We start from the raw sequence: 144179 nt of genomic DNA on the forward strand, positions 1-144179 counted from the left end.
TTTTTTTGTTTGCTTGTGGCTGGGCTTGCTGGCACTAGTAGTGCAGCTAGTACCATATTGTGAGGAATTAGCAGGGGGACTTGCTACCGTTGTGTTTAGCTCTTAGTGACACACATATCCACCTCAAACACCAAAGTGGGAAAATTTATTAGGGGTTTGATTTCAATTAGGCACAGTCTGCCAGTTTATTTTTATTTTACGTTTATTTTTTTAATAACTCAGTGTCATCTCATCTTGCATAGTAGTGTGCTTTAATACTTGGCTAGAAAATAGCCATAGGAGAATCCAAACGGCTTACTTACGCCTACAGTAGCGTTATATATATTTGATTTCTGGTTGATCTGCTGGTGGCTGTAGTTGCTGCAGTGCATCTACTAGCAAATTGTGAGCAATTTGGAGTGAGACTTGCGACCACTGTGTTTTGCGCTTAGTGACGCACATATCCATCGCAAAGACCGAAGTGGGAAAATTTATTAGGGCCCGGGGTTGGATTTCAATTAGGCACAGTCTGCCATTTCCTTTTTTATTTTACGTTTATTTTTTTCATAACTCAGCGTCATCTCATCTGGCATAGTAGTGTGCTTTAATACTTGGCTAGAAAATAGCCATAGGAGAATCCAAACGGCTTACTTACGCCTACAGTAGCGTTATATATATTTGATTTCTGGTTGATCTGCTGGTGGCTGTAGTTGCTGCAGTGCATCTACTAGCAAATTGTGAGCAATTTGGAGTGAGACTTGCGACCACTGTGTTTTGCGCTTAGTGACGCACATATCCATCGCAAAGACCGAAGTGGGAAAATTTATTAGGGCCCGGGGTTGGATTTCAATTAGGCACAGTCTGCCATTTCCTTTTTTATTTTACGTTTATTTTTTTCATAACTCAGCGTCATCTCATCTGGCATAGTAGTGTGCTTTAATACTTGGCTAGAAAATAGCCATAGGAGAATCCAAACGGCTTACTTACGCCTACAGTAGCGTTATATATATTTGATTTCTGGTTGATCTGCTGGTGGCTGTAGTTGCTGCAGTGCATCTACTAGCAAATTGTGAGCAATTTGGAGTGAGACTTGCGACCACTGTGTTTTGCGCTTAGTGACGCACATATCCATCGCAAAGACCGAAGTGGGAAAATTTATTAGGGCCCGGGGTTGCATTTCAATTAGGCACAGTCTGCCATTTCCTTTTTTATTTTACGTTTATTTTTTTCATAACTCAGTGTCATCTCATCTGGCATAGCAGTGTGCTTTCATACTTGGCTAGAAAATAGCCATAGCAATAGGATAGCATCGTTTGGTTTTAAAAACTAAAAAACACAAAAAAAAAAAAAAAAACACAAAAAAAAGTTAAAAAAAAATTAAAGTTATACCTCTCATTTTCAAAATGTTTAACCCGAGGGCTAGGGGTAGAGGACGAGGGCGGGGACGTGGGCGTCCAACTACTGCAGGGGTCAGAGGCCGTGGTCCTGGGCGGGGTGAGACACCACCTGCTTATGGGGGAGCAGGGGAACGCCGCAGAGCTACACTCCCTAGGTTCATGTCTGAAGTTACTGGGACTCGTGGTAGAGCACTGTTGAGGCCAGAACAGTGCGAACAGGTGATGTCGTGGATTGCCGACAATGCTTCGAGCAATTTGTCCACCAGTCAGTCTTCCACGCAGTCCACCCATGTCACCGAAATCGGCACTCCTCCAGCTCCTGCACCTCAGCCTCCTCCCCCCCAGTCTGCCCCCTCCCAGCAAAATTTGCCATTTGAACCGGCATACTCTGAGGAACTGTTTTCTGGACCCTTCCCACAGTCACAAACCACCTGTCCGGTTGCTGATGAGCAATTTTCCGATGCCCAGGTTTTCCACCAGTCGCAGTCTGTGGGTGATGATGACCTTGTTGACGTACTGGAAGAAGTGTGTAAAGAGGTGTCCGACGATGAGGAGACACGGTTGTCAGACAGTGGGGAAGTTGTTGTCAGGGCAGGAAGTCCGAGGGGGGAGCAGACTGAGGGATCGGAGGATGATGAGGTGACAGACCCAAGCTGGGTTGAGAGGCCGGGTGAACACAGTGCTTCTGAGACGGAGGAGAGTCCTCGACCAGAACAGGTTGGAAGAGGCAGTGGTGGGGCCAGACGGAGAGGCAGGGCCAGAGCTGGTGCATCAGCGCCAAATGTGTCAACTAGTGAAGCTCCCGTGGCGAGGGCTCCTGCGGCGAGGGCTAGATTTTCAGAAGTCTGGAGGTTCTTTAAGGAAACACCGGATGACCGACGGACTGTGGTGTGCCACATTTGCCAAACCAGGATCAGCAGGGGTTCCACCACTAATAGCTTAACTACCACCAGTATGCGCAGGCATATGAATGCTAAACACCCCACTCAGTGGCAACAAGCGCGTTCACCTCCGGCCGTGCACACCACTGCTCCTTCCCCTGTGTCAGCTGATAGTCAGCCCCCTGCCCAGGACCCTGCCACAAAAACCCCATCGTCGCCTCCACGATCCTCCACAGCATCCACCAGCGTTCAGCTCTCCATACCCCAGACGCTGGAGCGGAAACGCAAATATAGTGCAACCCACCCGCACGCCCAAGCCCTTAATGTGCACATCTCCAGATTGCTAAGCCTGGAGATGCTGCCCTATAGGCTAGTAGAGACCGAGGCCTTTCGCAGCCTCATGGCGGCGGCCGCCCCTCGGTATTCGGTCCCCAGCCGCCACTACTTTTCCCGATGTGCCGTCCCAGCCCTGCACCAGCACGTGTCAGACAACATAATCCGTGCCCTGACCAACGCCGTTTCTGACAAGGTCCACCTGACCACGGACACGTGGACGAGTGCTGCCGGGCAGGGCCACTATATATCGCTGACGGCACATTGGGTTAACTTGGTGGAGGCTGGGACCGAGTCTGACCCTGCGGCTGGTCATATACTGCCGACGCCGAGGATTGCGGGGCCTACCTCGGTCCAGGTGTTTCAGGCCTACTATGCCTCCTCCTCCTCCCACCCCTCCTCCACCTCCTCCTCCTCCGAATTACCATCCGTGGGCATGGCGCCATCAGTCGGTAGCTCTAGGCACAGCAGCAGTGCTGTCGCTAAGCGACAGCAGGCGGTGCTCAAACTGCTGAGCCTAGGCGATAAAAGGCACACCGCCCAAGAACTATTACAGGGCATCACGGCGCAGACTGATCTGTGGCTGGCACCGCTGAACCTGAAGCCAGGCATGGTTGTGTGTGACAACGGCCGTAACCTGGTGGCGGCTCTGCAACTCGGCAGACTGACACATGTGCCATGCCTGGCCCATGTGTTAAATCTGATAGTTCAGCGTTTCCTCAAGACATACCCCAATCTGTCTGATTTGCTCACGAAGGTGCGCCGCATCTGTGCGCATTTCAGGAAGTCCAGCACAGATGCTGCCACTCTCAGGGCAGCGCAGCGCCGCCTCCAACTGCCCGCTCACCGACTGTTGTGCGACGTGCACAAGATTCCCTTGTTGATAGCCAAAGCACCCTTAGGTCTGTTTCTCAGCGCATATCGGAGGAGGTGGAGGTGGAGGAGGATGAGGAGGAAGAGGAGGAGAATGTTGGCGAGACACAAGAGGGGACCATTGTTGAGTCCTTCACTGTTCAGCGTGTATGGGCAGAAGAAGAGGAGTTGGAGGAGGAGGAAATGGACAGTCAGGCCAGTGAGGGGAGTGAATTCTTACGCGTTGGTACTCTGGCGCATATGGCAGATTTCATGCTAGGTTGCCTATCCCGTGACCCTCGCGTTCAAAGAATTTATTCCAGCACCGATTACTGGGTGTTCACTCTCCTGGACCCACGGTACAAGCAAAATCTTTCCACTCTCATCCCTGGAGAGGAAAGGAGTGTGAGAATGCATGAATACCAGCAGGCCCTGGTGCACAAGCTGAAACAGTATTTCCCTTCTGACAGCGCTAGCGGCAGAGTGCGTAGTTCTGCGGGACAAGTAGCGAGGGAGAGTAGGCGAGCAGGCAGCTTGTCCAGCACTGGCAAGGGTACGCTTTACAAGGATTTTGCCAGCTTTATGTCACCCCAGCAAGACACTGTCACCTGTCCCCAGTCTCGGCAGAGTAGGGCTGATCTTTACAGAAAGATGGTGAGGGAGTACGTAGCTGACCATACCATCGTCCTAAATGATCACACAGCTCCCTACAACTACTGGGTTTCAAAGCTGGACATGTGGCACGAACTGGCGCTGTACGCCTTGGAGGTTCTTGCCTGCCCTGCCGCTAGCGTCTTGTCCGAGCGGGTTTTCAGTGCAGCTGGTGGCATCATCACCGATAAGCGTACACGCCTGTCGACTGACAGCGCTGACAGGCTGACGCTTATTAAGATGAATAAAGCCTGGATTTCTCATAATTTCCAATCTCCACCAGGTGAAGGAAGCTCAACCTGAATAATTTATCCACTCCTCCTCCACCTCATTTTCCTCCTTCTCCTCCTCTTTGTACAGTAAAGCAGAGAAACTGGCTATTTTTTGACAGGGCCCACTGGCTCTAGCTATAGTACTTTATGCATTTAATTTTTCTGGAGGGCCACCGACCCGGTCCTCTGTTTTAAACAATTTTTGGGAGTGCCACATACAGGCACTCAATCTATTCAATTTTTCTGGAGGGCCACCTACCTGCTCCTCTGGTTTGAAAACTTTTTTGGACTGCCACATACAGGCACTCAATCTATTCCATTTTTCTGGAGGGCCACCTACCTGCTCCTCTGGTTTGAAAACTTTTTTGGACTGCCACATACAGGCACTCAATCTATTTCATTTTTCTGGAGGGCCACCTACCTGCTCCTCTGGTTTGAAAACTTTTTTGGACTGCCACATACAGGCACTCAATCTATTTCATTTTTCTGGAGGGCCACCTACCTGCTCCTCTGGTTTGAAAACTTTTTTGGACTGCCACATACAGACACTCAATCTATTTCATTTTTCTGGAGGGCCACCTACCTGCTCCTCTGGTTTGAAAACTTTTTTGGACTGCCACATACAGGCACTCAATCTATTCCATTTTTCTGGAGGGCCACCTACCTGCTCCTCTGGTTTGAAAACTTTTTTGGACTGCCACATACAGGCACTCAATCTATTTCATTTTTCTGGAGGGCCACCTACCTGCTCCTCTGGTTTGAAAACTTTTTTGGACTGCCACATACAGGCACTCAATCTATTCCATTTTTCTGGAGGGCCACCTACCTGCTCCTCTGGTTTGAAAACTTTTTTGGACTGCCACATACAGGCACTCAATCTATTTCATTTTTCTGGAGGGCCACCTACCTGCTCCTCTGGTTTGAAAACTTTTTTGGACTGCCACATGCCACAGGCACTATCCAAATTAAATTGTCTCCATAGCAGCCTCCACACGTTGTCTCCATTGCTACCTCCAAAAGTCGTCCATATAGCTGCCTCCATACATCGTCCCTTTATCAAACGAGGTGTGTCAGGCAGAAATTTGGGTTGTTTTCATGGATTCCACATCAAAGTTGTTAACTTTGTCGCCACCCAGCTGTGTTATCCACAAAATATACTGGCAAACTTTTATCATTTACCAACATTATTTCAGCGCTTCTTGCGCTTCTGTTTACATTCCCCTCACCCGCCATATCCTAAACTTATAAGAACGCTACTACACTTGATCTTATACAAAAGGTTCTTAGAAGTGCTGTTTGGGGAGTAGCCTAGAGACAGGGGCTTGGATTGGCGAAAGATCGCCTGGCAGCGGAGCGCCAGCTCCATGCGCATCATGCGCTTCTTGCGCATCTGTTTACATTCCCCTCACCCGCCATATCCCAAACTTATAAGAACGCTACTACACTTGATCTTATACAAAAGGTTCTTAGAAGTGCTGTTTGGGGAGTAGCCTAGAGACAGGGGCTTGGATTGGCGAAAGCTCGCCTGGCAGCGGAGCGCCAGCTCCATGCCAAGATCCAACTAACATAGTTTTAACTGCAGCACCTTTAATCTACTACTAGTTCACTGCCTCCATACATGGTCCCCTTATCAAACGAGCTGTGTCAGGCAGAATTTTGGGTTGTTTTCATGGCTTCCATGTTAACTTTGTCGCCACCCTGCTGTGTAATCCACAAAATATACTGGCAAACTTTTATCATGTACCGATATTATTTGAGCGCTTCTTGCTCACCTCCTTTGGTTCCTCTCTGCCACCCATTGGTTTGAAGCCTGAGTCCATTTAGGGTATGTCGCCATGCCACTCTCTAGACTGCCGCTGCTGCCGCTGCCTCTGCATGCCGTCCCCTATAGTGTCAGGGTCAATTATTGGATGTTTTAGATGCTATCTAGCTTCATTCTGTCACTCTGTCATGGCCATGCTGTTGCCCATAGTTTTGGCATAATGGTGCGATTAAGCAGCCTCAGAGGCATCCATGCATGCTGCCCCTGCTGTTTCCTGTCCATTTCTGTGGTGTTTCCATCCTTTTCTGAGGTTCTCAGGTGTTTGGCCAAGCTTCCCTGTGCAGAGCCTTGGTCCCCTTGAAAAATGCTCGAGTCTCCCATTGACTTCAATGGGGCTCGTTACTCGAAACGAGCACTCGAGCATCGGGAAAAGTTTGTCTCGAATAACGAGTACCCGAGCATTTTAGTGCTCGCTCATCTCTAGTTATGACCATGTGATATTTCAGTTATTCTTGTTTAATAAATTAACCCCTTCACACTTACTGACGGATATATCCTTCAGCCAACTAAGAAGGGCGTATGAAGAGGGCTCATGGGCTGAGCCCTCTTCATACAGTGATGTGGTTTGCTGCATATTGCCGGTGGCATTTAAAAGGCACGTGGGCACCACCATCTTCGTTAAGATTGCCGCTCCCTCTGATGTCATCGAGAGGTAGCGATTGGTTGCCATGGCAGCCCTAGGTCTTCATCAGACCCGAGTCTGCATGGTTACTGAACATTTGCCAGCGGCTCATTGTTATGAATCCTATGTAAAACGATATACTGTAATACAGTAGAATGGCAGTATATAGTAGGAACAATCAGACCATCTAGGGTTAAAGTACCACAGAGAGTCTAAAAAACTGTGAAAAAAATATTTTAAAAAAGTAAAAAAAAAAATATTAACGGAAAATAGCGCCCCAATGTCCAAAACGCAACTTTTACATCATTCTACATGACATAAAAAAAGTAAAAAGTGATCAAAAGGTTGCAATGAAAATGTCAGCTCATCTTGCAAAAAATTACACCTCACACAGCTCTGTACACCTAAGTATGAAAAAGTTATTAGCGCCAGAAGATGGCAAAACAAATTTTTTTCATATGCATTGTTTTAATTTGTGAAAATGTATTAAACCCCTAAACAACCTATATAAATTTGCTATCACCATGATTGTACTGAACCAAGAAATAAAGTTGACCTATCATTTGGAGCACACAGTAAAAGTCGTAAAAACTGAGCCCAAATTGACAAAAATGCATTTTTTCACCAATTCCACCATATTCGGATTTTTTTCCAGCTTCCCTGTACTCGGCGCGGAATAATAAATTACGTCACTGAGAAGTAAAATTTGTTATGCAGAAAATAAGCCCTCACATAGCTCTGTACATGAAAAAATGAAAAAGACTGTGTCCTTATGGGGTTAGGTGCAGAGTGTATATTAATGACCAAAAAAAGAACTTTTTTAACTTACCAAATGGTTGACTGAAAAATGTAAAGGCGTCTGAATACTTTCATTACCCACTATATGTAAAATTAGAGCAGGTTATAGAAGATGAATGGAGCAAAGGTTTCTAAAAAACCTAAATAAATCCAATTTTTTCTCTATTTAGACAGAACAGAAAAAAATCTAAATACTGCTTGATTTCTGTGAATAGTGCATTACGGGAAGTCAAGCAAACTAAGCTTTTACAATTCCTATGGAGTATGGGATCTAGAATGTGAAAAGGTGGACATCTACTTTGTCATTACAGATGTCTGGATCAGAAAAAAAATTCATAATTGCTGAATTTGACAGAAACTAATGTAATCTCTTATTCTTTACAGTAAAACCCTTTAATGAAGCACTACTGGTGACATCATTTAGAAGTTCAAAATAAAGTACCAAGTAGATAGATACAATCATAAGTCATAAGTAGTAGGTGTCCTGCAAGCAAAGGCTAAGACACAAAGATAATGGATTGATCAGGGTCAGACTGGCCCACCGGTGTGCAGGTGAAAGCATCGGTGGGCCCCGAACCTGCTGACTCCGCCCTTATCCATACTGACTCAGCCCCCTAGTCGCACCGAGTCTGCCTGTTTTTTGCCGGTCGTTATGCTACAACGAAGAAAGAGGACCACACTAAGAGTGGGGCATGAGGAGGGCCCACATAAAGATTTGGGGGATAAGTGGGGGCCACATTAAAAAGAGGAAGATGAGAGGGGCCACTAAAAAGGGAAAATGAGAGTGGGCCCAACAAGAAGGGGGGGGCCCACGATGAGAGGTGAAGTTTAGAGTGGATCAGAAAAACAGGGGGAGATGAGAGAGGAAGATACTAGGGGCCCCACAATAAAATGGAGGAGATACAAGGAGACAGCATTAGAAGGAGGGATGTGAGAGGGGCCGATAAAGAGGGGTAAAAGGGGGTACAGAAGATCAGGGGGGTTCACAATGAGAGGGGAGATACCAGGGGGCCCACAATGAGAGGGGGAGATACCAGGGTGCTCACAATGAGAGGGGGAGATACAAGGGGATAACATTAAGAGTGGAGAGATGAAGGGGCTACAAAATGAGAGGGAGATGAAAGGGGGCCCATAATAAGAGTAGGAGATACAAGGTGGCAACATTAAGAGGAGAGAGATGAGAAAACCACAAATGAGAGGGGGAACAGAAGATGAAGGGGGCAACAAGATATTGGGAGATTAGAGTGGGGTAGAAAAAGAGGGGGAGTGAGGGGGGATACCAGGAGACCCACAATAAGAGGGGGGTGAGGGGCTACAAAATGAGGGGGAGATATAAGGGGCAACATTAAGAGAAGGAAGATGAGAGGTGGCAAAGAAGATGAGGGGGACCCACAATGAGAGCTGGTCAGAAAAAGAGGGGGAGATATCAGGGGGCTCTATTGACTAAAGTACCATCCTAGTATATAGCCTGCCAGCACATGTATATAGCCAGAAACCCCTGCCCACCAGTATATAGCTTGCAGCCCCTGCCCCCCAGTATATATCCAGCAGCCCCTGCCCCCCAGTATATAGCCTGCAGCTTCTGCCCCCCAGTATATAGCCTACAGCCCCTGCCCCCCAGTGTATAGTCTGCAGCCCCTGCCCCCCAGTACATAGCCTGCAGCCCCTGCCCCCTAGTGATCTATTTCATTGGTGGGCCCTTGGTCCCCCAGTTTGACCCTAGGCTTGATATAGAAATAGGAAGATAGGACAGAATCACAGATGTTCATGTGGGAGACTACCCATGGACAGAGGACCACTGAGGGGCCAGCCGCAGGCGTTTGACAAGGTAAAAGTTCTGATCTTGAGAAGACCTCTGAGGAGAGGAAGGTTGCTCGGGCGAGGGTGGAGTCTATGTAAACAAATTTCTACCTCTACAGTCCCAAGATCAATGTCGTAAAACAGAATTATATCAGAGTATATTAAGAAATGACAGCAAGTGTAAAGCTCTATTATTTCAGCTTTGTTTATACATCATCCCTGAGATTTCCGTCAACTCTCCTGCTAACCACGTAAAAGTATCTTGTGAAGTTTTATATAAAAGCGGGCAATCTAGCAATTCAAACTGCTCTGCCAGGAGGTCACATAGATCTGACAACACCAGATGCTACCGAATTCATGAGAACAGCTGGAATTAGGAAGCAGGTGTATTTTGGAATGGAAAGAAAGGAGAGCGATGACTTCCTTCCGAGCTAATTTTTATCTTGTTGTTTTCTACCCATGAGATCTGTTTTCTCACTTATGTCCAAAAAAACTTGGAAAAAAGAAGCAGTTACAGCGCCAATGCAGGGAGAACTGCAACATCACAATTTCATCAGTGAGATGATCGAAAATGTGAAAGGGGTTTTTAATCCTCTGCCTGTCAAATCTAATTCTGATAGATGTCAACTCCAGATCTGCCTGTTGTATTGAAAGGTTAAACATATATACTGTGATTAGCCAACTGTAAAGCCCTGATTTACTATATACTAATTGCCAAAAGTCCCTAAACTGTGGCCCGCACTTATTATGTACTGACATTGGCACATAGCTACAGAAATGTGGGCACCGTGTATTTATGCCAATTTATCCATCTGGACACATTTATCATATTTTTTCCAATAACAAATCTCCCATGCACCAAAGTATTTTTAAACCCCTTCCTGAATGTATAGTGTAATTTCTGGTGCAAATTTTTTCTTCTTACAGAACACCAAATACATTAAGGCCATGCACCAGAATTTAAAGTTGGCTATGATGAGCAGGATTGCTTTTTAAGTTCATGTCCTGGATTCGGGTGCTTCCTGCGTGCGCCGGACATTTTGACGTATTTTCGGCTGTGCAGTTAATCCGGAATTATGTCTGGGTTGCGCAGGAAACTACCATTTGCTTATTTACATTATGAACCAAACATAATGGGGTATATTTACTTACCCGTCCCGTTGACTCCACCGATCCGGTATGTCCGTCAAGGATTCGGAGCTGCCGCAATTCACTAAGATTGTGCGCCCAATTTCCTGCATGTGTCGCTTCCCCCTCTGAGGTCAGCCGGAGATCACTTTCTTCTTCCTGATGCATGTAAGTGCTGATCTTGCGACACAATTTGTTTTTTAAATTCCGTGGTTTGTCCGAATCAGTCGGGTTGTCCGTCGTCCACGCCCCCCGATTTGTGTCGCATGTAAGCTGGCGCTGATGCGCCACAATCCGATCGCATGCACCAAAAAACCCGTGGCAATTCTGGGCAAATCGGAAAAAATCGTGAAACCCAACAGAAATGCGTCCGACAGACCCTTAGTAAATGTGCCCTAATGTTTCATCACTGCACATGCATAATCACTGTGTTATCCATGGCAGAAGTAATCAATCACTAGCACCATCCCCCAGCTGCTGTGTATGATACATCCAGCTCAGGTTGATTAGTCCTCTCTGGACAGTTCAGGCAACTACTGTGTATGTGGAAGTAATGTGTTTATGTACAGCAGCCAGGGCACCCAGCTTTCCCAAGGTCCTGAATTTTATAATTGTTTTTTTGAGCAAAACCACTCAGTTCAGGGATTAAACAAGATATGTTTCTGGATCAATGTAGCTGCAGCATTCTCAAGGTACGTTTGGCTCACAATGCATAAAAACAAATGGTAGATTTTCTTTAAAGGGGTTATCCGGGTGTTAAAACTTACTTAGGGCTGGGCTGGGGCGGGCTATTTAAAAATAATAAACATCTACTTACCTCGTCCGCGGTCCGTCTCCTCTGTGTGCCGGTTTGATTACAAGAATGCACAGGGAGCTTCCTGCCGGCCGGAAGCTCCCATCCGACACCATCTCCCAGGGCTTACAATGCTGAGGGATAGGAGCCGGACACCTCACCGGCCAGAAGCTTCATGTGTGCAACTTCTATGTCCCTGTAAACAAACAGGGGCACGGATCAAATGGACCACGGCGTGGGACATCGGTGGCGCCGGACGAGGTAAGTAGATGTTTATTATTTTTAAATAGCTCGCCTCAGCCCGGCCCTAGGTAATTGTTTATAACCGGATAACCCCTTTAAAGTTCAAGTCTCACCTCAATTTATAGCCTTAGATCAAACACATGGGGAAAAGTTACAAAACAAAAAGTATCAGCATTTTAGGGCAAAAAACTGCCTAGCACCACATTATTTTAGAAGATTTTAAACACTGCTATTGCATTTATAAGGTCACACAGATTGTAACAACAACCCATTTACAATAAATGACACTGACACTTGTTAAGTGGAAAATATTTTGGCCACGCCCTTTATTTACTACCTTACATAAACTTGCGAAACCAACTTAGATAAAACTTTATTCACCATAATTTTGCATCAGACTTTATTTACAAACATCAGATTCTCCATAAGCCAAACTGAATTCAACTTAACAGGGAATTTACCCCGGTACATAAAACAAAGGCCGTGACCAGAAGACAAGAATTATTACAATACAAATCATAAGGGAGGGTGGGCGGGCAACACGGTCAGATGTCCGTGGTTCAATACTGAAAAGTGAGCCTTAGCACTAAATTTTCAATATATAAAAAAAAAACCCTGGTCATGTGACCTGCTTACTAATAGCCAATGAATCCCTGTCACTAAGGGACAGAAGAAAAGATCCCCCAGTGACAGTCATCCATTGGCCTTTGACATCAACAAATCAAGTACTTGCTGCCACCAGGCAGACTTCAGCCCAGGTGGCGACAACAAAGAGCGGGAAAATTCTTCCCGCCAAATTACCTCATACAGTTCACCATATACATGCCCATAATCCCATGAGGAACCCTCCTTATTGTTTGGTCACTGAAAACTGACATTTTCCATCAGTTGTCCGTCTTCTGTCAGTACAATGGGGGGGATTTACTAATTGTGGCGCAAGCACGTCTGTCAGCATGGGAGATCAGTCTCCGCAAAGCACACCCTGATGTATTTAAGTGGGACAAGGCTGTTAGTAATTAATGGGTAGACGGGACTGATCAGTCGGGCGCCATAAAAATGCTGACATCAATGAGATATGTGCCGAAATCTTACATGGACTGCACCTTAATTTTGCTATCTGATGAATTTTTTCCTGGTCTATCGTGCGCCAAAAATTGCGCCTAAAATCCATCAAAATACACATAAATGTGGAGGATTATGTGGAAACGTTAGGCCACACTCACTTGCACCAAAAAAAGACGGAGCTGTCGGGATAGTCGGAAACATCTGTTCTTTCTGGCGCAAACTCATTATAAATGATCCGCAGCAGTTCTGCGCCAAAAAAACATTAAAATCCTTGCATCAATGTTTACTGTGTTTGTAATGTGTAAAAAAAAAAGATAAATGTGTTCTGTCTTTTCTATGGAAATGGATCAGTGAACAACTGAAAGTCTAAAAAACGCATGTGTGTGTGAAAAAAAAACATGTTTTACAAAACCTATTGGCCCACATTTACTAAGGCGCTTGCTCCAGTTTTCTGTCGGACTTTGTCGGACTTTGCACGTTCTTTTCGCACCATGCACGGCTGCACTATTCTTCACATGACACAAATTTCAGCACTGAAATGGGGGCGTTTTGGCACTCAGTTGGACCGTACGCCCCAATTTACAGGTGCACCAAAAAAAAACCATTGAAGCAGTGCAGGGAGCGACAGATCATGAAGAACTTGCACTACAAATCCCGAATCTGGGGTGCTCTGCACAGGCAAACTGCATATAGTGCAGTCCACTGTTTTAAGTAAATGTGGGGCATTGAATACAAAGGGGGACCAGCGTCGAGTTATCTCCTTGAGAACAAAAGGATTCATGTACACAATACTTACAAGTGTCCTGAGAAGAGTCAAGAGACCTCAATCCCTAATGGATAGACCCGGGAACGTATACAAATTGGTGGGTTCAGCGGATACTATGGGAGGAATTTATTAAAGGAAACCTGTCATCAGGGAGGTCATTTTTACTTGAAGACAGGTTTTCCACCAGAAAACTGGGGGAGAAGGCGTAACTAATCTCCACCTGTGTTAGATAATCTATATGTTACATTGTTAATAAGCCCTATATATTCACAATGGGTAAGTAGTCTAACATCATTTGCACCTTAAAGAAAATCTACCATTAAAATCCATCATGATACACCAGGGACCCTTACTCATAGATCCAGGCACAGTGACTGTGGTAACCTCCTACTATTTGTTATTCATGGCCATCTTCCTTCTAAAATGCACTTTTAAAATGATACTGATATTCATGATAGGCTACTGGGGCAGTTCCCAGAGTCCCTGAGTATTGCAGATTCACAAGCTGTTACATTGTGCAATGTGCACCTCCCACTGTGTGCTGGAACTTCCTCTACAACAGTGAAATTACATCAGGCAGAGGGAAGGGGGAGTGTCCAATTGGCTCTGGAAACACTCCAATTCATTAGCATAATTTTAAAATTAATTTTATAAGGAAGGAGGCCATGGATTAATATAAGAAGATTAATGTAGTTGTAGTGCCTGGATCTATGAGTAAGCATCTCTGGTTGATCATGCTTGATATTGGTAGATTTCCTTTAACCCCCTCCCACACCCTGACGTAACTGTATGTCATAAGGTGCGGGTAGTTAGTGCACCGTAATTTACAGTTACGACATGATGATCATGTTGACCGCAGTATCTATAGGGCATTACAGGAACACTTGTTGCTATGGCAGCCCTGAGCAGTGGCGTAACTAGAGTCCACTGGGCCCCAGGACAAAATTCCTAATGGGGCCCCCCACCCAATTTTACCTAAAAAAAACATCAAAACCCTTTCTGCTAACCGATATTTCAGTGATTATTACATATTCTCTCCCCCCACAATTAATTATTTCCTATTCTGTCCCCCCCCACAATTAATTATTACATATTCTGCACCCCACAATGAATTATTAAATATTCTGCCCCCCACAATGAATTATTTAATATTCTGTTCCTCCCCACAATGAATAATTACATATTCTGCCCCCCCACAATTAATTATTTAATATTCTGCCCCCCCCCACAATTAATTATTTAATATTCTGCCCCCCCCAATGAATTATTACATATTATCTCCCCCACAATGAATTATTAAATATTCTTCCCCCCCCACAATGAATTATTAAATATTCTGCCCCCCCCCCACAATGAATTATTACATATTATCTCCCCCCACAGTGAATTATTACATATTCTGCCCCCACAATGAATTACATATTCTACCCCCCCCCACAATGAATTATTACATATCCCCCCCACAATGAATTATTGCATATTCTGCCCCCCCACAATGAATTATTACATATTCTGCCCCCCCCACAATGAATTATTACATATCCCCCCCCACAATTAATTACATATTCTCCCCCCCCCACAATTAATTACATATTCTCACACAATTAATTATTACATATTCTGCCCCCCCCACACAATTAATTATTAAATATCCCCCCCCACAATGAATTATTACATATTCACCACCACAATTAATTATTACATATTCTCCCCCCCCCCACACACAATTAATTATTACATATTCCCCCCCCCCACACACAATTAATTATTACATATTCCCCCTCACACACACAATGAGTTATCAGATCAAATTAATGATTTTATACAATAAGCCCCTTTAAAAAAAAAACACTATACTCACCTCTGGCAGCAGGTCCCGCGTCTTCTATCTTATTGCCGCGGGCGGGCAGGAAGGGGTGCGCGGCAGCGTGATGACGTCATCACGCGGCCACGCATCCTAGTTCATGGAGCGATGTGCGCCGGGGTTGTCTTCCGGCCACATCGCTCCAGTTATAGTGCTCGAGCGGACGGAAACGGCCGCATAGGGCGCTATACAGGGATGGGCAGGAGCTTCCTGTCCGGACGGAGGGAGGCCCCTGCCCGACTGCCAGTGGCGTACCAACCCCGTCCCATGGGCCCAGTCTCAATGGCGACCGCTGCGACCGCGGTCGGTACGCCACTGGCCCTGAGGTCTAATGAAGGACCCTAGGGCTGCCTCCAATAGAAGCCTGTTAGATCGTTCTTTAAGCATGATGTAACAATGCTGCTGTGCCAGCTATGTATTTCAGTATATTACACTGAACAAGGGACCAAATAGTTTAAAAAAATAGTGCAAATAAAAAATTATTTGCCCCATCCCATATAAAATCAAATACAACATAAAAAATTGAAAATCACCAAAAAACACTACATATTGGGTGTCACCATGTCCGTAAGAACCACCAGGTCCGTCTGTACAGTAAAATAAAATTGCAGCTGAACCAGCAAAAAAATGTTTTAAAAAAAAAATTATGATATTTTCACATCTGACCTGATAAAAAGTGATAAAACATCTTCCCCGACATGATACCAATAAATAGTACAGTTTGTCCAGCACAAAACAAGCCCTAAAACAGCCCTGTAAACAAGGAAATAAAAATGTTATTCCCATAAATACATGGTGATGTAAAAACAAGTGAATTTCTCACAAAATGAGTTCTCTATTCTGCAATACAAGTCAACCATAAAAAAGCTATATAAATGGGTATCGCCCAAAATATGGTGAACCAAAGAATAAAGATAACATATTATTATTATGGTACAGTGAATGGCCAGAAAATAAAGCTAAAAACCCTAAACCAGAACTAATGACTTTTTTAACCACCACCAAGAAACAGTTAATGGAATCTCATTATTAGCTATCCTCCTAAATTATGTAACTGAAAAGTGGATCTCATCTCACAAAAAATAATCCCCCGTATCTCCAAATTACAAAAAAAAAGTTTTATAGCCTGTAAAATGTGACAATGCAAATCTGCTCTGAATGGCGCCCCTTTATTCTATGCCCATTCCATGCCCATAGACCCTTTTACCAACACATATGGGATATCAGCATACTTGGAAGAAATTGAGTATCAAACTTTCTGGAGTTTTTTGTCATTTAACCCCTTCAGACGTAGCCATTTTGTAGCTTAAAGGAAATTTATCATTTGCTTTTATGCATTATGAACCAAACATACCTTGAGAATGGAGAAACATATCTTGTTTAATCCCTGAGCTGAGTCGTTTTGCTAAAAACATAATTATAAAATTCAGGATAATGAGGCCCTTTTGCTCTGAAGCTTGGTGCTTTTCCTCTTACTCTGCTTCAGAGAATGATGTAATCCCTGTGTTGTGCCTGACGGGCAGAAGTAATCAATCCAGCCTAGGTTGATTAGTCCTGTCTGTATGTTGTAAAGCAGATTAACACCTTCCAGATCATGTTTCTTTTATGGCTCGGTGTGATGGTATCATTCAGAAAATCAACTTTAAAGTGAGATGTTAATTGGTTGTATAAAGTTATGTAGGCGGAGAGCTCAGCATTGAAGTCAGGCTCTCCCCACCTCTGAATGAAGGAGATCTGGTTAGGGATGTGTCTGGATGCTGGAGCATCAAAAAGTGAAGTGGGCATTCTGAAGTGAGAAAAGCTTGTCTTCAGTACTAAGCTCTCCACCCCTCTTGACTTTATACAAACAAATTACATATCACTTTAAAACTGCTTGAAGGAAAACTGTGACTGCTATCAATAGCTACCTGACATGGCTATGCATCTGCATAGGCTGACAACTCTAATACACGGCCATATACCAGTAAGGCAGTGTATTAGTTTAAACAAGTTATCAGATGATTGCTTGATCAAATCCTAGATTGGAACAGTAAAAAAGCGTAAAAAAAGTAAAGAAAGTAAAAAAGATAAAAGTCCACTAAATGCCCCAAATATTATAGAACTTCCACATATAATAAAAAAAAAGGAAAATCACCACTAAACCCATATGGTGACCACCGTAAACAGTATAATGGATTTTTGTACATCCAACCAAACAAAAACGCAGCTCACCCTGCAAAAAATAAACCCTGATATAGCTCAAGCAACAAAAAAATGTTACACCTATTATAAGACAGAATGCAAAAACAGGTGATTTTTCTCTCCTAATGCATTTTTATTCTGAAAAATTATTCAAACCTAAAAGAGCTTTATTAATAGGATATCACCGTAATCTCATTATATATATGCTATATGGTGTAGAAAACATAAAAAAGTTAAAAATTAATATCACATTAGTTTTTATTTGCATCCCTGCCAAATAAGTTAATAAAATATAATCAATGGAGTATAGCCACCCAAAATATAGTGTTACTATATAACTTAAGGGGTTAAGTCGCGACTCCATGTTATGGTAATCTCTTGTTATGGTATCTTATACTGTAGGCTGAGCAAATGTGACATACATAGTACCACTAGCATTTGTTCCACCTAAACTTGCACTCCAAAATTGGTGCTCCTTCTCTTCTGAGCTGCAGTGTGCACCACTACAACAGATTGTGACCATGTGTGGGTTATTACTGTATTCTACAGAAACTGGGTAAGATTCTTTGGGTAACATTTTTCTTTAACATTTCTTTAACCCCTTCTAATAAATATAAACATGGGGGCCAAAGTAATGTTTTTTAAAGCACCACAGAATTTAATGGCACTATATAATAAAGATTATTATTATTATTATTATTATGTTTGTTGAAAAGAAAATTTACTCATATGAGCCAATGTTAACACTTTCTATAAAATATCAGTGGTGTTAAAATATGCCCCTTGGTAAATTATTTGAGTGGTGAAATATTCAAAATAGTGTCATTTGTGAGGGCTTTCTTCAGTTCATGTACCTAATAAATTTTTCAAATGTGTACCGTCATCTAAAAGAATGTAATCAAAATCTGCTCTCCAAATCGCATTAACGCTGCTTCCCTTCTGTGCTCTTAGTTAGGCCCATAAACTTGTTTACATCCACATGTGGTGGAAACTGTGCAACAAAAACGTATGTGTTTTCTCTCTATTTATCTTGCATGAACAAGGAAATTTTATGGCTACATAAACATTTTATTGTCAAAATTTGTATTCTGTATAGAACCTCCATTTTGTTTTATTGACCCAGACCAAGATCTCCACTACTACAATCAACAGTGCTAACCACTAAGCCACTGTAATGGCCATTCCCAGAAACTGATAACCACCAAGCCACTGTGAAGCCCATTCCTAAGCACTGCTAGCCACTGAGCCTCTGTGCATCCCATTCCCAAACACTGCTAACCACTGAGCCTCTGTGCAGCCCACTCCCAAGCACTGCTAACCACTGAGCCTCTGTACAGCCCATTCCCAAACACTGCTTACGACTGAGTCACTATGGAGCCCATTCCCAAACATTGCTAACCACTGAGCCTCTGTGCAGCCCATTCTCAAACACTGCTAACCACTGAGCCTCTGTGCAGCCCACTCCCAAACACTGCTAACCACTGAGCCTCTGTGCAGTCCACTCCCAAGCACTGCTAACCACTGAGCCTCTGTGCAGCCCATTCCCAAACACTGCTGGTTACGACTGAGCCACTATGGAGTCCATTCCCAAACATTGCTAATCACTGAGCCTCTGTGCAGCTTATTCCCAAACACTGCTCAACACTGAGCCACTATACAGCCCATTCCCAAATACTGCTAACCACTGAGCCTTTGTGCAGCCCATTGCCAAGCACTGATAACCGCTGAGCCACCATACAGCCCATTCTCAGACACTGCTAAAAACAGAACCTCTGTGCAGCCCATTCCCAGAGATTGCTAACCACTGAACCATTATGCAGCCCATTCCTAGACACTGTTATCCACTAAGCCACTGTGCATCTCATTCCCAAACACTGCTAACCACTAAACCACTGTGAAGCCCATTCCCAGACACTGCTAACCACTGAGCCACTGTACATCCAATTTCCAAACACTGCTAAGCACTGAGCCACTGTGCAGCCCATTCACATATGCTGTTAGCCACTGAGCCACTGTGCTGATCATTCTCGGACATTTCTAACCACTAAAACAATGTGCCGCCCATTCCCAGACAATACAAACACCTAAGCCACCGTACTGCACGTTCCCAGACATTGACAACTAATGAGTCACTGTGCTACATGTTCAAAGACTATGCTACCCACTAAGCCACTGTTCTTTCCATTCCCATACACAGCTTACCACTGAGACACTGTGCAGCATATACAGAGGCACTGCTAACCACTAAGGCGCTGCTATAAATTCTCAGACACTACTAACCACTGAGCCAACATGCTGCCCATTCCCAGACACCATTTGTGACCATTAGGCCCATTCACAAATACTTCTAACCACTGAGCCACCGTGGTGCCCAAATCCAGACACTAATAACCACTAGAGATTAATGGAGCAGAACGGTCATGCACGGCTGTCTGCTCCATTAATCTGACGGTCCGACGGACCCCTCGTTTTCGTGATCTGTGGGGGTCTCAGCACTGAGACCCCCACTAATCAGCAAGTTAGACCCTATCCCATCGAAGGGGCCTAACTTTTCTTTGTGGGAAAACATCTTTAACGGAAATCTACCACTTGCTTTTATGCATTATGAACCAAACATACCTTGAGAATGCTGTAGCGACACTGAAGCAGAAACATATCTTGTTTAATCCCTAAATGGTTTTCCTCAAGAAGCAATAATAAATTTACGATAATGAGGTTCTGTCGCTTCTGTGGTTGGCCAGGTGCTTCTCCTCTTAGCCAAATTATGCAATGCTTCAGAGAATGCTATATTCACTGTGTTGTCCCTGACTGGCAGAAGTAATCAATCACTGCACCATCCTACAGCTGCTGTGTATGAGTCATCCAGCTCAGGTTGATAAGTCCTGTCTGGACAGTTCAGGAAGCTCTGCTTAATGTGTTTATGTATGGCACACAGCTTTTCCAGGGTCCTAAATTTTATAACAGTATTTTGAGCCAAGCCACTCGGTTTAGGGATTAAACAAGATATGTTTCTCCATCAGTGTCTCTACAGCATTCTCAAAGTATGTTTGGTTCACAATACATAAAAACAAATGGTAGATTTCCTTCAAAGGAAGACTACCATCAAAATCAGACTAATAGATCCAGACGCTGTTACTGTGGTAATCCTCTTATATTTGTTATCTATGGTCTCCTTCCGTCTAAAATCAACTTTTAAAATTATGAAAATAAGCCCGAAGGGCTCTGGGGGCATTACCAGAACCTCTCCGTGCTGTAGCGTCACAGGCAGTTACACTGAGCATGTTTCCCCTCATCTGCTCCCTCGCCACTTACCCCTCCATGTGCCTGCTATAATCTCGAACAGTGGGAAGGGGGAAGTGCTCCTGCACAGCTATGAAGCTACTGCATACAGGCAAGGGCTTTGGTAACACCCCCAGAACCCTTCTGGCTCATTAACATAATTTTAAAAGTTGATGCAAGAAGGAGGGATGCCATGGATTATAAATATAAGAAGATTACCACAGTCACAGTGCCTGGATCTGTGAGTAAGTGTCGCTGGTTTATCATGCTTGGTTTTGGAGGTACATTTCCTTTTAGGGGAATGCAAACCATTCATAAAGATCAGCTCTTGGTTCATCCCAAGTGGTTGTCGACTCTATGACAACTACATGGCCTTATAGGGCAGGGTTGTCTTTATAGCAGGGGGTAGATCAGTGGGGTCCCAACATTCCCTATCAATTTTCTGATTCTGACTGCCTCTACGTGCAACAAAGATCAGGGAGCTGGATTGTCAACTCTGTTATCCGTATAGTGGCCATGTTGGGTAACTACAGCTCAGCTCCCACTCATGTAAATAGGAGCTGAGATCCAAGGGTTGTGTATGAAGGTTCTAGGAACTCACCGATCAACACCAATAAAAAACCTCTGACACGCCACTATGACCTCAACATTTCTCCAATATCTGTCACCCTTTCAATGTATTGATAGGGTGACTTTAAATGTTTGTGTCATTTGGTGTTATGTAATAAACTTTTGGATAGAAACTGTACTAGAAAATAGTCTGTCTATGTGTAAGTGTTGTAGACACATGATAAGGGGTGTTTCACATGAATAGTATTAGTATTGGATGGGATGAAAGCAGGCAGCACATTGACCCATTATGATTAATGTAATTATTTTTTTACAGATACTTTTGTGACATCCTCATAGGGCTTCTTGGGGATATATCCCTGTGAGTAAGCAAAATAAAAGGGGTTGCATCACTTGCTGATGTGTAGTAATTACTTAGATAGTTTATCCTTAGACAGCTTAGACTTTACTATACAGCTCAGTTTTTACTTAGCTACTTAGTCTGCAGATGTGGCTATGCCTCATACCTCATTTATTTGGTCCTGAGCTGAAGTTCTAGGCACAGCTGCACCTTTCTGTCCAGGATATCACTATATACTACACTACCAATGTATGTATGCCCTAAAAGGCAATATGGGTTGATCTACTTGTAGGAATACATATTACTATTTTCATTTTATTCTATTACATGTTTATAAATAACAAAATATAGAAAATACATAAATGCATAAAGCTGTGAGTGTAGGTAAATCTTCTCAGACCATTGAGCCATATATACTACAGGGCTGTAGATGGGGCTGGTATGGAGAGAAGCTAGCACTCATCTGACTGATGGGACAGATACAAGGACACAGCAGCACATGTTTCCTCCAGGAAGCCCAGAGCCAGTGGTGTGGGATCTCTATCAATATGATTTTAGGAGGTTGTGAGGGGGTGGTGGGGGTGTGTAGGGGGAACTCCTCCATCCAATCAGAGCTCTGTCCTCCTCCTATGTCAGGATGCCTCTGAACTTGTGTTATTAAAGGCAGAGGAGCTCCCTTACAGTCCACATACTAGGGCAATCAGGAACACAAGCACCAGAGTGATAAGGACACATACCCTGCCCTATCATGACAACAAATGGCACCATAGAGAATGGAATGTCAGACAAGAAGATCCCTGTGCTACCCAGACCCATCCCCAACCTGGAGATCCTGCACACTCAGGTAACACCTGCAGGCACCAATATCCATGCTGATCATAACTATAGTGATCATTAGTGTGAATGTCATGTAATAATCATCTGTGTTATTAATGCAATATATTGTATATATTATATGAACATAGTCATGTATATCAGTAATGTATATATCAAATATAAATATAGAAGGCATTGATTTTAGATCATATAGTAAGTGACAGGTGTCTTTTTGAAAAATAGATAATAGTTGGTATAGAGGATATATAGATAAAATTATATCATATATAAATATGCTAGGCAGTGACAGATAGATGTATGATTAATAGACAGATAATGATATACTTATATATAGATAGTCAATTATAGATACATAAACAAAGTATAAATAGTAAATGATAGTAAAAAGATATGTGGAGGATAGACAGAATAGATTGATGATTTTATATATATATATATATTCTCACATAAATATAGATAGATAGAAATACAGACAGATCTAAACATAGATAGATCGCTGATAGTATATAAATATCCTATGCATGGTTACATCAGTAACAGATTCAGAGATGAAACTAAATTGCTAATGTAGCCACAACCTGCCCATTGATATGTAAGACAGATGTCTAAACAGGAGATGGATATTCAGAATTAGTCCATATACTATCACATGCAAATTGATGTTTTGATAATGCATAGGATTTCAATAATTCTTCAGATATCAGAAATTGTAGCAAATAACAATCTCATCTCTGCTGCATTACCACACTTGGCACCATTATAAATGAAGATGAACTGAGCTATACATCTATCTGATCAAAGACAGAATTTTTTTTACATATTTCTAAACAATATTTGAGAACAGCACAAGGTTCCCCATCTGTCTCCTAGGAGTATATATTGGTATTTTACGTCTGGCTAACATGAGCTTTGTGTAAGATTAATAACAGTTTTGTATGAATATGTATGACATGCATGTCAGATACATGTTTCTAATGATTCAATGAATGTTAGTACCACGTGTAATGGTTACATAGCACAAAATATGCCACCTATAGCTTGTATGTACATGGATGCACCTAGTAATAATGGAAAAAACTTAGTTTATTGTTCAATATATTAATTGCAATTCTTAGTGGTCATCTAAAAGAGCTTTCACTGTTCACAAGAATAGGTGAATAAGTTGTGTTTTACTATGATCTAGTTATAGTATATACAGTATATTTATAGTTGAATATAATATCAGTTCAGACATGGTATATATTTGCAGATTCACACAATATACAGGACTTGTCATTGCAGGCAGGTGTCTGGGGAGACAGATCTATATAAACTGAGCTGTAACAGTATATGGTTCTTACATATTGCTTGTTACACTGTATTGAATTGTACAATCATTCTGTATTTCCATCAAGTCATTAATGATGACTACATCATATTTACAGCTCAGACTATGAGCAGGTTTCATTGTATATAATAATTGTAAAAATAGGTATTAGGTTATGTTCACAAACAGCGTAAACATTGCACTTTGTAATCAGACTATGAAGGCTATGCTCATAGATATCACTTGTCTCTGGCCACTGGTTTTATGCTGGAGATGGACACACATAATGACATTCTGGTGCATCACCATCTGGCACCTATAGGTAGATTAAAGCCAGATACAAAAAGGTAAAACGCCAACCTATGTGGCGAAGAGCAAAAACTGATGGGACCCTTTCTGCCATCAGTTCGCATCTGATAATTTAGCACTTGCTAAAAGGAAATCTATAGTATAGACAGAAATATGTGAATGTAACAAAGAGTCTGTACCAAGATGCATGGGGAAATCTGTGTATGTGACAGGGACATGCAAGTTGTCCTACTAATTGTGATACAGAATGTGGGGGCAGAGTTTATAGAGTTGCAGTAAATGAAATCATAGGTGAAGCACAGCTCGGAAAAGATTATTACAGTTTGCTGCAGGGATGCAGGGACTCCTTGCATCATATATAACTAGTGCACATACCAGTGTTCTGTATGTGAAATGTGGTCACCACATGGTCCATGTCTCATGGACTGAACATACTCATCTGAAAAACGCCTAACACAGGTTATGTTATGCTGTGATGTCTGCTGCTTCATACACAGTATGCAGGATGCTCCATATAAAAACCTATATTATTTTGATGCGATATGATTACTATGTTGGAAATTTTGAGGTCCTCAGTGTCATAACTTTGGGAAACTGTAGTTTAGGTAATTGTTTAAAGCTAACATATCTCTTTATACTGCCCTCATACAGGATTGTCAGGATTGTATGGTACCCTTCGAGGAAACTGACAGGTTAGATTTTATATAAGATTATAGGTATCATAGAGGAAGACCAGTGTTGTGTCACATGCATCAGACTTCTTTACCAGAACATCCTGATTGGATTTAGATCTCGGAATTCCTATCCCTCCAAAACAATTTTTTATAGTTTTGAAGCCTACATTATCCTTCTGACAGATGTTATCAAATTTTGGACCGTTTCAAAAAGGTTTTCCGGGATAAAGATATTCATGCCCAATTCTTAGGATCGTGGGATTCTGATGATCAGAGCATGAGGTTGAGCTCCATTCTCTGTTTAGTGGTCATCACTGGAAACTGCAGCTGAACACCTATACACTTGAACCTTTGGCTCCATTCTAGTAATTCTGTTGTTCTTATTCTGGTACTCGGAGCCTGGAGGAGTCAGCTGACCCCCACCAATGTGATAATGAGGACCTGCTGTATATTCTGGATTGGTCATCAATACCATTATCCAGGAATACCCCTTAAAAGTCTCTGAGATCCTTACCATTCCCCAATGTGTTTTCAAAACATCAACTTTAAAGGAAATCTCCCATCAAAACCAAGCATGATAAACCAGAGAGACTTACTCATAGCACCAAGCGCCATGATATCGGTAATCTTCTTATTTTGTTATCAACTTTTAGAATTATGCTCTGGTGTTTTTACATCCCCTCAGTGATGCGCACTAAATTACACAGGCAGAGGGAGGAGGGTGAGAACAGATGGTTGAGTGAGACAGGTTCTGCTCATTGTAACAGGCTGTGAATCTGCTGCTCTGCGGGGCTCATTAGCATATTTTTCAGTTATTTTTAGTAGTAAGGATGCTATGAATATCAAATATAGGAAGATTAACACAGTGCCAGTGCCTGGATCTATGAGTAAGTGTCCCTGGTTTATCCATGCTTGGTTTTGTATGATAGATTTTTTTTAAAGATTTATCTCACCCCTGTCAGGTGAGGATCAGTTTGATCATCTTTGATCTTATGTAAGTAGCAGCCATGGAAGCAAGCAGACAGAGGGTACCACTATGTATGATAATGTAAACGCTTTTGTTTTATACATACTATAATATATACTAATGTAAGTAATAGAAATGTTAGTAATTATCAGTATATACATTATTGCTTCATAGATTCCTGTATATATACATGACATATTATGTAATTATCACACATAATCTTATGATATACAGTCATATTCACGAATGCCTATATATGTCTATTCATTTATTCAGATATTCTTTAATAATGACTGGCATCAATCAGTGACTGGAAGAACATTCCCTGTGTATAATCCAGCTACTGGCAAGAAGATCTGTGATGTGCAGGAGGCGGATAAGGTGAGACCCTGACTCTGACATCATGTTCAACCACAGAATCCTCTCCACAGGGTAGGGCCTTACTTGCTGAATGGTGGGGTCTCAGTAATGATGGAGGTACCTAGGACCCCATTGAACCCCCCGACCCTCCCCCGTTCTCATGGTTTCTATGTTTGAATTAGTCATCCTCATCCACAAAGCTCTGCATGATACTGCACCTCCCTAACTCTCCTCTCTCATCTCAGTCTATTGCCCAACCCCTGCTCTTCGATCCACCAGTGATCTTAGATTACTCTCTTCCTTAATTTGAACTTCCTACTCACATCTCCAGGACTTCTCCCAAGCTGCACCGGTTTTCTAGAAATGCCCTACCCCTCACTCCTGTTGTTTCATACTACTACATTTAACTCTGTAATGTCTTATTTTATTTGTACATCTTTCCCATCATCTGTAACAAGAATTTGATAACAATATAGAAATAAAGATCATTTTTATACATTTCTAAAGGTTTATTACCAATGATTTATTTTCCTGAGGTCCTGTGACAAGACTCCTTAAAGGAAAACTACTATCAAATTCCATCATGATAAACCAGAGACACTTACTCCGGGCAATGTGACTATGATAATGTTCTTATATTTGTTACTCATGGCCCCTCCCTTCTAAAGGAAGTGCTCCTGTACAGTGTAGCAGCCTGCAGCACATAGGAGCCCTGGTAAAACCCCTCATAGCCCTTCATTAGCATAATTTTAAAAGTTGATTTTAGAAGGAAGGAGACCATGGATAACAAATATAAGAAGATAACCACAGTCCATGTGCCTGGACCTATGAGTAGGTGTCCCTGGTTTATCAAGAGGGATTTTGGTGGTAGATTTCAAAACACTGTTGAGTCTAGGACAGAAAGGGTTGATCTGTATAAATAAATAACCCATCTGCTGCTCTATCTAGAAGAAGGAGTATTAACTTTTATAGCTGATAAAGTAGGTCATAGGATTACTCTATGCAGGTGCTTCAACATAGATTGCTTGTGAGAAGAAAGTTTCAGAAGAATACAGCCCATAGTTCTGATCATTTACTAATTCCCATTCATGATTTTCTGTGTATATAGTGTGAACACATGCAGATCACATTATTAGGGTAACTAAAGGAAATGTAAAGCAGTCACAAAGGTAAATGTAGTGTGGTGAAGCCTGATCACAATGTGGCGGTGTTCTGTCATCCTCGCTTAATGTGCTTTTATGTTTTTTAATAACACAGAGGTACTTTTACCTCTTGGAAAAATGGCCAAGCTCTCCAGGGACAGATCAGCTCTCAGTTTTCAATTGCACATGTCAACTGTATTCAGTTCTCTCCTTTTATCCATGATACAAATCAGCACTTGGATGGAGAATCAGGCTTATAGTGGAATACAGACGTCGGCTAACGTAGAACAGTTTAGCTTTGTTCATGGTTGCTCAATGCCAAAACACTCTTGAAGGACTGAACTGATGTACCTCTAAGAGCAAGAGATACAGTAGCCTATCATTTAGACTTTTTGGCTTGGCTGATTATAGAAGGGACACAAGGGACATCTTCCCCAGGGTCTCCATCACATTGAGGAATTAGGGAACCGTTAACATCCTCCGTACTATCTCTAATGTTTTTTACATGTATCAAGTAAACCTTATTTGAGAAAGAACCTTATTGCTAATACAGGCGGTCCCCTACTTAAGGACACCCAACTTAAAGGGAACCTGTCACCAGGAGACCCATTTTTAGCAATCCCCCAGTCCCCACAGAGCATAGTACATACTCTGCCAAAGTGTTTTTTTATTAAAAATTGGTTTTACAGAAAAAAAAGATATGTTATATTGTACCTTTTATTAGCATCTGCTGTGTGACTAGGCACTCGTCCACTGGGAGTGGCTGGAAAGGAGCAGTTCCCCCCCACCCTTGGGAAACAGCTTCTCCATGTGCCCTTTTCAAATATATGAAAACACCCATCACTTGGCTTAGTAACGTCCCCTGCTCCTCTACAGCCAATCCCGAGTGAGGGGAGTTATTCATATATTTGAAAAGGACTCATAATATACAGTTTCGACTTACATACAAATTCAACTTAAGAACAAACCTATGGACCCTATCTTGTACGTAACCCGGAGACTGCCTGTAACCCGGGGACTGAAAGTATTTATGACCTAGAGAGCTAGACTAGGGAGGGTAGGAAAAATGTAATAGTTTACAGTTTTATATTTGTACAGTATTCACTGAGAATACTCCATTCTGGAAAACGAGAATCTCTGATGGTTATTGGTGACCCTGTCCAGCAGTAAAGAGGAGACCATCAATCCAAATGGCTTAACCAGCACCATAACTAAAAGAGGACCTGTCACCAGATTTTGACCACCCTGACTAACAATTACTGCTGATAAAGGGTTGCAAGTCCTCCCTATATCACCTAAAATTAGCTGCCGTGGGGCACCTTAATAACAGACATTTTTCTGATAGCTTTTGTGACTCATGTCTGGTGTTTGTGACTCTTCTCTCTCTCAGGCTGGCAGCAAACCACGTCCCATTATTCTGACTGACAGGTCTGTGTCTCTTCAAATCCCTGCTTTGCCTCCTTGTACTTAGGGACCGTCTGCTAATATTCAACTACAGACATATAAAGCTCTATGCTCCATTTTTTTAACGCAGTGCCTTGTGTTACATTCATGACATGTGACCAGTGACATCCTTGCAAGTCCTTTAACCTTCTAAGAATAGCAAACTGTACATCATTTATGTAACAGCAGCCTCCATGGAGGATGGAAAGGAGTAGAAGTCCATGGAGGCTGCTGTGACTCCATGTGGTCAGATACATGCATGGGGTACAGTTTGCTATTATTAAGAGGCTAAATGACCTGAGGTGATGTCACTCTGGTCACATGACATGAACTGTGACCAATAAGAAGGCATAAGGCATGGGAAGGATTAAATGGGTGGGGCCGGCAGAGCAGGATAAAACGTGATTTATGTGGATGTAAGGGAAAGAATTTTTAGCTAAAAGAAGGGGGTCAGTTAGTTAATAGGGCTCTACAGGAACCTGTCACTGGCTGTATATGTGCAAATGTGATGACAGGTTCCCTTTAAGGAATGGCAGAATGTTAGAATTTTTTCATTAAATACAAAATTTTATGGCAAATTTTCATGGAAGTTAGTTAATCTAACAACAGATATAGTCCTGGATTGCAGACTAAACTGCTTTTGATACTAGATGCAAGATACTAGATACTTCATTATTATGCATTTATTTATACAGCGCCACATTACCGTTTTTATGCCTATAACATGTAAGCAAATACATTTTTATTTTGTATATCATGGGAACATCTTGAATTCAAACCAGCGGAGGTTTTCATCCATTGGAAAGTCCCATTTAAATGACTGCAAGCAAACATCCTGAAAGCAGTGAGGAATTTGCAGAATGCGAATTGGAAAATAGTAGAACTTTTATTATTCTATAAATCACAGCAGTTTTTTGTGAATCCAGACACTTTTCCTGCTCTTGTAGTTTCTGTGACTTTTTTGGTGCAATTTGTGTCGTACTTAGACCCACATAAAGCAAGTCTACCTAGTTCTATTTCTACTTCATGAATGTGGAGTCATTTTAGACCCTGTTTCAGTTGTACTCCAATTTATCAATTCCTTGTGCCACAATCTCACATCCCTGTCTATATTACCGCACAATTCTTGCGCCCAGGAAAAGATTAATAAATGCTCTCCCATGTGTCTTGTTTGCTTAATTAGTTAATACAATGGGGGCATTTATTATTTTTGGCGCCCGATTTAGTGGTGTTTTGCACTGTAATGTTATATTGTGGAGTACCCCCTTTAGGTGTTTGGCGCACCATCGAAGGACAAATGTGTCAGAAATGGCAACCCACATTCATCAAGGGGTTTGGAAATTAGGTAGACTTGCTTTTTGTTGAGGTTATTAGTTGCTCAAAGTTGCGCCCCAAAAAGTGTTGGGAAAGTAAAGCTATAAAATAGACGCTGTGAGTATCGGAAAAATTAGGTTTTCGTGGTGCCGACATAGAATAAATCTTGCAACGCAGAAAGAACAAGAAAGGTTTCTGCCACCAGAAAAGACATGTACGACACATCTACCCAGACTGAGAAAGATCAGTGCAATGACCCTTCATGTTTTGTACAATATGATTAAATGTTGCAGCATTTTGACATGTTTTTGTATCTTTGACAGGCAGATGTGGACAAAGCAGTGGAAGCAGCAAGAGCAGCGTTCCATAAAGGATCACCCTGGAAGAGACTGGATGCCAGCGGCAGAGGGAAGCTGCTTCACAAGCTGGCAGACCTTTTGGAGAGAGACAGAATTATTTTGGCTGTAAGAACATTTATTACTCATTTAATTTATGTTCATAGAAAGTTTTCCAGAATAATGGTGCACACATCTTAAAAACATGACCACTATAACTGTATATTCTCATTTTCACAAAATTCCTATAATCTTGTAATAGCCATGCCTATAATTTACAGACTTTGGAGACGATGGACACTGGAAAACCATTCCTTCATGCATTTCTAATAGACCTTGAGGGCTGCATCAGGACCCTGCGCTACTTTGCTGGATGGGCTGACAAAATACAAGGAAGGACAATCCCGGTGGGTAAGTGCTAGTTTTTGGTATATGACTTTATGTACTGTATAAGCCGACCCAAATATAAGCCAAGGCCCCTAATTCTGCCACAATGAACTGGTAAAACCTATTGACTCGAGTATAAGCCTAGGGTGGGGAATGCATTGGTCACAGCAAGTATATAGCTAGTCAGTCCCCTTCCCTCCTAGTATATAGCCAGCTCCCTGCACCAGTATATAGCCAGCCCCCTGCCCAAGTATATAGCCAGCCCCCTTCCCAAGTATATAACCAGACCCCTTGCCCTGAGTATATAGCCAGCCCCCTGCCCCTGTATATAGCTAGCCCCTGTATATAGCCAGCCCCCTGCCCCAGTAAATAGCTAGGCCTGCTCCTATAGAAAGACAGCCCAATTCCCCAATAGTATGCCTGTCCCCTGCCCCTACAGTCAGCTAGCCTCCTGCCCCTATAGTCAGCTGGCCCACTGCCCCTACAGTCAGCAAGCCCCCTGCCCCTATAGTCAGCCAGCATTCCCCCAATAAAACCAGCCCAGTTTGCTAAAAAGAATAAAGTCAAAACTCCCCTTTCCCACAACCCCCGCAGGTCTTCTCTTCTTCGTCCGGCACACACAATATGATGACAGCGGCGGCTGACGTCATAGCCTGCCCATGGCCTGCAGCTGCCGGACCCTAGAAGAGAAGACCTGCCAGGGGCTGGTTGAGCGTCGGAAAGGTGAGTTTTGACTTTATTTGTTTTCTTGACTAGAGTATAAGCCGAGAATGAGTTTTTCAGCACATTTTTTTAAGCTGAAAAACTCGGCTTATACTTGAGTATTAATGGTATTTCGCAGACGCTCCACCTCCATGACATGTGGGCGTGGAGGGGGCGTAGAGAGGTGCAGCGATGGGATGTTTTTTATGCGGTCCATTCGCGATCCAGCGGCGCGTTCTGTGTGGAGGATTCGGGTCTTCCGGCGATTCACTAAGGTAGTTCCCCCGATGTCCACTAGGTGTCGCTGCTGCGCTGAATTCCGTCGGAATGCACTCAAGTTCACCAAGCCAGGCTGGGTGCAGGTAAGCGCGTGTCAAGCGACACTTTTTTTAAAAAAATGCTGCGTTTTTTCCTAATCCGTCGGGTTTTCATACGGCCACGCCCCCCGATTTCCGTTGCGTGCACGCCGCTGGCGATGCGCCACAATCCGATCGCATGTGCCAAAACTCCGGGGCAATACAGGGAAATTCCCTTTGTAAATGACCCCGAATGTGTTTAAACTGCAGCTCATATATGGATGTGCCAAGCATCAGACCCCTACCAATCTGAAATTTATGGGCTATCAAAAGAGGAGGTGATGAATACCTTTAGCTACAAAAACTTTACCACACTAGCTTTTTGTTTTAATGTCTTGCCAAGTGATTATTTTCACAGAAGAAAAACTGTTGATGTTACATACTAGTATATTCAGAACAAAGGTCCGACTTCTGTCGCTCCATTCATGGTAGTAACACTCCCTCTACCTGTAAGAAACTGAACTACAAGCAATGTGAAAAGCGTGAACAGACATAGTGGGAGCTTTCATCTCTCGCCAAGACATTTATCACCTTTGAAGTTGTCTGTGGATTTCTTTGTATCATAATATATCATTATGTTCTTTTAGATGATAGCTATCTCTGCTTTACCGTACATGAGCCAATTGGAGTTTGTGGAGCCATCACACCTGTGAGTATCCGACCAGTGCATGTGCAAATAGTTCCTGGTATGATAGTGTTATATGAAACCAATGTATACATGTTTATGTCCCTTATAGTGGAACTTTCCTCTGCTGATGCTGATCTGGAAGATGGCTCCAGCTCTTTGCTGTGGAAACACTTTGGTGGTAAAGCCAGCCGAGCAGACTCCCCTCACATCGCTCTACATGGGGGCGTTAATAAAAGAGGTAGTTGGCCTCTAGTTATATATCTCAATGTAAGGTCTTAAAAATTATATATGTATATAGTATGAACATGGAAGAATAACTAAGGCACTCAATACACATGGGGAGTGTGGAGGAGATGACACTGACACAGACACACAGGTTGCAGATAAACCCCACCACCACATGCTGCTGGCAGGGTAGAGGTAATGTGAAATAAAGTTATATAAAGTACTGAAATGATTCAGGATACTGACATGAAGGCATTTTTAAAATCAGCATAGCATAGGCTATTAGAACCTATCATAGACTAAAAATCAAATTCCTAGTGACAGGTTTGCTTTAATGCTAGATACTATTTATCATCTATTTAAGAATTTTGAAACATTGGAGCAGGGTAAAAGGGTTGAAGATAGGAGATAACAATCTGATCGATGGGGGTCAATAGACAAATTCTTGGACTATATGAGAATGGGGGTCACTTTCACACTAATTTTATGAAGGTGTAGGTTAAGGATTAATACCACTACTCCATAAAATAGTAATCAGAAATTGCAGAGCACCGCTATTGGCTATCTCCAGTGCTCCCATAGACAGTGAAAGGATTGCCAGAGATAGCTGAGTGCTGTGCTTGACTTGACCTGTTGCTTTAATCAATTATGGAGAATGGGACCCCTGTTCTTGTGATTGGTAGGGTTCCCAGCAATTGAACTCTCACCGATAAGATAGGGGATAACAAAAATACTTACTTTAGGCGTAACCTGAAGCTTCTTAGGCCCAATGTTACATTCTTAACAGGCTCCCAAGCAGGGCTTTGGCCAGCACTGGGCATACCCGGGCAAGTGCCAGGACCAAGGCTGCTGGGGGGCCCACAATAGGCTGTAAATAAGGAATCCATAAGGCGAGGGGGGCTGTGTCTAATTAATCCATAGGGGGTGAAAAGAGCTTTCTAGGGGGCTGTTTGGGATGATAAACTAGGGAGTACAGACAGTCCACGGGTTACATACAAGATAGGATCCATAGGTTTGTTTTTAAGTTGAATTTGTATGTAAGTCGAAACTTGTACATTTTATAATTGTAGTTTTTCCGGAGTTTCAAAATTTTTTTCTGTAATGGGACCAAGGATTATCAATAAAACTTCATTACAGACAACTTACAGCTGATCATTGACATCTAGGACTATAGTAAAGCATCCAGAGAGCTTCACCAGAGGTCACAGTAGGCAGAGGGGTCCGTCTTTAACTAGGTGTCATCTGTAAGTCAGGTGTCCTTAAGTAGGGGACCACCTGTATTTTAGGGAACACGCAACTGTTTTTGCTTCTGAATTTTCAATGCCGCCATGTGAGTTTACTGCAAAGGGGCCCACTGAGGCTCTGTCACCCAGGGGCCTACTGAAACCTGGAACTGACCCTGCTACCAATTATAATGTATTGATTACAGTTCTCTTCACACCTTATAGGCCCCCTGAAAAACTTGGGAAAGGTTTCAAGTTTAACACTGACTACTTTGTGTAAAAACCTGTCCTACACGATATGCATGACATTTATCATGTGTTTTAGACTCTTTTTATGCCTCACCCAACAGATTTATTGCTCAAAGTAAGCCAATATATCTATATATAAACTAGACAATCTAACCAGTTGTATAATCCTACAACTCTGTGAAAAATCTGTGATAAAGCTTAAACGGAATAAGTAAATGTGGCTCTAATGTTATTATAATATTTGTTAGTAATACATTTTATGTGAACTGTTATTTATTAAGAGAAAAGATGTAAATAGTATTTAATGTTTTCTTATGTTTCATTGTGCAGGCAGGGTTCCCACCTGGTGTTGTCAATATAGTGCCAGGTTATGGTCCCACAGCTGGCTCTGCCATATCTCACCACCCTGACATTGACAAGGTTGCATTCACGGGATCCACCGAAGTGAGTAATGGGAACTGTAAGCTTAAAACTAAACATAATGCATCGCTATGTAGAAGAGGTCAATATTTAATATATATCTCAATTCCTGGCTGTAACTTTAAAAATGGATATCTCCCATTCTGTTTTACTTATAAATACAATCCTAGGGGGAGATTCTCCTCTTTATCAGTGTTTTTAAGTGTTCACATTTCTCTGTTCCCTTTCCTTATTATGTCCCTTGTCTGCTTTCCCTAGCTTATTATACCTGCCTCTCTGCTCCCCTTCTTATTGTGCTCCTCCTCTCATTGTGGGCCCCCTTTCTGTTCCCCTTTCTTATTATGCCCCCTCTCTACTCCCCTTTTTATTTTGCTATCCCCCTTATTGTGCCCCCACTATGCTCCCCTTTTTATTGGGCTCCCCCTCTTATTGTGTCCCCTTTTCTGCTCCCTTTTTTATTGTGCTCCCCCTTTCTGCTCCCATTCCTTATTATGCATCTCTCTCTGCTCCCCCTCTTATGGCCCCTCTTTTATTGAATAAAAATAAATAATTTGTACTCACCTTTCCTCGTTCCCCCGCTGCCGTCCTGCCTCTTCCTCCACCGCATCTGTACTACAGCAGTGGCCGGCAGGCGAGCAGTGATGATATCACTGCGCCTGCCAAGCTCTGCTATGTACAGACACGGCAGAAACCTGGAGGTGATACAAAGAGCTGTTCACTCTCTATATCACAATAGAAATCCATCCAAATGACGCTGATAGAGTTAATGTCCTGGACCATACCACCGCTGGGCAGGACAACGGAACAGAGCCTGAAATCTGGGACTGCCCCACTGTGCACAGTATTCCTCTTCTGTGACATTGCTGATTGAATTATGACATCACTGTGTGCGGTATTTCATTACTATGATAGTGTCCACGCCCCCTTTTTGCGCCGGTTAGTCAGACCGCGCACAGTTTTGTGTGGAAACGAACGAACTAAAGTTCGCTAGTTTTTCAAAAGTTTACAGGCTCCTCTATTGGCCATCATGCCCACATGACTTGGAGGTGGCATATTTGCAATTTTTATTACAAATTATAGCACTTCGCAAGGATGTATGATTATTTTTACTGCTTCTATTCTAGAAAACTGCAATAGAAGCAGTGATAAGTCTCCCCCACAGAGTGTATGATGACATCACTGTACATCTTCTACTGTGACATCATTGAGTGTATGATGACATCACTTTGCACAGTATTCTTGCACTATAACATCCTTTAGTGTATGATGACATCCCTCTGCATCTTCTACTGTGACATCATTTAGTGTATGATGACATCACTGTGCACAGTATTCTTGTACTACAACATCACTTAGTGTATGATGACATCACTGTGCATCTTCTACTGTGACATCACTTAGTGTATGATGACATCACTGTGCATACTATTCCTCTACAATGCCAATGAGTGTATGATCCTTGTGCATTATGAAGACTACAATACATGTACTAATGTTTTGAACTTGCTCAAGACACATATGATGTTGCAATGAATTGAGACATATTACACCATCAGCTCTTTTACAACAGTATATGAGATATCTTCTCTGTTCTGCATCCAGTTTACACAATAAAACTCTATTATACAATAAACCAGCATGAATATTCCTTTGTCTCTATTTACTGTAGGTGTTAGCACAGCTACATTATCAGTTTTTGTGGATTGAGTAGTGCCTTGCTGTCTTAGATTTCCTTTAGTTGAAAATAATGTTCTAATGTGGAATACAATTAGATTGGTAAGACATGTCCTCATCAAATTTCTGGTTGTGTATTATACATTATGGATACCTTTGCATAAAGCTGTGTTGCTATCTAGGGTTCCCAACAGAAAAGAATAATGTAATATACAATAAAATGCAACCGTATTTATGGTCTTTTGTATCCAGGTTGGAAAACTTATCAAAGAGGCCGCCTCTGCCAGCAATCTGAAACGCGTTACCCTGGAGCTTGGGGGCAAAAATCCCTGCATTGTGTTTGCTGATGCTGATTGTAAGTTCTATTGTAATATGAGTCAATTTTATTTTACTCTTTTTCATGTATTAACTGTATTAACTTTCATTTATTGTCAATTTTTTTTCTTTACAGTGGAACAGGCTGTAGAGTGTGCTCACCAAGGCGTCTTCTTCAACCAAGGCCAGTGCTGCACAGCTGCCTCTCGAGTCTTTGTAGAGGAATCCGTGTATCCAGAATTTGTCAGACGGAGTGTGGACTATGCAAAGAGACGGCTTCTTGGGGATCCTTTTGACCCTAAGACTGAACAGGGTCCTCAGGTATAGATGACGAGCAGTAGTTTGTGTTGTGAGTTGGTATAAGAAATGTTTATTCTGACCACATTTGTCCTTCTGATCCCTAGATTGATGAAGAGCAGTTCAACAAGGTGTTGGAATATATTCAGAGTGGAAAGGATCAAGGTGCAAAATTAGAGTGTGGTGGCTGTGCCGTGGGGGAACGAGGATTTTTTATTAAGCCCACCGTATTCTCAGAAGTAACCGATGACATGAGGATAGCAAAAGAAGAGGTAATATAACCTAATGTGTATTTTAACATAGTGAAGATGGCTGTAGTTTGTCATCAGACAGTTGATCATGCATGTACACATTATTCCAATAGTGGAGATTGAGACCACTCTGTGTCTGCATATAAAGTGCCAATCTTTTCAAAGCCAAGAATAGAGAAGGCAAGGACTGTTCCGTATAGCTGCTGATTCAGAAGTGCAGAACTGAATCTTTATAATGTAGTAAAATCATGGCTTAAAGTCGCATCTGAAACAGGACATTTTCGACTGGTTTCTTCCTAATTGGTTTCTTGGAATCGATGTGGAATGTCTGCAAACCATTCCATACCGTGTGTACTAAGACTTTAAAGACTTTCTCCATAATAGAAAAAAGAAAACTGGAGAAGGGTGCTCCCCAGTGCAGATTATCATGGGATAGGATTTGTGAGCAGGGCGGTGTGAATACTAATTCACCTGTGATGGTTGTGCTATCCGGGCACTGTCGTATTGAGTCCTTTGATTCCAAGTTTAGATCAAGGCAGATATAAACAGAAAAACATGCTTTCTTCATAAATGACATTTGTCATTTTACTACAGGATAGGTGATACATGCCTGATTTCGGAAGACCCTATAGTTGGGACATAATTATGTTACTAAAATTGGGGTTTAGAGACCCTGTATGACTGAATAGTAGAGATGCTCTAGGAATACCAAAGTGCACTGCCCTACTTTTCCATGAGCCCTATGGATCTTGAATGGCGAAAAGGGCATATGACTAATAATTGTTGGAGGTCCCAATTGCTGGCCCCTTTCGTAAAATATTTAGCATCGATCCTGTAGATAGAAGATACTTGGATACATGTCGATCTGAAGATGCCCCTTCAGACCACATTTATATGTGTAAGGACCACCACAACCTATAAGTTTAGCCTAATAAAATATCATAACATATCATAAACGCCAATTGTATAAGTAAAAGTTACCCTGCACTAAATGCATCTTATAATATATCTTTACTCACTTTAGATTTTTGGGCCTGTTCAGTCCATTCTGAAATTCAAGAGCATAGATGAAGTGATAAAGAGAGCGAACAGCACAGAATATGGACTGACAGCTGCCGTGTTCACAGAAAACCTGGACAAAGCGCTCAGCGTCGCCTCTGCCGTGCAGTCTGGAACAGTATGGTGTGTATCTGTGGATAATGTGCTGTGAGCATAAAATATCATTTCAGTTTATTTCTTACAGTTTACATAGTTCCCCTTTTGTAAACTTGATTATAATTGACTATATGCCTCTTAATACATGTATTAATACAGTTTATTCCAGTTTTTGGTGTAAACTGTATCAGAATTTTAAAAAGTTTAATGTGAAGCGAATGGGCTGAATTTTGCAACTTTTCTCATAACTCTTCAAATATAACTAATGATGATGTAGGTGTGTGAGGTTTCCAAAGCAACAATAATCTTAGGTAACTAAATAATAAGGAAGCCATGAATGACCACAGGTCCCTGCAAATTCTCTTATAAGTCCAGAAATAAGGTTACTTTATTCCATCCATTTAATTTCTTATACATTAGGATAATCCATAGGTGCAGAAATAGGAACCAATACCTAGAACCTTTACCCAATAGTCTTCACTATTGATATAATTCCTCCAATCCGTGTATATAGATGTTCTAGAAGAAGATGTTTCTATTCCTAGGGTTTTATAAGTTAACATAGAAAATTAGATTTTGAACCACTTTAGCCATGAAAATAGTTACATTAGGTTCGGTGATCATATAATTCCATATATAAGTCTAACAAAAGCAACTCTTTAATTTATCTTTCAGGGTTAATTGTTACAATGCTCTCCATGCACAGACTCCATTTGGGGGCTTCAAGATGTCAGGAAATGGCAGAGAACTGTAAGTGAAATTATTCAAGCAATGGTGGGAATGCTGTTTTTATATGAAGGGCATGTATTATGTAATTTATAGACTGTACAATTACTACATATAGTTAATATACTAATATACAATTAATATATAAGTAATATATGAACAAGATCAGTGCTAATATTTTGCTATAGTAATCTTATACCTTTTAATACGTAAGATAAGTGTGTGCTAGTAGGGTTGTGATCAATAAGATCAATAAAAATCAATAAAAATCCCCCAAAGTTCATATATGTAGTGCAATGGAGGTACTGAACCTGAGCCCCATTCACTTTGTTGGAACTTTCAGGACATCCTCCAGTATGGCTGTCCTGGTAGTCTCCTATAAGAGAATGGAGTCCACTTCAACTCCATTCCTATAGGGATATTTCAGTCCCCTATATTTTCAATTGTGGAGGGTCCCTGCTGTCAGAGCCCCCACATTATCAAAAACGTAGTGGAATATCAGCTTTTGTACTACCACTGTATGTGCATTATGTGATAACATGTATTACATGTATAACATTGCATTTACTGGCAATATATCACAAACACTATAGTGATGGTCACATGTTGACTTTGGCCTACATGTTATCTCATGTAGGCAATAATAGTACTAGAGTATAGTATGTACTAATAAGTCTTCTCCTTGTAGCGGTGAATATGCCCTGGCAGAGTACACAGAAGTTAAGACTGTGACAATCAAGTTATCACAGAAGATGCTGTGAAGAGAACAGAGTAAGAATGATACGTAGTTGGTGCATCATTCTCCTCCAGATGGACACAAAATTATAAAGAACTCAAAACTTTCAAGAAATGGCTTTTTTTTACCAATATGACCCCTGGCTATGGAAAGATTTGAATCCTTGTGAGTGCCTCATTATGGACACAACTTTGGCAAACCTGGATCTCACATAACTCTATTTTTTAATATTTTGTCAAAACATCATTTATTAAAGAACACAATTGTGGTCTATGTGTTATTTAGATTTTTTAGGTTTCCATACTTACTTCACTGGAGAGTGACCACCTCTCTTTTGACATCCATGACTTTGGTCCAGAAGATGTCCATCACTCAATTTTTAGAGTAAACCATAGGACCCAGCGGTGGCAGATATGTATGATTCCTTATTCCCTTCTTTAGATCTGTATTCACATGTATATTCATAAGCCCATTTACAATGTCTATAACTTGGACTTAAATATCAATGGTTTTAAACAAAGCTAAGGATATTTAAGTTTACCCAGGGGTGTAAATTGAGGTGGTGCAGAGGTTGCAGTCACACCTGGGCCCAAAAGGTTTAGGGAGCCCTTATGGTGTCACTTTCCCATATGAGAAGACTATAACTATAAACTATACATTATAGTCGGGGGCCTGGCACAGTCTTTGCACTGGGGCCCATCAGCTTCTAGCTACCCCACTGAGTTTACCCCTAATGTATAGTACATTTAAATTTCATATCAACGTACAACATATTTGGCTGATTAAAACCCCTGTAGGAAAAATAGTACTAATGGAGCTGAAGGGTCATATTATAACTTAAATAAAAGTCATATTACATTGTTACATATTAGATTTTACCACCTTATGCTTATAGGGACTTCCTAATATATTAAGAAATTAGGGTTAACCTAACTGATTTTGACTGTAATTTGATTTTGAGGTTTACTACTCTTCAGGTACTCCGGGGTACATCTTCTGCAACTTGCCCCTTCCCCACAGTGGAGAAAAATGGTAAATGTTGTACACATGGCCACATATTTTTGCATATGTCAGTTTTTATTGATATTCTACACCCACAATGTTCATACCTTCCAGATTACACACAGAAATATTAATTGTAGTGCAGGTGGAAGCATCGCGATGAGCATGAGCTCCATTTTGTTGGGAAAGTTTAGGGGTGGCTTATTTATCTCCTATACCTTGAGGTATGCATTTGCTTCTGAGCCAGGAGCATAAGGTGATTTCCTAAGTGCTATAAATGATAAATAATAGTTAGGGGTACTTGTCTTTCATAGGAGCCCAGGAGCTCTAAGTTTCACCTCTTTCCACTGTTAACAATGCTGAATCTATTCAGGAGTTATATAATATGCAAGTAAGAAAATAAGCCCAAATCTTCCCTTTTTTCTTACAACCAGACAGAATGAACTCAGCCTAAGAGTGCACCATATAGCCAGCAGACATGTATATGATCCACCAGCAATGTGGTTAAATATCCCCAAATGTTGCTGTTAATATGTAAATTCTGGGTACAGAATATTTTATATTGTGATAAGATAGACTGTATTCTGCTTTTTTTTTCTATGAACCAGTAAAATATAAAGATTATATATTTATGGAATAGAATACAGTTAATCAACTAAGTTTTTGTATTTTCATAGTGGAAAATAATAAATACTATATAATGTTTCCATGAGTTTCGTCTTTTTATTAGAGTGTCACTGGAAAAATAAAGTTCAATGTTGTGGTAACAGGTGCGAAATGTAATTTTATTTTGGAATATGTTTTGCTGACATGTTAGTATACTGTATATCATCACCTTTCAAAATGTGAGACGGGTTTGACCGGTGAGATTGGTGTAGTGAAGACAACTGCTTCACTGGTCACAAAGAAAACTCGAACTTAGCAAAACAAGAACATTTGTGCTTATTTTACTACTCTATTGGGTAAAAAAACCACTCAAATTGAAGTACTTCAATTATTCTGACACGGGACTGGCTTCACCCATGAGTGGCCTCCTCGGAACAGAGGAAAACAGAGGAAAAGGGCTGTTGCACAAAAATTTTAGTAAAATGTATAATCTGCTTAGCTCCCCCTGCTGTATAATATGCTGCCTGCAGATAGGACGCTATGGACAATCTGCTCAGCTCTACCTGCTCTATTACATTCTGCCTGCAGATAGGACACTATGGACAATCTGCTCAGCTCCCCCTGCTCTATAACATGCTGCCTGCAGATAGGACACTATGTACAATCTTCTCAGCTCCCCCTGCTCTATAACATGCTACATGCAAATAGGACACTATGGACAATCTGTCCATATCCCCCTGCTCTATAACATGCTATCTGCATATAGGGCATCATGTTCTCAGCTCCTCCTGCTCTATTACATGCTGACTGAAGATAGGACACTATGTACAATCTGCTCCTAGCTCTATAACTTGCTATTTGCAGATAGGACACTATGTACAATCTGCTCAGCTCCTCCTGCTCTATAACATACTGCCTGTCAATTAAATTGCATTTTGATTGCAGAAAATCGGAGCAAATCGGAAATATTCGGGTAACACGTTGGGAAAACGCGAATCGGGCCCTTAGGAAATGACCCCCTTTATCTCTATATTTATATTGGACTTTTATCTCAATGTAACTATTTCCATTTTTTGAACAATATGCCCAGATTTTACAGTTTGTTTTTCAATATTAACTTTCCAATGCCAGTTCCTTAGAGCAATCCGTGCACTAATATATAATAACATTTACAACAAAATATTTTTCGTCCTATGAGAAGAACTGCCTGTCTTTCGTTGATTTTCCTTAGAAATGTATTTCCTGTTCATGATAGCGGATAACGTGTTGACCAACTCCTTATAAGCCATGCTGGGGAGGCCTTTTAATAAAACTGTTGTCACCTCCTCCACAGCTATCAGTGTCACGTGCCGCGGTCCATCGGAGCCGGACCTTGTTTGTTTACAGGGGAACGGAACCTCTGCTCTGACAACATCGGGACAGCCTGGCACGCCCACCCGATTCCTGTCCCAGTGCTGTATCCGGTATCATGGTCCTGGCCATGTGCAAGTTCCGTTTTATTAGCTGTGATGAAGACAGTGGGGCAGATTTATCAAGCTGTCTAAAAGTCAGAATATCCTTAGTTGCCCATAGCAACCAATTACAGCTCAGCTTTCATTTTACCACTGCTCATGAATACTCTAAAGGGGAGCTGTGATTAGTTGCCATGGGCAACTCAGAATATTCTGACTTTTAGACAGCTTGACAAATCTGCCCCAGTGTGTGTAACCCTAGTTGATATCTTCTCCTTTGCAATGTTTACTTTCCTGGATCTGTAGTTTACATGGCTGTGTAGGTGATTAAAGTTCTTATCTTAATATAAGTTGTTGATAATTAAAGATATACTGTAGATACCCTATGTTTGAGTTGATTTTCCATATTAGCAACAGAAAAAGAAGAATTGGTAATTTTCACACAGACCCTGTGCAAAATTCGCCTTAGTCAGCGGCGGGGGTTGGAGTTCTGCTTTAAATTAAAAAAAAAAAAAGGTGCCAGATTGTGGTTCCTTCCAAGTATGATAAAAATAGTAATAAAGAAGCCAAGAAATGGTTTTAGAGGAAGAAATAAAAAGAGGGAAGTGTATGTGGGTTACGGGTATACAGAACAAGAAGGGCCTGTTCTAAGGACCAAGTAGTCAATGGGGATCACTTAAAATGACCAGAACACTGCTTTAGTTCCTGTAATTCCCCCAAAACTTCTTTAAGGGAATGTCTGCAGCAGGGAACCTATTTATAACAAACCCTATGGGGTAGTTCCACACACAGCTTCTGCTATATGAAGAGCAGTATAAACTGTAATAATAATATTATTAAAGTTTAATAAAAAATTGACCTTCCACCAAAAAATTTCCTTTTTTCTCATGTAATATGCTCTATAACAGTGGTGGCGAACCTATGGCACGGGTGCCAGAGGTGGCACTCAGAGCCATTTCTGTGGGCACTCAGGTCGTCGCCCCAGGACAGAGTTCACCAAACAGGACCAAATCCACCAAATCTTCCTGCAGTCCAAGGCAACTTAAGAGAAGCTGCTCTCCATAATATTGGAGTTAAAATTAGTAGATGTGGACTGATCTGCATTATCTTAGGAGGTCCTCCTGCTGGACCCACTATTCTTCCTGTATAGAGACCCTGGTGAGAAGCTACAATGAAAGTCTGAATTTGACCTCCTTCTTTCAACTGTATTGGCAGCTTCAGGGGGCCCGATACGATTGAAAGATGTGGAAGAACAGGTAGCAATAAGTTACTGCTAAAAATGCCATGTTGGCACTTCATGGTAAATAAGTGGATTTTGGTTGTAGTTTGGGCACTCGGTCTCTAAAAGGTTCGCCATCACTGCTCTATAATCTACAAAAATCAAAAACTTTGCAACTTCAAATTTAACATTACTTTTCCTGCTCGGTAATTGTGGTGATATAATAAAAAAACCTTGTTACATTGTCTCTATATTACTTACACAGGCAGTCCCCTACTTTTACGAACACGCGACTTACAGATGTTAGGGATTTTTATGCAGGGCCCCAACAGCCCTCTTGACTTTTGTAAGGTGAGTCCTAATTAACCCTTTCATGATTGAACATAGAGACCAAGACATACACGTCAATCTCTTAGTCAAGATCTTCTCCCGTTTAATAATCAAAATGCATAATATATATCAGACAGAAGAGTCATCAAAGGGGTGTGAATAGTATACTGCAAAGCTATTGGTCAGCAGCACATTCTGGGAAAAAAGTGAATTAATTGTGCTCAGTTCTCAGAGACCTTGTACACAGATATTGTTTATACTAAGAAGAAGATAAGTGGCTCCAGAATCATATTATTATGCAGCTTCGAGGACAGACTGGCTTCTCATTAAATGTCAAAGGGTATTCGCTGACAGGCGAGCAAACAGGTTACATAAAGTTTGAATCATGACATTAACTTGACAATGGTCAGGGAACATGGCCGCTGTATCTAAGATGGCGGACAGTAGTCAAGATGGCGTCCGAAACCAGTGCGACCTCCTCAACACAGACGACCCCTAGTTACAAACAGACCTATGGATTTTGATAATTTACTGTTCTTTAGCCCTAGGCTACTATAAACCGCTGTAACAGTTATCACAGGTGTCTGCATTTAAGATTTATTGTTAATCCTGGTTCTAATGACAATCCAACATTTTTAAAATCCAATTTTCACAGAGACCAAAAAACATTTCTCTGGGGTTACAATCATAAAATATTCAGTACTCACTTACATACAAGTTCAACTTAAGAACAAACCTACAGAACCTATAGAATCTTGTACGTAACCCCGGGAACTGCCAGTATTAGAGTTTTGAAGTGTTTTTTTTAATTCTATAATATCAGCAAGACTTAAAGTAAACTGGATAGTTTAGGTAACAAAACAACTGTACTAACCAGTGGTATAAACATAACATTTTATTTTATCAACAGCCTTTGATGAAGGAGCGTAAAGTTTTAAGTTAAAAATAAAAGTCTAAATTGTTGGGTATTTTTTAAACCCTATTTGAAGAGGACATGTCACTTTGAAAAAGTGCTAAAACAAACGCAGCAGTGTTACACCGTTAGCATTATCGGAAACCTCTGATAACGCTAACTAACACCGCTGTACTGTACAGGGCAAACGCCGGACCGCTCTCAAAGCGGTCCGGCGTATTCATGAGGGGGCGGTCCGAGGTGCTGCCTCTTCCCCGGACGGCCCTGCTCGCTCCATATGGCAACAGTGACTGACTTGCGTTATGCGCGTCAGTCACCGCACTAGGACCTACTTACTTACTAGGAGCTACTTCCGTACTAGGACCTACTTACTTACTAGGAGCTACTTACGCACTAGGAGTTACTTACCTAATGCACTAAAAGTGCACTAGGAGCTACTTACTTTAGTAAGCAGCTCCTAGTGCACTTTTTCAGGGTACAGTGGAACCTTGGATTACAAGTATAATTTGCTTGTGCAAGGTGCTTGTAATCTGTGCTTCTACGCCCATAGAAGTCAATTAGAAGGTATAAAATACAGGCTAAATACGTGCTGTATATGTTGGTGCACCGTATGCTGCAGTATATATGTGCAATACCCAGAACCAGTGGGAGGTGCATTCTGTCATCCAGCCAATACTAATCCATCTATTATTTGCCAGCTCACTGTATTTTAATGTTGCAATACGTCCCATATTTATGGCCAGGATACAGCCGTATACATATAGAACAGAAAAGACCATATGGTCATGTGCATGAGGCCTAAGCTCCATTTCAAACTATGGTCAGCAAGAAAACCGTCATGTTAATCAAATCCTGAACAATCCCTTTAACATGGTGGTGACCATCTAGTAATTATGTCGGCCGACAACTGCGAACAACGGACCAATCACAGTGCAGGGGACTGGATTCCGATAGATATATGATACAAGGAGTCCCTTTTTCCACACAAAACAGCGTTGTCTACACAGCAATCATGATTAAAGTTGTGGCACTGCTGTTCCCTGCAGAAGATGGGACTCCCTGTATCATATATCACTATGATGTGCGGAGTCCCACTGGACATGAAATTCAGTCAGTTCACAGTCCGTGATTCACCATGTGAAATGATACAAAGAGTCCCTGCTTCTCCTTCTTTAATCATGGATACAGGTTGGGTTTGCTGTTCTGTGAGGAAGAAGGGACTTATTGCATAGAGTCTTGTCCTCAACACTGTGGTCTAGCCGTGAGGTAAAGGTATTGGTACCCCCATAATGGTACCAATACAAATTACAGCTCATTTTGGCAAAAAAAAAAAAAAAGTACCCCTAACTGGCTCAGATTCTTTAATTTAATGGATTTAATGTATTACAAAACAAAAAAATAGATAATATAAGTATGGCTGGAATCATACAGTATTTTTGAAATGGTGCTGTTTATTCACCCCACATCCCAGAAAAGGTTTAATAAAATGTAGTGGATAGGATATTGACACATGAACTAGATTCTATTAAAAAACACACAATGTGGAGAAAGAAGTCCTGAAGGGTTTAATAAAATGTGACTAATACGATAAGATCGGCCGATGCTGATGATGGGTATCGGTCTGGGCTGTGGAGGGAGGGAGACTGGGGCTGCAGCAGTGTGGCAGCTCCTCATCTCCCGCCTCCATCTCTAGGAAATCGCGACACTCGCTCCTCCCCAGAAAGATTGAGGAAGTGAGGACGGAGTTGTGTACATAGTGTGAGGTGACACTGACTGCAGCCGCGGCACCGGGGACCGGGCTCCCGCCAGCCAGAGCCGCACCACGTGACAGGTCAGTCAGCGCCAGGGGAGATGGGCAGACATGACACTGCACTGAGGCTATCCATGTACATGCATCACTCAGGGCTCCTCTATAGTGCTTTATGTGGCCATGTCTCATTGCTATGACTAGCTAGGGTACTGTACACACCAGGCTTTGCCACCAGATCCAGACTTTTGGGATGAATGACTTTATATACAGTGAGACCCATGTCATACAGACAGTACATTATCCTGCATTTTACTTTATACATCTTGTTATGTGTGGCGTTTTACTCCCTTTGGTTATTATCGGGGTAAGTTGAGTATTTTTTTTTTGTTTTGCAGTTTCTAGAGGCGGCGTTTTTATTTTTTTCCTTACTTTTTTTCCATTAGAAAATAAATATGAATGGAACAGTTAAAGTTCCATCAAGTATCATGGAGTAAAGTTTTTGTTAGAGTTTGTAACAGAGTTGTAAGGAGGGTTCATAGGCCCAGTTTGTTCGCTTTTGTTTCATAGAATAGTGTCCTGGATTTAAAGGGAGTGGACCAGCTCCCATGTCACCCCACAAGCAAAACTAACATCATTTAGAGCACTACATAAGCTGCTTACAATATTGAGCTTTATATCTTTATGCTAATTAGCCTTTCAGTGCACTGGGGGCAGGACCATAGCTTGTAGTGCTCCTGACATATTCTCCCTCCGCCTCGTATCAATAGGAGATTGCCCAAAGGACCAAATCAGATGCACCTCCTACTGGCCCTGGGCTTTATTTGCATACTTCTGTACATGGAAGTCAATGGGGAACAGAAGTTGAACGGAAGACCTATTTTAGTTTGCATTATGCTCTCTCCTAGAATGGAGAGCACAGACACAGGTGTGAACTGAGCCTTGCATGTTGCATTCATTAACCTTTTAGGGGCTTCTTGTATAGCTGATCCCCCAGTTCAGTTGTACCCAAACATTCAGATGTTTATAGGGTATAAATTTATTTTCCAGCAAATCCTTTTTTAGAGCAAACCTGTCACCAGGAATGTAATTTTTAGCTGGTGACAGGTTCCTATAGCCTTTGCAATGCTGATTTTAAAAATGCCAGCATTGTCAGCATTGTTAATTATTTCAGTACTGTATAAAACTTTATTTCACATTTCCTGGCTCCCTGCCAGCAGCATGTGGTGAGTCCAGGAGGAGGAGCAGCTGCAGCATGTGTCGCAGTCTCAATGCATTCTTCCGGTACTCCACACAATCCCCTTCTGAGTAGGAGAGTAGACTGACACAGACACACACAGGCTGCAGCTGCCCCCTACACAGGGACTCATAACACGCTGCTGGCAGGGAGCGAGGTAATGTGAAATAAAGTTTTATAAGTTTATAAACTTTTATAAAGTACTGAAATAGCACGGAATGCTGACAAAGGCATTTTTAAAATAAGCATAGCGTAAGCTATTGGAACTTGTCATCAGCTAAAAATGACATTCCTGGTGACAGGTTCACTTTAATCTCTGATCATAAAAATGAAGCTGTGATTGTCTTCTAATACTTTTCATGACCCATGTGATAGGATTTTTTAAGACTGAAAAATTCTGAATTATTTGCTGTATATTCATATAGCATGGTTATTCATAAACTGCATTGCCATGTTTAAGTTTTCGCTGCTCAGTAGCGCCCCCCAGCCACAACATGTGAATAAAAATGGTGCAATTCTCTGCACAGTGGGAGGCTGAAAGTTCAGACCTGAAGGGAAAAATGTAAAGAGTTACAGACTGTCCTGATCGGTGAGGATCTGAAAGTTAAAGGGGTTATTCAGAGGTTGAAAGACTTTCTTCCAAAAACAGCTACTTCCCTGACCATGTGTGGTAGTGTGTGGTATTGCAGCTAAAATCCATTCATCTCTGTGCAGATGAGCTGAAGTACCAACACTGGTGTGTATTCTTCAAACAATCGACCCGTGTGTCATCAACGTGTTTGGTCGGCCCATTTGCCCATGACACTAGAAAAGACAGAACAGGACCTGCTCTGAGTTCTGTGGATCAGACATTCCTCTACTGAATTCAAAGGTAGACAAAAATAATGTTCAGGTCCAGGGGCTCAGATCTTCTCTACACGTCTGTGGTCCACCCCATTCCTAGGATGGTAATAATGCAGCAATGTGACCTCTTCCTACAATTGGGTAAATTCCTAGTTCTATTTCTCTGAAAAGGAAAAAAATAAGAATTTGCAGAAAAGCTTCAGTATTGCAACATTTTATTTGCAGTTTTTGTGTTCTTTGTGGCTGTGGTGTTACAGTGTCTGCTCCTCGTCTTTGCAGATCATTTATCTTATTCTCATGAGAAATAGATTATTGTAATGTATATGTACAGTACTACATACACTCGGATTAGTCTCACATTAGGTCTTGGGGGCAGTGATCCTTTAACAAAAATCTGCAAGTTATTTTTCTTCTAGTAAGAGAAAAAACTTTTCCCAGTTCTTCTCTTGAGTATGCTTCTTTACAGGGGAACATTGGCTTTTAAGGTGTTGGCCACTCTTTTACATGAGTTGCCCATGTTCCTTTACTGCCTTAATAACAATCCCGGAATGTTCATCAAGTGATTCAGAAGTCCTGCTATTTACTTTAGTGCTGTCTGTATCTCTCAGTGACTCTTTGTTTATATGTGTGAGCACTGATGAATAGGAGGAGCTGCAGCGGCAGAGTTATGAATCATTCTGCTCCCTCTTCCTTCTGCCTGTGTCTGTCAGTGAAGAGGGGCTGGAGCAATGAGAGAGGGGAGGTTTTGTATATCTACAGAGGACAGCATGGGGAAGGGGGAAGCTATCAAAGGAGAAAAAGGTAGTTACATATGCATGCAGAGACATGTCTAATGGAAGAGATTCGTTGAAAAGTGGCCAACACCTTTAAGACTCGTTACTTACTTGATCTTTGTAGCAGAATCAGTGGCATTTTAACCCAACTTTTCTGTATAGTGAATAGTAGCTATTTCTGGTAGCCCCATAGTCAATCTTATTTTCATTAGGTTTAGAAATGCAATACCAGCTCATCACTCCTGAGCGCACATGTGTTTAGACCTTGCATTCGGGAACTATCAATGTGTATTTTGTCGGTCAACAATGCAAACCCCGAAAAATGCAGATCCCGAATGCAAGCGTTTAGGTCTAAACACATCTATGTGCAGGAGAAACCCCTTCCTGGAAATGTGTTGCATTTACTACACCTCCTCCTATAGGAGAAAGCAGTTTTATCTCACATTCCATCACAGACCATATTCTGCATGTATATAGATCTGACAATAATGTGGAAGCTAGGGATCATGGAATATGATGGGATTTGTAGTGCCTCACCGCCAGAGTGTATAGATATAATCCTAATGGTGGCCACACTGGAGCTCTGTAGTAGACGGTATAAAGCCATCTGCAGAGCTGTGGTTTTAGAAAGAAGGATTTGATTTCAATGCATTGACTTGGTAAAGCTGGAACGAATCAGAAAGTAATATACAATGATATCATTTGGCGCAGGACGAAGCCCTCGCTTTGCCTCTCTTACCACAAAGCATTCCAGTTTATAGCAGTCTCACATGCAAATACTGTGCATCACTTGGGTGATATTGTAGAAAAACTCCAGAGGATGTGGGTGGTTTACAGAACCACTGACCCTCATCTCAGCACATAAGAGGCATGTGAACACCGGCCTAGGATTGTTTCAGGGTATATATCGGAAGTAGATCTCAGGAGGAACTGGGGTATTTTTTAAAAATGTATTGTTTTGCCTTGAATATGGGCAAAAAGAAATTTGCCTAATAAGTTTCTATTATGAAATATTCTTGTCTTACACAAACTGCAGGCTTGTTTGTTCACCATCATATTTTTTTATAGCTGTATACTGTGTTTTCCTAAGTGGTTAGAAACACTCATTTAAGTTAAGGTATGGTTAGTTTGATAAAAGTTCTGCTTAAATGAGTGTTTATAGATAATTAGGGAAAATATGGATAAAAGAAAGACCCCGAAACTTCAGGAAAACCTGGCTGCAAAATAGATCAGGATTTACTCAAACACATCTGGAATGAGGCCTTCTCTATAATTTGCAGTTTGTGCTTATGGGTTGTCCACTGTGGCCAACTAACAATAAAACTTGTTGCATGTAGATGTGTATAGAGTCCTGCATCTGAACAGCAGATGCAAATCATAGATTCATATCTCGTTATTTCCCTGCGGATTTCTGATACATCCTTACAATGGAGAGCAGTGTATACCACTTGGGATTACGTTTTCTGTTCCGGCTCCTTTCCCCTGGAAGTGCGAGGAGGTATGAACATCTGCAGCAAACAGTGATTTGCTGCTGACAATGTTTCTGGTGTCTCATGTGATGTCACTGTTCTTATTTGGACAGTTACAATCAAGGTGGAAACACCCACAGTGTACGTTCAGCGAATTCCTGGTACTGATGCCATACAGTGGCATCCGTCCCTATTATGGCCTCCACTGATCACATACTGCTTTTTCCAGCAGAGAGCAGGAGGATATAGTGCAGTATGCTGCATTTTTTCATCCAGTGTGTCCTACTGAATATGATGTATACTGAGCAGATGGAGGCACAAAGGATGTTAGTATATGTCTATGGACACGTTCAGCGTGTATCCAGGAGCATTTACACTGAACGTGTCCAAAGAATGTGATGTGAATGTCGCCTTATAGCTTCAGACACTGCTCATTCTCCTGCGCCTTAGGCCTTTACAGACACCCATTATGTTCCTGTGAATCCATCCTTAGGAGCCCAGCAATAGGATCCATAAAGGACATATACAGCAAACAAGCCATAAAGTCTGTTTAGTAAAGGTGCGTTGTATTTGACTTATCTCTGTGTCTCTGCACAGTCACCTATAAAAGAGGAACCTGTACAAAGCTCTGGGTGTGTACATGTCGGCCGTGTCTTTCATGTATATGCATTCTTTCATTTTCTATTATTAGCTATCACACCACTGCCTGGGTTATTAGGGTGATGCCACACATGGCATTTGTGGTCTGTTTTTAAGCATGCGTTTTCAGTCCTTTTTAATGCCTCTTAATATATAGAAACAAGTTCTAAGCGGCCAAACGCATGGTAAACAATAAAAAGTGCATGCTTTTTTAAACAGACTAAAAAAAGCATGCTTAAAAACTGACCAAAAACGCCATGTGAGGCATCAACAGTGTTTGGCAGCAGTGTGCCGAGTGTGCGTGTACCTGGGGGAGATGTCTATGAGTGCAGTATTGAGCAACTACATACATATTAGTAGTAGTATTGAGTGCATCAATATATATATATATATAAGCAGTGCATTTCAGCCAGCAGTTTATCTGATTTAGTATTTTAGGTTATTCCTAAAGCATTTGGTTGGATCACCTTGTATTCCCTGACTGTCCACTGGGGGTGCTGTAAGGCTCTCCCTAGTGCAGCTATTATCACTGATACCCAGCAGTTCAATATAGAGATCAGAAAGAAATCCCTTACCTGGAGGGTGCTGTCATATGTTACATTTACATTTCAATTTAACAGCTGTGGAGAGGAGATTTGCTTAAAGGGTACCTATTATCATTGTAAATTGGCCTATTAAACCACTACCTGTATATTGTCAAGTACTGTGACACCTTTCAGCTTTTGTTTTTTTCTTTCATCGACTTTGGTGATGGCATCATACAGAAAATCAACTTAATAGTGAGATGTAAAGTGGTTTTATAAAGTCAAGGAGGTGGAGATTTTAACACTAAAGTCAAGGTGGACAACTCTGTACGCCTCCTCCTCTGTGATTGACATCATTAATCGGACTTCAGGAGATCTGGTTATTGAGGTCTCTGGATGAAGGACCATCAATTACAGTGAAGGGGCTTTCTGAGGAAGAGAGAGCTTGACCTCAGTGCTAAAATCTCCGCCTCCGCCTATAACCAATTTACATCTCACTTTAAAGGGAACCTACCACCACAAATCTACCTATAAAGGTAGATCGAGTGGTAGGTGGATAAATGGGACGTGAGGATAGCCCTTTTAAGGGCTAATCCTCACGTCCCCGCAATTTTTTGGTAACTTTTATGAAACGTTTATGCTAATTTTATTATGCGGCTACTGGGGCGTGGAGTAGCCACATCTGAGGTTACACGAGGCGGCTACTCCACGCCACGTAGCCTCTTTTCTCCTCCTACTTACCATCTTTGGCGCGCAGCTGCTCGTAGCTGCGCGCACTCGTCCGACGATCCTGCAGTCTGCGCATGAGCAGAACAGCAGGCCCGCGCCTGTGCAGCCCCGGCTTCGGAGCAGTGACCGCGCAGGCGTGGGCCTGCTGTTCTGCGCATGCGCAGACTGCCGGATCGTTGGACGAGGGCGCGCAGCTACGAGCAGCTGTTCGCCGAAGATGATGAGTAGGAGGGGTAAAGTGGCTAGCGGGGGGCGTGGAGGTTACACGAGGTTACACGAGGCGGCTACTCCACGCCCCCCGCTAGTAGCCGCATAATAAAATTAGCATAAACGTTTCATAAAAGTTACCAAAAAAATTGCGGGGACGTGAGGATTAGCCCTTAAAAGGGCTATCCTCACGTCCCATTTATCCACCTACCACCCGATCTACCTTTATAGGTAGATTTGTGGTGGTAGGTGCCCTTTAAAGTAGATTTTCTGGATGATGCCACCACACTGGAACATGAAAGAAACATGATCTGGAAGGTGTTGAAATGCTTAACAACATACTGGTAGTGGTTAATTTGATCTATTTCTGATGACAGGTTCCCTTTAATTACTTTGTGTTAAAGGACACCTGTCATCAGGTCTGTGTCACTAGTCCTGTCACTACTACCTGTTGGAGCAGCTCACGAGGATCCCATCCCAGCCTTTATCTAGTCAATTCATACATTATTCATTATAAAATCATCTTTTAATAAGCCAAATCTCCTCTACTCAGCTGTTAAATGTAAAAGCATCATGTGACCGCACCCAAAGGGGCTTTCACCTTTAACCGTTTTTATGTTACCCATTGGTCCATCATAAAACCCTTCATAAAAGAAGAAAGTTTGATCCTGAAGGACACGTCCTTTCTAGTTCTTCAATTTACAACTTGTTTTATTGTTGGTTCTAAGATTTGTCTTTAGTATTTGTGTCATTATATCTGGGTGAGGGCTTGTTTTTGTGAGACATTTGTACATTTTGTAATTGTACATTTTGGTTGGTGTCTGTTTCACCATAAAAATTAAAAAACATATTATCTATATTCTGCGGGCCAGGTTGTTTCTAGTGATATTAAATTAACAAAAAAAATTCTAAAATTAAGAAAAAAATCATTAGCCAGAACTTTAATTTTTTTCCATTTCAGGCTGCATTGACAGGTGGCATTTCTTGATGCGCTCTTGGTTCCATTTTTTGATGCGTGGTTGCATTGTGAAAGCCAAAACCTTGTTTGTTACAGGAAATTACATGCAGGTTATTAGTATTAAACATGTCAGTGTCCAAAACGCACATCCAAAATAAAATCATCAGAAAAGCAATAAAAAATGCCATGTGTGACTGCAGTCTTAGGGCGCTTTCCCACTGGGTGTTTTTGTCGCATATGCATTTTGGCCAAACCCTGTACCACTTGCGGTTTGGATGCTTTTAAAAGTGCAACCAAAACACCACATGGGAATGCGTCCTCAGGCCGGTTTCCCACGAGACGTTTTCGTCGCGTTTTTAAAGCATCAAAAGCGCAAGTGGAAGGGGTTCGGCAAAAAATGCACATACATTTCATTGCGTTTTATTGGAAACACTTATGCATTTTGGCCAAACCCCCTCCCACTTGCGCTTTTGATGTGTTTAAAAACGTGGCGAAAACAGCACGTGGGAAACCGGTCTGAGGGTTTGATTTTTGCTGGGCATGCTGTTATTTTTTGGTACTCTTTTGGGATGCTTGTGAACTTTTGATCATCTTTAAGATTTTTGGAGGTAAGTAGTCAGCATTGACCGCAGCTGTTGACATTGTGCACTTTATCTAAAGGTAAATTATGGGCGGGCGCATTTATCAAACTATTTTTCTTTTTTTTATTCTTGTTGCCTTGTTTTTGTGACTTTTGTTGCCATTTTACCAAGTTCACCATGTTGGTTTGCTTTTTAGTGGAGCGCTGGATTTGTCATAAGTTTCCAGATGTGGATGTCTGAAAAAATAGCAAATTGTCCCCCATGGTGTTTGCATGGGTGCTAGAAGCTAGGTCTGTCCACAGTCTAGGACCCCACAATCACAAGAACGTACTCCATGGGGTCCTTTTTTGTGTGATGGCACACGTGGCGTTTTGAATGCGTTTTGGGCCCGTTTTTAAGCACTTTAAAAAACCGAATGCATTCAAAAAAATGCATCTGTTTTTTGACAGGTTTGACCAATAAACTTAATTCAAACTGGTCAAAAAAGCATGCCTGTATTTTTTGACTGACTGCTTTAAAACGGGCCAAAAACGCATTCAAAACGCCACATGTGCCATCACCCTAAGGCCTCTTCCACACTCGCGTTGCATTTCACGTCAGAGTTTGATCAGGGTGCGATCAGTTTTTGGTCAGTGAAAAACGCGCATTTTGCATCAGAGTGCAATCAGTTTTCAGTCAGAGTTTGTTCAGTGTCTCAGTTTTTCACGCGCGTTTTTGATGCAATTTCAATGCAATTTCAATGCGTTTTTCACGCGCAGAAAACGCGCGTGAAATGGACTCAGGACTGAGCTCTATCTTTTCTATGGCAATTGATGCGTGAAAAACGCATTGCACTTGCATTGCACTTGCAAGTGTCTCAGAGTGCAATGCGTTTTTGATGCATCTCCATAGACTTGTATGGTGCGTTTTTCACGCGCGTGACTTGCAAAAGTAGAGCATGTCGAGATTTAAACGCGCGTTAAAAAAAACACGCGTGTGTGCGTGAAAAAAAATGCAAGTCTGAAAAGACCAATTGGTTACAATGGGTCAGAGTGCAATGCAAGTTCTGCGCGTCAAAAGCACGCGCACAAAACGCGCGTGAAAAACGCAAGTGTGAAAGGGGCCTAACTGAATGAAGCAGCAGGTTGAGCTTGTTTTCTGTCGGTGCATTCAATACTGTGGGAGTTTTGGGAATTGCTGAGCACAGCACTCAGGTATCTACGGCACTTACCGTACATCCATGCTCTATGACAGTGAGAGAAAGCCAAGCGTTGTGTTGGCCAATTTCTGACACCCCTGTACTATGCTTAAAGGAAACCTACCACTTGTAGTGGCAGGTTTCCGATGGCAATACCGAGCACCAGCTCAGGGTGAGCTGGTGCCGGAGCTTATTTTAGTGTTTTAAACCGCGGTATCACGGTTTAAAACACTTTTTAAACGTTGTAGCCGGCGCAGGCAGGTACGCGCTCGGCGCTTACCGTGCACGCGGCTCTCATTCACTTCCTATGTAGCGTTGAGCGCGTACCTGCCTGCGCCGGCTATAAAGTTTAAAAAGTGTTTTAAACCGCGATACCGCGGTTTAAAACACTAACTAAAATAAGCTCCGGCACCAGCTCACCCTGAGCTGGTGCCCGATATTGCCATCGGAAACCTGCCACTACAAGTGGTAGGTTTCCTTTAACTTGCTGCTTCATTCACTCAGTGAGAAAGGAAACGTTATTATTGCAAACTACGGGGTCCATTCTTGTGATCAGTGGAAGTCCCAGCAGTCAGACCCCGGCTGATCTCATTGTTATCCCCTAATCAATGATTCAATGCTATAATAATATAATGGTCCCTGTTTACATGACAGCTGGGACCTACTTATCACAAAATATGTATCATTGCCTATTCATGTCCAATGGAAACCAAAGGTACACTCACTTATATGAGTGGAGTCCTGTGTGACATATACAGAACAGGATGTTGGACATGACCCAAACAGGATTTAGCTGTAGGTGATGAAAGGCTTGGATGTGACAAGCCTTACTCCATTGCCGTGCAGCCAGGACTAGGAGCATGAATTATTCATCTGACTGCTCCTGCAATCTATACCCAGTAGGAGTCTTCCCATGTCATCATTTCATCTGTTTATGAAGTAGAGATATCTCTACATATATCCACCATGTTACATGGCGGTCACCTCCTTCACTTTTCCGTGTTTCCAGATCATATGTGGACTGGTGAGTAACATTCATCTTGACTATGCGGTTCTTGTAATCTAGTGTTTTATCTCCTGACAGATGGACGTGTCGTGGAGTCGAGGCTGAAGCCGTTGCGGTGCGCGCAGGCTGCTCATTGAACATGTACTGGTGTGTGGGGGCAGAAGCATGTGCAGGAAGCCGCGCAGGAAGCATGGATTCACACAATGGTAACACGGCTGACTGTCTTGTATAAATTTTATATATTTTTTTTTTATTTTTGTACCAAGATTTCTCCTTTCTCCATTTCGTTTAACCCTCACACCACTTTTCTGAAAGTCAACATTAGTGAGCTGTACTTCATCACACCTGCAGAAGGAAACTTTCTGGTACATGTACCAGACTGAGATGTGCCACAATGATTTAAAGGTACATATCTTGTAATAATTTGGCACATATATTATAGGCCATCCCAGTCTATTATGAAGAGTAGCATGCTATACACACTATAAACAGGTAAGAAAAATTTTGTAGTGTCGGTCACACTGAAGAGCTTAGTGCCGGTCACGAGATGCCACCTTTGCCACACACATCAACTTGCTATTGCAGCCCTGGTCACCTTCAATCACAATTATTTTGATTTCGAGGCATCTAGTAGTAAGAACAGCTGAGCCACAAGCTCATAGAGCGAAACCACCAAAACCTCTGCTTTCCAAAGTTGCATTTTGTGTCATGAAAAGGAACGCATAGAAGAGAATAACGGCACTCACCCACTTGGTAGAAAAGTGTAGCGTCCTTTATTTAGGCGAAAAAACACATGCAGGGAGAAACAAGGCTTGGCAACGGGGCCGTTTCGCGCTCAGTAGCGCTTTCTCAAGCCAAGCTCAAGCGTCATGAAAAGGTTTTTTATGGTTGAGTAGTTACAATAAAAGCTGGGGTTTACCCTTGCAGTGCCAGATGTTATCATAATACCACTGTATCATACAGAAGTTTGATGCAAGGACTCCCTGTCTGGTTGTCGAACGGCATCATCATCAATACAGGACTCCTTGCAGACCACGACTCCATACATCATATTTTGTTGTGATGCATGGACTTCCATCCACTGGACTATGTGTGGTTGGGTATGAGGGTTTTCACAGACCAAGGACGTGCATCCATCTTCAGTCTGATGCCAGATCTAGGTTATTTAGGTTCCTGAAGGATGCTACCTAGTGTAGTGTAGTTCCTACTCTAATATTTTGTGATAGAGGGATAATAATCCTGAAAAGTTTGTTCTACACGACAGATATAGCATAACTGTGTCTCATTCTACACTGCTACATTATTATCACTAGTTCCAAAAATAAACTTCTAGGAAGGCAAACTCTTTTAAGATTATTTTTTTATGAACAATCAGAGCAAATGTGAATAACAATTCAAGGAACATTAGTTCTGCCACTTTCAATTCCAGGATATCATTATATTAACATATTTCTCTAGGGGAACACAAGTTGTAGTGTCACCATCTACCGAGGAGTATTTTCTATACCAGCCAAGCTCCCTTCTTCCATTATCCTGGAATAATTGGGGATCATGTGTAACACTGTGACAAATCTCACTTGATACAGTAACGAACAAACTTAGGCTACTTAGGAAATCTACCGTTTAAATCAAGCATGGATAAACCATGGATATTTACTCATGAATTCAGGCACCGTGACTGTTGTAATCATTTTATATTTACTATCCATGGCCTCCTTGTTTCTAATTTCAGCTTTTAAATTTATGCTACTGAGTCACAAGGGCTTTGGAGGGTGTTACCAGAGCCTCTCCCTGTTGTAGCTTCACATGTTGTTACACTGTATCCCCTCCCGCCCGCTCCCACAGCTTTTTTCCATCCCTCTGCCTGATGTAATGTTACACAGTAAGGCTATATACGCACAGCACATAGAGGGAGATTTATTGTACGCCGGCGCACTAGCAGCCACGCTTAGGCCAATCGATGTATCTGTCGGCTGGTGCGGCTGTTGGGTGAAAGGTAGTTTTCATAGAAAAGTAGGCAGACACTGACCACTCCGCCAGTGGTCGCAACTCTCTACACCTCCAAGGACACAGTGCACTGCGCAAGAATTTGCTATTATATCAGCTCTTCTACGGCAAAAAATGGCATAGAAGCGTTGATAAATCTCGCCCATACTTTTATACAAGCTGTAAACAACGGATCCGTGGCCCGTATTTGTCCTGCGTGTTTGTCCTGTTTTTCTTTTGTCCCCTGTATGGTCATAAATATGGTCCAGGTCGTTGCTTGTTTGTCCAATATATTTACGACTGCCAAATGATGTCATTGGCTTGTTCCATTGTTTGGCTACCCCCTGGCCCATCATAGCCAAGGCTAATTACTTGGTGTGTTAATTTGTTGGATTGCCTATTCGCCCACCAATCCGGCAATATGCCTGGATCAGGCCGCCAAATCCCAACCCGACCATTGCGTCCGCTCATCTCTGCTTACAAACAATACCTGGACAAATGTATTTTTTTCTTCTGTTCTGCATGAAAAAAGTTATGGAATGTATGGGGTGAAAAACACAAAAGATAAAGTACAAGGCATATATATCTTGTACTTTAAGTATTGAGTATATAGTATAGTCACACAGTTGGTGTGCAGAGATATACTGCTCTGTATTCTCTTTGCATTGCTATGTCAGTATCAGCCATATTAAACGCAAATAACACTCCAACTACAGGCAGTAGAAAAAAGTGAAAAGAACCAGCTCACCCGACCTTCTAATCACTCCAGGCTGCACGGTCCACGGCCACCTCCTGGTGCACGAACAAAGTTCCATCCATAGCCGTCTGGTACAAATAAGGAAAAAAAGAAAAAAGCGAACCAGCACAACAAAAGGAGGTCCACGGCTGTGCTATTGCCAAACGTAGTCTTCTTTATTGCATGACAATGCTAAGAACAAACACGCGTTTCGACGATAAAGTCTTAAAGGTTATGATTAAGACGTTTATCGTTGAAGCGCGTTAACAGATTGTTCCTTGTGTTTGTTCTTAGTCTTCTTTATTGCGTGACAATGCTAAGTTTGGCAATAGCACAGCCGTGGACCTCCTTTTGTTGTGCTGGTTCGCTTTTTTCTTTTTTTCCTTATCAGGCATATTAGGTTTCCTTGAGAGGTAATGACATATTGGGGCACATTTACTTTCTCGTCCGGAGCAGTTCACAGAAAGTGCGTTATCCGACGATCATGCCCTGTGCCGAGATTCACTAAGATCGTGCTCCCGATATCCTGCATATGTCGCTTCCCCTCTCAGGTCCGGCGGAGTTCACCTTCTTCCTGGTGCATGTAAGTGCATTATCTTGCGACACAACTTGAATGTTAAATCCCGCGCTCAGTCCAAATCCGTCGGATCGTCAGACAGCCTGCCCCTCGATTTCTTTCGCATCAAAGCCGGCGCATGTCGGAAAATCTGACTAAAGTGCGGCCGCGGACCCTTAGTAAATAAGCCCCATTGTGTTCCAGTGTGCCATGTACATGATCATAGTAGATTAGGCAGAATAAACACCTAAAATCTTGCAATGTTGATATAGAGGAAAGCAAACAAATCATAAGGCTGATGTCAGTAATAAGGACAAAAATCCTTCCTGACTCGGAATAAACTCACTGGAAGATTAAATTCCTGTGTCAAGGATCCATCCCGAGAATCTCGTTCCCATAACATTTGATATTTTTGCTTTTAATATAGACATCCAGGCCTCTCTAGAACAAAGTAGTTTATGGCTATGGAGAAACGTCTTTCCTTTAGACAAATAGGGATGTCCCCTTTGTCATTATAGTAGCCAAGGTATAGAAAGGTCATTGTATCATCTCTGTATCTCATTGTATCTCATAGGATGATGTCTGTATCTCTGTATTGTGAGTGTTCTTATTCTATATGCACTCACTTTATGCAGTCCATTCCCACATGTCTTTCTCAGACTCCCCAGACTCAGGAACGCCAATAATGTCAAATCTAGGTGACTGAAATGTTCACATACAGAATAAGCTGTAATAAAAAATGTATTAGTCTCTTGGCCATGGAGTTCGCTGCCTGTATTATCCATGTGGTGACTGTTTGTAAATGGACTCCTCAGCCGGCAGAAGGAGCTTCCTAGACACTGGGTATTGATCCGTCTGTATTGTAGTCTGACGGTAAGGAAACCATAATCATTGTAGGTTGCCTTTCCACATTTATCTCCTCCTTTTAATGTAAAAAATAAAATTATATATATATTAAACAAATAGTAAAAATAAATTTTTAAGATTAAGACGTTAATTAGACCTTTATTTTCACTGGCTGGGGCCCAGTGACTTTGTGAAGACTGGCATAGATACTCTCTGGCTTCCTTAAGGCTTGCCTCTTTATTCATTAGCTTTATGGAGGCTGGCCTTGGTGCTCGGTGTCTACGAGGAGGTTGACTTGGGAGCACATTGGCTTTATGTAGGCCGGCCTGGGAGTATATTGGCTTTGTGGAGGCTTGTCTGGGAGTATATTGGCTTTGTGGAGGCTTGTCTGGGAGTATATTGGCTTTGTGGAGGCCGGTCTGGGAGTATATTGGCTTTGTGGAAGCCGGTCTGGGAGTATATTGGCTTTGTGGAGGCTGGTCTGGTAGTATATTGGCTTTGTGGAGTCTGGTCTGGGAGTATATAGGCTTTGTGGAGGTCGGTCTGGGAGCATATTGGCTTTGTGGAGGTCGGTCTGGGAGTATATTGGCTTTGTGGAGGCCGGTCTGGGAGTATATTGGCTTTGTGGAGGCTGGTCTGGGAGTATATTGGCTTTGTGGAGGCTTGTCTGGGAGTATATTGGCTTTGTGGAGACCGGTCTGGGAGTATATAGGCTTTGTGGAGGCCGGTCTGGGAGTATATTGGCTTTGTGGAGGCCGGTCTGGGAGTATATTGGCTTTGTGGAGGCTGGTCTGGTAGTATATTGGCTTTGTGGAGTCTGGTCTGGGAGTATATAGGCTTTGTGGAGGTCGGTCTGGGAGCATATTGGTTTTGTGGAGGCTGGTCTGGGAGTATATTGGCTTTGTGGAGGCTGGTCTGGGAGTATATTGGCTTTGTGGACCATGGTCTGGGAGTATATTGGCTTTGTGGAGGTCGGTCTGGGAGTATATTGGCTTTGTGGAGGCCGGTCTGGGAGTATATTGGCTTTGTGGAGGCTGGTCTGGGAGTATATTGGCTTTGTGGAGGCTTGTCTGGGAGTATATTGGCTTTGTGGAGACTGGTCTGGGAGTATATAGGCTTTGTGGAGGCCGGTCTGGTAGTATATTGGCTTTGTGGAGGCCGGTCTGCGCGTATATTGGCTTTGTGGAGGCTTGTCTGGGAGTATATTGGCTTTGTGGAGGCCGGTCTGGGCGTATATATTGGCTTTGTGAAGGCTGGTATTTGCTATTATATACTGTGTTATCAAATGTCATCATATACTAGTGATAATGCGGTGCTGCCCTGACTTGGGCTCTTGTATTCTAAGCATTAGAGACATGTAGAAATGCTGAAGTCTTCTTATTCCATCTTGTTTTCCTGTCTTTGTCAGTACAACGTAATAACATGCAAAGACTTAAAGGACACCTGTCATCAGGTCTCTGTCACTATTTCTGTCACTACTACCTGTTGGAGCAGCTCACAAGGATCCATCTCAGCCTCTTTCTAGTCGATTCATACATTAATCATTCTAAAATAATCTTTTCTTTATTATGTAAATGAGGCTGGTCACATGGTCAGAGGCAGTGATGTTACCCCTGTTACCCTCCCCTCTCCTCCCCCTGCTCATGTCTGTGTGTAATGTATAGTAAAGCATTGCTGGTGTGTGTGCTGCATCTGCTGACATGCTGCATCCTCCTAATACACAGAGACACAGACATCGGCTACACAAGTACCTGACATGTTCTGCTATAACATGTGAGAGACACAGACATCAGCTACACAAGTACCTGACATGTTCTGCTATATCATGGCCGCTGCCTGGAGCTGCTGTATCTCTCCTATACACACACACATGCACACACAGCCTGCAGGGGGCGTGGCCACCAGCAAGCACATGGAGCAGCCATCACCTCATTATACAGCCTCACACCATTATACAGGCTGTCAGTCAAGCACTGGAGGTGTGGCTGTGCCTCCCACTCATGAATAAGCTGGACAGCTTGAATATGCTAATACTTCATTGGACATTTCACAGGTCATTTGCATACATCTTCAGGGCCTCATTGCTTTGGTTTACAGGCATGTAGAGGGACAATGAAGGGATAGAGGCAGTTTATGAAAATATATTTAGATTAGGGGGGTTATTTTGCATGACGGGTTCTCTTTAAGAAATTTTGCAGAGAGTAACAGACAATAGATCAAGCTGGGGTCAGTAGATCCTATAGACAATCTTATTTATTTATAGCCTTTGTAACATTAATATAAAAATGAATAGTACAGGTGCCAGAGAGCTGCTCTTCTCCCCATATAATAAAACTGCAGGTTCTATTTTGGTGACGATTGACCCTTTTTGAGGCAAAATGCATTATTTAAAGCAAATGCTGACACAACAGGAGTCCCCCAGCAGCACTTTCTACCTCTCCGTCTATCATTTCTTGCTGAAACCTCTCTGAAGCTTATGTTACACTCCTCTAATGGGACAGGGAATTGGAAATTGCCAGGAAGGACTCAGACGAAGCCGCCCCCCACCCCCCTTCTGTTATCTCCGCCTGTCTGAGGTGAGCGAAGCCTCCAGCACAAGGTCCTTGTATCCATAGATGCTTTCACTGCAGGAAGGTTATTTCCATCCATAGTGAGAATAGAAGGAAGTTACATCCATTCCTGCGGCTGACAAGGGCAGATGTCTTCCTGGGTCCTACCTGTATTACACGGTCTCCATCACATGTACTTGTTGTGTAAGAAGCAGAGGATTTCTGCTTGAACACCGTGTAATTCCATTAATATCTTCTTCGCTGTTGCTGTGGAGTGAGCAGAGTTATCCAGAATGATCATCCTCCATGTGTGTGTGGTGGAAATGTGTTCTCCGTGTAGATGGAGGCAGCAGGTTGATGCTGGTATATGAAGCTTCGTGTAGTGCGTGAGTACAATTTATATCATCTTCTGGAATATTGTTTTATTGCATCATTTTGTACTGAAATCCATTGAGGTGGTCGGGAACAGCTTTATCCTGCATCCAGGGGTGGATTAAGACTGCCATGGGCCCTGGGCTGTATGAATATCATTGCCCCTACAAATATGGAATCACTTCCTACATATGGTACTAGAATCAAGCTTCTTGGGGAATGGAGGATGTGCGCCTTCTGCCTGCGGCTTCAGGACCGTTGGGGGTCCTTCAAAGGTCCTGAAATGACTCTTGTGTAGATGTGTATTGTTAGGATTTCATGAGTGAAGGTCCTTCTCGGTATAGAATTTCATGGGTGACCATGGGCCCCCTAAGAAAGCTTGGGCCCAAACCGCCTATATTATAGTCTGTTACTGAGCTGCATCGCTCGTTTTTGGTCCTTGAATGACTTAATCTAACTAAGGCTACATTCGCACTGCCACTGCCCGCCATACGCCGTGCGCTTATTGCCATCTAAGGGGGACGTATATAGGCCATATATACGTCCCCCATACGGCAGTGTGAATGTAGCCCAAACATGTTACATTTAGCCAACCACAACCCTTAGCCAAGCATGCATGTATTCAACGATAGAGAATAGAATATCCTGCTGCCGGTCATCCCTTTATTACCATGAATCTAAAAATATAGACCTTACCCCAAAATCCTCTCCCAAATACTCCCAGCAGGATGGTACCATACATATTAGAAGGCTGAAATTTGTGGGATCATCTATTGTGTATGGTCATCCTCGGACCTTATGTACATGCTCCTTGTACCACCAATATAGTAATGTTAATAGGTTGTCCCATTGATTACACGGTAGCTTTAACATAGAGTAACATGTGGCACCATATTACAGCTCTATACAACTAATGCACATACATTAAGACTTTGGCTGATTTCCAGCTCATTAATATTTGTTGCTGTGAGAATTTTTAAGGACATGTTTATACAGAGCCAACATACATCAAGTGATTTAAGTCATTATAGTGGAAATGGCGAAATGAAATTTTTTATTTTTGAACTTTTTTTTTGAAAAAAATTAAAAGTTCCAGGATTTAAAATAAAAATTTGCTTAGAATAGAAATGATAGAATAACAAAAAAAAAGAAATAATACTAAAGATGTTAGTTCAGCGCCTCTGTTTGGTTGACTATACTGTAATGATTACCTGGTGGGGGAACATGTACGACATCACTGCAGCCAATCACCAGTATCAACAGTGATACAAGATTGCTGCGGCTAGTGATTGGCTGCAGAAATCACATGGATGGATGCGACATCATCACTACAGAGAACTAAGCAAAAACCGATAGGGGCAATTGGAGTGGAGGTGGATTGCAAAAGTGAGTGTTCTTTTTCTTTTTTAAAATATTTGAGGGAATACATTTTTGCTCCTGTGCCCAATAATGATTTATTTTCACCAAGAAAACAGTCTAAAATGCCTTCCAACACATTTATGAAGGCTTTAGACCATTTTTTTGGCTGTTTTCCGACTGGTCCAACAAAGGGGGCATGGCCCTGGTCAGATAAAAATTAGTCTGTGTGCCAAAAAATTCAGGAGGGTGCGCCAAAATGTGGTGCACAGTGTAGACCAGCTAAAACAAGTCTAAAGGTTGAACTCCACAGTCTTGGGCTACATTCACACGGCCGTTGGGGGACGTATATATGGCTGCCGTATATATGTGTCCCCCATTGGCTGGCAATGGCCGTACGGAGCGGTACGGTGTGGCACACGTGTGGCACCGTTCCTTACAAGGGGAAAAGATAGGAGATGTCCTATCTTTGCCGTGCGCCATGTATTGCTATGGAGAGGGGCGGTGGCGAGCAGCGCTCACCCCTTCCTCCTCTCCCAGGTGCTGGTGTATGCGGGCACACGTGTGTGTGTGAATGTATCCTTACACTGTGACAGATTATCACAATGATAACACAATACTAGTGGTCACCGGCTCTGCATTGTTGGAGCCTGAGACACATTAAGGAATTCCCCACATTTTTTTTTTTAATATTTTCACAAAATCCTGAAAGTAAAAAATAGGCTGCACACCACAATATAAAAAAGAGTGGGTACATAAATTACCCAATTTTTTAAATATTTGTTGTGCAGCCTATTTTTTACTTTTATGTATGAAGAGGTGGAGAGTCAAACCACTGAGAAGGGCGAGCACCCAAAACTAAGCTTCCTAAAGTGGTGCAGCTGTGAACTTGATTAATGTATTCACAAAATCTTGGGCAGACTTATTACAGTTTATGCCACCATATAATACATATGTTGGAGCCGTACATCGAATATTAATAATATAGATGAAAAACATTTATCTTTTGCTACTATGATTCCACTTTCAAGTTTAGATAATGACTATAAATTGTCAGACATTGTAGATGTTCTGTGCTCGGGTGTGAAAAGAGTTAAGAATGAATTTGTCCTTGGGTACGGGAGGAATAGGCTCAGATACTGCCCTGCTATGGATATAAACCTCAGGAGGCTTCTCACATGTCTTTGTGACTTGAAATTTGCTGAATAATTAACAAGCACAAATAGTCAGAATCCGTCTGCATTGTAAGGCTGAGAAGTATAGAAAAGCTCCGGTTTCCTGATATTTCAGCAGTGACACCTCCAGTTCTAGAATCCACATAGAGAACATGGCACACACCAAACTGGTTTTCTTTAATTTATTTTTTAGCGTTTTCAACGTATAGTTCACACAGTGGAGCCTTCACCGTAGAAATTGAACAAAAGTTATATAATTCTATACAGATCAGAGGTAATATACGACGTTTCGGTCATCACGACCTTTGTCAAGTATGATCTGGCAATGTCTGCAGTAGTAGGTAGGAGAGTGGTGAGGTCTCTGCATCTCAACAGTTCTGGGTGAAAACAGAAAATACATCTCTAAATACACTTACCTTAGGTTCTAGGCTTAAAGATCCAGTCACAAGATAGCCCCTATCCATAGGCTAGGTAGGGGCTAACAGTTTCATCCCAGTTGAACAGAGCAGCCACTTGCGCATGTATTTATCTCTATGATTATCTCATGCGCGGCCGTCTGCTCCATTAACCCGATGGACCACTCGTTTTCACTCAACACTGAGACCCCCACTGATCAGCAAGATAGGCCCTATTCCGTGGATTAACTTTTCTATATGGCAGAAATTATCCAAAGCAGGCCTATCTATCTATCTATCTATCTATCTATCTATCTATCTATCTATCTATCTATCTATCATGACTTGTATTTTGATGATGGATTGTAATGTGTTGTTAGTTTTACTATTTGTGATTTCTATGGTTAATTCTGCCACAGTGTAATATAGTAAAGGGAACCTGTGATCAGGAGCCCTTTTTCTGGCTCCCCCATAGAGAATGGTGTGCACATTGCCAAAGTGTTTCTATAATAAAACTGTGTTTTTCTGATTATAAAGGAAATAAAAAATAGATGAAAGTCTACCTTTCTCCAGGGAGAAGTGGTTTTCCCCCACCCTTGGGAAACCGCTCTGCCTTGCGTCTATTTCACATTAAAAAAAAACAAATATCCTTCCTATTTGAAATAGGCGTGCAATGGTGTGGTTTCCCGAGGGTATGGGGGAACCGCTTCTCACTGGCCGCTCCAATGGGACACTGTGTTGTAAAAGAAAGGTAAACTTTCATCTAACTTTTTTTTTTATTGGAAAAATCCAGTTTTATTATAAAACACTTTGGCAATGTGCACAGTATTCTCTATGGGGAAATCTAGAAAAAGGGCTCCTGATGGCAGGTTCTCTTACAGCTTGTATACACTATTTTTGTCTTAGGCTCCACAGGCATGGGAAACAAGCAGTCCATTCCCGGGGAGCTAGTGGTGAACCAGACTCCAGTGATATCTGAGATCCAGGCTGCTTATACAGAAGGGGAGAGCGACAAAGCCCAGACCCTGGTAAAAGCCGCTTGTGAAGAGAACCTACCCCGGGCTGAAAAGGTATGGATTATTTTTCAAGTTATTAAGATTCAAAGAAGAAAAATTCTTAGCACATTCATATGGAACCTGCTACTAGCTTTGGTGCCATAAATCACTGTCTTGTCCTAATGTCACAGCAAATGCATATTACACAATTGAAGCTGAAGTTGAAGGTATTACACCTCACGTGTCATTGCACATGTGTAGTTAAATGTATTGGTGGCACTCAGAGCCATCATTCTGGGCACCAGATTATAGCAACAGTTTCCCTGCTTCCTGGAACTCCAGGAGGAGCAAGCAGGGATGGGAAGATCTGGATTAAAACTGGAGCACCTGCCCGCCAATTCTGCCTTTCCTGTTTAAGGGGAACTTGGAGGGAACTACAATGATAATCTGAATTTCCGTTCCTTCTTTCTACTGTATTTGTGTCCTCAAGACGCCATTAGAAGTGCGTTTTTTGAGCACTTAAAGGAAATCTACCACCAGAATGAAGGATTGTAAACCAATCACACTGACATACTGGTGTGTGCCCTCTCTTGTAGGATCCACTCTTCTTTTAGCTTCTTATTCCTTTGTTTTTACAAAAAAAGGCCTTTAAAATTATGCAACTTAAACTGAGGTGCTCCATGCTCCATAGGTGTTAATGGAGCCTGAAGCCCCTCAGGCTATTTTGCATGCTTTTATAAAGCCTTTTTTTCTAAAAACACGGGCATATGAAGCTTAAAGAGGAACAGATCCTGCCAGAGGGGGCACACACCAGTATGTCAGTGTGCTTGGTTTACACTCCTTCATCCTGGTGGTAGATGTTCTTCAACCTATAAAAAGTTCACCATTACTGGGATATTGCTTTCCAACTTATCACAAGAAGGCAGTCCTCTTGTCACTGATGGTTGAGCATACATTCTGCCCCTCCAAACCATTCTATGGTAGTGTCAGAAATTGCTGTGCACAGCACACAGCTTTCACTTGTTCTCCCATATACTTTCTATGAGAATGCTGGAGGTACCCAAACGCTGTACTCTGCAATTTTCATTCCTCTCATAGTTTTTAATGGAGGGGCACTACACATGCTCATTTTCATCATCAGTTGGGTACATTCTAATAAATGGGAATGCTGAGTACATGAGCGCTTTGCTCTGCAATTATGTAATATTGAATGCCCGACCTATCGTTCTATCACTTAGTAAGAATGGGACCCCCATTCTAGTGATCATTGGGGGGCTGGGGATAGAGGATAACAATCATTCCTGGAACAACCTTTTGCAACATGGCACTTCTGTTTGCACTGGAACTGCGTATACAAAAGCATAGAAAATAGAATATAAATTGGTCACCTAGCCAGCAAAGTTACGCTTCGTGTGCAAAGAGGCAAAATTATATAGTTACTATGGTGCTGATATTTTGTCTTTTTTTTTTTTTGCACAGCTCCAGCTTCTGCGAATCACTGCTGCTTATGGGGATGTGCCCTCCATACGGTATCTTCTTCATGAGGCTCAAGTGCTTTTACCAACAGACCCCAGCGACGACAACCCAGTTGTTATGGCGGCTCAATATGGTCACGGAGATGCCGTAACATTGTTACTTGATTCCTTGCCAGGTACAATACATTATTTACAAAGTTTTCTTATACAGTGCCTACAAGTAGTATTCAACCCCCTTCAGATTTAGCAGGTTTTATAAGAAGCAAATAAGTTAGAGCCTTCAAACTTCAAACAAGAGCAGGATTTATTAACAGATGCATAAATCTTACAAACCAAAAAGTTATGTTGCTCAGTTTTAATAAATTTTAAACATAAAAGTGTGGGTCAATTATTATTCAACCCCTCAAACCACCAGAATTCTGTTTGGTTCCCCTAAAGTATTAAGAAGTAGTTCAGGCACAAAGAACAATGAGCTTCACATGTTTGGATTAATTATCTGTTTTTCCAGCCTTTTCTGATTATTTAAGACCCTCCCCAAACTTGTGAACAGCCTCATACATGGTCAACATGGGAAAGACAAAGGAGCATTCCAAGGCCATTAGAGACAAGATCGGCAAGATCTGCATCCATGGGAAGATGGAGATTTTGGCCAAGAACCTCCGCTCCTCCATCAAGGATCTTAAGATGCGTCGTCATTTATCTTCCAACAAGACAACGACCCAAAGCACACTGCCAAGAAAACCAAGGTGTTGCAGTGGCCTAGTCAGTCTCCTGACCTTAACCCAATTGAAAACTTGTGAAAGGATCTCAAGATTAAAGTCCACATGAGACACCCAAAGAACCTAGATAACTTGGAGAAGATCTGCATGGAGGAGTGGGCCAAGATAACTCCAGAGACCTGTGTCGGCCTCATCAGGTCTTATAAAAGACGATTATTAGCTGTAATTGCAAACAAGGGTTTTTCCACAAAATATTAAACCTAGGGGGTTGAATAATAATTGACCCACACTTTTATGTTTAAAATTTATTAAAATATAACTAAGCAACATAACTTTTTGGTTTGTAAGATTTATGCATCTGTTAATAAATCCTGCTCTTGTTTGAAGGCTCTAACTTATTTGCTTCTTATCAAACATGCTAAATCTGCAGGGGGATGAATACTACTTATAGGCACTGTATATGGCAGCATGCAGCTGCAATAGATCATGTCATTTGCATTTACAGATCAGTGTATAGTTTGGGGAATTAATGAAAAAGTTGTTAAACTTCTTCTGAAAAGGCGCAGATGTTCAGGAAGTGATTGCTTTATATAGCACAATGTTGTTACTATTATTGGCTTTTTAGATTGACATACAGAACATTTATGTATCACGGATGTATCAGAAAGCTAATTAATGAGACTATGTTATACTGCCAGACTGGAGCACTGTGTAGAATAAGTGTCTGTGTAACCAGATACAGTATGATGTCATATACCAGTACACGTCACCTTCACAGCTCTTATCTTGTGTTTCTACATGGTTTACTTTGATATAATATGCAGCGTTTGATCTATTCTGTAAAATCACAGTCACCCTGTCACCTTTGAATTGGTGTAATCTGGGATATCTAATCTCACGTCTTCACCATTTCCTTTGTAAAGCTCGGTTTGTGGTGAATATCTTTCTGTTTGGTGGTTTCACATTAAACATTAGACATTCCCACAGCGATCAGTAAATACTGTCTACACTTCCTATCGCGGTAGAGGCTGTATATGTAAACTTGGCAACCTGTTTTTTATTGCCCCAATATATTTTACAGAAGATTTATTAATGTCCTATTCATCTGAGTCTACAAAACAAGTACTATTCCTATATACACAGTGCAGGAGCACTTCTCTTCTTGTACTGTGTGAGATTAAAGCATGCAGAGGGAGTGGGGAAGTGCTGTGAGGGCAGGTGGGAGGGTTAGAAAGTGTAACAGCTTGTAAAGACAGAGCACTGAGTAACTCTGGTAACTCCCTTCCAGCTCATTTGCATAATTTTAAAAGTAGATTTTAGAAGAAAGGAGGACATGGATTAGAAATATAATAAGAGTCAAGGTGCCAGAATATATGAGTAAATGCCCCTGGTTTATATATACAGTACTTGAACTTGATGGTAGATGTCCTTTGGAAAAGGTGAATCAGAATAATTAACCAAATATGCCAAATTAGACTAAATTGTGGTTGTTTCCGTGGAGATGCACGACTCTGCTTAGGATTTTTTTTTTATCAGTGTTTGCTAAATCACTGCATTTTAAATGTATTGGAGGTGTATAATATGCTTAAAAGGGCTGAGAACTTTCAGCAAATAATTGATTTGGTTTCTGTAAGGGAAAGTTATACATTTATCCAATATACTTTATGTAATAATTCCTCACCAAGCTAATAATTCCTCATGGTTTTCAAAATCTCTGCTATAAAAAGTTTCTTTGTTTACTTTTGGTGGCTATAAATCTTTTCCTGGTCATGTGATGGACACACTGGTGCACTCGGTGTTAGTATCACTCGGCTCCGATTACTCTCTGTGATGATAATGGATCATGCACCTGACTGTCCATCACATAATCAGGGACATATTTCTATCCACTGGAAATAAACATAGAAGCAAGCAGAGATCTTGAAAACCGTGAGGAATTGATATAGAAGGTATATAGAATATTGGAAAAATGTTTAACTTTTTATTACACAAACATATCAATTATTTGCTGAAAGTGGACAACCCCTTTAAGAAGTGAACACATACACTCAAATACACTTTCCCCTACAGGGTTTTTGGAATCTCAGTCACCCTGTCTGCATTGTTTTGATTCTTTGCACTGAATGGCATTCATGTAATAATAAAGCGTTATTTATATAGCGCCATTATATTCTGCAGGGCTTTACAGATCATAGGGAACATATACAGACAACATCAGCAATAACATGATCAGATGAAACATTAGGAATGAGGGCCCTGACCACAAGAGCTTACACTCTATGAGGATGTGAATGGACATTTGCACAGGGACTGAGTCTTGATATATATGTTATATGTTATGATATGATAACTTATGATATATTGTTTTGCAGATGCCTCCAGCCATAAGCCTCTCTTGAACTGGCTTCTGGTAACCTGCTGTGAACAGGGTCACCTCGGCCTAGTGAAACTCCTGATCCTCACGTATCACGCCGAGCCAGATTGTTATGCAACTAGAAATAATGAATTCCCTGTTCTCCGCAAGCTGCCTCTTTATGCCACCTGTATGGCGGGTAATGTATATATCCATGTTCTCTTTCTTAAAAGAATCTTAATATACAGGATTGTATCTTTATATCTCTAAGATCTCTGAGACGCTGGACAAACTGCATACCTTTGAAAAGCTAAATAAAGGCACAAAATTCCCTTTACATTATCAGGAAGTGAAAAACAATCCTTGCCGATAGTTTTACTACAACTTGTGCATACCGTATATACAATATTTTGTGCTATATTTGCAATACTTAATAGTTTACTTTTGATTAATACAGAAAGATTGTTCTTGGCACATACTGAGCATGTCCAACAGTCCCCAAGAACGTATTTGTATAGGCTGGGCAGTCATTTTTTTTTTATATATATAGGAAAGTGTTGCCTATTGCAGGGGGAAACTTAAAGGAAATCTACCATTAAAATGAAGCATTGGTAAACCAGGGACACTTACTCATAGACCCAGGGACCATGACTGTGGTAATCTGATTATATTTGTTATCCTTCCTTATAAAATCCACTTTCACAATTATGCTTATGAGCCTGAAGGGCTCTGGGTTGTGTTACCAGAGCCCTTCCTTGCTGTAATTTCACAGGGTGTTACACTGTGTAGGAGCAATTCCCCCTTGAAAGGGTTTTCCCATGAAAGAAAGTTCTCAAATTTTAATCCCCTAGTGGTGTTTATACAATCAAGATAATTTTTAACCCCTTATTGCAATTGTGGTCAGTTTTATTTCTGTTTTTGGTCCTATCGCTCCCTAGACAGGTCAGTTTATGAATCCTGAATGTGGACGGGGGAATCTTTTAGCAGACACGTCATGATCAACTCTGTGCTATGAGATGCTGTGTGCTGACAATTTGCTTAGGTTATCAAGGTACAGGGTTTATCTACACTTTTGTTTAGCTTCTGAAAATTCTACACAGATCTGACACATAGAAAAAGAAAGATGAGACAGATCAGAGTGATGATGAGATCCATGAGATGGATGTAAAACACACTGGGGCACATTTATTTACCTGTCCGACGGAGTTCACAGAAAGTGCATTGTCTGACCAGAATGCACTGTGCCACGATTCACTAAGATCGTGCGCCCGATATCCTGCATGTGTCGCTTCCCCGCATGTATGTGCATGTAAGTGCATTGTCTTGCGACACAATTTGAAAGTTAAATCCTACGCTCATTCTGAATCAGTTGGATCGTCCGGCAGCACGCCCCCTAATTTATGTCGTATGGAAGCCAGCGCAGCTGTGCCAAAAAAACAATTGTGTGCGACACAATCCCAGCGCAGACACTTGTTAAATACCTGTCCAAGCCGTGCAAACCCCGAAAACAGCGAACAGTCCGATAAAAGTGCAATCCCCGACCCTTGGTAAATAAGCCACACACTCTCTCTGTTTCCTCACCTAATCAACGAACAGTGTGGATAGGTGATACGTATGTCATTTTACGAGACCAGTTTAGACAAAATTTTATGGACTTTGTCTGTGATCCCTTGACCAAAGTGTGTAAAAGATACTGGCAGACATTTTTGCATGTACTTTCCCTTTTTACTAACCTCGGTGGAAGGTGATATACACATACACACAGCCGGCCTCTGGCTGGTTGCTTGTTACTGCTGTTCTGTGGGAAATATGCGGATTCCTTTGTTCCTCCTTCGATTGTGAACGCCTGTAAAAGGAAGAGTGTCTCTGCCAGTTGCAATAACTTTGCTATTGTGATTGTCGTTCTAGGACATGAAGACATTGCAGAGTTCTTACTCGAGAACGGAGCTGGTTTCTGTTCTTACATATTGATGGACAACCCAGAGCTGACGAAGAAACTTCTAAGGAAGAGAAGCTTTAATGACCCATCTGTGCCCAGGGATCAAACGACACCTGTAAGTATTTGGTGGGATTGTTTTTCCTATTTTGAATGTGGGTGTAGTGGTGCACATTCTTCCCTTTGTAACATAGTTTACCATCTGTAAGTATCTGATGGATATCTTATGTGTATTGTCAATTATTGTCACCCATTCCATGTTTCTTTTTTTAATAGAAAACATGTAATGTAGCTGCATCATTGGTGGAATTTCTCAAGTCCAATACCGTAGCCAATATCATAGCATAAAAGTATGTTTTTTTTGGGTGGGATAGAATGAGGGAACACTTATAAACACTATACACATTTTGCCCTTGATAAAAATCAAACCCAAGACCCCAGGGCATCTAGGCCACAGTGCTTTCTGTGTTATTGGCCCTATTTACATGTTAGCAACTCTGTTATTTTAGGTGACATTTTTTCAGAGGATCTAGTTTAGGCTGGAATCACACATGAACATTTTTTAAGGCTTTTTTTGCACAAAATCCAGGAAAAGTTTCAAAGGAAAATAAAAAAAAAGAAATACTTTTACCTTTACTTGTTTCTGGATCTACTTCTGGCTTCATCACCCTAATTAAATCTGAAACTTCATCTAATATAACATGTGTGAACTAAAGCTTGAGTCCCATGGAGGCCATTGATAGAACTAAGGTCCTTGAGTAGCCTTGAGTAACCTGATGGATTCCCAGCCCTCTCCCGCAGAGAGAAGCTTCCATGTTTGGCAAAAAGATATCCCTGATTAAGCGGACCATCATCTCAAAGAAATTACACACAACTGGCGCTCAACAGTTATTAGTGCGCGACACCAATTGATACAAGTAAAGTGGTTACACCGAGTATACTTGACCCCATTGTCAGATGCGTAGACTCCCCTCAGACGTGTGTTCTAGGTGCGGAGATGGTACGGGTACCTTCTTCCACATGATTCGGGAATGCCTATCCATTCAGGATTATTGGTGGACATTCATTCCTACATCAACGAGCATCTGGATCTTCCTGGTGTCTGCTCCCCTCGGGTGTGTCTTTTCGGTCTAGTGGGGGACATTCTTCAGGCTAAATTTGAGAGGGTTTTGTTCAGACTGCTAATGTTCTATGGCAGGCAGGTTATTTTACTCAATTGGAAGGCTCCTAAGCTTCCCACGTTAGCCAAATGGATCTCGCTGATAAATACTGAACTTCCAATGTACAAACTCACCTACACATCTAGAGGTACTCCAGATGGTTTTTCTTTGATCTGGGATATGTGGGTGACAGCCCAGACTGCTTCAGGCGGTGAGGAGAAATATCTCCGTCTGTATGAGGTGTGAATGTTTGGGTGAATGTGTGTTTCCTCCCTTGGGGAGTGGGTGCCTCTTGTAGGGCAACTACATCTGTTCTGTTGCCTCACTGGCTGATGCAATTCTCTCATACTGATATTTTCACGCTGATAGCCTAAATTGCCATGACTGTACCTGTACTTCCCTAGGGCGGATGATTGCCTTTGTGCACCATTTGTATTCTTAAAAATGAAAAAACAGTGGGACATGTAACCCCGGGACCCCCCTGGGGGAGGAGTCTACATTGGCAGCAGCCTGCGATTGGCTGCTGATGATGAACGGGGGTTCCCCCAGTGATGTCACTGTCCTAATATGGACAGTGACATCAACGGGTTCTCACTCCTGCACTTGGCGGGGCTGTGGGGAGAGATGAAGGCTCCCCATAGCCTTCTATTGCCTCGGCTAAGGGCATATGTCGCTCAGGCGGAGGCTGGGGGATGAAAAGACATAGCTTGCTTTTCATCCCCCAGCCTCCGTCTTACTTCCTGCTTTTTTTGGCGGACAGGATGTATAGTAGCCAGACGGAGGCAACAACTATGCTTCCATATGCCACTATTTGTCAATGTATAACCTATCCGTATACTTTGGGTGCTTTCCCAACTTACATGCTTACAAAAAAATGTGATGTGAACCCAGCGTTAGCCTCCATGGCTCTAGGTCATGGGTCCACACAAAGATTTCACGACAGCTACAACCGATACAATGCAGCACTGCGCTGTGTGAATAGGTCTTGAATCTTCACCATTCCCCATGGTCTCAGAAACTGACTGAGAGCAAGTAGCAAAACATGGTCAGTCCATGAGTTATGGTTTGTTCCTGGCTAGGACCCAACATCATACTCATATATAATACACGGAGTCCCCTCTTACCCACAGAACACCAGCGCTAATACTGTAATCATGATCACACGTCCCATTCCCTGCACTGTCCTTGAAATCCGGCCACTGCACAGTCCGTAAATTCACAGAACAACCACGGTCATCTGAATGAGCCCTTTGTGTGAGAAATAAGAAAGTCTGAGCACTCTCTGGCCCGTTCCCCACTTGCGAGTGTGATGCGATGAACTCGCATCACACTCGCAACGCAAGCTGCCGGGAACGCACGGCCTGAACGCTGCACCGCGGGAGTGAACTGACATGCTGAGTTCACTCCCGCGGTGCAGGGTTCGGGCCGTGCGTTCCCGGCAGCTTGCATTGCGAGTGTGATGCGAGTTCATCGCATCACACTCGCAAGTGGGGAACGGGCCTCTGTGTTTTTGTTAAAGAAACAGAATTGTTATTGTTTTTAAGACCTCACTGAGGGTTAATTAAAATTTTACTTGGAAAGTTAGGAAAGTCAAGGTGTGTTCAAACATTCAGTTTTTCAGATGCAGTTTTCAATTTCCAAAGCTGGAGGGGAGTAGTAGCACCCATTATGATCCACACCGGCTTTTGGCTTTAAAAACCGCATATGAAAACCTGAATGTGTGAACACACCTGCCCCGGTACTGTGGTAAGTTTACTTCCTGGATGATAAGCTTCAGCCTAGAATTACTATAGTGATTATTTGCCCTTTGACAGACTTTCAGGGTCATAGCAATGTGTGTCTGTTACAGCGAGCTAAAGAGGGGCAAGACTAAGTAGAAATAATGGACGTTACAGAGACATGGAGACACTGGTGTTCATTATAAGCTGCATCAATCTCCCTATTGTAAACTGAATTTATAAATGGACATAAATTATATTATAAATCCTCATGTGGGATTACCACAATTCTCACAATTTCTTCTATTGTTAAAGAACTACTACTCATAATGATCGGTAAAAATTCTAACATACTAATATAACCCCGTATCACATATATTTCTGAGGACATGCATACATATAGAATATAATGTTTTAGTCAGCTTGTATGGGATACAGTGGGTACGGAAAGTATTCAGACGCCTTTTTCACTCTTTGTTTCATTGCAGCCAATTGGTAAGATCAAAAAAGTTTTTTTTTTTTTTTTGGCACATTAACGTACACTCTGCCCCCCCATCTTCATAGAAAAAAACCCAGAAATGTGATATTTTTTGATAATTTTATAAATTTATTAAGCAAGGTATTAAAAAAAGTATTCAGCCCATTTGGAGCTAGTACAGCCATGAGTCATCTTGGTAAAACAAGTTTTCACACCTGGATTTGGAGATCTTTTGCCTCTTCCTTGTAGATCCTCTCCAGTTCCCTCAGGTTTGATGGTGAATGTTGGTGGAAGCCATTTTCAAGTCTCTCCGGAGATGCTCAATTGGGTTTAGGTCCGGGCTCTGGCTGGACCACTCAAGAATGGTCACAGAGATGTTCTGAAGCATCTTCTTTGTTAGTTTAACTGTGTGATTAGGGTCATCGGAGCTTATTGCTAGCACTTGCGATTATTTAGCCCAATCCGCCACCTTCATGCCAGCAGGGATTGGGCCGACTTGGGGTGTTACCATCCGCACGCCTGCGCACTCGCTGCAGCCGGCGACTTTTCACATGTGCCAAGTCCCCGGCTGCGTTTATTTCTACACCACACAGGGCCTGGTGTAGAGGTAAATGTTGCGCAGCGCCCCTCCGGATACATCAAGAGGCTTCAACCTCTTGATGTATTGCGCTGTGAAAAAGCAGCGTCGGGGCTATCATACGGAAACTTCATTGTTTACTTCCTATGGTAAACACCGGCCCCTAGTCATGTGAAGTCGCACAGGTGCAAGGCTTGTTATATCACAGAAAGTAATCAGAGCTGTGTGACACATGAGCCTTGCACCTGTGTGACAGGAAGTAAACAATAAAGCTTCCTATAGAATGACAGCAAGCAGAGATCTAGAAAACCATGAGGAATTGATACACATTGAAAAATTGTATAACAAATTGTATTAATTGTAACAACATCATCAGTCTTTGAGTATCCACAAGTCTACAAAAATATACCGCCTGTGGCAAACCTACGTGTTTGAGTGCTACACTGTTGAATAGGATGGAACTGTAGCACTCAAAAAGCCTTGGTTTGCCGCATATATTTTTTGTGAACTGGTGGATACTTAAAGACCAATGATTTTATTACTACTTTTGAATGTTTAATAATGCCCACACTATTCTGAATTGATACTTCTTTCACTTAATTGACTCAGTTTCCTCATGTCCAGGATGTATCTGCTTCACGAATGACCAACATATGAAAGTGGTTGAGCCAATTTAGCAAATGTAACTTTCACCAGAGATCAGAACATCCAGTCTCCTAATGCTAAATACTTATAGTATATGCACAATGACATGAAGACAGTAGCTGCGAAATTTGTGGAAAACCTCTGCTGTTTTTAGCAGAAGAGAATATTGAAGTTTATTTCTTTTTCTTGTTCCCTTCTCTCCTTGCAGTGCGTCTGCATGAAGTGGTCCAACCTTCGCCTGCCATGGGTAGATCTCGATTGGTTTATCGATATTTCCTGCCAGATAAAAGAGCTGGATATCTCTTCTAATTGCTTGGCTTCCCTTCCATCAGTCATTCCTTGGGGGCTTCTCAACTTACAAAAATTGAATCTAAGTGACAACCAGTTATGTGATCTACCCAGTGTCCAGAGCTCAGAGGAAATCATCTGCACCAGGTCTGTTTGTCATTGCATCTGGGACACATTTTGTGATCGGTTTTGGGACTTACAGTATCCTTAATTCCCATTTCTCTTCAGATTGCTTGAAGTGGATGTCTCTAGTAACAAGCTGACGTGTCTGCCTCCTGGCTTCCTTCACTTGAGTCGGCTTCAGAAACTGCGTGCTTCCAAGAACTACTTGGTGAATCTGTTTAGAGAAGACGGTACAGACTTACTATACCTTTATAGCCAATAGTGAATTATTATATAAACGTTTTGGGCGCTAACCTGGGGCCCAAGCCTTCTAGGGGACCTATGATAACCCAAACCACCCTGAAAGTTTTATGCTAAGAAGGACCTTTACCCATGATACCCTCGTATATATGTTTCTGCTCTTAATACAAATGAACACAAGAGCCATTTCAGGATCCTTGAAGATCCTCCAAAGGTCCTGAAACCGCAAACAGGTAGAAAGGACGCATCCTCCAATCTCCAGGAAGCTGAGGCTAGTACTATATGTAGGAAGTGATTCCAGACTTGTAGGGTCTAATATTCATACGGCCCAGCGCCCCTGGTAGACTCAATTCACCCCTGTTTATCGCATACAACTACAGTACAGACCAAAAATTTGGACACACCTTCTCATTCAAAGAGTTTTCTGTATTTTTATGACTATAAAAATTGTAGATTCACACTTAAGGCATCAAATCTATGAATTAATACATGCAGACTTAATATACAGACTTTTTGTTATACTTAACAAAAAAGTGTGAAACAACTGAAAATATGTCTTATATTCTAGGTTCTTCAAAGTAGCCACCTTTTGCTTTGATTACTCTTGGCATTCTCTTGATGAGCCTCAAGAGGTAGTCACCTGAAATGGTCTTCCAACAGTTTTGAATGAATTCCCAGAGATGCTTAGCACATGTTGGCCATTTTGCCTTCACTCTGGGGTCCAGCTCACCCTAAACCATCTCAATTGGGTTCAGGTCTGGTGACTGTGGAGGCCAGGTGTGGCACCCCATCATTCTCCTTCTTGGTCAAATAGCCCTTACACAGCCTGGAGGTGTGTTTGGGGTCATTGTCCTGTTGAAAAATAAATAATGGTCCAACTAAACAAAACCGTATGGAGTAGCAGCCGCTGCAAGATGCTGTGGTAACCATGCTGGTTCAGTATACCTTCAATGTTGAATAAATCTCCAACAGTGTCACCAGCAAAGCCCCCCTCCCCCTCCCCCACACCATCGCACTTCCTCCTCCATACTTCACGGTGGGAACCAGGCATGCAGTGTCCATTCGTTCACCTTTTCTGCGTACCACAAAGACAGAGTGGTTGGAACCAAAGATCTCCAATTTGGACTCATCAGACCAAAGCACAGATTTCCACTGGTACTTGTTGCCTGTCCTTAGCAGTGGTTTCCTAGAAGCTATTTTACCATGAAGGATGCTGCACAGTTGTTGTTGTAGAGATGTGTCTGCTGCTAGACCTCTGCGCGGCAGTGACCTGGTCTCTAATCTGAGCTGCTGTTAGCCTGTGATTTCTGTGGCTGGTGACTTGGATGAACTTATCCTCCGCACCAGAGGTAACTCTTTTTCTTCCTTTCCTGGGGCCGTCCTCATGTGAGCCAGTTTCTTTATAATGCTGTGATGTGAAAACCTTTTCTGCTGACTACCTCTTGAAGCTCATCAAGAGAATACCAAGAGTGTGCAAAGCAGTAATCAAAGTAAAAGCTGGCTACTTTGAAGAACCATATTTTCAGTGGTTTCACACTTTTTTGTTAAGTATATAACAAAACATGTGTTGATTCATAGTTTTGATGCATTCAGTGTGAATCTACAATTTTTATGGTCATGAAAATACAGAAAACTTTTTGATTGAGAAGGTGTGTCCAAACTTTTGGTCTGTGCTGTATATGAGATGCTGATTTATTTTATGAGGTCAGATGAATGACTATATTCATAACTAAGTAAGGGGCAATTAATTGCAAAACATTGTTGATTGTGCAGATTAAGTGAATAGAGCAATGAACAACCAGCAGTTCAATTCATTTGGGGTTAGAAGGGTCCACATGGAACATCTTCATTTATGAAGCAACATTCCACCAATATTCACGTTAGTGAATATAAGAAAATAGATGTTAGAAAATATGTTAATTAACTTTAAAACTCTTACATTTGTAGGAATCAACTGGATTGGCCTGCGAAAATTGGAGGATCTAGATGTGTCTGATAACCGGCTCTCGGAGCTCCCGTCCTCTATCATACACTGCCTTAAGTCTTTGAGGAGTTTGAATATTTCTGGTAATAAGCTCAAAATCTTCCTGGAGCCCTGGGCCTGCCCACTTGTAAGTGTGACTAAACAACATGGAATGATAAAGTTATTATTTTATATAATTTTTATTACAAATTACATTAATAATGTTGGGATTTAGTCCTGTTTCCTTTCTGAGTGGAAATGATATTTGTATTATATACTGTATAAAAAGTCCAACCCCTCTCTCTTTCTCTCAGAAATACTGTAAAGCATCTAGAAATTGGATTGAAATCATTCCAGATAATATGACTATATTTTGGCGGAATCACTTGCTAGAAGTAGACTTTTCAGACAATGCCCTGAGAGATGTGCCCCAGGACCTCTTCCAAGTAGAGGTAACTTTCTGTAAGGATGTGTTCAAATGTTCAAAACATTGAAAAACTCACTGTAATATACATTGTGTAGTTTACAGGATTCCATGTACAAAATATATGTTGCATAATTTTCTGAATTTATGACATTTATTAAAATTAGTTCTGATCAAAGGGAAGCAACTTCCAAAATTCAAGGTTTCATTTTTCACAGGCTCCTTTTAACGTGTTTGCTTGGTCTCATCCTTTACTGCTTATTGTATCAGTCTTGATATATGTTAAAGGGGTATTCCAGAAATGGTAGTTTATCACCTATCAAGTGCTGTAGAGGCAGTGCAAAGAATGTTACTTGTTCCTGACCTAATAACTTAACTTTTAGGTTATTTGTATATCTTCTTTAGACATAAACATTATAGCTTTCATTCAAAGAAATTGTAAAAAAAATAAATATAAATATAACCTAGGTGTAGTACCCAGACATCACCACAAGGGGGTGATCTAAGAATGTACTTTGGCGATACCAATAGAATCTTGTCAATCTTTGGAAAAAAATAAAGGATCTATATAATAATAATTCTTTATTTATATAGCGCACACAGATGACGCAGCGTTGTACAGAGTTTGCCACATATACTATAGAAATAAGTATACATATACTATAAAAATATGCAATGTTTGCCTATTGTTTCCCCCTAGACTTTACAGTGTTTGAAACTGTCTGCAAACCAGATAAGTGCACTGCCGCCTCCAGATTCCTGGACCTGTAAGCATCTCAAGTGTCTGGACTTATCCAGGAATCAGCTTGGGAGGTTGGTCTCACCTTCTTACATCGTATCCTACATATAAAAACAATTTTCTACAAAGAAATCAATTTTGGGTTGTTTGTGGGTTTTACGTCATGTAGGTGCATGGCTTTGTTGAAATCTACTTTTTATAGCCACTTATATTTATAATTTATTAATGAGACTTTACTTGCTTGCTTTGCAGAAATGAGGAAGGGACGAGAACCAGACGGGTCCCGTTTTTCTCTACCAAATATAGAACTCGAACTGGGACTGATTCAGGTACATAGAAGGAGATTTATCAGAAGATCTGAGATAAAACTGTTCAACTCACCCATAGAAACCAATCAGATTTCATCTTTATTTTTATAAAATGTTGTGGAAAAATGAAAACTGAGATCTGAGTAGAACTAGAACAGTTATACACTCAGAAACTTCTGATAAATCTCCCCATAGTGTCACAAAGGATCATAACAGACTTTACATATAAGACAGCTGCTCATGTTATGTTCTTGTATCCTAGGTTTCTCTGTGGAGTTCCCTTTATGTCTTAAAGAATCTTTAGAAGTTTTATATCTCAATGACAATCAACTAGATGCTTTTCCACATTCAGTATGCCAGCTGAGGAGCCTTACTGAACTCTACCTGGGGAAGTGAGTAGTTCTATAGCGTCATATGGGGATTGCTTAGTTATTTATATACATTTACTGCTCTCCAAGAGCTTTTCTGAAGCTTTTCATCTAATGTGTATGGGACACATTACTGCCTGAGGTGCACGGTTTTAGCCATATGTATGTATAGGTTTTTGGGCAAGTGAGCTGAAAATATCACAAATGCTCCGTTTTGTGACATTTTGACTCCATAGTTCTTTAGTGCTTGAATGATCAAGTTTCTCCTACTAATGAGTTATTTTGAGTCAAAAGTAATCATGGTTATGATACTATAGAGCATGGTTCTACATGACAGATTATGTATATGTTTCCAAAGTAACATAAATGACGCCTTATTGTTCTTAATTAGTAATCCAGGAATAAGAGAGCTTCCTCCAGAACTTGGCCAGCTTGTATCTTTATGGCAGCTAGACCTAGAAGACCTGAACATCACAAACCTACCTCCAGAGATCAGAAAAGAAGGTTAGTACTTGACTGCTAACCGGTACATGTTAAAATCCACATGAGTGTAGTATTTATGTCTACATGTCTTGCTACATAAAGGGCCTGTGACCATCTTGGCATATCTGCGTGCTCAGCTGAGAAAAGCAGAGAGGTGTCCACTTGTCAAGATGATTATTGTTGGACCACCACGTCAAGGCAAATCTACTCTTTTTGAGGTCTTACAGACTGGGAGAACGTCACAACAGATGCAAGGAGAAAGTACTATTAGAACTACCCGATGGGAGCTACAGAAACCATTGGGGACTAAGTCAAAGGTAACCATTTGTCACTTGTGCATTGCTGTCCATATATTCCGGTGAATATTTCTTATATATATATATATTTATACACTTTTTCTTTGGTTTGACTTTTTTTTTTACTGACTGCCCTGAATCTGTCTGGTTGTTGCCCTATACCTTTCCTCTGTGCCACAATTCTTCATCCTCTCTACAAATCAGCTGTTGATGTCACTAATGATAACTATTTCTGGATTGCAACCTAGGGATTCCCTTTGGGAAAGTCCTTACCTTCTTGAGTGGGAGGTTAAGAAAGGATTATCCCTTAAAGGATAATCACTTAGACTACCCCATAGTAAACCCATCAATAACTCAGGTTCACTGGCCGTCTGTCGGCCTTTCTGACAACTTAAGTGCCTCACTTTATCTGATGAGAAAATTTTAAAAAATAATATTAATAAAGTTATGCAAAACACAAGAGCGCAGAGCGCAGGGACTATGATCATATAGTCTTACATAGTTAAAGAAAATACAGAAATAAAGAAAGTATCATGGTAAAATGGTTCTCTTGTATCAAACTATTCCATCTGCTTATAGAAATGTTACTAATAGACCCACTGATCACTTTTTCCCTTCTTTTCTTATCTTTCTTTGTTTAAGTAGGTTGATTCTGTGCACTTTCACGTTTGGGACATGGGAGGTTCTTCTACAATGTCTGCAGTCAACCAATGCTTCTTTACCGACAAGGCCTTGTACATAGTGGTATGGAACCTGGCTCTGGGGGAAGAGGCTGTATCTAATCTTCAGTACTGGCTTCTAAACATTGAGGTGAGGAAAACTCTTTGTAAAGGTCAGGATGATTGGGGCTGGGATATCTGAGTGCTATATTTTGCCATATGTGCCAAGAAAGCTCCCGGCATGTGTATGTCAAATACAACCATAGGCCTCCCATTCACTTGATGGAGATTAAAAGACTGTCCCTTTTGCTTCTGTTGGAACATTATACAGTGCTATCTGTTGAAGATATATATTGCCATAGAAAACATATTTAACAAAGGCCCCTACACTATACTTGACAATGGTTACATGCTGTTAAATATCCATCATATTTAAATGCTTCAGAAATTGCATTACCCTGTGTTTCCTTTCTGTAGGCCAAAGCGCCAAATGCTGTGGTCTTAGTAGTTGGCACTCACCTGGACTTTATCGACACCAAGTTCCGTTTAGAAAGAATTGCCACTCTCCGTGCCTATGTTTTGGCTCTTTGCCGCTCTCCTTCTGGGTCCAGAGCCACAGGATTTCCTGATATTACCATCAAACACTTGCAGTGCGTATTTGTATATATTGTGTCTTGTTCTTGTCCTTAGAGCACCCTGCTGAGATTGCTATTCTATATCTTAATCCATATCTTTTAGCTGATGGGAACCACAATTGACCACAATGCTTTAATAGTTGATTAGGTTTAGGTTTACGGGGCGGAATAAAATATTCATGACACATTAGACGTGTTCCTGTCTGACCTTGCAAAACCCTATTCAGTGTGTTTTCTACTGCTAAACATCTATTATTGGAACATACATATAGATACAATGTTTTTTATGACATGTTTTATTAATAAGTGAGTTATATATAGCAAAGTGTTGGTATTGTATGCATCCCAAATGCCAAAAGAAAATGGCTTGCTGGTAATCTTGTGTTTTCTCTGGTAACAGAATATAATTCTTGTAACTATGTGTGTTTACAGCGAACTCTCCTGCAAGACATTGGACGGACTAGAGGGCTTACGACAACTCATATTCTGTGCTGCCTGCAATATGAAAGATGTGGGCAGCACAATTGGGTCTCAGAAACTTGTTGGGAGGCTGGTAAGAATTGCTAATCAGTCCTGGTCCTCAAGTTCCTATTTATTAGAACGCATCTGTCATTATTGTTGTACTATAAATTACTGTATACCTATTACCAAGGGTGACTTGTATGTGTGGATCTTGCACCACCTCCACCAACTTTGAGTTTTTGCATCCTGTAATAGTTGTCAATCCTGATTCCGGTAAAGTTGGTATTTTTTCTCCACCCCTACATTCTGTGCCATTAGCTTAATTTCCCAATTTGCTAACTAGACTCTACTGCTAAGTGGGAGCACCTGGGCTGGTGCTGACTGTATAGGACCACAAGCACAACACAAATATATATATATATATGTATATATATATATATATATATACATAGGACCACAAGCACAACATATATATAACAATCTGATTGATGGGGATCTGACTGCTGTTACCCCCACTAATTATGAGAAGGAGGCACCATTCTCACAATGAGAATATATTGTGCTGCTCCATTCTATATCAGTCGGAGTGCTTAAAGTACACTGCAGTGTGCTTGCCACTTTCCAACACTGCCGTAGTACAGGCGGTCCCCGGGTTACGTACAAGATAGGGTCTGTAGGTTTGTTCTTAAGTTGAATTTGTATGTAAGTCGGAACTTTTTTGGTCTCTGTGACAATTGGATTTTAAAAATGTTGGGTTGTCATAAGAATCAAGACTAACAATAAAGCTTCATTACAGGCACCTGTGATAACTGTTATAGCTGATCATTGTAGCCTAGGACTAAAGTACAAGAAATTACCAATATCCAGAGGTCCGTTTGTAACTAGGGGTCGTATGTAAGTCGAGTGTTCTTAAGTAGGGGACCCCCTGTATTGAATGGAGCAGCAAATTGCATGATCGACCTGCAGCTCCATCAATAAGTGAAAACAGGACCCTTGTTCTTGTGATCTACGACCAGTCGGACCTTCATCGATCAGATAGTCATCCTCTATCCTGTTGATCGGGAATAACAATAAATCTTTGTAAAACCACTATTAGGACAGCTGTAATTTAATTTAAAATAGTTATATTTGTGCCCGTCTAGGAGTAACTCATTCTATTCATTCTCTTGATACAGATTCCTAAAAGTTACCTGAACCTGCAGGAAGCAATACTGAATGAACAGCAAGTAAGAACTCACAAAGATGAGGTGCAATATCTGACAGATGAGCAGATTGAGCAGATCATAGAACAGAGCCCTGGAAACGACATCCAAGACTATGAGGACATGCAAGCAGGTATAACAAAAGTAGAGTTGGATATAGTTGGATATATATATCCCCCCCCCCCCCCAACATGTTCTTTTTTTTGGCATGATATTGAACTCTATTATACCTAATCCTTCTTTTCCCAACTCCTGCCATAAGGAGAATGCACCCTTATACATACTAGAGGACAGCATGTCCCTCCAAAAATGGCAGGTCTGCCCAATTTTATACACATTGGGGCAGATTTATCAAGCTGTCTGAAAGTCAGAATATTTCTAGTTGCCCATGGCAACCAATCACAGCTCCCCTTTGAAATATTCATGAGCACTGGTAAAATGAAAGCTGAGCTGTGATTGGTTGCCATGGGCAACTGGAAATATTCTGACTTTCAGACAGCTTGATAAATCTGCCCCATTGTATTGAAGAAAAAAGTACTGTGGCTTCTTATTAGCCCCTTATTCTAACTTTTATGTTCCTTACAGCAATGGGATTTCTTATAGAGACGGGCACCCTGCTTCACTTTCCAGACACCAGCCATGGACTACGGAACTTATATTTCCTGGATCCTGTGTGGCTTTCGGAATGCCTGGAGAGAATCATCAATATCAAAAGCTCCAAGTCTGTGGCAAGAAATGGGGTCATCAAAGCAGAGGACCTCCGCATGCTACTAGTTGGTACTGGTTTCACAAAGCAGACAGAAGAACAGTATTTTCAGTTCTTGGCGAAGTTTGAGATTGCCCTCCCTGTGGCCAACAACAGGTGGATACATTTTACATGTGTATATATATATATATGTGTGTGTTTTCTAATTAGACAATAAAATATTAAAGCTACACTATCCTATATCTACAGTTTGTTGTAATGCATAGCTGAGTTTGTACAACACTATTACTACTCAGCTTTGTGTAATTGTATGTTAGGCCTAAAGCACATGATAGTATATGGCCACCTTGAGTCGCAGAAATTGTGTGTAGCCCATGGATGCCATTGACTTCTATTATTCATGGCCACTATGTGGTTAGGTCACTGCTTTTCAGTGCGCTGCAAATTAAAGAGCAGATACTATTCCTCCCCATGTTGTGCTCCGGCCGATGGAGCAGTTCTCCCCTTTCCATCTCCACCCGGCTGAAACGGGACATAAAGATTACCCCGTTTGCGGCCTGTTTCAACACATGGTCATGTGCAGAAGGCCTTACTTTGAGATATGCAACTGCCTGAAGTACACACTACACGGTATGATAAAGTGAAACCCCTTAAAGATCTAATCTGGTTAAGGGAGGTTTCAATCTTTAAATGATAATATTTTGGAGAGGCTGCAGAATCCCTTCATTTGTTTAAGGGCTCATGTCTCTCTGAATCAAGACAGCAAAGGCTAGAGCACTCATAGGCTTTCATGATGTGTTAACTTTTTTATAGTACTTGGCTGCATTTTTTTCCCAAATATCCACCAGGAAAGTGCACGTCTGATCTTTCTTTTCCTATGAGAAAATTGAAATGATGACATAATCAGAAGGATTTCTGTGCTTTTTTTCAAGCTCTTAAGATTGTTAGAAACACTTTGTAGTTCTCCATTTTGGTCTACATCATAATAATATGAAAACGATGGCCTCTGATCAGTTTTTGGATAGGTAATAAGTATCTAATAACTACAGTCTGCATACTATGACCTCCAAATGACTACAACTAGGATCCACCATTGCCCTATATGAATGATGCAAGTCCCCTACTTAATTTACTTCTATGGGGCAATATAGAGAAGTCTCTTAGAAGTGAATGGAGAATAGTGCACCTATATGCACATGTTGGTCACATGGTCAATAATTGTGGATCAGTGGTGGTCTGAGAATTTATGATTCCAAGCCCATTTGTTGGGCTCTCACTGTTAGAATAGGCTCTTTAACGGGGTTGTTCTTTAATCTGGAACAGTTGTTCAGACCTTTTTATAGGCTTGGGATAGACTGTGATAGCATTAAATATACATTTGGCTTATAAGGCCAATAATTGGCTACTGTGGTCACATATCATGGCACAACATTGCTTTTCGTGCCTGTATACAAAGAAGAGCATGTACCTTTTAGCTGCTAGTTAACCCCTTTAACATCCTCATTCCTTGATCAGAACTTAATCTCAAGTATCACCACTTCAAATAAGACCGTAAATCTTTCCCCTATTACTTTCCTTATGAACAGAGATACATTTTAGTTATTGTGATCTTCTTAACTCAGGTCAAAGCAGATTAGCTGTCACTGCCATATGTTACTTAGTATCTCCATATGAATCATTAGTATCCCTGCATAAGCCACTTGTGTCATGTATCTGCTATGGGTATTTTTTACAAGAAGGATAGGGAAATATTGCACTGATTATTTGCTCTTTAATAATAGAAAATTAGCATTTGTGTTGTTTTTTTTGCTTATTTTTGAAAAATGCATCTGGACAGTGTAACAGTTGAACCCTGTGCCCTATGTCATGTATTTCTGGAACTCATTTTGGTTTGTAATAAGCAACTTTTAAGGACAATGGAAAAGTTGTTTCCTGGTAGAAAAGAATCTTCTAAGGCAACTAGATTTTGTAATGTCGCTCGTAACTTTTATTGGAGTTGGAAAAGGAGCGGAACGATAACAAAGGACACATGTCCAGCTTCATTATTTCCCAGGCTATAAAGAAGAGCCCATTGTTAAATATGATTCATGATGTTGAGAATGGCTCCTAGCTGATTACTTGTCCTATTTTCATACATCTATATATTTTTTTTAGAGGATACAAAAATATGCAAGTTAGCTTTTACCTAGAGAACCATCTCTCTAGTCCTTCATTTGCTGTAGATAGGTAGCATTGGAAACTGTTTTATATATGTCTACATTGACACATTGGGGCACATTTACTTACCCGGTCCTGTTGCAGTCCCCACTGTGCGTTGTCCGATGATCATGGACTCCGGCGTGATTCACTAAGATTGTGCGTCCGATTTCCTGCATGTGCCGCTTCCCTGCTCAGTTCCGCCGGAGATCACCTTCTTCTTCCTGGTGCATGTAAGTGTATGTCGTGCGACACAATTTAAATGTTAAATCGGATCGTCTGACGGCCCGCCCGATTTCTGTCACATGAAAGCCAAAGCGCCAAAATCCGATCGTGCGCGACACAATCCCCTTCTAAATGCCTGTCCCAGTGGCGCAATCCCTGAAAACGTTGGAAAACCTGATGGAAATGAGGGTGCGGGACCCTTAGTAAATAAGCCCCATTATATGGCTTCTACCAAGACAGAATTCAGAATTCTCAAAGTAATATTATATGAGAAAGTAAAGAAGGAGGATGATAAGAACCAAAGTAACTGCAGAAAGAAGCATTTCAAATGAATACGATTTATTACAAAGTTTCTTGTATTCACTTTACGAGTTTTTTGAAAAATGGCTGACAATTAAACCCAAATAGTGTTAGTTTTAGAACATAACTGTTGAAACTTTGCCTATTATGTGTTCTGTTTGCATCCTACAGCTACCTCTTACCTCACCTGCTACCAGCTAAGCCAGGCCTGGATATCCACTCTTTACTGCAGTCTACTGGTAACATTGTGCAGAGGGTCTTCAAGATGAGTTTTGTTCCTGTAGGATTCTGGCAAAGATTCATTGCTCGGATGTTGATCAGTTTGTCTGAGATGGACCTTCAGGTAAGAATTTTCTCATATTCTTTAAGCTAGTAAATGCAAATCTCTTCACACATTAGACCAGTGGTGGCAAACCAATGGAACACATCTCACAGGTGGCATTTGGGGCCCTCTTTTTGGCCACATGCCTCCCAGGAGATGGCACGTTCTGCACTTTTTTAAAGAGACAAATCTTGGGCTGCCTGGAACTGCAGAAAGAGTGAGAAGGTGCAAACAGGGTCAGATTATTATTGGAGCTATTGGAAATTCTTAATTCTATGTGTTGGGGAGATCCCAGAGAGAAGTTAAAATGATAATCAGAATTTCTTTCAATAGTATTGATGCCCCCTGGGCACCAATACCATTAAACGCTATGTCAGAGCAGGGGCCAAAAAGTTATCAATGAGTAAGTGATCAAATTGCTGTGTTTGTATTTGTGATAAATAAGTGGATTTTTGTTGCAATTTTGGTACACCATCACATAGCAATGTTGGTTTAAACCCCACAACCTCAACAGTCATCAGTTGTGTACCAGCCCTATGTCTGGGGAGAAAAGGAGGACTTCAAAATTTCTAAATTCATGATCCTTTTTTTTGGATAGAAGCAGCACAATTGATGAGCAGCAATTTTGTACTATTTATCTTTATACTTGGCCGAGGCAGGAATACATCTGTTTGGGGGAGTTGGGAGAGACGAAGCTGATGTCAGCTTAGGAATGACTGACCTATTAATGTTAAACTTGTCAGTGTATGGAGGAATTGTTTACATCTAGCAATCCTATCCTTGGCTCTAAATACTGTAAATGCATTGTGTATGCTATGTATGGTCATCTCTCTTGCTGGTATACTTAACTTACTCATTCCCCTTTTTTTTCGTTTTATAAGCTGTTTGAGAACAAGAAAAATACAAAGCCACGTAACAGGAAGTCTGCGGTATACAGCTTCACAGGCAACCAGCGAAGTCGGTGCAGCACCTTCCGGGTCAAGAGGAACCAGACCATCTACTGGCAGGAGGGATTGATGGTCACTTTTGAAGGTGGTTACCTAAGGTAAGAGATGCCAGCCTCTACTATGATCAGCCCCGTTACAACCTTAAGACGCCATCTCATGGCGAAACATGTCGGGGGGGCTGTTTGAATGTGTGCCAATTTTAGATTGAATAGTGTTCAAGGAAATGGATTAGATAGCTAGTAATGCCAGAAAATTGAGGCATTGAATAGTAGCAAGATTAGCAGCAATAGGAGTGTGAGTGAATTTGTGAGTGAATGAACAATTGAAAAACATCCAAGGGAGCGAACTCTATGTGTGTTTGCAAATAGAAAGCCAGTACTTAGCGCTGACCCATTCTGCGGTCACCGCAGACCATTAACACTATGCACACCCAGCAAGTGACTGCAGCCTAGGGAATTATATGGTCTAAACACCCCGAAGTGTGAGGGGGTAGCCTTTGAGTGTGGACATACACTCCTAACAGTCCATACTCACCATAATGCAAATGTGGTCAAGACTTGCTTTAAAATCCAACATTGTGTAGCCCCTAACTACCCTAAAAGGGTGTAATGAGCGCAGGGAACCTTTCAATACCCACCTGTGTGCAACACAGAGAACTCTCCAATACCTACCTGTGGGTTCACAACTCCCTAACTTATACACCAAAAGGTAGTGCATCTCAATTACTAACATTCCTCTCCTTGCTCAAAAGGAAAAATCAACATCTTCTCCCACCATTCCTATTTTTAATAAAAATTTCTTTTTGTTTGTCTCTACACACTGGGAAAATATTCCCCATGGTTTAAATGAACGATTAATAAAAGTTATATTTTAACAAAATCATTACCAATATTGGTCGAAGGACCTCCTTGTTTGCAGAAATGCAAAATTTGTAAATAGATAGCCTCTACTATGAATGCTACATTAGACTAAAATAACGATTAATGTGTACCATTGGTTATTTACACTAGCAGCCTTTTGATATTTGCATTAATGTCATCCGATTGGAGGGATAAAAGGTATTAAATGATAATGCTTATATTTATGGCGGATATCTACATCCCATTTTCCTCAGTGTGGAGTCATCTGAAGTTAACTGGAAGAAGAAGAAGAGTGGAGGCATAAAGATCCTTTGCCAGTCAGAAGTCAGAGATTTCTCTGCTATGGCCTTTATCACAGACCATGTAAACTCCCTCATTGATCAGTGGTTTCCAGGTAAGGTAGCCTTAAGAAGCACATAAAGTACGTAATTTCAATTACAAGCAATAAAATGAGTTACTTAGGCCCCATTCACACGATCGCATGGGGGCTGGTGATACAGCTGCAGGATTTGTGCTTGCATCATGTCCCCCAGAAAGGTCTATGGCACCCGGTCACAGTGCGGTGAGCACGCAGTGGGGCACATTACTTACCCATCCGGAAGATTTCACAGATTGCATTGTCCGACGAGAATGCATTGTGCCGCGATTCACTGAGATCATGCGCCCAATATCCTGCATGTGTCGCTTCCCCGCTCAGGTCCGACAGAGTTCACCTTCTTCTTCCTGGTGCATGTAAGTGCATTGCCTTGCGACACAATCCCACGCTTAGTCTGAATCCGCCTGCGACACAATCCCCTGTTAAATACCTATCGCAGCCGCACAAAAGTGTGTCCGCAGACCGTTAGTAAATAAGCCCAAGTGTCTCACCGCACTGTGACTGAGCCAGGCGGTTTTCAATGAAGGGGGGAGGAATGCCTGGGTGAGCAGGAGGCCTTAAAATATGTTTTTGCTTTTGTCTAATATATATATACGCTATGAGCAATTCCTTATCTGTTCTAATGTATTTATCAGCACAGAACTGTAAAACAGGCTACACTTTTTTTTTGTATATAAAGGTATACTAAAGCATCCACTATCACATGCTTGTCCTTTTCATCGAATGCTTGTGGCCTTATGTTGCTTATACATCCAGGGAGTATACAGTGACCTTCCTATATTTCATTTAGGATAATTGTAAGAACTGGGTGGGTTTAAATACACAATCTTTGGCGCTTATTTTCATTGAACTACTTTCACCTTGCACATTTGCAGCCTTGACAGCTACAGAAAGTGACGGGACCCTTTTGATGGAACAATATGTCCCATGTAACTCCTGTGCCGCTCTATCACATCTTCAGAATGAGGAACAAGATTTGAAGGAGCCTTACTACTTCAACATGGAGGATTGTGTTCTGGCCGCAGTAGACAAGGACTATTTGGAATGTCCCAATCACCCCGAGGACCCTGCTCCCCTGCAGGAACTGGTTCCTGAGATTTTTATGACAGATTTTCCATCCAGGTAATAATAATAAATAATTAATAATTCTTTATTTATATAGCGCACACAGATTACGCAGCGCTGCACAAGCATGTCAAATTGGTCCCTGTCCCCATGGGGCTCACAATCTAAACAACCTAACAGTATACAACTGAAAGTTTAAAAATGCAATTCTCCATTATGTAGATGAAGAATGATGTCATATAGCTTTGGGCTTTTTATAGCACATAAGTAAATGGGAACGCAGATTATGTAAGTTTCTGTTAACATTCATGTCCTTTGATACTTAAGGTTGTTTCTTGATAAGGAGGAACTGGAATATTCAGAAGAAAACACTAATATTCTGGGACAAGGAGGCAGCGGAACTAAAATTTACAGAGCTGTGTACAAACGCAAGCCAGTGGCATTGAAGATGTTCCAGATTAAGAAGTATCGCACCTCAACTGATGTCATCATAGGTAAAGAGTTACCAATAATAGTACCTAAAGGACATCTACCATCAGATTACTTGATGATAGATGACTATTACGTACCTCCCCGTTCCCCATGTGTCCCAAGCTTAATTTTTTATATCTTTGCGTGGTCGCGTTTCTGTAAAAAATAAGTTTATCAGATATGCAAATAAGCCTGTGGTGCTCTGCAGAGCACCATCAGACTCCCCTGCAATATAATTTATTCTGGCATCGGGGGCCATGCCAGCCGCTTTCTGAGAGCCAGCACGATTTGAAAAAAGAGCCAATGAAATCACTGACTCTCAAAACACGGCTGGTATTATATTACGGTAGAGCCTGATGGTGCTCTGCAGGGTAATTTGCATATCTTATAAACTTATTTTTCACAGAAATGCAGCTATGCAAAGATATAAGAAATGAAGCTTGGAACACACAGGGACGGGACTGGGAGGTAAGTAATAGTCATCTACCATTATATAATCTGATGGTGATATCCTTTAAACCATCAGTTCTCTAAGTCTGCACTAATATTTCTATCAGTGTGTGGTTAAAGAAAACCAATATATGAGGATTGACTTGATCTTCAGCATTAGCTCAATTTCTGTTCCATTTTCTTACACAGATACAATGTTTAAGCACTTGCAGGCGATGGATGCAATGAAAAACTTTTCAGAATTCCGTCAGGAGGCCAGCATGCTCCACTCGCTGCAGCACCCGTGTATCGTGTCTCTGATTGGCATCAGCATCCATCCACTGTGCTTTGCTCTGGAGCTGGCCCCACTGGGCAGCCTGAACACTGTTTTAACCGGAAACAGTCATGGTAATGTACAGCTTTACTGTTTCTTCAGAATTTGAGAATCTTCTGAATTTCTTCTAGAAATCAAAGGGGCTAGCTTACTGTTCAGCCTTTTTTTGCACCAATATTTTTTAATCAACAAGTTTGTGGGTAGCAGCATGGGGAATTATCAAACAACAAAGGAAGTTTATACTCAACACCAAGGTGTTTGATACACTGCAGGTGTTACATCCATGCTACAGCCTCCATATGCAAATATGAACCGACAGTGGGGGGAGTCACCATTGGTTTTTAATAATTTTTCTTTCTTTTTCCAGGGTCCCCTATATTCATGCCTTTAGGTCACATGCTTACACAACGTATGGCCTATCAAATTGCTTCTGGACTTTCATACCTACACAGGAAAAATGTCATTTTCTGTGACCTTAAGTCAGACAACATCCTAGTCTGGTCCCTGGATGTCCGAGAAACTGTGAACATAAAACTGTCAGACTATGGTATCTCACGTCTTTCATTCCACGAAGGAGCCTTAGGCGTGGAGGGCACACCTGGATACCAAGCACCTGAAATCCGTCCTCGAGTCGTCTATGATGAAAAGGTTAGTTACAGGACTTTTATGTAAGTTTTTATATAATTACCAAGGTGTATTTTACACTGCACTGTATGCCATATTTACAAGCTTTTTCACTTCAAAAAAAGAGTGAAGTCTCATCCTGCAATATATATATTTATATAAATATTATTATAGATAAAGGTTTACAACTATGTATTGACTGTACCAGGCTACTGGGTGGACAATTGTTGTAGTAGTTGAAAGACTCAGACTACTATTCACTTCACAGCCTACAACTTTATTGATCCCCTGGGGATAAATTCTTTTGTATATATTGCTTAGACAATTATTACACAATTAGAGACAGGTTTAATCTTACAGTTACATAAATACACTTGGAGAGGCTCGTTCTTACATGTTGCTAGTTCATTGGTTGCATACAAACAGTTACAGGACCCTGCGATACTTATAAAATGATTAAGGCTTACCCTTAAAAAACGTATACCTGACAAGGTATCTAATCCTTGAGTGTCCAAACACTGGAAACCCCATAGATTATGAGAATGAGGGACTGTTGTGGGTATAAAGTAGGACCTTACACAGCTATCATCACAGTCCTATAGAAGTGAATATAATGCTGGTGTGCATTCACAAAAAAGGGCACCTCATTCTTGTAATTGGTGGTGGTCTTTGCTCTCAGGCCCCCAACAATCAGGTGCATATTAGCTAAATTTAATTTAAAAGAAACCTTTTAATAAGATAAAACATTGAAAATCCTCTAGTCAAACCATCTTTAGATAAGAATGTTTTCACACTGATGACCATAGTTTTGATGCGCTTTTTCCATCTCTAATTGTCTCATTAGAGTCTTCTATCTCCATTTATTGCTCTCATACCCCATTCCCTTTGTCTTTACATAGCAAACATTCCAATAACTGTCAATTAATTCCTTTCTGGAACATCTGAAGTAAGAGAATTCCAATGTCAGCTATTTTCTTTTGTAGATCTGTAATACATAATGACATTTAGGATCTGCTCATTTAATGCAGCCTTTAGAAATACACAATAGTGACTTTGTATCTATGAATTAGCTGTCTGCCTGTATGAAAGATGCACTGCTTTATGTATATTCATGCTCTAAAAGACAAATATGCATTATATATATAAGGCGAGGGTCACAGAAACAAAGTTTTCGCCATTAGGCTACTTTCACATTGCCATATGCTTGTCTGGCCATGGCCCGGGCCATACAGCAGCATGCTGGAGAGGAGGAGGGATGAGCGCTGCTCACCCCTTCCCTCTCTATAGTGATTCCGGGGGCGCCCGGCTGTAAACACAGGAAAAGATAGAGCATGCCCTATCTTTTTCATGTGCACGGTACAGTGACAGACGTGTATGCACACCATATTGCGGCAGGGCTCCATAGAGGTCTATGGGGATGTATATTGCTGCCAGATATACGTCCCCACAGCGGCAGAGTGAAAGTTTAATTAAATTTTAAGTGAAAACAGGTATACTGGTGTAACAGGAGAAACTCCAGTTAGATAATTTTTTGGGACCTGTGACTATTGGATTTTAAAAATTTTGGGTTAACTTGGGAACAAGGATGAACAATAAAGCTTCATTGCAGACACCTTATACTTGATAATTGCAGCCTGGGACTAAAGTAAATTACCAGCATCCGCAATCGCGCCGGCTTTCATGCGACACAAATCGGAGGGCGGGCCATCGGACGACTTGACAGATTCCAACAAACCGCAGGATTTAACTTAAAGTGATTTGAGATGTTAACACATTGTACATGTAAATTAATTTCATTTACAATTTGTTAACATACGCTGTGTGTGGATGCTGCCAGCACAGGGACGCTCTGCTTCACTTTAACCCGGATGGATGCTAGTATTTTAGTTTAGTACTACTAAATCTAGTACTAAATATATTTAACCACTGCTCTTATTTTAAGGTGGACATGTTCTCCTATGGAATGGTCCTATATGAGCTTCTATCTGGTCAGCGACCGTCCTTAGGCCATCACCAGCTACAAATCTCTAAAAAGCTGTCCAAGGGCATCCGTCCTGTCTTGGGGCGCCCAGAGGAAGTGCAGTTTTCCAAGCTGCAGGAGCTGATGATGGAGTGTTGGGACACAAAACCAGAGAAGGTGAGTTCTATGTCGCTACTTCTTTCATCTTCCTGATATATCAAGTATTCCATATAATTGCTGTGAATAAATTTCATATTTATTTCTCCATACAAAATATTTTTTAATTTAGCCCTTTAAAACCATATTGAGAATAACCAGTCTCTCGCTGTGTTCATATTTGTATTAAAATCATTTGCCTTCATCACGTGAGTGAAAAGAAGCTGTGTCATGCCGTGTTGTTTGTACACTGACAATATTGTAAATCTTATTTCCCTAATTCTGGTGTAATGAGCCTAGAAAGGATTGTAAGGAGTAATGTCCTCATAGCACATCTGCTAGCATCCTAATATTGACTTACTGTTGCACTTTTCGTTGTCACCATCTGCTGGAGATTAGCCCACCATAACCACAAACAGAAAGGCTAAAGGGCTACATAGGGTCACACAGGGGGAAAGAGTATGAATGCACTATGGACATGTAAAGGCATACTGTACTACTTTACACTAAAATATTAATAAATACATTACATTATTAGATAAAAATGGCATATTGAGGTGGTAAATGTATACAAGACTGCAAGGGCCACATGTGCTCTTATACCATTGTCTACATAAATGTGTATTGCATTAGTTTAGACACATTTTTCAGGGCCAGTCAGTACTGACAGGGTCCACTACCTTTATCTGGCATGACCAGTTATTTTCCTTCTAGGTTAATTCAGAGTACATTGCATGTAGCACTCGACATATATATCCACAAGGAGAACCAATTAGAAGATGTACAATAACCATGACTATACTTTGCAATACTGCAAACAAAAGAATGGGAGTATGAGCCATAAAACATGCAATGTAGCACTAGCAATGCTTATGTTTGCAGTGTTCTCTTGTGCTGTCTAAATGCCTCTTGTCAAGCTGTAGTTTTATGCTTTTTTCATTTACCATCTAACAAATCATATATAACACAATACTTATGTCACCTGAATGTTCATTTCCAGTGATAATATCTTGACTTTGATACCTCTTGTTTTCTAGCGCCCCCTTGCTGCATCAGTGGTCCGGCGTATGAATGATCCCAGTTTCTCACTTTTCAAGTATCATATCTTGTGTGGCATGCAGGAGACTTTCTGCGCGTCCAGGGAGCAAGATAATACCATCGTGTTGTGGGCTGGAAGTGGGCAAGCCAGGTACCTAGGACAGGACTGCAGCCCTGTGCACTGACTACATGTAAACCCAGGGAAATGATAGATTTGCTTCTTCTATTAGAGCTCTGATATTTCTCATGATTTATAGATTGGTAATAAATGTCTGATGAGTGATCACAAGTCCCCTAAAGTGCGCTTTGTGGATACAATGCTCATTGTGGGACAAAACCTCTAGGGATCCTCATGACCAGTGATCACGGGGAGTCTGAACCACAACCTAAGGAGTAGCAATTTTTATAAAGCTGCTGTCCTTTCTTTGATTTTCTCATAAAACCGCATCCCAGCCTTTATACAAGAAAACTGCAGCATAGTCCCAATTCAAGTAAATTCTAGTATTCAGACCCTGCACAGCTGGGACAATTTTGGAGTGGCTCGGACACTTTCCCTGCAGGGAACACTTAGAAATGGGGGCAGCACTAAATCACTGCTGTCCTTTCACACATAGGGTCAGTGGAGGTCCCAAAGGTCAGACACATTTTCCTCACTCCTCCAGTTTTACAAACCTCACTTGTTACGCAACATTTTTATGTGTTTTAATGTAAAACTAATTGCAATAAAATACATGAAATTGTTTTATAACTTATAGTTTGGTTACACCATGAGGGAATGTGGCAAAATGTAGCCCAACACTTTGATTTATTATGGCAAAAATTCCTTTAAATATGGTAACTCCTGTGTTCCAGTATGCCAGACTTATAATTTCATTAATGTGCATTACTGACTACTGTGTTTCTGCAGGAACTACACCGTTGTTGATGTGGGAAAGGGACTGGTGGAAGTGCGGGGGCTGAGCTGTCCTGGCCTGAGAATGTGCAGTCAGCTGAAAGTCCAGAATACTTTGTGGATTTCTACAGAGGTGCGGGCAATAATAAATAATTATCATAATAAGTTGCTATTTCTATAGCTCCATCATATTCAGCAGGGCAACATATACAAATAAAAATATTACAGAGCCATAATGTGGTCAGATTAAACAATAGGAATAAGAGCTTACACTCTGTGAGATGTTTACTAGGTCTCATGTTCTTACAGCTATTTCCATGGCCAACGCAAAACAAAGTCAATAATTCAGAATAAACAAATGAATGTTTTAAATACTGAGAGACTGTAATTAAGAGAGACTTAATTTCTTTACAATTATTTTGCAGGACCAGAAAATATCAATTTACAGTCTGCAGGGCATGTGCCCACTAAGTGCTCCCCTGAAAGTAGTTGACACTCCAGCAATTGTGACCTGCTTCCTGGTACTTACTATGGTAAAGGTAGGTGACGGGGACAAATACTAAAGCACCATGGTCACATCCCAGTATCTAGAAATTTGATTTAACTAGATACAATTTACTATGTGTAACCAAGAACTTGTGATAGGGAAGTCCCTTTCTTGTCTGTTTTTATTAAGACATTTAGACAGAAGGGGAGAGATGGAGCATTCACCTCCTCATGTCTTTTGTGTCTGGATGGTATTGGGGCTTTATTCTAATAGGTGGCAGTCCCATTGGTTGTTGTAACCCCTTGAAGAATTACTGACTAATAACATGGATATGCCATAATGTCTTTAGAAACAAAAAGATTGCACACTTCCGTACTCTACCAGCAGGGCTCAGGACTTCCTGTGAAGTCCCATGTCCTGCTGATTTCCAGCAGATAGAGGGGGCTACAAACTAAGTACTGTATGCCCACCCCCTATTGATAATCACTTCCATATCAATGGTTGGAGGGGATGTGCCAATTACATTCACATGTTCCCTCCAACCACTGATTTGGTAGTGGTGATCATGTAGTGGGCTCATTAATTGATTGAATCGATTGAGAGCCCCGCAATCACCGAGTAAGGCCCCATCCTGTGGGTATGACCTAACTTGTTTGGTGGGAAAACCACTTTAATAGAAATAGCCATCACAATGGACAATAGGTGATTTCACAGCTTATTTTTATCTCCTATGTGTATAGAGTATCATAGAAAACATTCCATAGACCACAATGCGTTGGCTTCAGACATGTAAGGCATAAGGCATATCAGTTTTGTATATAGACGAGGCCAAAATGCTGGTTTGTAAGAGAAGATGCTCCTTATATTCCAGTGATGTGCTTCTTGTGCCACTTTTATGATGTACCAAAAAATACTAATTCTAGTGCGTGCCATATTTAGGCTATAATCTTGTCTTTAAAGCCAAATGAAACAAGTAAAGTCTGTCTGTGGGAGACAGACCAACAGATTTACTATAGATTTTGACAGAAATCTTAGCAAAGTGTAGCAATCTATTAATTTGTGTTGTCTTGTAGCAGCCAAAGTTATACCTGTTAATGGAGTTGATGCACTGTACTCTAGTGAAGTATAGTTAAAGTCTGCCCTAGTAAATGCAGTGTTACTAAGCTTCCTCCTAACCTATTGCTTTTTTTACTTTTATTTTGCTTTCTATTTTTCTTAATTTTTTTAGAAAAAATTGAATTTTAGGTGAAAATTATGAGCTTGTTGAAATAAAGAATCTGGAAAACCCCTTCTATGACGCCTTACTATACACTTTTCCTCTTTTCTTCTTCATACAGAGCTCCATTGTGGTATTTGCTGGCCTCTCAGACAGTCTGATTTCTGTATTCCCAGTAACTGATGGTGTTCCCAGCACAGATTGCTCATATATCTGTTCTCGCACAGCTAACCGCACCATGTTCAAAATAGGGGATGAAGATCCCAGGCAGAATCCGTACCCAGTGGTGGCCATGGAGATCTCCAATGGAGGATCCCAGGTCTGGTACAGCAATGGACCTGGTATCCTGATTGTGAACTGCACGTCGTTGGAAATTACTAAAAGACTTGAGCCATACACGGCTCCATCATCCATAATTTCTATGGCGGCTAGTTCAGACTGCAACGGAGAAGAGACTGTTTGGTGCCTGGACAATAAGACAAATACGTTAGTTATGTACCATGCTGCAAGTTACCAGTTCTGTGCCCGGTACTTCTGTGGGGACTGCAGTCCTTTAAGAGACATGTTTACAGTAAAAGCTAATTCTGAACTAGCGGCGATCACCTTACCAGGGGAGAATTGTGACAATTGTCAACAGCAGGCACATAGTAGCATACTCTACAGCCAGGATAGAGGGACACAACTCCTCAGCCACCAGGACTCTCTAACAGACTATTGTTCTGTGTCCTCCTTGTCCTCCTCTTCTGTGCTTCAAGGAGCAGCCAAGTCGTCCTCCAGCCTGCCCAGTACGCCAGTCAGCTACAGCAGTGTCCTCTTCTCCACGGACAGTGAGGACCCTGAGTTGTCACGACCTAGAATCCCTAGTGAGAGCTGGGGAAGCAAAGCCCCACCATCAGAAGAGGAGAAGTTGCGCTTGCAGGCAGTACGGATCCTTGCTGTTAAGGACTTGCTTTGGGTTCCAAGGTGAGAATTACGCCAGATTTACTGGAGAACAAAGGATAGTGTTGGGTTCCCCTTCATAATCAATGAGATTAAAAGGGTGTCCAATGACTGCAAGTTAGCCCATATCCACAGGATAAGGTCTGTCTTGCTGATCTGTGGGGTCTCAGTGATGGGATCCTCACGGATCACAAGAGCAGAGGATAGAACAGCCAGTCGTGCATGCTCCCTTTGCTCTTTTGATCTCTATATCGCTGAAGGAGATAGCTGAGCGCCATGCTCTACAGGATAAGGTCCGTCTGGCTGATCTGTGGGGGTCTCAGTAATGAGATCCCCACCACAAGAGAGAATAGAACAGCCAATCGTGTAAGCACCTTCTACTCTATTCATCTCTATAGGGCTAAAGGAGATAGCTGTCAGTTCCATAGACAGTTAATGGAGCGCCATTGTGTATGTACGACCAGCCAATGCATTCTTTTGGGGTGTAACGGAGGTACAACGGACCCATGTTCTTGTGATCCACTTGGGTTCCCATCACCAAGACCCTCAAAACCCCCCAAGAACCCCTATAATGTGTACCTCCAGCTATATAAAGAAAAGATTAGAAAGTTGCAAAGTGAAAATTTTAGGTGGAAAATACATTACAAGCGCGGTGCAGCTGTAGTGTACGATAAAGGCAATGATCAGGTCATATTTTATGATTTATTGAGGTGGAGACCTGTGTAAGTGTTTCCTTTACACAATGCAGTGAATTCATTCATGAAATTACTGATCATTTACAACAAGGCACAGACCAGCAGATTCTTCCAACATAAATATCTAAACATACAAGCGATTGTGACACACCTTGGCTCTTATGAGTAATCTAGACCACAGGCCAAACTTAACCAGAAGGTACTTGAAGGAGCAGGGAATCTGATGATGTAGTCCTATTGCTAACACAGCACTTCATCAGCCGAGGTCAGTGGTAGAATAACATTCATGAGTTTCAGAATCACAACCATTTATGGATATTCACAAACGGAGGCTCTGTCCTTTCTCCTGAGATGTGTATAATCTGTTGTGTCTGTTCTGGATTTACATCCCCAAATTGTGTGCTGCCTTAGACTACACCCATCAAGTAGGTCATTGCATATCATAATAATCAGGGAGGATATTGGGAACAAACATTCCTAGAAACACTTATTTCCGATAGCAATTACCAGCAAGTAACAAGCTGAATGTATTGATACATTATACGTTATAAAAGGTTACATTTTATCAGCAGCGTATACCCCTGTGAGGAAGGGGGGAACAATCACCTCCTTTTACTATGTGAATTGTCCAATGCAAATGAATGTGGAAACTCACCGATAAGTGCCTGTCCATGCCGGGATCCGCCAGTGTAAAAGTCAAGTCAATTTTCCGTCTGCTGGGCAGTGGTCACCATTGCCTCCACATTGACGACATTTACATACACTGGACGCTGCTGTTAAATGACCCCCTTCAGTTTGTATTGGTTCACATTAGACAACTTTCTTAATGTTGTGATTTCCAATTTAACATTATCATTTATAATGAATATATATTAGAACCTTGGATTATGAGCATAATTCAAGCAAGTTTTAATATCCAAGCAAATAATATCAAAGCAAGTTTTCCCATATTAAATCAACGAAACCCAGAAGATTGGGTGACTTGATGCTTCGGATTACAAGCAGAATTTGTGATACAAATCACTTGTGTATCTTTTAAAATCTCTTTCAATTGCTTGTGTATCAAAGAAAGTTTTCCCATAGGAAATCAATGATCAATCGTCCTACATCCCAAATACATTTAGTTAGGTGTAGTGCAATACCTAACCCCTTTATTTCTTCAACTCTTCTTATTTTGTGAGAGAGAGAGGTACAGTACAGTAGGGGGTGCGGAGGGCTCTCATAATACTTGTATTGTGACATTTTGCTTGTAAACTGTGTTCCAATTTTAGTAAATTACAAGATTGTCCTGCAAAACCATTGCAGACCAAATTTCTTGTAATCCGAGGTTCCACTGTACATTATTTATACATAAATTCTACAAGTGCCACAGGTCTCCTGTCTTGTTAGGGATATCTGGTCGTGTTGTTGATATATTACAATCATATATCACATTATTTTATACATAACACACTCTGTACCGCTGGTCCAGGATGATGGGCATATAATTGTTACAAACCATTATATAACCTAAGATTGTTTATTTTATTTTGTTCAGACGCGGAGGTGACATTATCATCATAGGACTGGAGAAGGAGTGCGGTGGACAGAGGGGCCGCGTCATTGCAGTTTTGCAGCCTGAAGACCTGGCAAAAGACGGGTATGTCTTGTAACAAGCAAAATCATCTGTATGGTGATGTATTCTATCATATCATCCATGCAGAAAGTAACAGATACTGTATATAACCGTTTGAAGCTGTCATGACATTTATACTAGTGCTATGTGTAATCCCACATTATGTTATTAGGCTTCTTGTAAGTCATGCTTGGTGTTAAGGGAGCTGCCTTACAAGGTAGCAAAAATATGCATTGTTTTCCATTTCCCACCCTAGATTTTAAATATTTGCATATTTCCTATGGGGTTTGTGCAAATGTATATAGCCGTATGGCAGTCGTGAAGGTGTAAACCTCACTTTTTTAAATTACATTTATTATAATCTCACTCTTCCTATTATGTAGAGATCACTTTACTGAATACTGGCTTCCATAACAAATCGATGCATCTGTCAGTTTGGTTGTATTGTGATCCACTTGCTGTTGTCTTTTTAGGGTGTGTGTGGAGGCTGCAGCAGTATCCAAGGATTCGGTGGTTTGTTGCCTGCAGAGTGACGCTCTAGGTTGGATCCTATCTGTCTGGAGAGGATGGGGAGCTGCAGAGTTTGATATTTTCTATCATTCAGCTGATGAACTGAGGAGACTGGAGACCTGCATGAGGAAGAGGAGGTAGCATCCTACATTGTGCAGCTTATATTGTGCCCCTAAGCTAAGCACTCTGCCGCATGGGGAGATTCTCTGAGGCGAGAGTATTCCAGAGAAGGAAAACATAGTAAGGATATGTCCTGCAGATAGTAGGATGTATTACTATGGCGCTTTATAACCCATGCTGCGAATATAGCACAGGATAAGGAGAAATGTGTCATACACAAAGAACTTTTCCTTTATTGGTCTGTGACCACAGGATATTTTTCCTTCTTTTTAGAATCCAAAGATTTCAAAATTTAAAACAAAAAGTATTTAGCTTAACACTAAAATGCAATATACAGATGTGGGAGCAGTTTTATCTCAGGTATAAAGGGTTAAAGGTTTATGATATGAATACCTTTAGTTTCTTAGTACTCTTAGCCCAGCTTTCGCTGGATGCCTTTAACAATGCTGCCTTTTAGACATACAGTAATTTATTCTTTGCACTAGCTGGGCTGGATTGCAATTCCTCACATCAGAAAGACTTGTAAATGTTGCGCTTAGGTCGCACTTCTTGGACGCTTACTTAGATACGCAACACCTCCTCGAGGATTGTGAGCGTCTCTCACGTCCTGTATGTCACGTCTCGTGCGTGCTCCGGGTGGCGATAGTGAGTGCAGCGGGTTCCCAGATTACACAATGTGCTGCTGCATCCAGCTGTTTCTTCTCATTGTTTCCCTTGTCATGTGGGAGACTGTAACATGTGGACTGACAACCGCGTTTTCGTGCACTAAAAATCTGTCTGCAGACGAATTACAGCCAGGTGTCTGGAAGAGACAGCGACGTGTGGATTGTCCCATGGAGCCCGAGTGCCAGCCGCCGCCTGGTGCACCGTCATTTCCTTTATGGACAGGATGTTTTGTAACTGTATCATAACTTTTTTGTACAAATATTAATGTATATTAAAACCGAAAGAAAACATATGGTTGTGGCTTCCTTTTTTAAAGATGACTGAAGATAGTATGTGTCGTATTATTGGCATAATTTTTTTTAATGTGATTCATTTTTACGTGACTATTCGCCTTGTGTTTTAGTTAAAACTTTTATTGTTCATTAAATTAAATCTACACTCAAAATCCACTTACACTTACTTATAGATCCAAGCACTGTGACTGTGGTAATCTTCTCATATTTGTTATCCTTCCTTCTAAAAGCAACTTTTGACATTTTACCTGAAGGGCCCGAACAGCTTCACAGGCTGTTACACTGTGCATGAGCACTTTCCCCCTCCCACTGTTTGAGATTAGGCCAGGGAGGGGAAAAGTTCTTCTACACCGTGTAACAGCCTGTGAAGCTTCAGCAAGAGGGGCCCTGGCAACTCCTTCCCCCCCAGAGCCCTTTTGGCTTATTAGCATAAATTGAAAGTTGATTTTAGGAAGGAGGCCATGGATAACAAATATAAGAAGATTACCACAGTCACAGTGCCTGGATCTAAGAGTAATTGTTACCTTTAAAATGAGAACACTTAAGAATCCTTTCTTGGAACTCTACATTGTGTTGTTCCTGTGTTATTTCTCTTAGAAAAATTTCATAGAAATGTATGAATACATTGACAAAGTTACTAAAACATGACCTTGCCACATGTCCTTCTGGTTCCCATCTCTGTGCAGGAGACTCCTAGACAACAAAAATGATCATTTAGACAAAATACTGGAGAGCTATATGTCAGCACATTATACGGATGCAATCTCTCCTTACAGAATCTGTATGACATTAGTCTGTTTTACAGAATGGGGCAATGATGACTCCTCTCACACAGTGATCCAAATAGCATGTCCTATTTTCTCCAGTATTTCTGTTATGTACGCCCCATAGAAGTCTATGGAAACGTATAAAATACGTGTTGCATACGTGTAACAGAACCAGTAGGAGGTACATTCTATCATCCATCATTTGCCAACCAAAAACAGTCACATATACGGATTCATACAGAACAGAAATACAGCTGCGTGCAGAAGAGAGGAGTAGTGAGCGCTGCTCCCCCTCCCCCCCTCCATGGAGAAGAGAGCCGCTGGCGCCATAACACAGCGAAATATAGGCCACGTTCCATATTTCTCTGTCACGGTGTGGTGAGACAATGGGGCACATTTACTTACTGGTCCTTTCGCGATCCCGCGGCACGTTGTCCGACGTGGATTCGCGTCCTGCCGGGATTCACTAATGTCGTGTGCCCCAAAATCCAATAGGTGTTGTTGCTGCGCCGAGTTCCGCCGGAGTTCACCATCTTCTTCCTGGTGCTTGTAAGTGCATGTGAAGCGGCACAATTTTTTTTTTTTTTAAAGTACCGCGGTTTTTCCAAATCCGTCCGGTTTTGCGACAAAATCTGATCAAGTGTGCCAAAAACCCGGGGCAATTCGGCGCAAAACGGTAAAATTCAGAAAACCTGACGGAAATGCTTGATTCAGACCCTTAACAAATGAGCCCCAGAGTGTTCTCATTGCACCATGCTTAGGCACCATAGGCGTCAATAGGGACCGTCATCTGCTCAAAAATGGATGGATATCGGTCCCCATTAAGTTTATCTGAATGTACCCCTTACTCTGTATTATACCGCCATCACTTTATTTGCATTGTTTTAGGCAGTTATGTGACTCTTTGGTATGGTATATCCAGTCCTTTTATTCCCAGAATCTCTGCCAAGTCCTCTCTGCTGCGACTTGTTCCTGAGAGGCCGACAGATGTTCAAAACTGTCTGGACCTTTGTTTTATTTTAACCAGAAGAAACATGTGTGGGAGGGAGGAATCGCTTCTTAATTGAGGCTGCTGGATTTTGTTAAAAGTTGTGATGTTGTTATTAAAACCCTTTCAAGAGAGGCCACAGCCTTTAGTGCGTATCATAGCGTGCAGTGCAAACTTTCCACTGCTGCGTTATCTGCGCCTACAGATTCATTTGTTTTGGTCTGAGACTTCCCGGATGTGTGTCTATGTATACACAACACGACTGTAGGTCACTGCGCCCCGTCTGTATGTAAGCTTTACTGTAAGACTTCTCTCAGTCTCTTCATCCTATTAACCCGACCAAATCAAGAGATGCTGTCATATGTGTAACAGATTAACGGCCTCTACCAAAGGATTAAATAGGTTTTATAAAGGTTCAGAGTCCAAACAGAGGCCATGGTCAACAGGGTGCAGTTTATAGGGGGCAAAAAAAAATTATTTTCTAATAACATATTCAGTTTGTTAACATTGTTCAGATCCAGTGGCCACTCAGAGGTACTGCAGCCTCAGTTCCTATTGCAGTGTATGGAAGCCAAGCGTGCAGTACCTCCGGATGGCCACTACTCCACAGACAGGGACATCTACCGTTGGGTCTGTCAAATGTATTAAAAGGTCCAGCTGTGGACCTTGTAAGTCATGCAGTTCTATCAATCACATATTGATGGCCTATCATTAGGAATAAAGGGGGAGGGAAACCCAATTTAATGCCCTTTCAGTCTGCAATTAGGTCTATTATAACACTGAATTTGTGTGCATGTTATTGTGTATATTGATCTAGCTGATTAATTTATATAATCTGACCACACAATCTGCTAAATAAATGCAAGCTGAAAAACCACAAACTGAACTGAAAACTAAACAGGAAAGTAAAAGAAAGTTACTACATTACCCACTCACAACAAGCTTGCTGACAAGGGGCTGCACACATTGACGCTGTATAGTAGTAAGACAGTATAAACACAAACCACACAGTCACAAAGGTGTAAAATCATAACTCTGGTCAGGGGCGTAACTACAGTGGTAGCAGCCATAGCAGCTGCTATGGGGCCCACGGTGTCAGGGGGCCCCATCATCCAACCTGACAAAAGAATGAACACCATTATATACATATACATTGTACAACATAATATGTATATAGCATATATGTAATGTATATATGCTGTATCTGTGATGTGTATATACTGTATGTCTACACAATGTATGATGTGCATATATACTGCATTATGCTCTATATGTGTACACCATGCAACTGTAACTCACATTTGTGAGCACATAAATATGTATAGTTTTTAAGGGGTAAGGGGGGCCCCATTCAGAAGTCTGCTATGGGGCCCTGCCTCTCCTAGTTACGCCACTGACTCTGGTGAATATTCCCTGCGTCTTACAGCAAACTGGACATTTTCCTCTTTTAGGACACATTCAGATGGATGTGTGCTCCCTGTGCCAGCTCCTCACCCCTCCCCTCACGCCACACTCTCCTTCACCACTTTTCAGGCTCTTCCAAACCGCACACACCTGGTGGCATGAACGTCCGTCCCACCACATTTACTATAGTCTCCACCGGAAAGCCAATGAGGACTATAGCAAAAAAAAACTCTGTCAGTTCAGATCTGGTCTACAGGTCAAAACTGACTAAGAGGCCGGAGCCTTTTAGTAAATACGGGAGCAGAACCACCAGTTGCAGGGAACTTTAAGATTGGCGTTCAGAAGACCTTTTTCTGGCTCCCTCATGTCCACATAGAGAACAATGTACACATTGACAAAAAGTTTTTATAGTAAAACTGGCTTTTTCTGAAAAAAAGATACTGTATATACTTGAGTATAAGTCAACCCAAGCATAAGCTGAGGTCCCTAATTTTGCCACAAATAACTTAACCTTTCTTTATGTAGAGTTGCCTGTCCCATGGGAGTGGCCAATGAGGATCGGGGCATACATGTATGACGTCCTTAGGGTGGAATCAACAGGAGGAGTGGATATGGGGGACATGGGAGGATTTTTACATTTCAAATCGATACATGATGGAGCAGTTTCTCAAAAGGTGGGGGAAACTACTCCTCACTGGCCCCTCCCATGGGACTAAGGACACAGCTCTGCATACAGAAAGGTAAACTTTGACCTAATTTACCACAAAAAAATGTGCTGAAACCCCACCTCGGCTTATACACAAGTCTATAAAAAAAAAAAAACTTACTTATTTTCCGATGCTTCCCGGCTCCTCTACTTTCTTATCTCTGCTTGTAACAACGGGCAGAGGCGCGTCCATGTGCTTTACCAGCCACTGTTGCCGCTGATGAAGCCATTGTGTGGCCAGTGCCAGCGGGCAGAGTGCATGGACATGGCTCTGCCTGCTGTTACAGCAGAAAGAAGAGGAGCCACAGGGAGCATCGGGACTGCTGGAAGATGAGTATGTAACTTAATTTTTTGATACGCGGAGGAGCTGCAGGGAAATTTCATCAGTAGAGGGGGGGGGCTGGCTGCATGGGGCAATTCATAAATGGGATGGCTGGCTGCATGGGGCATTTCATCATTGGGGGGTTGGCTGCATGGGGCATTTTGTCATCAGTGGGGTGGATGGCTGCATGGGGCATTTTGTAACTGGGGGGCTGGCTGCATGGGGCATTTCATCAGTAGGGGGGTGGCTAGCTGTATGTGGCATTTCATAAAAGGGGGCTGGCTGCATGGGGCATTTCATTACTGGAGGAGACTGTGACCAATGCATTTCCCACCCTAGGTTTATACTCGAGTCAATAAGTTTTCAGTTATTTGTGGCAAAATTAGGAACCTCGGCTTATACTCGGGTCGACTTATATTCAAGTATATACAGATTCTTTTTTTTTTGGAAAAAGCCAAATATATTATAAAAACACTTTGGCAATGTATACACTATTCTAAGAGGACATGGGGGAGCCAGAAAAAGGGCTCCTTATGACAGGTTCTCTTTAATGAATTCCCTCTAGTGTGCTCATCGCACCATGACTGGGTGCCAATTTATTATACCCTTTATACCAAAACCATGGCAAGGGAAAGATGACTGATTTTCTAGGCACATGCAGAAGAAAGAATTATAAGATTCATTTATATCCTTTCTGTATTTTAAAATAGTTTTTCTTAATAAACTTTTGCTTTTATGTTTGAGAACACCAAGCAAAATTAAAAAAAAAAAAACATTAGAAGCAAGTTTATGATCTGAGATTGTAAAATCCCTAAAAAATATATAGAGCCTTCTATGACGTGGAAATCCTTTTTGTTTCTTTTTTCACTTTCATGTGTTGCAGAAGATGACTCAAGGCGCCACATCTTTACTGTCCCTTCCTAACGCCAAGAGCTTTGATCTCTTCTGAAGACCAACCCCCAATTAGATAAAAATCTGTAAGCAATTCCCCCCGACCTAACAGTTTACTCAATATAACTGTGTGCAGTGTGTTTGCATCATCAAAGGCCCATTGATTCTGTAATTGCGAGTCCCTGCACACACCTCCCACTGTACAACCAGACTGAGGACGATGAATCATTTCCTAGAAAAAAAAGTTACTTTCTTTAATCCTTTCCTGGAACACGGAAAAAAAAACTCTTTCCAAGATAATAGTCCTGAGAATATTCCCAAGGGGTTCTGGAAGTAGCAAAAGCAGGGAAATGCACAACTTGTAAATTCTTCTTCTGAAAAACATGAACTAAAAAAGTAATTTTTTTTTTGCTAATAAAAATCCAGTGTGGACTTTTTTACTCTTTAGATTTTAAACAATTGGATTAGATGAACAGAGAAATGAGAATGAATTTGACACAACGATCCTTATATTGAAGTTGTACTGCTCTGTTTTGCAGCAGCTGGGAGATAATACTGTATAATATACACCACAACATATCAGAAAGAGGAACAAGCTAGAGGGTCAGTACTTGGCGAAGGGGAAGGAAAGTCCCTACAGGAGTGATCTAGGACAAGTATACATTACCTGTACAATACACAAGGTAACTAGATCTAATACAAGTTCTTGGGCTACAAGGTGAGAAAGTCACAACCAATTATGGTGGGCAATTATTATGGGCTTTCAAAAACTGGCAGTGTTTTTTTTTGCATTTCTTCGCCTCTTGCACCTGAATTTATGAAGTGTCTGCACCATAATACAACACTCTTGACTTGTTCTTTTTTTGGGCTTTTGAATCCACCAGTTTTCTGGCGCTTCTTATTTTCCGACATGTTTTTTTGGCGCAAAAATAGTCCAGCTAAAAGCAAGTCTAGGGAGTTCTAACCCTTTCAGTCTGTGCACCAATTCATTAATCCCTTGCGCCACAAATTTACATCCTACTGAAAAATACAGCACGGTCCCAGCATCAAAATTAATAAATGCCCCTCTGAATGCCCTTCTATTATTAGGCTTTCCCCTAAAAGAACAAAGTCTCCAGATAATACATTCATTGTGTCATATTAGTCACACGTTCAGTATGTAAATAGGGTCTGAATTTCCTGGTGAGGAGACCTGAGAGTTGGGTCGTTTACATACTGGTTGGGTCGGTTATTATTATTTTATTTTTTTTAAGGTGGATATTTGGAAAGTAATTATTTTTTGGTATGGAGGAATATCGAATTAAAGGCTTATTCACACATCGTTCTTATTTCTCAGTATACTATGGATAGCATACTCACTCTTTTTAAATATCACTCACGACTCTGCACCCAGGGTTATTCTACAGCAGGTCCTGCCTGCCATAGCCTTATGTTATAGCAGATTCACCAGGCTGGGACCTCCCCGGCCCACGGTCCACTTCCTGGAGGGTTCCGATAACGCTAGCAGTGTAACACTGTTGCATCGGAGATAGCGCTAGGAGCTGCTTACTTTAGCACTTTGGTGCTTTTTTATGGGTGACAGGTCCTCATTAACCTTTTGGTTTGTGCGCCAAATCGTTGATCCCTTGTGCCACAAACTTAAATCACAATGAAAAATATAACACTGTTCCTGCATCACCAGGCGCTCAAATTGATAAATGCCCCATAATGGGGCTCATTTCCTAATGGTCGTGCTGCTCATTTTCATCAGACTGTGCACCTTTTTCGGGGATTACACGGCTTGCACGGTATTTAACTAGTGTCTGCGCTTAGATTTTGGCGCAGCTGGCTTCCATGCAACGCAATTTAGGGGGCGTGCCATCAGATGTTACAACTGACTCGGACTGAGCGCGGGATTTAACATTCAAATTGTGTCGCACTTATATGCCCCGGAAAGAAGAAGGTGAACTCCGGCGGACATGAGCGGGGAAGCGACACATGCAGGATATCGGGCGCATAATATTAGTGAATCGCCCCACAGTACATTGGAGTCTGAAAATGCACTTTCGGTGAACTCCAGTGGCCGGGTAAGTAAATGAGCCCCAATGTATTGGAACAGCAGCCTAAAAAGGAACTTCAGGGTGGAAAAAAAGCTAAAGACTTGTGATTGTGAATTTCAGGACCATAAGGAACTTTTAGAGGTAACTTTTCGGATGATGGTTATGTCTTCTATATAGTGTATCAGATTAGAGCACGGCAGAGCGGGGGGCTATTGTAGCTGAAGACCACAAGGCATCATTGCTCTACCACACATAAGCAGCTTCTTTCTTGTGGTATTTGGCCCCCACATGGGATAATATTGAATTACCCAAGTGTTATGTCTACGATGTAGCTGTGGGATTGACAGGATACAATGGCTGTTTGCAGAACCTTGGGGCTGTATAAATACAATTCCCTGGTGTCGTATAATGATACAATATACAGCTTGACCTTTAGAAGGTGGCCAACGTTGGAGTTCATGTGCCCTGGCGGGGGTATAATGTTTAAGCCCCCCAGAATGTTGACAAGTTATAAATCAGCATAGTACAATGTAGATATTGCTGTAATTCTGGGTTAGTGTGACTTTTATAAGCCTGCAGCTGCCTGGTAACTTCCTCATTGTGTAGGATGTCCTATTCTTGTACTGTTGTGTTTAGCCGACACTAAGATTTTAGGATAAAATTTAGCTAAAATTCAACAGAATCATGTCTTGGAATGGAGTCAGCAGACGCTGCTTACCACAGGCTTTTACATCATTTACTGGCAATAGGACTTCTGGCTTTCCACCAGTCACTGAGGATTCGCCATAAATCTCAGGGACTGACCACTAGGGGGCACTGCTCATTTATTATTCCTCCTATCAATGGCTTTTCTGTCTTATTCAGTGAGTCTACAGTTCCAACTCAAACAGAAAGTTCTGCATCATTTTCTCTCTCCAGACTCCGGTCTGTTCTTGGCTGTATGGCCGCAGACAATGTAAGTGATGAGTCCATTTATTCCCATGCTCTCTATGATGATGCAGATTTGAAAGGAAGTCTTAGAAGTAGTTTTACCTGTGGGTCTGTATTGTTGGGTCGTTACCACTTCCAAAAGAATAAAGATTATTAAAAAAAAATTATATCATTTATGGAATTGTATAAATGTAGTGTTTGGTGACCTAAGAGCCTACACTTTTAACGGAAATCTACCATCAGAAATGAACCAGGGACACTTACTTATAGAACCAGGCACCGTGACTGGTAATCTTGTTCCTCCATAAAATTATGCTAATGCGCCTGAAAGGCTACTGTGGTGGTTACCAGAGCCCCTCCGTTCTGCAGATTCACAGGTTGTTACACCTCTTCCCCTCTTTTCCTTCAGCACTTCTCCCTCCTTTTGTCTGATGTAATCTGAGGACAGAAGAGGAAGCTTTGGCACACACTGTGAGGGGGCAAATGCTCCTGCACAGTGTAACAGCCCGTGAAGTTGCAGCACAGAGTGGCTCTGGGAACCTTCCCAGTAGTATAATTTTAAAAGTTGATTTTAGCAGGTAAAGGTCATGGATAACACATATAAGAAGATTATCAAAGTCAGGGTGTCTGGATTAGTGAGCAAGTGTCCCTGGTTTATCATGCTTGATTTTGATGTTAGATTTCCTTTAAGTTAACAGAAAATGTATTACAAATAAACTACCATTAATAATTATTCAATAGGGATTTTATGATATTGATAACATATACAATATGGCAGAACCCGGCCAATCAGTCATATAGCTGCCTTTGGTGCCCGAGAGCAGAACACATCTTTTTATTTTTTTTTTATATTTCTATTCTGTTGTTTTGTTATTATTTATGATTAATTTGCCAAGTAGGTGTTACTAATTTGGGGGGTGTCCCTGCACGAACATTCTGAAACTGTCAGCAGTGATTGGACAGTTTCAGTCTGTGCAGGGACACACCCCCAACTAGTAACACACAGTTAGTAAATTATGCATTCATTATGTTCTCTCCATGTTTGCGTGGGTTTCCTCCGGGTCCTTTGGTTACCTCCCACACTCCAAAACATTCTGGTAGGATGATTAGATTGTGAGCCCCATTGGTGACAGGGACTGATTTGGCAAACTCTGTGCAGTGCTGCGTAATCTGTGTGCGCTATATAAATACTGTAAAGGAATTATTATTATTATTATCAGGACACTTGCCGTGTAATCGTTGCTGCTTTTCCTTCGACTTTACCTTGCGAATTGCAAAGGGCGAAAATGCATATGGTTTATAATTAATTTATATTGTCGATTTTTAGAAATCTTCTATACTTTGCTGTAACTGCACACAATGCAGTCTACAGTGTATTTTGCCTTTGTGGGTACGGTGCAGCACACGTGCCGCACCCGTGCCGTGCGCCCATTGCTGTCTATGGAGGACGTATATCGGCCGTATATATACGTCGGCCGTATATACGTCCTCCATACAGTAGTGTGAATGTAGCCTTACACTGTACCATCCGATTCGGCAGCGTTGTACAGATCATGGGGGACGTATACACACACATATGAAGGTTATTGCTGAAGGCCTGTATAAGCAGGGGCTAAGATGAACCCTGGCACTGCATTGCTGATTACATTTTGGGTTTAATGGTCTAAAAAAAGGTAATAGTAATGTGAAGATACTTATCTAAAACTTTAGTGCACTTGTCCAAAATCATAATTATTAGGATTTACCAATTATATACCGTATATATACTCGAGAATAAGCAGAATGTGCTGAAAAACCTTATCTTATACTGGAGTCAAGAAAGAAGAGGACCCTTCGGCGTTGGAAGGTGAGTAGACGGTTTTATTCCTACAAGCTTTATATTGGGGGCAGGGGCTGCAGGCTATATACTAGGGAGCTGGCAGGCTATATACTACAGGGGGGGGCTATATACTACAGGGGCCTGGCAGCCTATATACTACAGGTGGTGGTAGTCTATATACTACAAGTGGTTGTAGTCTATATACTACAGGGGGCTGGGCAGGCTGTATACTACAGGGGCTGGCAGGCTATATACTACAGGTGGTGGTAGTCTATATACTACAGGGGGCTGGCAGGCTATATACTACAGGGGGTGGCTATATACTACAGGGGGCTGCAGACTATATACTAGGGGGATGGCAGGCTATATACTACAAGGGGTGGCAGTCTATATACTACAAGGGGCTGACAGGCTATATAATACAGGGACTGGCAGGATATATACTACAGGGGGCTGGCTAGCTATATACTACAGGGGGCTGGCTAGCTATATACTACTGGGGGCTGGCTAACTATATACTACAGGGGTCTGGCAGGTTATATACTACAGGGAGCTGGCTATATACTATAGGGGGCTGGCAGGCTATATACTATAGGGGTCTCGGGTTATACTTGAGTATGTACGGTAATCATAATTACATAATCTCAAATTATCCAAAAGATTTGTATTGATAAGAATAGTAAATCATTATTTATAGAGTGCCGTCATGTTTACAAATCATAGGGGACATATACAAATAAAATAAGACACAGAATAGTAACATATAAAACAACCGGAGTGAGAGCCTTACTCACAAGAGCTTACAATCTATGAATTTTCCATTAATTATTTATCTTGTCAATGGCCGTTTCTGGAAGTTGAAGAAGCCACTTACTATATGCAGGAATCAGGGATGTGCTACTTTACGTGCTGAATGATCACTACTTACGTGAGAAATATTAAAGTACAAAGTGGATTTTAGATGAACTCTCTGTTGGGTCATGTAAGGGAATGTATATGAGACACTAATCCATTTTATGTCCTGCTGCTACACTAGGCAGTTTCTGCAAGAAGTTCAGCCAAGAGAAAGAAGAAAATGTACTTCCCCAACACTATAACACACTCTCCACACACATCCTTAAATATACTATATAGCTGCTCCTAATACAATATGACACATGAGTCAGATGGAAGATTTGTTGCCGGAGGCTGTATGAGGACAACCCAACTGGTTTCAGACCTGTAATTCAATCTTTAGGAGAATGTCATCCATTATTCCATATGAAGTTAATTATTCTGGAAACCGGTGAACTCAACACATGCCAAGAATTTAGGGCCAGGCACCACAGTAGTATGCCACTGACCTGACACAGCAGTATCATTTACTCCGCTCTGAAACTGAATTAACCGGTCGGGGGGCGAAAGATTTTCTGCTTCAATCTAAGGAGAATGTTTGCATTTTACTTTATGGCAGCATTACTACTTCACCATATGTTTCTCAGCTGATTTCATGGAAATCAGATTGCTGCCCCTTCCCTGGAAATCCAATGGTTTTCTAAACTTTGAATTTGGTTTTCGGCAGATCCAATACTACATTTGTCTAGTCTGGAGCAGCTGCAGATTTGCTTTAACATAGCTATGCTTTGATGATCCACCAGATGTTGAAATATAGGTTCTGTATTTATGGGTGTACACAACAAAGTTTGGGTTGTAGTACAGAACTAGTGGTTGTGCCGTTAACTGAGGCACATAAAATAATTGCCTAGTGGGGCCCCCAAAAGAGCTAAACATTAAAATGTAAAAATTAAAAAAAATATATAGATGAACAAAATTATCAGCAAACTTTGATAAATCTGGGACCCATTTCAAATAGCCTTACTGTTTTATAGAAATGAGTATAGGTAAATACGGCCTCTTAGTAAATATGGGTGTGAGCTCCTCCCATGGGAGGGGTGGGGGAATATCCGCCAGTTTAGATATTACCTATAATCTCCAATGGTTTTCCAACAGAGACTATAGTTAATACAGCAGGTTGTGGCGGTCACTCCCTCGACCTCCCCGATTCCATAAATCCACCAAAACTGGTGGCAATGGGGATACATAAATGCTTTCTTTGCTATGGATCTATATCACTTATGTTTATAAATTGAAAAGATCCTGTAAGTTGTAGCAAAATCTTTAAGGACCAGGTTACATAAATTTTTTGCATTTCTGTTTTTCCCTCCCTTTGCACCGGGCATCTCTGCTCTGTATCCTGCGTGTACTCGGACGGAGATAGGCGCCTGCACAGGAATTTGGACGAGACACTGGCCAACGGGAGAGTCGACAAGGAGGCAGGGCTTGCTGTGTGTAGTTGGAGGTATAGTTAGCTGACAAGGTGGCCATGACAGAGAATGCCTGCTTGACTGCTGGGACTAATCCCACCCAACGGACTGGATGCTGAACTGGAATATAAGTACATTTTTCGGTCTGCATGCAGAATTGGAAACTTATAAAATCATGGCCAGCAACTTTGAAAACAGACAGGTCAATAATAATTCTTCCTTTATTTATATAGCGTACACAGATTATGCAGCGCTGTACAGAGCTTGCCAAATCAAACCCTGTCCCCAATGGGGCTCATAATCTAATCAACCTAACAGTATTGTGAGAAGAAACCGAAGGACCCGGAAGAAACCCACACAAGCGCGGAGACAACATACAAACTCTTTGCAGATGTTGACCTGCATGGGACTTGAACGCAGGTCACCAGCGCAGTAAGGCTGTAATGCCAACCACTAAGCCACCGTACCGCACCCTTTAACTCCACAAATAGAAGATGTATTAAGAATGAAAAACCACTAAGATACAGCTGAGCAGCTGAAAAGCCAAAACAAAAACAGGCACACAAGGACAAATGTATGATACATGTGCCCCAATGATTGTATGGAATTTTCATAAATCCCTTACACTACATTTCTTCTTATTTTGCCATGCAGCAAATCCACTATGTGCAAAAATAGTCCTTCCCTTTACACAGTAGGAGAAACATTAAGAAGAGGACCACAATTATTAGAACGGAAACATTTCATCTGAAAATCACAAACTATTGCAGAAACTGACTGACTGTCCTGGCTCATTCAATATTCATATGTATTTTGCCCCAAATTTGTCTGTGTGCAAATAAAGGCTAGCACACAGACACATATTTTTCAGTGGCCTCAAACAGTGATTTCCACAGCGCTGTGTGTGAGGCGACATCCCAAGCTGGAAATTACATAGAAGCTCCAAGTCCTGCCACAGTTTGCGGCAGGATTCCATACGGATACATTGAGGCAGAGTATCAGACAGATATCAGCACTTTTTGCGCAATTCAGCTTATGCAGAGTTCACACTGCCGTCAAAGGCTTCCATTGTTCTGCTCCGGAACAACAAAAATAACGAAATGACCGCTTGCGATCGGCAACTACCCCAATATATTTTGGATATAAACAATACAGAACACATGCTACTCGTTTCCTGAACGCAAGCAATTCAGTGTAAACGGTCATGTGATTGGGAGAACATCTTCCACATTGCGTCCGAATTAAAATGCAGTATGTGAACGCAGCCTTAAAAATGTCTTGACACTTAAAGTATTAAAAAGTTGCGCAACTTTTCATTTATACAGTAATGAAGTAAAACCGTGATACATTTTAGAAAGTCATCCCATCAACGAAGTTCAAAGGCATCAATATTTATCTGCCTCTACATTGTCAAGTGTAAAAAGGAAACATTATAGGGTAAGACTCTGTAACTGGGCGGTGGACCAAACATATATACAAGATACTGGTTGTTAATGTTTACTATTCAGATCTATTTACTGGGTAAACATCTTGTTACCTTTTAGGAAAGTAGCTGCCCCGGTGTGAAGATTGAAGTCTATTCAATAGAAGATCTTTACTGCTGGGTGGATTTCTTTATAGAGCAAATACAGAAAAGGTTAAAAGTTTGACACTTAATCTGCAGTTTCAGTCCTATGTTATACCTGCGTGAAATGTTTACATAGAGTCACGTGACTCCCTTTACTGTGATTTATCTCTAGACGTCATAAATCCTGGGCTTATAACCAATCTGCTTAGTGTAGAAGCAGGTGACAACATATCAGTCTTTTTTTTTTAATGTCCTGTGCACTTTGCTCAGTAATACTAGCAATACATGGGATGTGATATGACCATAGTGACAAGGGCTTTGCACAAGAATGAAGATTTGCAGGTTTGAAGCTTAAGAAACAGGACCCTGGACACAACATATCATGACAGGTGGAATGACTTGAGATCTAGCAGGGTAGGGCAGTGTCGGGGAGTAAAGTAAAGGAAGAGGTCATCGCTGTCACTTAAAGGTTAAACACAAAAATTCCTTGCGTGATAAAAATCTCAGTTTTTTAGCAATGTGTAGTTATAATACATACCCTGGGAATGCAAACGCAGCCAAATGCACTGCACACAAGATCAAAGGAGCTAAGCACACAACAGAGCTACAATAAAATGCATTGACACTGTTAGCACACATGAGATAAATACTGGGTAAAAGTTTTAACCCTTCATTTTAACCCCCCACAAGCCAAATATTTATGGCCAGCACCTGCCTGGTACCATTTGTAATAGAGGAAAATGTTAATGAGTTAGACAAAGAAATCTAACAAGGTTTAGATCGTCAAGTTTTCCCAGGAAAAGACATTTATGACATGACTTCTGGTACCCACGCCTATCTCTACAATGAAGCCCTGATGCCACTTCTTACTGCTCCTTCTTCCTGGAGGCGTGCATAATTATAAGTCTGGAGCGCCTGTGGGCCGTACACAGAGCGCCCAGGGCTAATTAGCATATTTCTTTGTTTTCTTTGTTTTAGTTTAAATTAGTAAAACTGTAATGGTTGATTTCCTTTAAGAGTAGGCCATCATGCCTGCATACGGCGCTGTTGTTCTCCATGTTAGTTCAATGGAAAGCAATGGTAAGATGTTAGATCACAGGTAAAGAAGAGTTTAAAAACTCAAAATCTGCAGGTAAATTTGCATCAGAAACTGTACACACAACACAAATCTTTGTGAAAGATTTGTGAAATGGGTGTAGAAAAAAAAAGTGTCTTTTTGCACCGACTTGCATTTGTACATGACAATCGGATAATGTTCAGATAGTCTTAGTCTTGTACTTGGTTATTCTAGTTACTGCCATTTATACCCTATCCACGGAGGATAATCCTGAATGTTGTAAGGATGGGGGTCCTTTATAACAAATGGATAGGGCAATTAATGACATATGCAATGGGAAAGCCGATGATAGCTGAATGCTCTAGTTGACTGTATTTCCTGCAGTTTTGATATAGTTGATCAACAGGTTCAACAAGTTATCCCCTATCTTGTAGAAAAGGAATAATTTACCGTGACCGGAAAAGCCCTTTTATGATTCATAAAGATTCTATCTATGGAGACTAAACAAATACTGTCTACAGGACATATGTAGAATTTTGGCAAGAGGTAGTGTATGAATGTAGTAATGCATGTACGTCATGCACACACTCACCAAGAGATGTACCTTGGACATCATAGAGACAATCCTTGTCCTCACAATAAGGCAAAAAAGTCATTATTCCGTATTCTAGATACTTCAATTCCATAATATATCCATGCAGTTATCTAAATCTTTGAGCTGTGTAGCTGTCGTAACAAAACCAGATATGTCTAATTATGTGCACTTTCTTAATAGAAACCAAGCATATTCATTTCCTCAATGCCGTCTCATATCTCACAATTTCTGGAATGCAGAAAAAGGGACCAAAGATGCACCACACAAAGCGTACCATAGAGAATTTTCAGCCATGTGTATATAAATTAGCTGGGTGCTGTAGATCAGGGGGCCTGGTATATATATTAAATTGTGGGTGCTGTAGATACTATACATTATTTGGGGGATGTTTTATGTGGGGAATACTGTGTTCAGTTGTGTTGTGTTGGAACACACTCCAATATAATGTAAGTGACTGTGGTTTTTTTAGGGGCCCAGTGTGGAGTTGTGCTGAAAGACATTTGACTGTGAATTCAGCAATGATAAACAATGGCCAGGAGAAGTCCTCTTCCTGATGGAGCCAATCATCAGATACTAGATAGTAGATGTCACAACTGTCTTTGTCTAATGACTGACTACTAGTGTGTGAGGTAGTATCATCGGGAAGGGTAGCATTTTCAATTTTTGCCTCAGGCAGCAAAAATGCTAGAGTCGACCCAGGGTATGCACAAAGATATCATTGGTGTTCAGATTTTCAGGTTGTCATATCTGTTGTACACTGATAAAATAAGTTAGTTAAAAGGTAGTTATACGGGAGAGAAGCCAGGGGCCATGATTTCTTGAAATTCCCTATCTACAAGACTGAGGAAACTATTGATTTATAATTCTTATCTTATTTAATGTCCTACTAGTTGCACAATGTTCTCACACATCTTCTGTTTGCACGCTGTTAATTGTAGTACAAACACCCATTGATGAATTGTAAAGGTCATGAAATTATAATCTAGATGATGTGTGTAACCATAAATTGCCCTATTTTTATATACTTTTATAGTTTTTTCCCTATGATGAGTTGTGTAATGCTACTTCTGTAATCATTTATATAAAGGAACAGAGTGATACCACATCACATGCTAATACACTAATAAATCAATGGGGTTTTCAGGACGTTAAAACTGATGACTTTTTTCATCAGACTGATGCTCCAGGACAGTGATGGCAAACCTTTTCGAGACCAAGTGCCCACATTACAACTAAAACCCATTTATTTATTGCAAAGTGCCAATACGGAAATTTAAGCAGTAACTTATTGCTCTCTGTTCTAACACAAATTCAATAGAAGTAGAACCTCTATCGTTAAACCACCCCTGTCCGTACCTTCTTACTCTTTCTACAGTCCAAAGAAGCCAAGGATGTGTTGCTTTAAAATAATGCTGAGAGCACCATCTACATTGTCTGGGCCTGCAGGTGAATTATTTGCGTCATGTCTGCTGAACTGGTTGGGGCAATGTGGTCTGGTTGCCCACAGAGAGGGCTCCGAGTGTCTATAAGAACACTAAGATACATTTACCTGAATGGAGTAAAAATAGAAATGTAAGCAAAACTGAGGTAAAAAATTAAGATGGAAGTAAAACTGAGGTAAAATTAGATATGTAAGTAAAACTGAGGTAAAGATAAGTAAAACTGAAGTAAAATAGAGATGTAAGTAAAACTGAGGTAAAATTAGATATGTAAGTAAAACTGAGGTGAAGGGAAGTAAAACTGAGGTAAAATAAGAGATGTAAGTACAACTGAGGTCAAATTAGAGATATAAGTAAAACTGAGGTAAAGATAAGTAAAACTGAAGTAAAATAGAGATGTAAGTAAAACTGAGGTAAAATAGAGATGTAAGTAAAACGGAGGTAAAATTAGATATGTAAGTAAAACTGAGGTGAAGGGAAGTAAAACTGAGGTAAAATAAGAGATGTAAGTACAACTGAGGTAAAATTAGAGATGTAAGTAAAACGGAGGTAAAAATAGAGATGGTAGTTTAGTTTATAAAACAGATGCAGGGAGGAGACAGGGAGTCCCGGACTCGTGCATTATCTATGAATTGCGCAGGCTATAGCGCAATTCTATGCCAGATTGGACTGCGCAGGCTATAGCGCAATTCTATGCCAGATTGGACCTGGCGAAGAATTCATCTAGACGCACACGTCATGCACCGTATATACTAAGAGGCAGGAGTCTCTTAGTATATCTGGTGCAAGATGTGCAGCAGGGGGAACATCAATACACTTTTATTCAGTCCCGCTGAATACTTTTGGGGTACATTTAACTTTTTGAATACATTTTATTGACTCTTTCTAGGTGGGTGCATATCATGGAAGAATGCACTTAAATATAAATTTTTCTTTGAAATGGTCATGTCTACAGCGCACTGTTGTAATACACCCTACAACATGCGGGAGCGCAGCGCCACCACTGAGCCTCTGAATACTAGTAGAGGCTGGGGGTGTCAAGAACCAAGATCAGTAACCTCTCTAAGTTGTGGACTGCTTTTGCATGAGCAGCACAACAATGGAGTGGGTAGCAGTAAGCAAGCACATGAGGTTTAGGAGTGATGGACACCTTTTTGAAATGGGAGCACATGGAGTGAGAAAATTTGCTCAACCTCTACAGTAAACATTGAATTCCCCTTAAAATAGAGAAAAACCCATTCAAAGTCCGCTTCACTTTCTTTAATATACTTAAGGAGAAACAATCACTTTCAGTTCACACTGAACTTTATATTACACAAGGATTGTTGTGTTCTTCCATAACAGAATATAATGATTACTGTACAAGCATAAAGGAAAACTCACCAACTTTGTAAAACCATATGCTATGGAAAATTAACCACATTAGAAGCAATATGGCCGTTCTGTACATTGTGTTCTTTTTTTTTTTTTTATTTCCATCTAGTTTCCATTTAAGAAAACCTAAACTAGATACACATTGTGAATCCGTTCCACAGGAGACATTTGTAGTGTGTTGCGGTAGAACAGTTTGTACTAAAAAAGACCAGAATAATAGCTTTGTATGTACTTACTATATTCTTGGTTTGTGACGAATGCAGTAGGGTTTACCCACATGGCAGTGATGCGGGCTGATGAAAGGAAGTCTTCCTGTGCATGGTGATAAATATACATATGAACCTGTTCTACTGTCTCATTAGGTGTTTAACCTCTTTAAAATACCAAAAGAGAAGAAAACCAGAGGAGCAATGAATTCATATATATAAAATTAAATAATCTTTATTGAAAATACAAAATTACAGCATATATACTCCCGGAATGGGAAAAAAAAGTAGATATCATGTAAAGGGGACACAAGTAGCCCTAGATGGAAAGAGGGCAATACAGGAGACCAGTGGCCACCCCCGTAAGTGCAGAGTCTATATCATCTAATAAAAATTTGCATATGGTATAGTCATAATATTGGACTTAAATACACTTTGGGCAAAAAAGTGGCAGTAGTGCAGTAAAAGGGTAAATACACCGCACACAACGCTGGAGGTACCATCCAGTGCTGGTGAGAGAACGTCACAAACCTATTGCACACTTACCCGGGAACATACTGGATAGACACTGAACACTCCAGGGGAAGACCAAAGGATACACCCCAACGCGCGTTTCGCACGAATGCTTCGTCAGGAGGTGATAACATAATGTTGTATCCAATGTTATATAGTTTCCTGCGACCTATCCGCATTCTGGCGCGCCCACCACGTGACGCGCGCGTAGCCCTGAGGTCGCGCACCGGAAGTGCGTCACCCGGAAGCGTCAGCCCAGATCATGTGATCGGGGAGACGTCCCCATGGAAACGCATCCTGTGGTTGTGCACTTCCCCATGCTCGCGCGCGGCGCACGCGCATGGGCGCGTCAGCGGAAAACGATCGGGGGGTAAGTATATATGACAATTAACACTAAAATCTCGGACACAAGACAATATAACAATGTTAAAATAGAATCAACGGACCGCTTGTATAAAGTATGAATCTAATACATGACATGATCATAAACAGAAATAATTAACATAAACATCCAACATAATTGTAAACAATAACAAACATTAAATATGCACATGATCTACAAATATTCCATAAAGTCCCTCACTAAAACAGAGAAATACTCTTATCATAATGCAGTATATATACCTCTATACCAGCATACCTAATAGTCCCTAAATTCATGTATATCTAGATAATATACAAGGTAGTGAGAATTATCACCCTGTATATTAAACATAATCAAATTATACCTAATGAGATTATACATAATCAAAAAAACCCGATAATCATGGACGGCTCCATATATTTAATAGGCTGACCCCATAATGTACATGTAAGTGTGAGTAGATGTTAGTATATATAAAGGTGGAGGCCATGTTAGCTATATGCTGTGAACATGAATATATAAGTGTACACTGGGGTAAAAAACCCCCCTAGTGAAAGTGACATCAGTGCATAAAGTGCCATGTGCTACAAAGTGACACGTGACAATGGCCAAAGTGAACTAAACCCATAATTGAGTGTTTATATTAAAGATGGAAGGGTTATATAACCTACAAAAGTATATGGGAGGTGGATTAAAAGAGTAGCCAAAGGCGGGATGTAAGAGAGCATGTCCCGGACTGCCCACTGTTGGTGAGTGTATACAAAAGTGAAGGTGTAAATATAATTACATACTAAGAAATAATGAATAACACGTAAAATTCCTTGACACAAAGTGTTAAACACAACAAAAACAAAAGCAAAAACATGTGTGTGCAAAGTGATAGCACAAAACCGAACATATTCACAGTTTAAAGTTGATATAGAAAAAAATAATAAATAAATAAAGAACATATCTAGAGAGAATATTAATCGCCTCCGGTTTTTTCCAGCCGATTCATATGGAGCTTCTTATTATGTAAGGGATATGTCTTGAGACTTAATGGATCAAAAGGGGTTCAAGTGCTGGATAGCTGCCGAGGATATATGACATGTTATGAAGTGGGGTCTATTCTACAAGGGGTCCGAAAGGAAAACAAACAATCAATTAGACACAACACCAAAGAAAACACAATAATCTTACAAATTAAAAGCATATTATAAGAAAGGTTTGAAGCTGGTGGCCTCATTGAGGCCTTTAGGCTGTATGGTGTCTAGGAGGGTGATCCACCTTAGTTCTTTTTGTAGTAGCTTTTTCTTCCCGTCACCACCCCTTATACCCAAGAGGACCCTATCTATCCCTCTAACAGTGAGTCCTTTGGGATTACAGCCATGTGCATCACGAAAATGTTTCGGAATTGGCTGCAATTTCAAATCATTCAGCGGGCCCGAGGCCACATCACTCCTGGCAGCTCTTATGCTCCGAATGTGTTCCAGTACTCGTACTTTTAAAGGCCTAGTTGTCATGCCGATATAGATTTTATTGCATGGGCAAAGTAGATAATAGACCACCAACTCCGTATTGCAGTTGATATGGTATACGATTTTAAAGTTTCTTTCTGAATTGGAGTCGGTGAAATTCTGTGCCCGCTCCATATATCGGCATGCCTTGCATCTACCACAGCAAAAGGAGCCCCAGGGTGGGCCTCCCCTGCCCAGCCAGCTTTTTTCCACATTAGGGACATAGTGGCTGCGGACCAGCATATCCCGCAGATTTCGTGACTTGCGCCATGTAATGGAAGGGTGATCATTGAGGCAAAGTGCTAGGTCTTTGTCAGTCAATAGAATAGACCAATATTTCTCTATTATCTCCTTGATCACCCTCCATTGGGAATTGAAACTTGTAATCACTCTTACTGGCTCTTTGTCCTTTTTGCTTTCATTTCTTGGTCGACTTACCAGGAGAGAGCTACGGGTTTCCCTTTTGGCCCGATCATATCCATGTTTGACGGTTGTTTCTCTGTAGCCTCTGTTCCGGAATCTCCTGGTGAGATCCTCAGCCTGATTTTCGAAAGAACGGTCGCTGGAGCAGATACGTCGCATACGCAGGAACTGCCCTACTGGGATAGCTTTTTTGGTCTGGGGATAATGAGAGGAAGAAGCGTGAAGGAGGGAATTGACAGATGTTTCCTTTCGATATACATCAGTAGTGATGAATCCCTCCAAGTCTCTGCCGACTAGAATATCAAGGAACTCAATCTGATTTTGGCTATATTTCCAAGTCAACTTGATGTTTTGTTGGTTGACGTTGAGGCTCTGTAGGAATACTTCCAAGTCACTGGCCGACCCCTGCCAGATGAACAGTACGTCATCTATATATCGTGACCACGAGATGACGGCGTCATATCCAGGCATGTTGTCCACGATGTCCCTCTCCCACAGCCCCAGGAAAAGGTTAGCATATGAGGGCGCACAAGTCGCCCCCATGGCCGTTCCCTGGAGCTGCAGGAAGAAACGATCGCGGAAAACAAAAAAATTATGTTTCAAAACGAAATCCAGAAGTAACATAATAAATTCAATTAAGTCGGTGTCTAAATTAGACATCTCCAAGAAATATTTTGACGCTCGCATCCCGTGGTCATGACAGATGGAAGTATACAGAGCCTCAACGTCACAGGTGACTAGCCACATATCAGAATCTAGGTGAACCCCCTCTAGTCGGCGTAGGACATCCGTGGTGTCCTTAACAAATGATGGAAGTGTCTCTACACATTGCTGCAAATAAAAATCGATAAACTGACAGACTTTCTCACACACCCCCCCCATTCCCGACACTATCGGCCTACCTGGGGGTTTTTTGGCGTTTTTATGCACTTTTGGCAATAGGTAGAACGTCGGGGTAGTTGGAAATTCTACTGACAGGCCCGCCATCATTTTAGGTCCAATGATGTGATTCTCAACTCCCATCTGCAACAACAAATCCATTTCTTTCTTAAAACTAGACATGGGATTAGATGGTAACTTTCTGTAACATTGAGTCATATTGAGCTGGCGTAAAGCCTCCTCCTCATACATCTGCGTCGGCCAGATCACAACATTGCCCCCCTTATCCGCAGGTTTGATGACCACATCTTTACGTTGGCTCAATTCCCTTATGGCTGTTCTTTCAGCAGGAGTGATGTTGTCATGAGAGATCCTATTGGATACTGTCTTAAGATCTCTTCTTACCAATTTAGTAAAAATCTCTACAGCGGGACATAAGGATACAGGGGGGCAATGCTGCGAGCGGCGACACAGATGCATAGGGAGTTTAGACTCAGTTTCCTGTTCTTCTAAGAGGGACTCTAGAACTGAGATGACCTGTTGGTCCAACTCGTTCTCAGATAATGCCTCTGTTGGTCTAGAAAAATGTTTTTTAAAAATTAATTTCCGGGCAAAAAGTTCAACATCCTTCACCGCCGTGAAGTAATCGAAACTGGCTGCCGGAGCAAATGATAGACCTTTTTGTAATACTTTTTCTTGATCCTTAGTTAATGGTACTGGGGATAAATTAATTACCTTCAATGTTTCTTTGGTCGTTTCTCCCAGTTGTGCATGCCTCCTGTCTTTCTCTTTATCGCCGGGGTTCTTGGGGTAAAACCTAGATCTCTTAAGTTCCCCATATCTCCAGAATCCCGGCGTCTGTCTAAAAAACGTTCTCCACATCCTTCTTCTGAATGGAGTGAGATGCTGGAAGTGGATCTGGTGATAGATCTAGATCTGTCCCTTCTAGAACGCCAACGATAGGCCTGGTTATTTTGAAAATCTGTCAGATCCCTCTTGAATTTTTTACACTTTAGTTCTTGTATCTCTTTCTCCCATTTGTCTAGATCACTCTCTAAAGATTTGTTAAATACTTCACAATCCTCTTTACTGATGGTCTGTTGAATTTTGACCTTAAGTAGGTCAATATCTTTTTCTATCTGCTCCAGCGACCGTCTATCTACCCCAATCAGGAGTTCCAGTAATGTTTTGGAACACTTAGTCAGAGTTTCTTCCCACTTAGTTGTGAAGGTCTGATCCTCAACTTCAAAACCGGGAAATACCTGTACCCGCAGGCCTCTCGGGATGATGTTTTTCTGTAGATAATTTTCTAATGCCGCCTTGTTCCACCACACCCTCGTGCGTTTTCTCAAAAGATCTTTAATTTTTTGCTTCAAAACCTTAGTGTCATGATTCTCGGTCTCCGTAATTTCTTGTTCCCCAAAAATCGTCCCTAATTTAGTCACCCAATTTTTGTCACGTTTTTTGTAGTCCATATGATCGGGGCCTATATCTGAGAAAATCAGATCAACATTAAATAACAAAGCGCAAAACCAAAAAATACCCCAAAATAGAGCCTCTGCAACAACACATTCAAAATACCAAAAGAGAAGAAAACCAGAGGAGCAATGAATTCATATATATAAAATTAAATAATCTTTATTGAAAATACAAAATTACAGCATATATACTCCCGGAATGGGAAAAAAAAGTAGATATCATGTAAAGGGGACACAAGTAGCCCTAGATGGAAAGAGGGCAATACAGGAGACCAGTGGCCACCCCCGTAAGTGCAGAGTCTATATCATCTAATAAAAATTTGCATATGGTATAGTCATAATATTGGACTTAAATACACTTTGGGCAAAAAAGTGGCAGTAGTGCAGTAAAAGGGTAAATACACCGCACACAACGCTGGAGGTACCATCCAGTGCTGGTGAGAGAACGTCACAAACCTATTGCACACTTACCCGGGAACATACTGGATAGACACTGAACACTCCAGGGGAAGACCAAAGGATACACCCCAACGCGCGTTTCGCACGAATGCTTCGTCAGGAGGTGATAACATAATGTTGTATCCAATGTTATATAGTTTCCTGCGACCTATCCGCATTCTGGCGCGCCCACCCAGTGTACACTTATATATTCATGTTCACAGCATATAGCTAACATGGCCTCCACCTTTATATATACTAACATCTACTCACACTTACATGTACATTATGGGGTCAGCCTATTAAATATATGGAGCCGTCCATGATTATCGGGTTTTTTTGATTATGTATAATCTCATTAGGTATAATTTGATTATGTTTAATATACAGGGTGATAATTCTCACTACCTTGTATATTATCTAGATATACATGAATTTAGGGACTATTAGGTATGCTGGTATAGAGGTATATATACTGCATTATGATAAGAGTATTTCTCTGTTTTAGTGAGGGACTTTATGGAATATTTGTAGATCATGTGCATATTTAATGTTTGTTATTGTTTACAATTATGTTGGATGTTTATGTTGATAATTATTTCTGTTTATGATCATGTCATGTATTAGATTCATACTTTATACAAGCGGTCCGTTGATTCTATTTTAACATTGTTATATTGTCTTGTGTCCGAGATTTTAGTGTTAATTGTCATATATACTTACCCCCCGATCGTTTTCCGCTGACGCGCCCATGCGCGTGCGCCGCGCGCGAGCATGGGGAAGTGCACAACCACAGGATGCGTTTCCATGGGGACGTCTCCCCGATCACATGATCTGGGCTGACGCTTCCGGGTGACGCACTTCCGGTGCGCGACCTCAGGGCTACGCGCGCGTCACGTGGTGGGCGCGCCAGAATGCGGATAGGTCGCAGGAAACTATATAACTTTGGATACAACATTATGTTATCACCTCCTGACGAAGCATTCGTGCGAAACGCGCGTTGGGGTGTATCCTTTGGTCTTCCCCTGGAGTGTTCAGTGTCTATCCAGTATGTTCCCGGGTAAGTGTGCAATAGGTTTGTGACGTTCTCTCACCAGCACTGGATGGTACCTCCAGCGTTGTGTGCGGTGTATTTACCCTTTTACTGCACTACTGCCACTTTTTTGCCCAAAGTGTATTTAAGTCCAATATTATGACTATACCATATGCAAATTTTTATTAGATGATATAGACTCTGCACTTACGGGGGTGGCCACTGGTCTCCTGTATTGCCCTCTTTCCATCTAGGGCTACTTGTGTCCCCTTTACATGATATCTACTTTTTTTTCCCATTCCGGGAGTATATATGCTGTAATTTTGTATTTTCAATAAAGATTATTTAATTTTATATATATGAATTCATTGCTCCTCTGGTTTTCTTCTCTTTTGGTATTTTGAATGTGTTGTTGCAGAGGCTCTATTTTGGGGTATTTTTTGGTTTAACCTCTTTAACCCTTGACCCACAGTCGTGAACTTTCGTTAACCACATACTTTTAGCAGTCAAAATTTGAAGTGAACAGTGTCAAAAATTAAAACCTCCTTTGATACGTTTTGTGAAACCAGTTTTGAAGTTCAATTATATCATATATACACTAGAGATCAAAATGATAGAACAACACTCAATTTCCTAAATGCCAAGGTCATTGTATAGTCCTATGTGAATATATCCTTACATTAGTAAAGTAATAGTATTATAAGCTTATTTCTTAAATTGTATATATTTTAAATGACTCAATAAAATTGTAAATGAGATACTTGTAAAAGAACACTGATCAAAATTAGGGAACACTTTCAGATACCTGCTAGTTTTTGTTAATCTGGTACCTGGAGCTAATTTCCTTTATTATCTGACTATTCTTATTTATCATAAATTTTTTATAAAATTTTCAAATATAAAACATTACATCATGTAAGGAGCAATACACCCAAGCATGGGATATTACCCCGATCATAGATGCCGGTTTACATAAAAACATTAAACAGTGAGTAAACAACAAATTAACTCATATCAGGTTATCTGTGTGTCGTTTATTGAAAAGTGTAGGCTTGCTGGTTGAGGCGTTACCAACCTTTCCCTTGTCTAACCTTCTCACAACCCTAAACCCAGTTTGCTAGTGTGGATAGATAATGTGCTTAGTATACGGTAGTTTTCCATTATTACTGCGGATTACGCCCCTGGTAGTCGTCCCATTTAACCCAAATTTTTAAAAATTGGGTCTGGTTGCTTAATCTGTTGCTAATAAGACGTTCCATTTCTTGGTTTACCTGAACTTCTTTGATAATAGCTGGGAGATTGGGGACATCCCTTGATTTCCATCTCCTAGCAATGCTTAATCTTGCTACTGTAATGATGTGGAATGTTATATATCTATCTTCCTTTGTCAGTGAGTCAAGTTCCAAATTAAGCAGTGCAACCTGAGGTCCCCACGGTGGGGGAAACATCAGGACTTTACTTAACAGATCATGTATCGATCTCCACAAGGGGGTCAAAGCTTTACATGTCCACCGAATATGTAACAATGATCCGATTTGTGAGCCACAACGCCAGCACGTCTGTGAAGTTCCTGGGTACATTTTGGCCAAGCGAAACGGGGTCAAGTACCACCTATAGAGCAATTTGCGAGATATTTCTAAATGGTTTATACACTTAGATGCCTTAACACCCAATTCATAGGCCCTGATCCATTGTTCCTCAGTAAAGTGTTGGTTTAATTCCTTTTCCCACTTTTCCCTAGGGGAAAATAGGGTGTGCTGGGCAGGAATTATGATATTACTATATGCTTTGGATATACCCTTAGACCTCTTAAGAGCTGAGAAAAAATATAGTTGATAATTCGTTGGCCCTGTCCACCTCTTAGGGTTGTAGCTATTTATTTAGTGCCTAATTTGTAGAAACTTGTAGAGATCTGAGTTAGGTACTTGGAATCTATTGACAATTCCTTCAAAGGATAAAAGCGTGTCACTTTCATATAGGTCGTTCAGCGTAACTATCCCTTTGCTAATCCAGATATCAAAGTTGGAGTTAGGGATCACCCATTTTATACACGTTAAAGGCAAATCTCTAATTTTTAAGGGTAACATATCTGGGCGGGCTAAGACTGAACTGAACACTTTCAGGGCCGCAGCCATGGGGGGGGGGGTTACCGTCCTGGGTGGAGCTACCGAAAGACGAGAAGCCCATAGAATTGCTCGGAGTGAGGGTGAACCTGAGACTTGTCTTTCAATGTCCACCCATAGTTTATCCTCATCATCCAACCACCATGCCTTAAGTTGGTCTGCAATAGTTGCCTGATAATATGCCTCAACTGATGGGCATCCCAGCCCCCCTTTTGATATTGGTAGCAGTAGTGTAGACATAGAGGTTCTCGCCCTTTGTCCTTTCCATAGAAAATCCGATAACACGCACTGCAACTGTGCCAAGTATGAATTAGGCCATACAATTGGGAGGTTACGGAAATAATATAAAATCTTTGGCATCACTATCATTTTTAGGGTAGATATTCTACCTATCCAGGAGATGGGTAAGTTTTTATATGACTGCATATCCTTAGTTATGGCTTGTTTTAGATTATGAAAGTTAGTTGATGCTAGGTTACTGATAGGGGAAGTAAGGGAGATCCCGAGGTACAGGATAGAGTCCAATTCCCACTTAAATGGGTATTTAGCAGATATCTTATTTTTTGTACTTTGGGGGATATTTATTCCCAGTATTAAAGACTTAGATGCATTTAATTTATAGTAGCTAAGTGAACCAAAGTGGTCCAGAATTGAGACTACTGCTTTAAGGGAAGGTTCGGGGTTTGTTAGGCACAGTACCACATCATCGGCAAAGAGACCTATCCGATGCTCCCTTTTTCCTATAATGATGCCATTCACTTCGGGGTCCGACCTAATTGCATGAGCTAGGGGCTCCATGACCAAAGCGAAGATCACAGGTGATAGGGGGCAACCCTGCCGGGTGCCGTTAGTAATGTTAAAAGGCCGGGACAAAACTCCCGAATTAGAAACTTGGGCTGATGGTTTTGTGTATAGAGCCAATATTGCTTTTAAGATAGGACCCTCTATTCCTATTTCTTATTTAACCTGCAGCCTAACTTTCCAGTTTTCACTAACTTTGCTAAAATATTGTACCATTCCAAAGTGACTGAAACCCTCCAGCCGCATGTTGTCCAGATGAAAGCCAAAGGGGGGACCCTTTCAGCCATGGCAGGAAAAGTTGATTGTTCGAAGTCTGTGATTTCTAGAATATTGCATCTTTATAACATTGAAACTTATTCAAGTCTCCAAGTAGAAGTGGCGTTACTAGAAATGAGTGGCCTTCCTTTACAAATAAAACTCCCCAGCAACGGCCTCCCTTTACAAATCATAAACGTATATACTCATCCTCCAGTGTAGAAGTGGAGAACATGTTTTCAGTGTTTCTTCTCTCCTCTCCAAAATGGCGGTCCTTGAGCAACTCCAGGCTTCATTGGCCATCCCTGGTCATGTGACTGGCGCGGACCGACCCAACGTCAGTCACGTTACCAGGGACGGACAGATCGGATGAAAGGCGGACCACGTAAGCGGTAAGCCAGTAACAGAGGGGGCGGCATTATGATTGTGCTGTGTGCCATGGGCCCCTGCAGCCAAGAAGGCTGGTCGCCCTCAAAAGACAAAAGCAAGAGAGGACAGGATAATGCGGAGTATCTCCATGGGTAATAATTTCAACACTGACGCTGGAATTGCTCGCCAGTTCTGCACTGAACAGGGTAAGGATCTGTCTTGTCATACAGTGTCACAAGATATAAGAGCATTTTTGATTGAAAGCTCATTCAACAGAGACCCACCTCTCAGAAATAATCACAAGGCTAGACTCTCCTTTGCTGAGAAGCATGTTATGTGGATAGAGGAGTCCACAGTTCATTTTAGTGATGAAAACAAGTTTCATTTATTTGGATCTGATTGGAAACAATGGGGCTCATTTACTAAGGGTCCGTCGGACACACTTTTGCTGGGTTTCCCGGCGATTTCCGTTTTGTGCCGAATTGCCCCGTTTTTTGGTGCACGCAATCGGATTTTGGTGCATCGTAGCCGTCTTGCACGCGACAGAAATCGGGGGGTGGGCCGTCGGACAACCCGATGGATTCGGACAAACCGCAGAATTTAAAAACGCGATTGTGTCGCAAGATCAAGCACTCACATGCACCGGGAAGAAGTAGGTGAACTCCGGCAGACCTCGGGGCAGAAACGACGGATGCAGGAACTCAGGCGAACGATCTTCAGGAATCGCAGGATTGCAACAGGATCCGGTAAGTAAATCTGCCCCATTATGTTTGTAGACAACTTTTCTGCAGCAGAAGTTTGACCTCTCTTACAGCTACATGGCAGAGTGAATGCAAGTGTTAACCAGAACCTTCTTCAACAACACATGGTTCCTTCCTTGTCCTTATCACTCTGCCAGCAATTTTCATGCAGGACAATGCCCCCTGTCACACAGCAAAACAGGTAAAGCAGTTCCTTGAAACTGAAAACTTTGAAATATTGAAATGGCCACTGTTATGGTGTACCCGTTACAAATAAATCCATCAAATGCTGATCAATGAAGATTACATAATTTCTCAAAAAATCAAGAGATTATACATTGTGCTCTAATTTTGATCTCCAGAGTACATCTATCCTTTTTGATTAGCCCAACCAGCTTCTCAACCAAAGACCACCATTTACTTAAAACATTATTTTACTTGTGTGTAGGATAATTGTTTCCTATAGTACACTCATAAAAGTTATCAGTGGAGATATACTAAAGTGTTCAGCTATAGCAGCCGGGAAGATAATACCAATAAAAAGGTTTATACCTGTTTAATGAGCTACTGAGAAGTAAGTAAGGGGCACCACTCCGGGTTTAAAGGGGTGGGCACTTTAACTCATGTTTTTTGTAATGTGTGTGTAAGTGTGTGGGGGCAGGATATTAGATGTAAATTGGTAAATTACCTATTAATAGTTCTTCAACGTTTTTTTTATATCCAAGAATTGTGCTGAAAATACCTAACTCGGCTTATACTCGAGTCTATAAGTCTATTAAAAAAAATAACCTACTGTACTCACCTTTCTGATGCCCCCCTCGAGTCCTCTTCTTGCTTCCGATGTTCCGGTCCCTCTTCAGGTCCTTCCGCTCCACTTCGGGTCATTCGGCCGAACAACCCTCTTCCGAAGCCTCGTGACCAAGAAGAGGACCTACGGGGGGATTGGAAAGGTGAGTACAGTGTTAATTTTTTAAATTACAGGCTTGGCATACTGGAGGGCATGGACTGGCTATATACTGGGGGGATGAGCAGGCTACATAGTACAGCGACTGGCAGGCAATATGCTACAGGGGGCTAACTGGCTATATACTGGGGGGGGCAGGCAGGCTACATACTGGGGGGCTGGAAAACTATATACTACAGGGGCTGGCTATATACGATAGGGCTGGCAGGCTATATACTAAAGGGGCTGGCAGGCTATATACTAGAGGGGCTGGCTGGCTATATACTACAGGGAATGGCTGTCTATATGCCAATGGGGCAGGCAGGCTATATACTGGGGGGAAGGGCAGGCTATATACCATAGGGTCTGGCAGGCTATAGACTGTAGGGGCTGGTAGGCTATATACTAGAGGGGCTGGAGAGCAATATAACGGGGGCAGAAGCTGGCAGGCTTTATATTACAGAAGGGTCCTGGGCTGGCAGGATATATACTGCAGGGGCTGGCTATATACTAGAGGGGCTGTCTGTCTATATACTGGGGGGAAGGGCAGGCTATATACCATAGGGTCTGGCAGGATATATACTGCAGGGGCTGGCCTGCTATATACTGGGGGGGGGCAGGGGCTGGCAAGCTATATACTGGGGGGGGCAAGGGCTGGCAAGCTATATACTGGGGGGGGGGGCAAGGGCTGGCAGGCTATATACTGGGGGCTGGCTGGCTATATACAATGGGGCTGGCAGGCTATATACTAGAGGGGCTGGCTATATACTAGAGGGGCTGGCTGGCTATATACTACAGGGAATGGCTTTCTATATACTACAGGGAATGGCTGTCTATATGCCAATGGGGCTGGCAGGCTATATACTGGGGGGAAGGGTAGGCTATATACCATAGGGTCTGGCAGGCTATAGACTGTAGGGGCTGGCAGGCTATATACTACAGGGGCTGGAGAGTAATATAACGGAGGCAGGAGCTGGCAGGCTTTATACTACAGAAGGGTCCTGGGCTGGCAGGATATATACTGCAGGGGCTGGCGTGCTATATACTGTGGGGGGGCAGGGGCTGGCAGGCTATATACTGGGGGGCAAGGGCTAGCAGGCTATATACTGGGGGGCTGGCTAGCTATATACTGCAGGGGCTGGCAGGCTATATACTGGGGGCAGGGGCTGGCAGGCTATATACTGTGGGCAGGGACTGGCAGGCTGTATACTGGGGGGCAGAAGCTAACAGGCTATATACTACAGACAGCTGGCTATATACTGGGGGTAAGGGGGCTGGCTGGCTATATACTGACTGGAGGCTGTGACCAATGCATTTTCCACCTTAGGCTTATACCCGAGTAAATAGGTTTTCCCAGTTTTTTGTGCTAATATTAGGTACATCAGCTTATACTTGGGTAAATACGGTATGTAATTGGCAAATCCTAATGGTTATTATGTTTTTGGACACATGCACTCAAGTTTCAGATAAGTATCTTCACATTCCTATTACCTTTTTTAGACCCTTAGCCCAAAGAGTAATCAGCAATGCAATGTAAGGGTTAATCTTAGCCCCTGCTCATACAGGCCCTCAGCAATAACCTTAGACTCTTTTGAAGGCGCATCCCACCACCTGGTCTGCATTTAACAGGCGTCTATTGTCAGGTTCTCCAAGCTTGGAATGTCTTAAGTAGTATCCTCTTGCTTCTTCTGTCATCACAGAGTCCTATGGTGCCTCAGTACACATGACCCATTCCCCATGTCTTCAGGCTCCGTTATTAAATTGCCCTGCAGTAAAAAGGGGCCCAGAAACGGTAGATATCAGGCATCACAAGATCTTTGTTTCGTGAGTGCACACCTGTAGCTGGGGGAGATGGTGGTTATTAAACACCAGAACAGACTCCTGTTATGTACATATATAACAAGGGCTGCTGGTACTTTTATCATTGGTATATTTTGATACAAAATGTAATTTCACAGGTAAATGTTAGAAAAAGTTGCATATATTTCGGCGTTTCAGTAAAAAAAAAAATGAAAAAAATAAAAAATGTAATTTTTTTTTCATTTAGGAACTTGCCAGGAAAATAACTTTTAAAATCCCTAATCCGCCCAATGAGTACCGTAACTTAGAACTACTCCGGCATAGACAGAGTGTCGCGTCAATATAGTTATGTATTGCACAATGATTTCAATGTGAAATGAAATGAATACTTGACATTTACACACAAGAAAGTTTGATGCTTTTAGAAAAATAAACAATGTGTCACATGCAACAATCTTTCCCCCTTGTTAGGCAATACCTGAAAAAAGGGTCATGATTACCTGCTGTCTCTATTATATCAGAGGTGGCGCTGTTGGTCCGCTTTGCAACAGACCCCTGGATGTAGAAACAGGGGGGGTCATAGTTTAAGCTGTGACCATCATGGTGAAATTCTGTCGTATATGATATGTATACATTTTTTGTATGGATCGGGGCATAGGAAATGTACTTGGAGAGCTGGAGAAAACTGCTGTGCTGTGAGATCTTTGCATTAAAACTCCTCCTCCTTTCTGCTGTAATATATAACCAGAAGCATTACTAAGAGCGGAGAGGAGGCACAGTGCTGTGTTCAAAGAAGAGATCTCATGCCTTGCACCACAGTCGTACCAACCAACTTTTGTTGAAAGATGGTGTTTTTTTTACTGAAGCAACTCCTTTTGTCCCAACCCTAACTCCACCCCCACACTCGAATTCCCCCCAGCTCCCATATGATATGGTGGCCCCCTCATAATGTGCCCGCAGAGCCTGTCTTATAATGACCCACAGCTCTATCTCAAATTGTGGCCCCCAGCTTCGCACATTGTGGACCCCAGCTCCTCCTGATATGGTGCCCCCCCCCCTCATACTGTGCCCCCCCAGCTTCCCCTTGTTGCTGCCTAATAAAAATAATTAACACATGGTACTTAACTCTCCCCTCCTTTCCTTCTTCTGTGTGTCACTCTGAAGCTGGCAGACATCATCACATCGCACCCACCAGCAGCAGCAGAGGCACAAAGATAGCGCATAGAGTTGACATCACGGGACATAGCTCCCATTGGCTGGGACAGAGCTTAAAATCTAGGATAGTCCCGGGGTGGTTAGGAGGTATGCCACAGTCCAGCTGCAATCTTGGAAAAATGAATGCATGTGCAATGACCAAAAGCCCAGGGTCATAGTTTGCCTAAAACATAAAGTAACAGTAAGTATGATATACCAGTGTTCTTGCACAATTCTAGAACATCTTGTTCCACCACAATACTGTCATCTTGTACATAGAATCCTCTATTCGTTTCCATTGCCTGTTTTGTTTTTACAGAAAACCTGTTGCTCCGCTATAGCTGATTTACTTGAAGTGTCAAAGGATTGGCCCTCAAGAAAATTGAAGCATAGCTACAAGACCTCATTGTCAAAGGTAATTTTTCCGGTTCTGAACATGGAAAGTAAAAAGCCACCTTGGAACCATGGTAATGGGGTTCTCAGAAAATCCCTACATGTTAGAAGGTAAGGTAACAACAAAGGACCTCATTTATCAAAACTGTCAAAGAGAAAAACTGTTCTAGTTTCTCATGGCAACCAATCAGAGCTCAGCCTTCATTTTATAAACTTCAAGTAGGAAAATGTAAGTTGAGCTTTGATTGGTTGCCTTGAACAACTAGAACAGCTTTGTTCTCGGACACTTTTCATCAATTTCCTCCATAGTGTACCCCTGTTGAGCTCTGCATTATTAAAGTGAACCTGTCACCAGAGTGCTATTTTTAGCAGGGGTACGGGTTGCTATAGACAAAGTACTGCATATGCCAAATATGTTTTAGAAAAATGTCTGTGTTGTATGATGTTTGAAATACAGTATGTGAAACTTTACTTGGCTCATAGCCCAATGCTACAGCCGAGTCCCAGAGAGGAAAATTTCAAATGACAACTTCCATCTGCTCTGTAATATATTCACTGCTCTCCTGGTCACTTCGCACTTTCATTGGACTTTCCAACGTTTTCGGGGATTGGACAGGTATTTAACAAGGGTTTGTGCTGGGATTGTGACGCACGTGACCGGGCGTGCCGTTGGACGATCCGACTGATTTGGACTGAGCACAGGACTTAACTTTCAAATTGTGTCCCAAGACAATGCACTTACATGCACCAGGAAGAAGAAGGTCGGACCACAGAGAACTCTGTCGGACCTGAGCAGGGAAGCGACACATGCAGGATATCGGGCGCATGATCTTAGTGAATAGCGGCACAGTGCATTATTGTTGGACAATGCACATTCGGGGAACTTCGTCGAACAGGTGAGTAAATGTGCCCCAATCTCTCCTTCTGGCATCTCACTGCAAGGAGAGGATGTGAGAGGGGCAGGGGCCAGGAGAGCAGTGAATATGTTACAGAACAGACAGAAGTTGTCATTTGAAATTTTCCTGGGACTCACAGACTGGGAAGCAGGTAAAGTTTCACATACTTTATTTCAAACATCATATAACACAGACATTTTTTAAAACCATATTTGGCATGTACAGTCTATAGCAGTGATGGCGAACCTTTTAGAGACCGAGTGCCCAAACTACAACAAAGACCCGCTTATTTATCGCAAAGTGCCTGCACAGAAATTTAATTTGTGATTTATACTCCCTTCTCTGTCACAGCTTTCATTGATACCAGCCCCTGAGGACACCAATAAAGCAGAAAATAAAAGAAATTTGGATGATCAAGATCTGTCCACAACTTCCCACACCTCCAGTAGTCCCAGGTAGCACAGTTACCTTAAAATAGCTCTGTACACAGCAAGTCCTGGGCTGTCTGGGACTGCAGGAAGATACTTGGAGTAATCTCTGGTGATGGCCTGGGTGCCCACAGAAAGGGCTCTGAGTGCCACCTCTGGCACCGGTGCCATAGGTTAGTCACCACTGGTCTATAGCAACCCATCCCCTGATAAAAATTGCAAGCAAAATGTCACAATATTATGTGAGCCCTCCGAACCCTCTAGTTTACTGTACCTCCCCCTCTCACAAAATTGTACAACACAATAGAAGTAGAAGAAATAAAGAGGCAAGGTGTTTTACTACATGTGATTAAGAATTTTTGAGGTGTCGAACAAATCGTCTGCATTTTAAATGATTTGTTAGGGAAAACTTACTTTTATATACAAGCAATTTGGATTACGAGCATAAATTCTGCTTGTGATCCAAGGTATGGGCTTATTGTGGAACCAATTGTCTGGCTTTCAGTGATTTTCTATGGTATACGAGTGATTTGGATTGCAAGTATGTTCCCAAATTTTACTCGTTATCCAAGTTCCACTGCAGCTATCAGGATCATTCCACTCCATCCTATTGCATCTGCCGTAAAAAACACATTCCTTACTGTAGTGTCTAAACAGACTGTACAGGAAGGAAGTGTATCTCTAATATGGGTACTTCAAGAGACTTTGCTCCGACATCATAAAATATGCAGCTTAACTACATGACAGCCGTAGGTCTAGTGGTGAGTACTGTATGTTGTCGTGATTTTTTTTGACTGTTGAATCACCCCCCAGCATGTGTCTGATCAGAAGCTTAGGAGTTGTGTAACATTCTTTGACACTTACTACACACTTTTTGATGCAGATGGTTTCCTTGTGTAAGCTTGCCCATAATTAAGATGAATTAGTAAGAAGGTTTCCTGAACGTTGTTTACTAGAAACCTTGTCACATTTACACATTTACATTATAATAATACACATCGCCTCCATATTTGTGCTGCCCACACTGTGGATACAGAAGTTTTTGTGTTTCTTTCCTAATTTTCATAAATTTGAAGTTACCATATATACTCGTGTATAAGCCGAGTTTTTCAGCTCAAAAAATGTGCTGAAAAACATCCCCTCGGCTTATACACGAGTCAATATATTTTATAACAGTAAAAAATACTTAAAAAATAATAAACTTATATACTCACCGTCCGGTGGCCCCGATGTGCAGCGCTGCTCCCCCGATGTCTGCGCCGCTTGTCTTCAGGCTCCCGCGCCGTCTTCTTTCTTCTGCTGGGTGCCGCCATGTCTTTTCCCCGTGTGGCGCCTAGTATGACGTCATCAGCGGCGCGGAAGCCTGAAGACAAGCGGCGCGGACATCGGGGGAGCAGCACTGCACATCGGAGCCACCAGAGGGTGAGAATATAAGTTTATTTTTTTTTAATGCTGGGAGCAAGCTGTATACTACTGGGGACAAGCTGTATACCACTGGGGGCAAGCTGTATACCACTGGGGGCAAGCTGTATACCACTGGGGGCAAGCTGTATACCACTGGGGGCAGGCTGTATACCCCTGGGGGCAAGCTGTATACCACTGGGGGCAAGCTGTATTCCACTGGGGGCAAGCTGTATACCACTGGGGGCAAGCTGTATACTACTGGGGGCAAGCTGTATACTTCTGGGGACAAGCTGTATACCACTGGGGGCAAGCTGTATACCACTGGGGGCAGGCTGTATACTACTAGGGGAAGGCTGTATACTACTGGGGGAAAACTGTATACTACTGGGGGAAAACTGTATACTACTGGGGGCAGGCTGTATACTACTGGGGGCAAGCTGTATACTACTGGGGGCAGTCTGTATACTACTGGGGGCAGGCTGTATACTACTAAGGGCAGGCTGTATACTACTGGGGGCAGGCTGGGCTGGCTGTATACTATAGGGAGCTGGTTGGCTATATACTGGGGGGTCTGTGACCAATGCATTTCCCACCCTCGGCTTATACTCGAGTCAATAGTTTTTCCCAGTTTTTGATGGTAAAATTAGGGGTCTCGGCTTATACTCGGGTCGGCTTATACTCGAGTATATACGGTATTTATTATTATGAAATGTAGGCACAGAATAGGATGTAGCTCTTGTCACACTATCTCCGTGTCTCCAAAGATCTGAGTCCCTAAGGTGATAGAATAGGATAGGTATAGTGCATAAAGTAGAGAAAGATTAGTGTAAATTCTACGAATGCCTAGAGGACATTACCATTTATAGCTTTTTGACATGAGTGATGTGTATGAAATGGAAACTTCTGCTGTATACTGCAATACACTACTACTATTAGTAATTATTATAAGAAAAACCAACGCTGCAACAATGATTAATCACTATCTCCTCATGTGGAACCAGTGATTGGCTGTAGTGATGATTTTGGTAGTCTAGGAAAACAAGGATTTTTTTTCATAGGAGTATT

General features: G+C 41.6%; 2 protein-coding genes across 3 annotated transcripts; both read left to right on the top strand.

Annotated features, from left to right (window-relative positions):
• The first annotated feature begins 22294 nt into the window (after positions 1-22294).
• ALDH1A3 (aldehyde dehydrogenase 1 family member A3) lies at positions 22295-41344 on the top strand. The gene is made up of 13 exons (XM_072148615.1): positions 22295-22480; positions 26006-26110; positions 30312-30452; positions 30605-30734; positions 32356-32417; positions 32506-32634; positions 34424-34537; positions 36440-36542; positions 36639-36823; positions 36907-37071; positions 38075-38232; positions 38881-38955; positions 39620-41344. Exons 1-13 carry the CDS (start codon positions 22385-22387, stop codon positions 39690-39692), a joined length of 1536 nt encoding a protein of 511 aa, XP_072004716.1. The 5' UTR covers positions 22295-22384; the 3' UTR covers positions 39693-41344.
• Positions 41345-46887: 5543 nt separating this feature from the next.
• On the top strand, positions 46888-106734 carry LRRK1 (leucine rich repeat kinase 1). 2 transcript variants are annotated; one of them, XM_072148616.1, is made up of 34 exons: positions 46888-47019; positions 57157-57284; positions 67956-68119; positions 69524-69695; positions 72611-72790; positions 74500-74645; positions 79314-79540; positions 79622-79746; positions 81704-81867; positions 82034-82171; positions 82844-82956; positions 83135-83211; positions 83453-83582; positions 83950-84062; positions 84144-84358; positions 84983-85147; positions 85474-85646; positions 86064-86184; positions 87269-87428; positions 87881-88157; positions 90894-91065; positions 91926-92089; positions 93106-93245; positions 94103-94349; positions 94620-94786; positions 95403-95600; positions 95894-96174; positions 98093-98287; positions 99304-99455; positions 100212-100329; positions 100622-100735; positions 102021-102862; positions 105071-105172; positions 105622-106734. In XM_072148616.1, the coding sequence occupies exons 2-34, from the start codon at positions 57218-57220 to the stop codon at positions 105797-105799; spliced, it is 5997 nt and encodes a 1998-aa protein (XP_072004717.1). In that variant the 5' UTR covers positions 46888-47019; positions 57157-57217; the 3' UTR covers positions 105800-106734. The 2 variants fall into 2 exon arrangements, with proteins under 2 accessions (XP_072004717.1, XP_072004718.1); XM_072148617.1 differs by lacking the exons at positions 46888-47019; positions 57157-57284 and adding an exon at positions 63812-64137.
• Positions 106735-144179: the final 37445 nt, after the last annotated feature.

The sequence above is a fragment of the Engystomops pustulosus genome, chromosome 4 (genome assembly GCF_040894005.1).
Source record: "Engystomops pustulosus chromosome 4, aEngPut4.maternal, whole genome shotgun sequence".
Lineage (NCBI taxonomy): Eukaryota > Metazoa > Chordata > Amphibia > Anura > Leptodactylidae > Engystomops > Engystomops pustulosus.

Bases quoted from the DNA above. Each gene is read 5' to 3' on its own strand.
- ALDH1A3 (XM_072148615.1), top strand. From the start codon at position 22,385: ATGACAACAAATGGCACCATAGAGAATGGAATGTCAGACAAGAAGATC. The intron at 22,481-26,005 runs GTAACACCTGCA...TCATTTATTCAG, and splicing joins TGGAGATCCTGCACACTCAG to ATATTCTTTAATAATGACTG. The intron at 30,453-30,604 runs GTAAGAACATTT...TATAATTTACAG, and splicing joins GAGACAGAATTATTTTGGCT to ACTTTGGAGACGATGGACAC.
- LRRK1 (XM_072148616.1), top strand. From the start codon at position 57,218: ATGTACTGGTGTGTGGGGGCAGAAGCATGTGCAGGAAGCCGCGCAGGA. The intron at 69,696-72,610 runs GTACAATACATT...ATTGTTTTGCAG, and splicing joins GTTACTTGATTCCTTGCCAG to ATGCCTCCAGCCATAAGCCT. The intron at 82,957-83,134 runs GTTGGTCTCACC...CTTGCTTTGCAG, and splicing joins TCCAGGAATCAGCTTGGGAG to AAATGAGGAAGGGACGAGAA.